The sequence below is a fragment of the Ascaphus truei genome, chromosome 7 (genome assembly GCF_040206685.1).
Source record: "Ascaphus truei isolate aAscTru1 chromosome 7, aAscTru1.hap1, whole genome shotgun sequence".
Lineage (NCBI taxonomy): Eukaryota > Metazoa > Chordata > Amphibia > Anura > Ascaphidae > Ascaphus > Ascaphus truei.
This window is the reverse complement of record NC_134489.1, coordinates 83140191-83249132: the sequence shown is the minus strand read 5'-3', so window position 1 is coordinate 83249132 and position 108942 is coordinate 83140191. Positions and strand designations below refer to the sequence as shown.

At 42.4% G+C, this 108942-nt stretch overlaps 2 protein-coding genes and 1 long non-coding RNA gene across 3 annotated transcripts; 2 read left to right on the top strand and 1 right to left on the bottom strand.

The window, feature by feature from the left end:
- Positions 1–4050: 4050 nt before the first annotated feature.
- Positions 4051–24230, bottom strand: LOC142499635 (uncharacterized). The gene is made up of 3 exons (XR_012802705.1): positions 24083–24230; positions 23536–23638; positions 4051–4974 (listed from the first exon to the last, which is right to left on the bottom strand). It is a non-coding gene; the product is annotated as an uncharacterized LOC142499635 (long non-coding RNA).
- Positions 24231–24246: 16 nt separating this feature from the next.
- PSMD14 (proteasome 26S subunit, non-ATPase 14) lies at positions 24247–76742 on the top strand. Its single transcript, XM_075609251.1, has 11 exons — positions 24247–24399; positions 33011–33062; positions 51333–51404; positions 52417–52536; positions 53627–53697; positions 55799–55949; positions 68871–68978; positions 73535–73609; positions 73840–73965; positions 74950–75012; positions 75946–76742. The coding sequence occupies exons 2-11, from the start codon at positions 33015–33017 to the stop codon at positions 76042–76044; spliced, it is 933 nt and encodes a 310-aa protein (XP_075465366.1). The 5' UTR covers positions 24247–24399; positions 33011–33014; the 3' UTR covers positions 76045–76742.
- A 6759-nt stretch (positions 76743–83501) lies between these two features.
- Positions 83502–91744, top strand: TBR1 (T-box brain transcription factor 1). Its single transcript, XM_075606790.1, has 6 exons — positions 83502–84305; positions 84802–84956; positions 85217–85338; positions 85768–85926; positions 86731–86792; positions 90012–91744. Exons 1-6 carry the CDS (start codon positions 83617–83619, stop codon positions 90856–90858), a joined length of 2034 nt encoding a protein of 677 aa, XP_075462905.1. The 5' UTR covers positions 83502–83616; the 3' UTR covers positions 90859–91744.
- Positions 91745–108942: the final 17198 nt, after the last annotated feature.

Genomic DNA, 108942 nt, shown 5'->3' with positions numbered 1-108942 from the left:
AGGCTTGGGCATGACCAATCATGAGCCAGACATGGTGCCCTCCCCCTGGCAGTACTTAAAGGCAGGACTGCCCTAAATGTAGTAGTGTCCTTCCCCCACTGAGGAAAGCAGGTCACACAACTGGGAGCCTGAGATTGGGGCCTTCCCTTGTGCTCTTCTCTTCGGGGGAGACTGAGTGTGGACCATACCTCAGCCTCTGCTAGGGAGGTGGGGAAGAGCTAGGACGGCTGCGGGTGCCCTTGGCCTGTAGTGACGGTCCAGGGACCATCCTTCAGTGAGAGCACTGCATCGGGAAGAAGCCTGCCATGCAACTGTGCTGTACAGAAGACAATAAACCGTTCCTGTTGTTATACCTCCTGCCTGGTGCGTGACCTTACAGGGGGGAGAGGTAATAGTTCTACTATGGGAGATCGCCTTCAGGTCCTGGAGCCGGTGGCAGATGGAGGCGCTGCACTGCTAACGAGATATGTGGGGTATGAACCCCAGAAGCCTGGTCCTGTGTCCCCACTACCATCGGCGTATGACTCAGCCCTCCTGTTGCCAGCAAGTATATGCACCATACACCGTAGTAATGGACAATCTCCCGGTGGGAGAAACACCGTTACAACTGTGACATCATCAAACTGGAATTGAAGCTTCATCTAATGCTATCTGCCATGTTAATCTATCGCAGACAGAAAAACATCACATTTAGAAAGGTCCAATGAAGGTTAGGATGGTACAGAAACGTGGAGACATGTTCTTTCCTGTGGTGAGGAAAGCACAAAATAAATAACTGAAGGAATTATATCTCTGCCAACTCTGGAAAAATATGACGTGGGTTATGTACAAAGCTCCACAAACAGACATGTTGGCATTAATGTATTAAAGTACTTGGCTCTGGCTTTGCACAGTCAACACTAATAAGTGATATGAGGAGTGGTTGTATGGAGCAGAAATTGAAGTTATGGAGACGAGTACGTCAGCAAAATCTATCAATATTTCCAGCTTTATTGGACTACAATGTATCCTACGCTTGTGTGGCTTACACAAACTATCCTAGAAAGATGTGAAGTGCGCGAATAATAAAGTGTGAATTGATAAAGGTGTATATACCTATAAGAAAAATGTGTGTGTATAAGGTATAAGTATTATAAGTTATTATTCACTATATGTGTGTTGCAACAACAATATACAACAAAGGTGTATGAGACTTGAGTAATTAGGTGCAATCATAATTGAACAAATGTGTTAGAGAAACATAATGCGTCTTCAACAATTAATAGTGTAACTAAATGGATAAGGGGTGAGAAAAAAAAAAGATTAGTACATGACACATGTGCCCCTTGGATTCATATGCTGCTTTTAGTAACAGACGAACTGGTCTGTGAAAAAGAACAAGGGAAAAAAACATAAAAGGTCATCCAGAAGCCTATATTCAAAATGCAAACAATTTAATGATGACAAATATTAAAATATGTATAAAAAAACACAATTAAAAAAATGTACAGAACAGTGAATCTGCCAATTGCTACAAACCTAAAGATTGATATATGAGGTAGAATTCAAATCATTTCAATAGAATCAAGGAACAAACGAGTGTTGCAATGCACTGTGTTTCTGATATTACCACTCAAATTGGTGGAATAGATGTTATAGGTCATGTATGCCTATTATCAGGATAAATGGAATGTATATAGTGTTGGTGATTTAACCACACAACCTGAATGGAGATCCAGCAGATCTATAGGCAAAAGATGATGGTCAATCTCCTTGTTAATCCTGTTAAAAAGCACTGGCGTAAAGTACCTGCAATATAATCTTGAAACATTTTTGTAATTTTATTGGCCTTAGCAACTATACATGTTTTGTTGCTATTTGTTTTATTTATATGTAACGGATTTTCTGGCCTGGCCTGACCCACCCAATCTCACATTGGCCCGTGGTCTAACCAGTCCCCATTACATGGTCGTGTCTGGTAGTGCAGCTGTAGGCAACAGGACTCCTGAGTCTCCCGCATGATGGTGTTGGGGAAATGCCAACCCAGACAGGCAGCTGAGTCCTACCTATATCCAGTGCAGCGCCTCCACCTCATCAGGGCCCCTGCGGATGCATGGGGATGGTTCTGTTGAGGAACTCCTCCGTGGTGCCTTCCTCTGCCGAGTAATTCCAGACTCACACATGAGGGTATCTTTTATCAAGGACATCTTTATTGGTCTTGGCATGGAGCAGCCGCCCCTCACAGTTAGCAGCTTAGCCGCACATCCTCTTTGCTGCTGTCCCTTTGAAAGGTACGTCCTCCCAATGGAGTGGGATCCCCTCTCCCTTCTGGGAGATCACCCCCTGTGCCAGGTCACTGGACCCAGTGTAGGCCTTGTCAGCCTTAAGGCTGCTTTGTGCTGTAACTGCAACTGGGCCACTAGTTGAGGCACTAGTGGACCCCTTGACCTTCAAGTCTGAACCTAGACTTGATCCTCTATGAACACACTAACTTTAGAAAGTGCTGTGCCTTATATACCTCAGGAACCTGGCACAGCTCTGATGTCACTAACAGTGGACTCAGAGCATGTTACCACTCCCCTTGGATACATATGACACCTCACCAACCCTGTAACTTACCAGGCTTACTGCCAGCATGAGAGAAAACTGTAGATCATTTTACAGCATGGCTACATATAGCTGCATTATTTAACCTGTTTTGATGCAACCGTTTGCAGTTTGGTACCAATTAGATCAATTATCTCAATTGGAGGGATCCTACAAATACTGCTCGACAGCCTCAGTGCAAGCCATCCTCTGACGAAGTGAACAAGCACTACAAAACGTGTTGTGTGGCTTGCACTTAGCTGTTTTGGATCCTCTGCACTGTGCCACAATATCAGCCAGGAGGCTGTGAGCAAGGAGCTCTATCTGCAAACTCTGTTCAGTTTAATCATGCTAATCTGTGGTATTTGTGTGTACTTTTGCCTCCAATCTCTCCCACAGCTTCCACACGTGACCGGCCTCGGTCTGAAATTTATGTAGGAACAGGAGTGATTGTCTCCCCTGGTGTGGCTCGGGCGCTGTGCTCTACCTTAATACTCCTAGCCGAGTTTGTCCGGCAACCAGTAAAGGAGAATGTGGCTAATGAGAGACAGGGTATATGCATCCTCTCTGTGGAGACCCGAATGATTACAGTCACTTCAAGATGATGCTTACTACGAGGGACTGCAAATCAAATAAACCAACTTTGAATTTGGCGCCAAACCACCATAGCTCCTGACATCTGTAGTTCTCTTCACTAGAGCAGCGGTGCGCAAACTGGGGGGCGTGCCCCCTTGGGAGGGCGCAAGATTATTTAGGTGGGGTGCAGGCTGCGTGCGGCTAAACCTGGGGGCGGGCAGAGCTGTGCACGGGCAGCCAGGAAGCAGCTCAAGCTCCGTGCTGCTGCTTTTCTGTGGCTTGCTGCGGGGTCGGGGCTTCTCCGTGCTGCTGCTTCAATGTGCTGTCTGCCTGCAGTGGGGACGGGCCTTCCCTGCACAGACAAGCTGTCTGTTACCTGCCCCAGTTTCCAGCAGCACACGGCTTAGTACTCCCTCACCCCCCCCCACCCCCCCAGGTGAAAGTGTGTGTTTTGTTTTGTGTCTGTGTTAGTTGTGATTGAGTGTGTCTTGTCTGTGATTATGTGTGTTGTGTCTGTGTTATGATTGTGTGTGTTGTGTTGGTTGTGATTGTGTGTGCTGTGTGTGGGTGTTGTGATTGAGTGTGTGTGTGTTTGTTGTCTGTTTTGATTGAGTATGTGTTGTGTGTTGTCTGTTAGTTGTGTCTGTGTGTGTTGTGATTGAGTGTGTGTTGTGTGTGTCTGTTGTGTTGGTTGTGATATGAGTGTGTTGTGATTGAGTATGTGTGCGGTGTGTGTTGTGTTGGTTGTGATTGAGTGTGTGTGGTGTCTGTGTTAGTTGTGCTGTAGGTGTTGTGATTGAGTGTGTGTGTTGTGTCTGTGTTGGTTGTGATTGAGTGTGTGTTGTGATTGAGTGTGTGTGTGTTGTGTTGGTTGTGATTGTGTGTGTGTTGTGTCTGTTGGTTGTCTATGTGTGTGTTGTGATTGAGTGTGTTATGATTGTGTGTGTGGGTGGGTGTTGTGATTGAATGCAGCGGTGCACAAACTAGGGGGCGCAAGATTATTTATGAGGGGCGCGTGCGGCAAAACCTGGGTGCGTGGCCGGCAGACCTGTGTGCGGGAGGGCAAAAAAGCAGTGCGCGGGCGGCCAAGAAGATGTGTGTGGGCGGGCAGCAAAGATGTGTGCGGGCGGCCAAACAGGATGATGCAGGTGGCGGCCACATGATGGTGTGTCCGTGCACGCGCGAGGGCTTCAGAGGTACGGGGGAGGAGCATGCCAGAGCGCTGTGATGTCAAACGCCTCTCCTTCTGGTGTCTGCCCTGCAATAGCTCTGTGTTCCTGGTTTCCTCCGCTGGCAAAATAATGAGAGAGGTTCGGGGCACGGAAAACTACGGATTTCAGGAAAATGTATTGATAAGCACAACGTTTCAACCAACAAGCGTGGTCTTTCTCAAGTGAAGATAGAAAATAAATCACATATTGTCCACTATTTATAGAACCCAACCCAGGTGAAATTACTTAAAATCTTCCGGTTTCTCCCACAGGCGTCTCTCATTCCATTGTGAATGCGCGCGCATATCCGGATCCTTGTCACTTCCGAGTGATGTCATCATTTGGTCCACCCTGCCTTCCGATTGGTCCTGTCATCCCTCTGTGTGTTGCTACAGTAGGAGATCTCGTTATCTCATCCAGGCACATGTGCAAGCGCACATCAGGGTCCCTCTTCCTTCATGGTGACGTCATCCCGTAATAGCGTGGTCTCCGATTGGCCCGTCTGTCCCACGATGTTCTATCATTAAATCTTCATGCCTGTTATCAAGGGGATCCATGTACCAAGTGTATCCATATACACAGTGTGCAATAGACTCCCAGTAAAGTCCTTCTTATAATTTATCTTTGAGGGTAGTGGGCAATGGAGATGTCGTGGTACATAAGGGAGGAGAGAAAGAACCAAAATGAGAGTTCGATATTAAAAAACACTAAGTGATACTAATACAATCCCCCAGTGTGGGGAAAGTGCAGGTGAGGGAGACAAAAAATAATTAATTTATTTGAGAGACATAAATGAGGAGAACGTCAGCAGCAACAGCAGAGTCGCAAAAACATAAATGGTAGGGAACACGAAACTTCTACACATCCTATACCTACTGTGATTAAATCAGAAATCTGCATACTGATCTCATCTGATATTAAGGAAGCTGTTTAGGGAGATATAGTCATTAAGACCCCTAGGATGTACAGTGTAAAGCGTAGAAGTCCAAAATGCTTCCCTTTGTAATAGGGCAGTACCTTTCTCTGAACCTGAGAAAGTCTTTTGCACCCGATCAATCCCCATCAGTTTCAGTGATGACACTGTATGGTGAAATTCTGTACAGTGTCTGATAAGAGCAGTCTCCTCTTTCTTGGCGTTAATTTTGCTACGGTGTTCGATAAAACGTGTTTTCAACATTCTATTAGTTTTACCAACGTATACCAGTCCACAGGGGCATTTGATGATGTAAATTACATTGGTAGTGGTACATGTGATTCTCTGGTTGATCTTATATTTTTGCCCACTTCTGGGGTGACGAAACTCATCCCCAGTGTTAAGACTATTGCATATTGTACACCCATGGCATTTATAACATCCTGGTTTTGACTGAAGAAAATGTGATGTCTGATAATATTTGTCATCATCAGAAGAGATTAGGATATCTTTGATATTACGACCCCTTTGGTACACAAACCTTGGTTTCTCTTTATACACTGTATGTAGTAATTCATCCTGTTGCAGCATCAATATTGTATTTACGATTCCTCCGGTGGCAACCAGCTTCGCTGCGATCCTCTGCAAGTGAAAGGGTAGGCTGCCACTATATCAATCATACTATGAACGTAAAGAAATAATAAAAAAAAGTGAAAACACTTCCCCGCTCATGCTTGCAAAATTATGCAGGACACCCTGTGCTCATGCTTGGAGTTGGTGATGGCACCGCTCTCAGAGGCAGCGTGGACGCAGCCTAATTTTGCAAGCGCGAGCTGTTGAAATATGTAAGTGTAGCCCCGGGCCCCTTTGTGCACCGTGACCCCCCTCGTTACCTCCGCTGCCGGGGGCAATGGCGAGTGGTGCCGGAGCCAAGCGGCGGAGCCGCCGGCGTTTCTGGAGGGTGGAGGACGAGCAGGGAGCGCTCCGGTGGCCCGACAGTACAGGGCGCCACCATGTTGTCCCTCGCGCATGCGCAGTGCAGGTTAGAGGTGCTGCGGCCATTAGGGTGATTGCGCATGCACAGTGACAGCGCGCGAAGCCCTAGCCAACCAGGGAAGGCTCTTGGAAGGGACTACATGTCCCATGAGCCTCAGGAGCGCTCCACATAATGCTAGGGAGCCAATAGGAGTGCAGGAATCTCGGCAGGCTGATATAGATACATTTCGCGTGCTGAGCCCACTCTAGCAGTCAGGACCAGGAAGAGCAAGGGGTAGGAGGTGACTGCAGTGGGTCACAGACCCCTGCACTAGGCTAGCAGGCCCCTAGGCCCCAGTTAAGTCCTGAGCCATAATACAGCTTGTTGTGCTTCAGGGACAGGCCCTAGGTTAGGGATCCTGCCCCTTAGTGATATGATATTTGTCAGTGAGGGACACAGCGGATGCTGCGCTTCCTGCGAAGAGGCTTGGGATCAGGCCTACTCTACAAAGTAGAAGTAGGACTATCTCCAGGGTGGGATCGCCCCTGACGGATCACCGTGCTGGTGAAACCAGGACGTCGCACCGGAGGTCGGCGGATACTTTCTGAAGATCTTTAAGGGCCCAGGTGTCGTCGCACTGGGCAGGTGTCGTATCTTACGTGCACCAACATACTGGTTTATCAGGCAGTGAAGTGATCACGCCTAATAAAGTGGGGGTTACACTTGAGACACTTAAGGGACAGAGTGGCCAAGGGACTCAGACATTACTGTGGACACGTTGTTGGGGTACACGGTGGTGGGGAAAGGATTATACTTTCTAAGAGAGAGAGTATTGTTTATGACCCTTATAGAGTGATAAGTAATATAGATGTGTATTGTGTTATGTTCTATTCTGCATATAGTAAACTGTTATACTTATACTCCTGTGTATGTGGTTACTATATGTGGGTCCTGTGTAGGGGACATGCTACACTCCTAGAATCCTACACAGGTGGAGGCGCTGTATGTAAGATCGTTCCAGAGGATTCACCCCAGGCTCTCACTGGCGGAGGCTCAGGCCTCCTGTGAGCCTAACAGGTAAAAGCACCACACACCAGGTAACATACACATAGGTTCCCCTCACATGCACCCTATCTGCGATTGGGGATTGAGGGAACATGTGTTACATAAGTATTTAGACATATTTGTATTTACATTGTATACCGTTTAATAAAAGGGTTTTTTCCCATGTGATGTTAATTACATCAGGCAAGGGGGGACCCGAGAAATTTCATGGATAAAAAGGGGGGCTCGGCATAAAAAGTTTGCTCACCACTGCACTAGAGGACAGTCCAGAGGCAGAGGTGAGAAGAGGCCCTGAAGCCACGTACAGTAATACACGTTACTGGTGCTATAACATGAAATAATATAGTATGTCTAAAGGAAGAAGAGCCGAAGTGATAGTGAAACACGTTTGTAAGCTCCTTTGGGGCAGGGCCCTCTGTACCTACACAACCAGTCAACATTAAAGTAGTAATTGTATTATAGATGTCTTCATACTCCATTGTTCTGCGATACAGAATATGGTGACGTGTTGTAAATAAATGTTAGTAATAATTATCATTAGCCGATTAAACACCCTGATCCCATTGTGTGATCTTGCAAACACACACATGCTAATTTTAAATGTATGCATCTATATATAGTTTTATTTTCCTTTTTCTATCATGCTTTTTTTAATGTAAGATGCACTCACTGTATTACATTTCCCTATAGTCTATTTTGTGACGTGCTTTTTTGTGGCGTATTTTGCAGGTGCAATATACATACTAATAATAAATATACATAGTTATAACTGTACTTACAGACACTTTGCAGAACTGATTTAAGAGGTCGGTGAATACAATGCAGGTATAAGGCTGCACATATACAAGTAAACAACAGGGGTAACAAATCTTTGCAGCCTTTATATATGCAAAAGGTCCGTTTTCCCCATTGAAGTATATCTGGATTTAATAATAACAATAATAATAACACACTATAATTAACCTTCCCAAAATACAATAAACCCAATACACTGTTCACACCCCAGTGAGATCCCCCAAAGTACTAAGGTGCCCTGGGCACCTAACCACCCGGTGTTCACGGAGCCAAACCCGTCCAAAGTGTGTGGAGTAGCGCTACCCACTGTGTGTGGCCATTGGTGCACTTGGGTACTGTAGACGGACATTCACAGAGGTACACAATTGGAGACTTTTATATGGTGAAATTATAATAAGGCTTTATTGTGCCTTTTCCTTTTCATCAGGAAAACATCCAAACAAGGGGGGGGAACAAAGCTTCTATTCACTTGGGAGTATTTCTAGTGAAACACTAAGCAAATAATTCACATCTCCCTTAGTCAAGCATTTCTCGCAGCCCCAAAACATATAGCATGAAATAAGCAGATATAAGCAGTCTCTTAAGAATGAAAGTCTTATCTGTCTCTTGGAGGGAAAATCTTCTCAGTTCCTGTTCAGCTCCCTTCCCTCAGGGTTTGTCAGCATTCAGGTTTAGAAGTTTTCCCTGTGTCTTGGAAGCAGCTCTGCTGTGTCTTCTGCCAGAGCTCAAGACATGGTCAGCTCCAGAGATCTGTGTTCTCTTGGTCAGTCTCTCCTGGGAGACTCAAGAACCCTGCTCTGTCTCCAAAGGTCAGCTCACAAGTGAGCTAAGGAGTCACTTCCTGTCTCAACAGACAGGTTTTTGTAAGCAATCTAAATCAGGCAGGTGGTTTTTATTAATTGACTACCAGCAGTTAACCACCACACTGCTAGATTAAAAGCACATTACTTGAACAGGGATTACTCCCCTGTTACATACCTCCCCTGTTTGTGGGAAGCTCGGGCTTGCCACGGCCAAAGCCCATCCTTCCACTCTCATTCTAGATATCTCTGTGACTTGAATGAGAGTGGATGGAGGAAGAGAACCCTCAGTCCTGCTGGGATTGGAGCCCTTTCTCCAGTTTATTCGTGTCTCTCCTGAAGATGCTTGAGATCAGCACCCCTCAGTCACTCGAGGAGGACTTTTTCCAAGTATAGTCTTTTTTCTACGTGCGCGGTCATGAGATTTCCCTCGTGTCGGGTGGTCGTCTTATTGTAGGCATACTGTATGGCCGCAGTTGCAGAGCGTTTAAAAATAGCCCTTTGAGTTTTCCGCTCTTGAAGCGTTCTCTCTGCCCTTTTCCCACTCAATGGGGTTGCTAGTTCAGCCCCTTTTAGATTAAGTTGCAATTCCACACCCACTTCCAGAGAATGTCCCATCTTTTCAGCTTCATCAGCTAAGGATTCTTCTGGTTTTAATTCAGCACGTGTACCTTCTTTTGTTGCCTGCTGGGTGGCTGAAGGTTTTGCTAGTGCTTGTTAAGGTGGTTCAAATTTTGCAACCTTGTCTTTCAGATGAGCGGTATTCCCAGCTCTCACTGTACCCTTGTCTTCATGGGTTTTTGTGGCCGTGGGATACTGACGCTTAGTCAGGGTCAATACTTGTCCTTGTAGGACTGTAATCTCATCCGCGAGAGATCCCTGTTTTTTGAGTGCGTCTTGCAAGTCTCTTCTCAGGGAATTTATCTGCATGCTTTGCTTTCTCTGAGCTTTTCTCTGAGCTTGCCTCCACATTTTTATTGCATTGTGAAGCACTATGAACTTCTTTGCTTGGGCCACAGTTACTTGTTTCAGTTTCTGGACCTTCTTGTGCTCCCTTTTGTGCCACGTCACCTGGGTTCTAAGCTTGGCTTTTAGTGATGCTTTGGTGATGCTCAGGGTAGCCTTCAGTTTCTCATGCTGCTTTGCGGGGACATACTGGGTCATCAGACGTTCCTGCAGCACTTGAATTTCTTTAACAGCCTGCAGATTGTCATCTTGCAGAGTTCGCTGCTTCTCCTCTGCCTTCTCGAGGTGCGTACGCAGACCTTGTAGTTGGTTCTGCAGTCGGTGCTCTGCTTCAAACTTTTCCTTGACTTCTTCTGTCAACTGAAATTTTTCTTCTTTCCGTTTTAAGTTTTCTCTTTTTAATCTTGAATTTTCTCCTTTTTCAGTCTCTGTATTCTTCAGGGCTCTTTGCAGTCCTCCTTCCATTTACGCACATCTGCTTTGAGAATGACACTCTCCTGGCGTGAGACTTCCTTCTCTAGGTTGAGGGTCTGAAGCTCCTTCTGAGAGACTTTGAGATCTGTATCAAGATTACCAATAGTTTCTTTAGCAATGTCCAGCTCCTCAGTGAGACTGTGTAGTTCCTTTCTGGAAACTTCCAGGTCTGTGCGGCAGCTGTTGGTCTCCTGATGTGAGGCATCCAGTGCTCTACGGAGTGTCTGAACCTCTTTCTGAGATACGTCCACCTCTATCCGGACACTGTTGACCTCCTGTTGTGAGGCATTCAGCTCTATGCGAAGAGTGTGAACCTCTTGCTGGAAGACTGTCATCTGCTTCAGTGCCTCCTCATACTTCCGCTTTAGCGTAGCCACCATTTTATCAGATTGGCTCTGCTTTTCATCCATGGTGAAAATAGTAGCCTTTGCAGTATCTAGCTCAGTCTTGAGATCGTCCAATTCTGTCGTGGCTAAAGAGTAAATTGTGAGCACATCTTTTTGTAGCCTCACGTTATTTTTCTGTAGCTCTGTGTAACCATCTTCCTTTTGTTTCAATTGTTCACGGAGCATATCACAGTCATGCCTGGCATTTTTCAGGGCATCTTCAGGGCTGGTCAAGGGATCGTCACTCACTGGTTCCGGCTCCGCTTCCCTGGGATGGTTGGTTGAGGGTTCCTCACTGTTGGCACCGGACAGACACTTCTTTGGGGTACACGACTTCTGCCTTGGGCCCTCTGGATATTCGGTTAACCGCGGGACGAATTTTTCATTTTCTCTAGGCTGCAGGGCAACTCGGTCCCCCATTTCCTCCACAGGATCTGCGGACGTGTCTGTTCCTTCCACGGTAAGTGAAGAACTGCTTTTCTTTTTCCGCTTTTTTGTTTTGGATGACTCCGTCCCATCCGGAATACTGGGGTCTCCTTCTTTATTTGATACTTTAGCAGCTTCATTATATACGCCAGGCTTTCGTGCAGTTGCTTTAGCTGACAGAAATATTGGGTGATCTGCTGCTCCCGCTCTGTCTCCTGCTGATCATATTCGTCATCAAAGGGAGCGGTCTTTTCTGTTTGTGCCGAGTTCAGGCACCCCCACCATTCTTGGGGTGTTTTGTGGGTGTGACTCGGTTCGGGTTCCCCGTAAGAGATGTCTTCCTCTTTATTGGACTGGAAGGGCCACTCTTCCGTGGGGTAGGGTTCATTACAGGAACACTGCATCTTGTCCTCCATTTTTAGGCTATCAGGTGTAATTTTCTTCCTGACCTCAGGAGGCGCTATTGCAGCTGTTGCCACTGTATTTGCTAGAACCCCCAATTGTGGTAGTCCTACAGGTGGGCATATTTTGCTTGTAGAGGTCGTAGCTCTCACAGGCATCTCTGTAGAATTTTTCTTTCTTGGATAAGTTTGACAATATCAGCAGTACTGTGCATGCATTTTCTCTCATCAGGTATACAAGATGTGCAGTTGCTAGGTAAAAAAAAGTATATTTGCTTTACACCATTTACTTGCTAGGTATAATCTCTCTGCTTCAGCAACAGAATTTGGTTTCTGCCTGAGTTCAGTAATTTTCAGTCTCATCTTTGGGTATTATGGCATTCACACTTCACACTTTGGGTGTCTGTTTTTGCTACCAAGATATATATAGGCAGACTTTTTTACTTGCAGAAAAAAAACATTCTTTGCAGTGGACTATTTATTTCATTCCCGGCAGGGTGACTCAACATTCAGCAATTGGCTTTGAAAAACCTTTTCCCCCTATAGGGCAATTTTACACTCAGCATTTGTTTGCTAAAAATTCCCCTGCTTCAGCACAGTCTTGTATCAATTTTCACACTTTTCTGCATGTACTCCATTCCCAGCTGGTAGCCCTATGCGGTGTGGCAACCTTTATTTGCAAAATCAGTACCACTCGTGGGTCACCATCTGTATTCACTGCTTCAGCGAAACTTTTGAAAACAACAAACACCTATCCCTTTTTAAGGGCTGACTCACTTCTTGAACCCTGACTATGGCTGGAAGGCAAAACCCCTATTTCAATGACCATATTACACTTTGTGATAGGCAAAATAAGGTTTAGCTACTTCAACAGTCTCTCTCCTCTTGGGATTGGGGCAAAGAGTCCATCTGTGGTTTTGCAAGTTTCAGTGGTGTATATCCCTTTAACTCTGATCTCTGCTTCATGAGGTTTTTTTTCTAAGTTGCTCAGACTGTTTGTAGGCAAAAAGCATAACAAAAAATTTCACATAAAAATCTCCGGTCCTTTTTAACCACAAAGACACCTCTCATCTCACTTCGGACACCATATGTAGACGGACGTTAACAGAGGTACACAATTGGAGACTTTTATAAGGTGAAATTATAATAAGGCTTTATTGTGCCTTTTCCTTTTCATCAGGAAAACATCCAAACAAGGGGGGGGGGGGGGGGGAACAAAGCTTCTATTCACTTGGGAGTATTTCTAGTGAAACACTATGCAATTAATTCACATCTCCCTTAGTCAAGCATTTCTCGCAGCCCCAAAACATATAGCATGAAATAAGCAGATATAAGCAGTCTCTTAAGAATGAAAGTCTTATCTGTCTCTTGGAGGGAAAATCTTCTCAGTTCCTGTTCAGCTCCCTTCCCTCAGGGTTTGTCAGCATTCAGGTTTAGAAGTTTTCCCTGTGTCTTGGAAGCAGCTCTGCTGTGTCTTCTGCCAGAGCTCAAGACATGGTCAGCTCCAGAGATCTGTGTTCTCTTGGTCAGTCTCTCCTGGGAGACTCAAGAACCCTGCTCTGTCTCCATAGGTCTGCTCACAAGTGAGCTAAGGAGTCACTTCCTGTCTCAACAGACAGGTTTTTGTAAGCAATCTAAATCAGGCAGGTGGTTTTTATTAATTGACTACCAGCAGTTAACCACCACACTGATAGATTAAAGGCACATTACTTGAACAGGGATTACTCCCCTGTTACAGGTACCTTCCTGGTCTCCATCCAGATCAGGTATATGGAAGATGATGGTTCCGCAGGATGCAACATGATCCCACGATGCGGTGTCCAGCTGATCCTCTTTCCCGAAGGTGAGGGAGCACCAGCTGGACGGTGTCCCTTAATATCTCTCAGGATATGCCTGTGGTCTGGTCCCAGACCGCAGGCTGTGCACACCACGTGGCATCCATCACTAGTGTACTAACACTCTATTACTAAAGTGCTAAGGGGAGCATCCCTATCTGGTGCCTTCCCTGTAACAACCACAATCTGGGCTGAGTCGGGGCCTAGCTGGGGCCTATGGGGTAATATGGCCTAGTTCAGGGGCTACGGGCACCCTGAACACATCCTCACCCCTTGCAGTCCCTGCTCTGAGTGGCACGCTGTCTGCATTCGCACCAAACCTAATTATGTCTGCAGCCCCTGAGGCTCATGGGACATGTTGTCTCTTGCGGAGCCTTTGACAAGATGACCGCTGCAGCTTTGGGACCACTGCGCATGCACAAGGATCGCATTGCACATGCGCAAGGATCGCACTGCGCATGCATGACTATCCAAGATGGCAGCCCCCGCTTGCCGGGTACGCCGCGGAGCTCCGGAACTCCAACTATCAGCCCGCAGCCTCCCACTCCTGTTACAGAGGTAAGAGGGGGAGCTCGGCTATATACCATATAAATAATCTCTAAATATTTTCATATTACCCAATAAATACTTTAACTTTAAAAGATCTTAGCATTCCCGCTTCTTTATTAAACGCTTATTTGAAGGGATTTCACTTTTTTTTAGGGCAGGGTGTGAAATAAGGACCTCAAAAGGTCCAGGTTCTGTCTACGTTTGTTTAATTCACTGGTCATTCCTAAAATCTAGTGTAGCACAAGCCCCCTTTTAGGAGAGGACAGGATACCATATCTCTGCAATGCACTGCTGGCTCCTATGGCAGCCAAGAGGTTAAATTAGAATATTGATATGATTTTAACATTATGATGTTAATAAACCTTCAATGCAGTGTAAGTCCCAGCCCCGACTGTAGCTTGCTTTAAATATTTTTGATGCACGGAATTTGCGCTAAGAAAAGAAATGGCAAAGACACAGACAGACAGCTGCAAAACTGGAAAAGAAATGGACACATAGCATGAGGACTAGTCATACTAACATAAGCAAACAAAAACAGATGGAGGCAGAAACATTTCAGCAAGAAAGAAGAACTGCACTGATATACCAGGGAGAACTCATTAGTCAGTCAAAGACGAGATAGGAGGATCCACATATTTCTCCATAAAAGAGCCTACCTTTTGAAACTACACAAAAGACTGCCTATGTATATTATTTTATATGATTCCTAAACCAGTAATGGGCAACTCCAGTCCTCAAGGGAATCCAACAGGTCAGGTTTTATGGATATCCCTCCTTCAGCACAGGGGGCTCAATCAGTCCCTGCTTCAGCACATGTGGCTCAATCAGTGGCTCCGTCAAAGACGGAGCCATTGATTGAGACACCTGTGATGAAGCAGAGATATCCTAAACCTGACTTGTTGGTGGCCCTTGAGGACTGGAGTTGGCCACCCCTGCCCTAAACCGTCTTCTCATTTACTGCTGCTCTAAAAATGATTCTAGAATTCTGCAGCATATAAGGACTCTGCCCTGAAGCAACTACAATCTCAATCTTCCCTTTTTGTAACTGTGAAGCGCTTTGAGTCCCATTGGGAGACCCATTGGGAGAAAAGCGCTATATAAATAAAGTTATTATTATTATTTATTATTATTATGGTGACACACGAATAGAGCCTCCAAGATCCCAATCAAAAATGTCCTATGGGGCAACTTCAATTACATGTGCTTATATTAGCCTTGTGTCTACTTGTTAAACCAGGCATTTATTTTTGGGTTCATGCTGATAAGATGATGATGTTATGTTTGTATAAAGATTACCTGCTACTTTAGGTCATGTTGAAGTCTGAGTTTTGCTTCTTTATTAATAGTCTAAAGCAGTGTTTTATTTTTAACCTTTTCTTGGTTAAGGAACCCTACAATTATACTGTGATATTCTGAGAAAACCCAACCCTCTCTAATAGTGCACCTGAGATCAGATACATTGTAAGTAACCCCAACCTTCCCTAATAGCGCGCCTGAGATCAGATGTATTGTAAGGATCCTAAACACTCTCTAATAGCGCGTCTGAGATCAGATGCATTGTTAGGAACCCCCAACCCTCTCTAATAGCTTGTCTGAGATCAGGTGCATTGTACGTAACCCCAACCCTCTCTAATAGTGCGTCTGAGATTAGATGCATTGTAAGGAACCCCCAACCCTCTCTAATAGCGCGTCTGAGATTAGATGTATTGTAAGGAACCCCAACCCTCTCTAATAGCGCGCCTGAGATCAGATGCATTGTAAATTCTTCTGTATTTAGTACCATTTTCAAATGACCTGAAAATTGCAGGGAACCCTTTAGGGATGACCGGGGAACATAAGACTTCCTAGGAACCCCTATTGAAAAACACTGGTATAAAGAAAGCAACCTGGGTTCCATAATAACGTGTTCTTTATTACTAGTTCCATGACTAATTCCACTAGATTACTGGTGATAAGGATATATGAGGTTGTTTTGCCAAACTGTTTTTTTGGCAACCTATGTGTGCCACTCAGATGGTAAATTCTATGGCAGGGGTACCCACCCCCGTTTTTACTTTCATGGTTTATACTTTTTTTTGTACCATTTACCTGCACTTCCGCACAAATTACACATTGATTTAGGGATCAACCTTATGTAATAAATTATACAGTGTGTGACAGTCACAGACTGTCAACATTAGAGAGAGCATGCTCTCCAGAATTGAGGAGAGGGAGAGAGACTGCTGTTGCTAGAGGGCTGGGCAACTGCCTCCATCCTGATTGGCTGCTGCTGGGTAATGCAGCCAATCAGGAGGAGGTGTCAGGAGCCTGAGGGTGGATTCAAGGAGAGGAGGAAACCACGTAGATAGGAGAGAGATGTGTGTTTGTGTGTGTCTCGAGCTTGTGAGTATCTCGAACACGTTGCACCTTTCACCATTGTGTCCTGTATTTTTGGAGAAGCCACCTGGCAGCCCTAAAAGTGACTGAGTTTTCACAAGCGTTACACATGTAATTGGTTCTGTGCAAATTGAAGTACATATGGAAACAAAAGAACTATAGACATAAATTGATACAATGAGAGGGGCTGACACATGGAAAGGAGAGAGATGGGCTGACTGTGAGGGGGGAAAGAGAGGGTGACATGTGGAGGGATATATGGATAGGGGGTTGTAACAAGGTCTTATCACTGCTTGTGAGAAACTGCCTCTAAATCCAGCAGTGTGCTGGTTAATTGCACACAGGCAATCAACCAGACTCACCTGGCTGATTAGGACTTTTAGAAAAGCCTGATGTGAGAAACAGGAGACCGATTCCTTAGCTCACATTTGGGCTGACGGAAGGAGAGCAGAGAAGCCTGCACACAGACACTGTCTTGAGCACAAAGGCTGTGCTGAGATCAAGACACCCTAAGACCTATATTTCTTGGACACAGAAGACCCAGGAACCTGTCAGGGACTGTCATGGGGGGCTACCTGCTTAATGTACTTCCTGAGACTTTGGGGTGATAGGCTGGTAATGGGAATATCCCTCCAGTCCTGCAGATAGGGTCTGGGGAAGTAAGTTATCCTTTACAAAGGGATAGGGGCTTGTTATTTTTGTATGTTTTGTCTGGATAAAGGAACAGGATCAATAAAGCCAAGATATAATTTCAACCTAAAACAGTCTCCATTTGCATACCTCTGCACACATCTCTTACAGGGGCGAAGAGGGTGTGATACATGATGTAGGAGGGAAGGGGGTGTTACACATTGGGAGAGGAAGGGCGGGATTGTAGCAGTTGGGGGTACAAGGGGGTGACAGGTAGGGTTGCTAGGTGGCTTGTCCACAAATACTGGACAAAATGGTGAAAGGTGCGAGACGCACGAGTATCGTTAGTGAGGAAGAATTTTATTTATAATGACCTGACTGTTACGTAATTTTTTTTCCAAATTTCACTCCAAGAATTCACCCATTTGCACCACTTTATATTCTGTTTCGTAACAAATCTGGGGAGGGGTCTTGGGAGGGAGTGCCCTTCGGAGGATTTATTTTAGGAAATAGAATATGAAAAAGTGCAAATTGATGCAAATTGGTGCATGCTTGGAGTGAAATTTAGAACAAATTACGTAATGGTCAGATCATTTATAAATAACTGACCTGCAGTCATACAGGCCCATGGCGAGCAATACTGCACCCCTCCTCGTCCTCTCTCTCCTTATCCTCACCCCCCTCATCCTCGCACCCCCTCTCCTCATCCTCTCATCCCCCCTCCCTTCATCCTCTCTTCTCCCCTCACCTTCATCCTCTCTTCTCCCATCACCTTCATCCTCTCAACCCCCTCCCTTCATCCTCTCATCCCCCCTCCCTTCATCCTCTCTCTTCTCCCCTCACCTTCATCCTCTCTCTTCTCCCATCACCTTCATCCTCTCTCAACCCCCTCCCTTCATCCTCTCTCATCTCCCCCTCCCTTCATCCTCTCACCCCCTTCCCTTCATCCTCCCTCATCCCCCCTCTCTTCAGCCTCTCATCCCCCCCTCCCTTCATCCACTCCCCGTCAGGAATCCACTCCTGGCTTTTCTCGTAGCCTTGCAGGGGGCTGTTGTTCTCACTAATTCCCTCTGCAATCAACAGCAGCTGTGCGGGCTCACTGCAACCTAGCCTTGTACTCAGTCATTGGAGCAGTGCTTTCACACCCTCCTCCTGGGATTGGCCCGCTATCCTTTATAAATAATGCATTCCCACAATCCCTCTCTGCCGAGCATAGTCCTTCTTGGATGTTTCTGTGTTTTGCCACAAGCCTCCAGGCTTGTTATCTCTCGTTACTAATCTCTGTTGATTATTGTTCCAGTTTGTTGTTCTCGTTCCTGTTTCCTCGTAGCCTGAAGCTACTTGCTGAGGCCTGTGTTCCTCGTTCCTGGAGGCCTGTCTGGACTTAGCAACCTGCTGCATACACCTCTTGCTGAGGTTGCTGTTTGGACCCTGTGGCCTGTTGCTCTTTCTCCCTTCGCAGAGGCCAGCTTGAACTCATGCGCTGAAGCCCTGGTTTACCGGTGCTGCCTGGCGGTGTGCCCACTCTGGCCTGTCCTCCCTTTCCTAGACCGGCGCCATGGGCCGTGGACGCCACTCGCGCAAACCCCGTTCCCGACCTGCAGCGATTACGCTGAAGCAGGGATGACCTGCTTGATTTCCTGTTGCCGACTCCCTGCTTGGACTACGACTACCCGGACATCTCCAATCCCGACTCTGGCTCTTCCAACGACTACACTGTTCTCTAAAGTCCTGAACCCGGCCTGTTTGACTATGAACTACGCACTCCGGACCAGTCTGTGCGGTCTAAGGACGGTGATTTCATAACCCAGTCTCAGCCAGTATGTATATATAGTTATTTCAAACTTTTTCTAACGCGCTATTCACCAAGAAAACTCAGCACTAGAGCACGTGTAGAAACTTGAAAAGGATACTGCCCCACACCTCTGGAATGCCCTTCCCCTCAATATCCGACTAGCACCCTCTCTATCCACCTTACAACACACTTGCTTAAGGAAGCATATGAGTAGCTCCATGGCAGATAATTTACACCTCATACATAAACCTAGGCCCCTTGCAGACGCACTTACCAGAACGCCCTCCTACTGTCTATTTACATCCTTCCTACTAATCAATTAGATTGTAAGCTCTTCGGAGCAGGGACTCCTTTTCCTAAATGTTACTTTTATGTCTGAAGCACTTCTTCCCTTTATGTGTTATTTGTATTATTTATTATATGATCGTCACGTGTATTACTGCTGTGAAGCGCTATGTGCATTAATGGTGCTATATAAAGACATACATACATCCCAGACAGTGGTGGAATTCTGTCAGTTCGCACCGGTTTGTGTGAACCTGTTACTAAAATTTCACAAGTATGCCGAACCGGTGCTTAATTTGCTTAATTCTCTTACCTTCATTCACCTGTCCGGGAGGCGGGCGGCGTCTGACAGCATCTCCCTGCATCTATTTCCCTGCAAATCCTCTCAATATGGCCGTGCAGTATCAAATGGTACCATGTTGCCATGCCAACGGGAACGCCACGTGACGTAACCACATCACGTCAGTTGCTGTGGCAACGTTAAGCTATGTGACGTCACGTGACATCGAGTGGCCATTTTGAGAAGGGAAATAGATGCCGGGAGATGCTGTTAGACCCCATCCAGGTAAGAACCGGTTGTTAATCGGTTAACCGGTTTTTGAATCCCACCACTGATCCCAGATCTAGAACAGTGATCTACTGAAAACATATAGGGGAACCATAAGGAAGACCAACAAACGACGGACAGCATGAACGGAAGCAGAGAAGCTGGCTGCCAGGGTATTAGGGTCTGTTTGCCATGCTTTGTTTAAAAAGGAAAGGTTTTAATTACTTTCTGAATGGAAGCAAAGCATCTGTATAGCTCTCCCACCGGCCTTAAACCGAAGCCCAATCAGTTGAGGGGCGATGGCAGGTCTAAGGGCCCGATTGGGAGTGTTACTGATCAGGCAGTTCTCAAGGCTAAGGTAAGGCGAGGGTGGGGCGAGACCATTAATATTTTAACCATTTGCTTCACCTGGAGCGAGTGAAGATCTTGTGATACTGGCGAGATGTGATCTTTCCTTGCTTGCTATATGACGGGCAGTGGCGTAGGTATTACACTAACTGCAAGGCTTTGATATTATATTATTGGAGACCTATCGGCAGAGAATTTGCAAATATATACAGTACCTATTATATATCTATTTGAAAAAAAAACAACAGTTTTCTTAACAGCTGCTCCCTGGACAGGACCAAAATGTTGACTAATCTTGTACTATATATTTCTGAAAGCGTCATATGTGTCCGTGTCTGTATGTGTCTCCCTGTGTCCCTCCCTGTGTCCCTAGCAGCAATCCCATTGGACCTTGGGCCAGGCCAATGAGATTGCTCCCTTGGCCCGCCCGCCCCCGCACACCTCTCATTGGCCTGAGGCGGAGTGACGGGCCAAAGGAGAGACGGAGACACACACACACACACACACCTCTTCCTCACCCCCGAGGCCAGCCCCCCCCTCACCCAAACCTCACCTCCCCCCCCCCTCCATCATCACCCCCCCTCACCCGCAACTCACCTCCCCTCGCGGCGCCCTGCTTGGCCGCGCGGGTGGGGGGTTTAGTGCCGCCGCCGCTCCCATCACCTCACAACCCTCAGGGGCGACGCAGCAGCCCTACCGCCTCCTTCCACCCTCCTCACAGCCTGCAAACCTGCTTGGCCGCGCACTGCGGGACCTGCCAGCGGGAGGAGCAGGGCAGTGGCGGCCGCGGCGGGGACACCTCACCACGTGACTCCCACCCACCTCCCCAAATATTCCACTACGGCCGCTGCGTGAGGTATGGGGGGTTGAGGGAATGGCGTGCCGCCCGCTATCTTAAAGCCGCCGCGTGAGGTATGGGGGGGGGGGGGGGGGGAGGGAATGGCGTGCCGCCCGCTATCTTCAAGCCGCCACGTGAGGTATGGGGGGGGAGGGAATGGCGTGCCGCCCGCTATCTTCAAGCTGCCACGTGAGGTATGGGGGGGGGGGGAGAGGGAATGGCGTGCCGCCCGCTATCTTAAAGCCGCCGCGTGAGGTATGGGGGGGGGGGGGAGGGAATGGCGTGCCGCCCGCTATCTTCAAGCCGCCACGTGAGGTATGGGGGGGGAGGGAATGGCGTGCCGCCCGCTATCTTCAAGCTGCCACGTGAGGTATGGGGGGGGGGGGGAGAGGGAATGGCGTGCCGCCCGCTATCAAGCCGCCACGTGAGGTATGGGGGGTGGGGGGGTGAGGGAATGGCGTGCCGCCCGCTATCAAGCCGCCACGTGAGGTATGGGGGGGGGGGGGGGGTTTGGAGGGAATGGCGTGCCGCCCGCTATCTTCAAGCCGCCACGTGAGGTATGGAGGGGGGGGGGGGTTGGAGGGAATGGCGTGCCGCTCGCTATCTTCATGCCGCCGCATGTGGGGGGGGGGGGGGGTGGGGGTGTGATGCCGGCCTGAAACTAGCTTCATGTCGCTGCGGGGGGGTAAGATGCAGGAGGGAAATGCAGGCCTGCCCGCCCGCTATCTTAAGGCCTCCGCCTTAGGTATGGGGGCTGCGGGGGGCGGGGATAGTGGGAGATGTCACTAAATAAAGGTCACTAAATAACCCACCCACCCAGTCACTAAGTAACCTACACACCCACCCAGTCACTAAATAACCAAAAGTCACTAAATAAACCCCAGTCACTAAATAACCCACCCACCCACTAAATAAAAGTCACTAAATAACCTACACACACACCCAGTCACTAAATAACCCACCCACCCAGTCACTAAATAACCCACTCACCCAGTCACTAAATAACCCACCCACCCAGTTACTAAATAACCCACCCTGTCACTAAATAACCCACCCACCCACTCACTCACTCACTAAATAACCCACCCACCCAGTCACTAAATAACCCACCCAGTCACTAAATAATACCCAGTCACTAAATAAACCATGCACCCACCCTGTCACTAAATAAAGTCACTCAATTACCCACTCACCCCCCTTGCCCTGCCTCCCCCCCCCTCCCTTGCCTTCCTCCCCCTTGCCCCTGCCTCCCGCCCTTGCCCCTGCCTTCCTCCCCCTTGCCCCTGCCTTCCTCCCCCCTTGCCCCTGCCTTCCTCCCCCCTCCTGCCCCTGCCTTCCTCCCCCCTCCTGCCCCTGCCTTCCTCCCCCCTCCTGCCCCTGCCTTCCTCCCCCCTCCTGCCCCTGCCTTCCTCCCCCCTCCTGCCCCTGCCTTCCTCCCCCTCCTGCCCCTGCCTTCCTCCCCCCTCCTGCCCCTGCCTTTCACCCCCCCGCCCCTGCCTTTCACCCACCACCTCACACCCCTTCCCACCGTAGTGGGACCGCCACACCGCACTCACCAGCCACTCGCCGACTCACAATAACTTTACAATAAACCATTTTTAAACAACATCGGATTACATTTTCTTCCATGTTTCTTTTCAACATTATTATACAACCTTTCCACCAAATACTCAACCTATTCTTACCCTATTTAGAAATACTACCTATTACGGATTTACATCCCGGGCAACGCCGGGTATATCAGCTAGTCTATATATATAAAATCGAATGGTTAGTGCTATCTGCGGTGAATCTGATTGGTCATCAGCCTCTGGCCAATCAGATTGGTGGGTCTGACGTCACCCAACTGCCACTCTCTTCCCCCTTGGCGCCACACACACACACAAACACACACCACCTCTCTCTCCGGCGCTCATCTCTCCCTCCCTCCGCTCACCTCTCCCTCCCGGCGCTCCGCTCACCTCCATCCCCGGCGGGGGAACAGGCAGTGGCAAGGCAGGCTGCCTCGCGGTGCCTCAGATGGCGGCGCCTGGAAGGACACCTTTCCTCCCTCGCGGCGCCTAAGATGGCGGCGCCCGGAAGGACCCCCTTCCTCCCTCGCGGCACCGAGTGAGAAGATGGCGGCGCCCGGAAGTAGAGGTAAGTGTCGCTCTAGGTGACGTGTGTGTGTGTGTGTGTGACACTGTGCGTGTGTGTCTCACTGTGTGTGTGTGTCGCCCCCCCTGCCTTTCACGCCCCCCCCTGCCTTTCACGCCCCCCCTGCCTTTCACGCCCCCCCCCTGCCTTTCACGCCCCCCCGCCTTTCACGCCCCCCCCGCCTTTCACGCCCCCCCCCCCGCCTTTCACGCCCCCCCCCGCCTTTCACGCCCCCCCTGCCTTTCACGCCCCCCCTGCCTTTCACGCCCCCCTCCCTGCCTTTCACGCCCCCCTCCCTGCCTTTCACGCCCCCGCCCCCCCCTCCCTGCCTTTCACGCCCCCGCCCCCCCTCCCTGCCTTTCACGCCCCCGCCCCCCCCTCCCTGCCTTTCACGCCGCCGCCCCCCCACCTTCCTTTCAAGCCCCCCCCTGCCTTTCACGCCCCCGCCCCCCTGCCTTTCACGCCCCCCTGCCTTTCACGCCCCCGCCCCCCCTGCCTTTCACGCCCCCGCCCCCCCTGCCTTTCACGCCCCCCCCCTCCCTGCCTCCAGGCAACGCCGGGTATATCAGCTAGTATAGAATAAATCACAAAAAAATGCTTCCCTTAAAGACCTGCGAGTGCCTGTGAATTCTTTATTAATACCTGTTGACCTCCACGTATGCAGCATGGCAACTTTATTTGATGTACTTGCCATAAGCTTGTGGGATGTCATCAGTGCCTGGAGACTTCCTCAGATAATTACTTCCTGGTAAAACATTTTTATAAATAAATAAAAAATAAAATAACCAACATTTTAGACACCCGTTTTGAGTGCAAGTTTGAACTATTTAATCTTTTTTGTAATTTGTCATTAAAAAAGCTGACATTTTCTTTGTGTGTTCTTTGTTCTATGCGCTTCTTTTTTGTTCTATATGGACTTTTAATTTGAGGTGAAACTAGGGTACCCTGCTACAAGAAGCAGCAACTACCCACCAGAAAGTGTTCAAATCCAAAGAAAATAAATATGTATTTCTAAGCTACAATAAACAATTCAGCTTTAAGTAAATAAATCTGATGGGATAAAAAACAACATGTATCTCCTCCCAATTTCCCAGCCCCATTTCTATTAATGCAAAAAAAAAAATCACTGTTTGAAGATTCTAGTAAAGTTGATCCCTAAAAAAAAGTGCCCCAACTCCCATAGGTTCACCTGTAAAAATGACCCAGGAGTTGGATTGCCGCTGTCCATGAGGCAGATGTTGGGTGTTGTGTATTGTATTTATGAATAATAATGATGATTATGTAGCTGCAGCTCAGGCTCCAGACTAGCAGAGCATGTTCACACACACACTCTCTCTCCCCCATCCCCATTGGCTGCCGGAGAACGGAAGCCGCGTGTGGTCATCCCTGAACCCGGAAGTGTTTCTCGCGAATCTTTTGAATGAAATCCGGCTGATTCACGGCGGCGCATCGCAGGGAAGGTCCGTGGGAAGTTACTTGTGTTTGGTAGAAACACCCCCGTGTCAGGTAAAACCGAGTGGCGGGGTAAGGGGGGAGCTTTCTCGCCGTTGCTGCTCGGTTCTCCCCGCGTACTTTGCTCAAGAAAGGCCGAGGACTGCCTAGGCCTCAGGCGTCTCCTGGACCTCCCGTGCACGTTCAGCCCGGACCCCCTGGTGTTTAGGTCGGTCTGAGCACTCTGGGGTCGGTCTGGGTATAATATCCCCAGCTCTTGGTGCTTCTCACGCTGTGTGAGGCCTGTACGTGCTGTGTACTTCATGTGCGTGAGAAGTGCAGACTCATGCACACTCGCAGCATCATACAATATCCCACAGGACCACATCTCCTCTTGGCTGACCACATATAGAAACGATTCCACATTCTCCCCGGTAACAATTCTCCCACACAGCTCGGTGTCAGATTAACCCTTTCACTGTCACGGGGTGCAAGCACCCCCAGCCGCGAACGTGTTAAGATAGCTGTTTCTTTATATTTGACCTTCTTTGTCACAAATCATGGGGGTGATGGCCTAACATTCCCAATGCAAGAAACGCCAGCTTTATCAAGGATAAATAATCCCATTAAAAGCACCAGTAGGTTCTCCTTTCATAAACACAAAGCTATTCTTTTGCACCGTTCAGCCCCCAGTTTTGCAGCCGGGAGACTAGTAAACATTCGGAGTGTGTGGGACCAAACGTTTTTATTGCATTGGTATGTGTGCTTTCACATCACGCACCGAGATAGGACTGGACGCAGTTGGGAGCAGAGAATGAATGTGTCGATGACATTGTGGCTCATGTCAATACTTTATTGAAAAAAATAAACTGTTTAAATCTTTGACATTGTAGCTATTCCTCATCCATGGGGGGGGGGGGGCGTTATTTTTGTATATATATATATATATATATATATATATATATATATATAGGTAGTCCTCGTTATCCAATGTTTCACTTTACAACGAATGGCATATTCAAAGCTTTACAATGCACCCCTGAGGGCTGTTTTTCGATGCCGGAATGCGTTATCCAACGCTCACCGCCACTGATTAACATGGGACTCACTTTACAACGGTTTCACTATCCAATGCTACTTCCAGAACAGATTCCGTTGGATAACCGGGGACTGTCTGTATAATTTCTTTTATTTTACCTGAGCTTCGAGGTTTCTCAATGCAAAATCACTGACTTTATATCAACCCTGATGCAGGAGGACTATAGACACTATTTCCCAGGGCTTTTCTTGGTGATGAGAAATCGGTGGTTCTGATTTAAGTTATGGGAATACAAATTCCAAGTAATACTTAGGAACAAATTAAAGTTATGTTAGTGATATATTTAATGTGTTGAGCCTTGGATTGATGCCAATTAAAGGTACATTGAAATCATTTAAAGTTGTCTTGAATATTTGTAAACAATATAAGTTTTTATTAATGTCAGTTTATCTTGATTTAATAACGTTTGTACTTATTTGATTTGTCTTTGCACCTAGAGTTAACCCAGTAAGCTTATTTAATTTTCCATTTATTTAAACTTTGGTTCTATGTAAAACCGCATCTTTTTAAATACATGGATTTGCATGCAACACAGATTTGAAAAGTGTAATCTAAAAATTGAAATTAACTAGAATCCAGGGGACAATCAAAATATTTAATAACCACAGAAAACCTCTGTTGCTGTAAAATTGATTGTGCAGTTTTCAATCTACAGTATTTCCTTGCTTTTCCTGTTCTGTAAGCAATTGGGGGCTGTAGTAGAGGACAGATCATTTTGGTTCAGTGGTGTGCGATGTATAATGGAGTTATTTAATGTTGTATTAGAAGAGGATACACACAGAAATTAACCCCAGACCATCCATACAGCAAATATTTGCAGCCCTCCCACCAAATTGTATTCACCCCATAGGGCTCACTGTTATCTTCTGAATTCAGTTCTATAACCCCTAAACTACTAAATGGGTTAATGAAAACAATAGGTCTAACCAGACAGGAAGACGTGGTTTTATACCTTAGAGTGGGGTCACTCACAACTTCTTCCAAAAAGTGTGTTTTTGTTTCTATCTGAACTGCTAGTATTTATTTGTAAATAATGTTTAGTGGGGTGATTTTTTACACTGATGCTGTAACTTTGATATAAGATTAAGGCTGCTGTTTTCCTGATACTTTAATGTTATCTACTTTTCAATAAAACATAATACTTGTGAAAATATGAAGTAGTTAAATACTGAACAACCGTTTCTAAGAGAAGATTTGCACGATCGATCGTTAAGAGTAAACGTATCTAACTCATTGCATGCAAATAGATAACTTATCAAATGGTACATAATACTAACATTCTAGCTGTGTAACTAGCAAAACATTTGTATTCAATGGAGGTGAGTGAGGGCTATAAAAGCAAGTTTTACAGCAGCTTCTAAACAATAGTCATTTGGTAATAAGTCTGCACTTTTTTTTTTCCTCACATCCCAGTGGAATAGACTTCTTATCACCAAAAACCCACTGCCAGTGGCACACTAATTTTCCAGCTTGAGAAAAGAGGCTGGGGATTTAATCATCATGGAAACCAACCCACACAGGGGGTATTTTTCAGTTTGATATCGCCATAGGTCACTGTGGGTCAGAGAATTTCTGCTGTCATTGCTCTGTGCTGACATGGGTGCATTTCTACTACAATCTAAGCAGGGGTTAAGTGTTTTTTAAAAGTGCTCTCATTTCTTTAATTTCTATTCCTTCATTATTGTTGTTTATTCATTATGTGCCAACATATTCAGGAGGGATGGGGTGTAAATTAATATATACATTTGTAATGTAGTGAATTCAGAGGAGGGGAAGGTAACCAGTGCTGTTTAATAAATTTACTAGTGACATTACAAGTAGTTGTGAAGGTAAAATATACATTTTTGCAGATGAGAGATGCAGCAGGGTTGACACTCAAGGAAGTTAACCATAATGTTTAAGGCTGAGGCCCCAGTACCTCCGCTGCACGCGAGACTGGCTGTGCGTGCAGCCGATTCCCCGGTCTGCAGTGAGCTGCAGGAAGATAGACCGGTGGGGGGGGAGGGAGGGGCGGCGGTGTGGCAATGACGTCACCCGGCAGGTTCGCCCTCATTGGCTGAACCTCTGGGGGGCGTGGCTTAGCGCTCCGTTGCGAGTCCTGCTCTCAATAGCAACTCTCGCCACAGAGCGGCCCGGCGCCATTGAGGGGAGGGCTCCCGTCCCTGCAGCGTCCGCCACAGCGGGCGCTGCAAAATCATGCACTTGGGCCACAAAAATCCAAAAGCAGAATACAGGATTAATGGCACAATGTCAGCTACTATAGAGGAAAGGACTTGGGAGTCATTATATGACTTTAAAGAAGATAAGCAATGTAAGAAAATCTTTGGGGAGATGGTGAATTGATGTCACTTTAGAGACCTTACCTACAGCACTGTTTAGAGTTCCGGAGATCATATCCCCAGAGGGATATAAATACATAATGATTTGTGCAAATAAGGGCTACAAAAATGGTGAATGGTCTACAGCAGGTGTGGCCAACTACAGTTCTCCAGCCCCCCCAAGAGTTCAGGATAGCCCTACTTCAGCACAGGTGGCTCAGTCAACAACTGAGCCACTGATTGAGCCACCTGTGCTGAAGCAAGGATAACCTTAAAATCTGACCTGTTGGCCACCCTTGGCCTAAAGCAGTGGTGGCCAACCTGATTGGGAAATGGAACAAAAATGTACCTGTCTCATTGTCAAGGGGCCACAATAATTCAAAGAAATAGCTGCATACACTGACACAGTGCATACATAAACTGTCAGTGTATAGTGCTGAGTATAACTTAATGGCACTATACACTAATAGAGTAGGTAGCCAGCGGCACTACACACTGACACAGGACATAACTGACGGCACTATACACTGCCATGGTGGCACAAGGGAAATATGGTGGCACACGGGGAGGGGGAGAAGAGGGATGACACATGGGGACGAAGAGATAGTGACACGTGGAAGAGGGCGTGACAGATGGGGTGGATGGGACAGTGGGATGATTAACCCTACCTTGCACTCCAGTCTCCACAGCCAGCACCACATGGAGTGCTGAGCAGACAGGGTGTATACTCGCTGTAACCTAAGCTGCTTAGGAGCTCACCAGTGCTGGTCCATAGGAGCTCAGGAGAGGAGCTGAATAGGGGGTGCTGGCTTTTCTTCCATGTCTCTCTGCACTCAGAGCCCCCAATTCTTTATTTTATTCCCTTCAGGGGTTGCACTAGAGGGCCACAGGTTGGCCCCCTGGCCTAGATCCACTGGAGTCCAGAGTGACTGCCTATTTCTTTTGGGTCAAATGACGTGTCTCCATTTCTCATTTTAATTGATTTAATATTGGAGGAAATTTGGATCTTTATCAGTTTCTGAGCTAATAGTCTGTCCGCTTTATTACCTTTTTGGTAGAACAATTGTTTGGTACATTTTAAAGCTTTTTTCTGCTTTGTCAATTGGCAAAATTCTAAGATCACCCCTTTATTTTAAGTAATTTTTGATAGTTTGCATCTGTGGGGTTCTTTTTATAGTTATCATCAGCCCTCTCTAAGTCTATTGAACATTTAGTCAGTTGATACTCCCTTCGCTGCTTCTTCAGAGAGGCAATGGCTATGAACTTTCCCCTCGTACATGCTTTTTGTACTTCCCAAATTGTTGAGCGCGCCATTCCCGGTGTATTGTTAATAGAAACAAAAAAATCTATTAAATGTGAGTTTATTTAGTTAATTACACCATCTCTCAGAAGGGAGTCGTTACGCTTCCACATATGTCTCATCCTAGTAGGATTGATATCTTTTAGCGTGCATGTTAAAAGTGCATGATCAGACCAGGTAATTGGATTGATCTTTGCCTCTGTCACAGCTGGAATTAGTGAGTGTTCTATAAAAAATAATTTATCCTTGAATACTAGATGGGGTGCCGAGTGAAATGTACAGTATAGTCTCTCTCTTTAGGGTGTTGAATCCTCCATATATCCCATAATGCTATATCTTGTATACATGTTGCTAAATCTGTATCTTTAGGATCTTGCACTTCCAGAGTCCTTCTGGGGGTGCTTGATTTATCTAGCTTTATAACGTAAACTGCCTTGAAATCTCCTGCAATAATTATTTTCCCTTCCGCAAACTTTGATAATCTAGGGAAGACTGTCTCATAGAAATCTACCTGTTTCTCATTGGGGGCGTAAATGTTAGCCAGTGTGACCATTGTGTTTCCCAATTTGCCCTTTAGGAGCAAAAACCGACCTTCTTTGTCGGAGTCACTTTCCTCAAGAGTAAATGGTACCGACCTTCTGACCAGTATAGCCACTCCTCTTTTCTTCACCTGCGCCGATGCGAAGAAACTCGAAGAGAAGACTCTGTCCAAAAATCTGGGTTGATCCTGTTTCCTGAAATGAGTTTCCTGTATAAAAACAACTTCTAACATTTGCTTATTAAAATCTTACAAAGCTAACTTCCTTTTTCTGGGATTGGATAAACCTTTAACATTTAGCGTACCTAGTTTTAACATATTGAAATGAAACCATATTTCCTAGCCATTTGTGTTATTTTGTATGTGCGCAGAGATTTTGATCTATTGTCTGAGTAGGATCTCTCTTGCCTCGGGTAGATGGGGGAGGGGTAAAAAAAAGAAAGTGGAAAAACACAAATATATATATTTATATATAAAACCACATTTACGTACATTTTCAAACTTACTTAAACTAAACTACCCCTGTGGGATTTCCTGAGAATAGAGGACAGTAATTTATCCCACAGAGACGTCCAAGGAGATAGGGGTCTGAATGAGGGCGGAGGGTTCCCTTTTTTTTCTCCATTCTCTAAAAAAGAAAGACACGGAGGAGGGGAGAGGGGGGTACAAATTGGGACCTGGACCAAAAAGTAAAAAAAAAAAAGAAAGGGGGAAAAAAATCAAACACTAACAGAAAGTAACTTTTAGGGAGCTTCCAGAGCTCCCGAGTCCTTTTCTTCTCCGGATCAGGGTATTGGATGAGTTGCAGCTGGCGACCGGCTCCGATGTCACTCCTCACGGAGGGCAGCCGGCAGTCGGTCATAATTCTACCTTTAGTATTAATCTTTGTTAGGAAGTCCCCAAATTGCGAGTGATGAATGAATTTTAAATGGATTCAGGGGCCCAGTTTTAGAAACCCTGCGATAGATTATTCAGAATATTTATTCTTCTTAACGTAAAATCTCGTGACTGTCTCTGGTACTAGAACCATTGCCCTTGAAATTAAAAAACAAAATGAAATGTTTAAATGTTTTTCTGGTGCAAAAAGCCTACTATTCTTTGTAAAACTTTCAAGGCTTAAACCAGAAAGTTTTTGTGCCCACCAGTAACATTTTCTTTTACTGGTTGTTTCTTGAAATGTGAAATATAAAATACTCCCCCGTCACTAGAGCAGGGATGGCCAACTCCAGTCCTCAAGGGCCACCAACAGGTCAGGTTTTCAGGATATCCCTGCTTCAGCACAAAGGGCTCAATCAGTGACCTTTGAGGACTGGAGCTGGCCACCCCTTCTGTAGAGCATTCTTTAGAGGTCTGGGTAAGTGATGATGGAGGCGGTGTAATATCAGGGAGGGCTCAAGTGACAAAATGTTTAAAAGTGTTTTCTAAAATACACTGCTTTGCCCACCGCTATCCAAGTGCCTTTTTACACTTTCTGTAACATCTCCTCGTATTAAGCCACAGACACCTGCAGGGTTTGACATCTTCACTTGCTACCAGTGTTTTCAGTAATGTTTAACCCTTAAAGCCTCTTGTGTTTTATGGTCCTGGAAGATAGGCGAAACGCAGGTGAACAACTCCTGTTGATCAACACCTTTTTCAGAGTGTAGTGTTGGTGTAGTAAATGTGGCTGGTTTGTTTAAGATGATATAATTGAATTAATTAATAAACAATTCAGGCTGTTATAAAATGCATTTTATTTGTGTAGTGAAACATTGGTATTCCATGTACTCAACTATTATGTTTGTGTAGACTTAAGACAGGTCGTGATTAGCAATATTTTCATCACTAGGTGCACATAGAATAATTTGAGGTACAGATTTGATGCTAATGGTGTCTGTTCACATTCTTTTTTGTATTGTCAGACTATGTTGCATTCTACCAGTGTAGTGGTAGACGGGGATATTGGAAGACTTCCATGCAAATACAAGTTTTTTTTTTCTCTCCTTTAATTCAGGAGCATATGTGAAATAAGCAGAATCACAAAACATATATTTGTGCCCACAGTTGTATCCCTGAGATACTAAGATTTTGTTTAATGCTTTTGTTGTGATTCAAGTGATTTTCATTCAGATTATTTCAAAAACGTAATTTTTTTCTTCCTCTATTGAAATCCAGTCATATCTAAAGTCTCAGTATTTTATTTTTGATCAGTGTTTGTACACGTATACATTAGATGGTATTCAATGTATAATGAATTTGTCCATAAGCCACGTACTATCACAATAATAAAGGTACCAAGGAAGGGGGGGGGTGCCACATACTGTATAAAGTTATATCTTGATGATATCCTTTAAATATTATACTGGGGGAAAGCAGAAGTACGTGTTTATTATATAAAAGTGATTACAAAAATACCGATCATTTTACATTTGAATTGTGCCACTATTTACTGGCAAAATTGGACAATTTTGCCAGGAATGTTCTGATTAACATTTCAATCACACTTTTTCAAAACGTTTGAAAACATTTGAAAAAAATTATATTAGCAAACTGAATTTGGGGAAGCTCGCTCATGTCTCAAAGATAATCGAACAAGTCTAATGATGTACTAATGAAATACCAGTGTTGGTACATACGTGTCTGAGCATATATATTTTTGTTACTTTCTAAATTTTGAATCTCAGAAATATGGTAATACCTCCAAGTTTTGAGACCCCCCAAAATAGGACCTTGTCAATCATTAAACTGTTTCTGATACTTTTGCCGTGGGTTTTAATCTACTCACTATACTAGGGCTGGAAAACGCCAGTCCTCAAAGGCCACCAACAGGTGAGGTTTTAAGGATATCCCTGCTTCAGCATAGGTGGCTCAGTCAAAGATTGAGCCTTCTATGCTGAAGCAAGGACTGAGTGAGCCACCTGTGCTGAAGCAGGGATATCCTTAAAATCTGACCCTCAAGGACTGGAGTTGCCCACCCCTGCACTATACCATTCACTTATCATTTTGATGAAATCTGACAAGCTGTAAGTTAATTAAGGGTAGGACATACTAATGAGGATTTTTCCTTGGAATTTAAAAGCAAAGGTTTGTATGTGTGCACTCTGGAAGAAAATCAGTTGTAGGTGCCCTAAACATTTTAGTCACTTATTTAGACTACTTATCAAGTTTTTTCCTGTTTTAGAACAAAAAAAAATAGAATGCAACTTTTACTTGAGGTATTGCATTAAAAAGAAGGAAAATTGCTCATCGGGGTAAACCAAACGTAACGAAGTAAAACAAGGTTGGTTAATTAGTGTACAAGACAGCTTCTTGAATTAATATGTGGCGTTAATTAACAGGAAGTCTGATGTTGTGTTGTAATTACCACCAATATTTTTGGCATACCGAGTGACTGAAGGTGAATATTATACACGGGGACTGGCTAATCAATTCCATTCTTTTCTCTTTCCTAGGAACATGGACAGACTTTTAAGGCTCGGAGGAGGTATGCCTGGACTCGGCCAGGTTAGTAGCATTGTGACCCAGCCCTACTCCTTTTCTATGCCATAGGGTTTAGGGCAATCAAAGCGTGATTTCAGCTCCAGGGACTCCCTGCTTCCAGAGATACTTGCCTCCTAAGCCAGTATCTCTCTGCGTTTTTAAAGCTCCATGTCATGTGGGCCAATAGGAAGCCGCACTGGAAGAGGTCATGGCTTCCTACTGGCCCCCAGGACGCGGGAGCTTTGAAGAGCGGCCATAATGTGAACCCTGGATGCCAGCCGAAGCGGCTACCGGCACCCACTAAGGAAGTAAGTATCTCCGGAAGGGGGTTATCGGAGCTGAAATTAATGGGGGTCAGCTCCCCTATGTACAAAAATAAAATGGAGAAAAAAAACGTGCTTGGATTGCCTCTTTAACAGAAAACCTCTCTAGAGTGTGTGCAGAAACAATTGGTTATCTGCAGTCAATCAGTAGTCTGAATACCAGCACGAGAAAATGCTTTTCAATGGCACGTTTCATATAGACCTACAGCACTGGCGTGCGGGTCTGTCAGGATGTTTGTAAAGATGCACCCTGTTGAGATCTGAAAATGTTCCTGTTCCTCGGTTGCTCCAGGCCTTACAGTAGCACTTTCTGGTTCCGGTGCCTTCGGATCCCATCTGCTACAATCGAAGGAGGAAGAACAGTCTGGCAGCAGATTGAAAAGGGTTGTTCTGCTAAATTGTCTTTGCAGTTTACCTCAAAATAAAAAAAAGGGGGGGCTTTGTTTTCACTCGGCCGTCCCCTCACTTCCCTGTCTGTCACTCTCTCTGCAGATGGGAGACGGTGGCACTGAAACATAGTTGTTTTTGCCACAGAGCCCTGAAAAGAGGGAAAATTGGAATGCCTACATCAGGAGTGGCCAACTCCAGTCCTCAAGAGCTACCAACATGTCAGGTTTTCAGGATATCCCTGCAACCTGTGCTGAAGCAGGGATATCCTGAAAACCTGACCTGTTGGTGTCCCTTGAGGACTAGAGTTGGTTACTCCTGGCCTACATGTTTTTGGACATGGGAAGGCAAGTGATCCTTCCACTTTTATTTCCAGTGCAGATTCAATACTTTTTGGTGCATCTGAATTCTGAATCAAGTCTGGTGTTTTCAGATGCTTGGGGGTCATTCCATGTAAGGTTATGATATATGTAAAAATGTCTTGCTGGTTTGTCACACTTTACATTCCACGTTGCATAATAACTAACCATTGTTAACATTATTCTTGACTCTTTAGTGGTTTAATAAGCCTCTCGGCACTGAAAAAGTCCAACAAACAGCAAGTGTTTGGGTTAGAATACACACACACGGTTTTCTGTGTAATTCTCCCGTTCTAATTACTCGTGTTTCTCTCCATGCTTTTGAAGAAGATACTCTTAATGCCGTTACCTAGGCAGAAAGTTGTCCATCGTTTGATGCTCTAAAAACACACATTTCTGTATTCTGATGTATGATTGACACTAGGCCCAAATGGTAAAGAAAGATGTTGGTGTGTGTGTATACACACACACACACACAACGTGCCCTGACAACAAATATTCACATGTGATGTAAGCACAACAGCTGGCTCTCTATATCTGGTGACTGAGTTTGTGCCTGCTATGAGTAGAATGTGCCTATCTGGGAGTTGAATTTTTAAGGGGGTTATTCAGAAAACTGTGATAGTTCCCAGAAAAGCGCTATCACCGTTTAATGAATAACCCCCTTAAAATTCATCTCCCACAGATGCACATTCTATTTTGCAGCAGCAGGAAGCTCTGGAAGGCTGTGAAATGTGTGGTCTCTTTTGGAAAATGAAAGGTAAGTGTAGAAAATCTGAGAGTTCACATGCATAAGACTTTAGGTTTACTGTAAATACCAACACACTGGTATAATAAGTTCCTGATTCACGTTTGTTCCACATGAGCTAGCTAGCATCTTCTTACCTTTATGTCCTGAAAGAGATGAGTTAACGGTTGCTCTGCTTTGAGGTATTCCATGGTCTGGTGGGGGAAAAAAGCAGATTCTTTAAACTGCAAAGTGATCAGCTGAAAACTCCTATTCAAGTCAATTTTCAGCCCCATGGTGTGACTATCAGAGGGTACCATTTTTTTTTTTTTAATCACTGTTTTTGGGATTCTTTTCACATTTGCCATTTGAGTCTCACAAAGACCGAACTAGTATAGTGTGGAGTGATGGTATTACCTTTTCACAAACCTCAAGTATCCAGCTGAAGGATCGAAAGCATGGCATTCAGAATGGTTAATGTAAAGGTAGGATGCAACCCCCATTCTACTTCTCATGGTATTCACATTTCTTTCATCATTATGTACAGTATGATGCAACATCAGGAAAGCACAGTAGCAGCACTGAAAAGGTGATTGGGCCGAAACATTGATCCTTTTGAATATATTTTGTATATTTTTATGCATACGACCATCGGAGTGCTGATGTTTGCACACTTTCCTGCCTGATGGACTTGATTCTGATGTGCACCCGTGGCAGTATATCAACAGGATCGGGAGTGCTCTTTTGTGGACATTGTTTTCACAAGTGAGCAGTAACAGGATAAAAAAAACTAAGAGCACAGCAAAAAAAAGTGTAAAACTGGAGGCCAGTGAAAAAATAACAAAAATTTGTTGAAACAACCTAATTAAAAAGAGAACCTCTTGACGCGTTTCTCGCCAGGGGCACTTTATCAAAGCTTTGGGTTAGTAGCGCCGAACACTGAGGTTCATTCCTCTACTTGCTACAAGTGAAAACGAAAGAAGTAGAGCACCATCAATGACTGGAGTCAGGAGGGGATCCAAATAACAAATTCTTTATTGGAGTAAAAGCACAGGGACACCTCCTACGCGTTTCGAACAAAGGTTCTTTATCAAGGAGTTCCCCTGTGCTTTTACTCCAATAAAGAATTTGTTATTTGGATCCCCTCCTGACTCCAGTCGTTGATGGTGCTCTACCTCTTTCGTTTTACCTTGGATCTATCAGCAGCAGCACATCACCCACTACAAGGAGGTGCCCGTTAGTAATCTTGGCTATTATGCCTTACTAGCCACCAATGAAATTGTTTGTGGTGAGTCTCTCATGCACTTTCAGTTTTCAGGGAACTATGGCTTTACCTTAATCATGGACTAACTCACTTTCATGGCATACACCTCCTGTGTCTTGGGATTGAATGATTATTTTGCAGCTGGGTATTTGAGCATTCTTACAAACCTTCTTGCTACAAGTGAGCAATAGGTAATGTGGCATTGGCCTTGTCATTCTAAAGCTGCTTCCATAGGACTGCAGCCGTGCAGAGGCGCACGGAGGCTGAGGGAAAGCGAGTGCTAAATCTAAAAATGTAATAAGACACGCTTCCGCACGCTTGCGGAAGCGTGTGCGAGCACCTGCTAAAGCCGCACTCATTGCGGCTGCAGGGGCTTACTGAGAAGCGTCAGCGCGCCTCAGCATGGGTCAGCACCTAAGCGCTGACCCTTGAGGCAGTCTAAGATGGGTTTGTTATATATTATGATATCTTTAATGGATTGAGGAAAAACAAGTCGGTCAAGTCATGGTACAGTCAATTTATTGACTAGGTAAAATATCAAAAAAGCATCCAACTTTTCATTGCATGAAAGCACCTTCTTTAGGCAAGGATGATGCATGAAAAGTGTGCTACCCTGCCCTATAATCTTTATAAAGAGCCAAACTTAAGCAATTAATACACAGAATTGGACATATGGTCTCGGCCATCTTGCCACAACCATGTTTGTGTTGGCGTTTGGCAGCCAAGGGACCCCTTGCTGCAGCCACCCTGCCGCTGGACGTTCATCCGCTGACCGGTTCATCAATAAGGTAGATTGATTTATAGGGGTTTTAGTGGTTTGGATGGGGGTATTAAGGATATGGGTTTTAGGGTAAGGGGTTGGGTTTCTAGGGGATTGGGATAAGTGGGTAAAGGGTTAAGATTTTTAGGGTAGCGGTAGTATTAGGGGTTTAGATTTTTTTTTTGTTTGTTTTTTTAAGGGTAATATTAGGGGGTTACCGTGGTGACGAAGCAGCCAGCGGAGAGATGTCCCGGTGGTGAGATGAGTGGCGGCAAAACGTCCGCGGTCAAATGTCCTAGACTAATTAATACTCTCCGTAAAGAGATGGTGGGGGAAAAAGCAGCTTTAAAAAACAAAAATAAACCCTGCAGTTCACTCCCCTGAATAAATCGTTGTTTTAGTTTGCATTTCGCAATAACTTATGGCATGGAACGATTGCACCGGAAACACAGGTTATATAACTTCAGACATGATGCTGATTACACATACAGTGATACAGTTGGATATACCGCTGCGCTCTGTCAGCTGTTTCCTGGGCATTCGTGTGATAAAGGCTTAAGACAAGTCAGATGGCTTTCTCACCTTGAATGTGAAATCTAACTTCCATTTGAGATTCTCAATGCGCATTTTAATGATGTCATAATTAAGTGTTTTTTTTAATATTTTTATTAATTCAGCTAAGTTCCTTAATTCCAGCTGCTGTCATCTGTCTTCTTGAAACGTGAGAAAATGTGTGTGAAAGGTCGACATATGTGCCTCATACAATTGATTCCCTTGCAAAAAAAAACCTAGCAAAATGGTAATTTTTGTACAAACGCTTTGCTACCGAATTTAGGGAAAATGTCACAAATCATAAATGTCTGATGTATGTAAAATTAACTATGTGGCTGTTACTTTTCTTAACTAATGATAGTGTTTTGTGCATTGCTGCCTAACATCTGGTAATTTGATGATTTACAGTCCAATAATAGTTTACAGCATAGTGACAAACTCCAGTCCTCGTGGGTCACAAACAGGTCAGGTTTTCAGGATCCAAAATTGGAGTTATTATCTAATTAGAATTGTCCTATTGGATGGAGTGTCACTCGGTGGAGCACCCTATTTGTTTTTCTCAGGTTTTCAGGATATCCCTGCTTGTAGTACATTACGTACAGTGTTAGGCCGAGTCCATGCTGCCTGCTGGCTCGCTGAGACGCAGGGAAAGCGGGTGCTTTCCCTGGCCTTGCGGTTGCTTACCGCACGCCGACAAGCGGGGGAATTTTAAATTCCCCTAAGACCTGCGCTTCCGCAAGCGCGCGGAAGCGCAGGTGAGCCCCTACTAAAGCCGCTGTAATTGCGGCTGTAGGGGCTCAGTGCTGAGCGGGAGCGCGCCTCAGCGCGCTTCCGCCAGCAAGCAGTTAACATGGCCGAGGCCTTAAGGTTCATGTCTATGTTGTAGGGTTTGAGTGCCAAATAGATCACATTAAAGATTGATTTGCACTTCTGTATAGTAATAATGGTCCAGTGGACATTACCCAAGCTTCATGTCAGTATTGCATGTGAGTTTGTGGTTGGACGTGTGGATTTGGAAGTCCTATGCAGCCAGAATCGGACATTTTTCCCCGGCCACACCAGTGTTTGGCTGCCGAGGGGCCCTTCAACGCAGCCACTCTGCCGTTGGACACTCGGCCACCGACTGTTTCGCCAAGAAAGTAAGTACATTAAAGGGTTTTAGCGGTTAGGGTAGAGGGTTACGGATAAGGGGCTTTAGGGTATCGGGTGACGATTACTGTTTTTTAGGGTAAAAGCCTACCTTGGTGATGAAACGACTGGCAGAGAGATGTCTCTGCAGTGAGGCGAGTGGCTGCTCAACGCCGGTAACGACTTGGTCCCGGCAAAACAGCCGTGACCCAATGTCCTAGATCACTATGCAGCACTGTCACAGCTCCACGCCAATGGCGCGTAACTTGCAGAGAGCTTTATGGGCGATATATTTAGAAATATACACAACACTGAAAATTTCCCATGATAACGTTTCGCCTGTAAATGGTGTGTATTTTGGGATTTTTGTGCTTATTTCTTTTGTTTTACTTGTGTTTTCCTTCTATTTTAAAAAAAAAATCTCTGTTTCTCAGTGTTAACAAAAAAAATCACAAATTCGAATGTGGTGTTTATCGTACACTTCTTTTCAGTTTTCACAGTACTCGTGTGTTGCCTGTGGCTGGGCTGCTAAAAGAAGGGGAACTCCTAGGAAGTTATGCTTAATCTTTGTTTTTAATCAGAAAGGCAAGATTATGACTTGGTGTCTTTCGGGTTAAAAGCAGAATCCCTACATATATTCTATGTAAATGCACAGACTGTTATTTGCACTGGGTGGTGCCATCTACAAAAACTGTTTGGGAACTTTTGGAATTAAATCTAGATTGCACATTGAGGATGTTGCACAAGGCATTCATTTTTGTTACACTATTATACTTTTCCACGTAAACACTACAGTGTGGGCATGAAATATATGCCATCTAAATGCTCTCCTTTTCTCTCCAGTGTGCTAGTCCACCTCAGGGCTTATCATGATATTCAAGTCTTTATCTAGATGCAGGTAATGCAGATGTTCCCCACTCCAGTCCTCAATCAAGACCCTTCCCCCACCCTCAAAGGTCCGTTTTTAAGGATATTCCAGCTTCAGATGGGTCAATCAGGGGATCAGTCGTTGGCTGAGACACCTGTGCTGAAGCAGGGATATCCTTAAAACCTGATCTGTTCTGGGGTCTTGGGGACTGGAGTTGAGAACCCCTGAGGTAATCTAATGAAGTGCAAATGTAGAGGGTCACATTTTACTTAATAACTATTACTTATATCACTCCCAAAAAAAAGTCTGATTATTTCTCAGCTATGAACATGTTACTTTTAAATCGCGCACATTACATATGGTGCCATGCATTGGCTCTTTTGAACATTTCTTCTATGGTTGTTTTAAAAAAGAATAGAATGTCGTGTGACCTGGTTTTCGTATTAATGGTTTCCACTTTGATTTTGAATAGTGGTAAACATGCATAGCAATAGCCATTGTATTTCAGTAATATACTTGCCAATTAGCCATCAAGTGCTCCCATCTGTGAATGTATTTTATCAGATGGGATATTTGGGATATTTCCAGATCAGGGCATCATGGATGGCACTCAAAATGTATTACTTGGATACTGAATTCCCAGGCATTTGACTGGTGTGTGTATGTGTATGTGTAGAGTGGCTCAGTGAGTAAAGACACGGACTGGCACTGAGTTTGAAGCAGGAACCTTGGCCACGTCACTTTATCTTCCTGTGCCTCGGGCACAAAAAACCTAGATTGTAAATTCTACGGGGCAGGGACTGTGTGTGCAAAATGTCAAGGTAAAGCGCTACGTAAAACTAGCAGCGCTATACAAGAACAAACTATTATTATTTTTTTAAATGCAAGCACCTACTCTCTGAGGCGGGATACTCATTTGATTGAGATTTCAAACCCCCCAGATACCAAAGGTAATTTAATCTTAATGCTCATCTCACCCTGCATGTGAATGTGGGTGCTGGCATTCATGATACTGTGAAGAAGGGGAGTGGGGGGGGGGGGTGGTGATAGATTAAAAAAAAATATATATATATATACTAGCTGAGAGACTCGGCGTTGCCCGGGAGTCACACTGTTGCCCCCCACACACACATTGTCCCCCCTCCCCCACACACACACTGTCCCCCCTCCCCCACACACACACTGTCCCCCCCCACACACACACACTGTCCCCCCCCACACACACACACTGTCCCCCCCCCCACACACACACACTGTCCCCCCCATCCCCCACACACACAGTCCCTCCCCCCCACACACACACACTGTCCCCCCCCCCCCCCCCCACACACACATGGTGTCCCACACACACTGTCCCGCCCTCTCCCCACGCAGACAAAAAGCCCCCTCACCTCTGCCAGGACTCACAGCACTGCTCCTCTCTCCCGCGCTCCTCTGATTGTCGCGCGCCTGGCCCTTCTCTGCTCTCCCTCCCGCCCGGGGAGCGCTGCGCACGCACCCCCTCTGTGCACCTGTGAGCGCGAGCTGCCGGGAAACGTGCAGCAGGGAAGGTGCAGGGCCTGTCCGTGTGACGGGGGAGAGTGACGGCCACCGGGAGGGGTGAAGGTGCGGGGCCTGTCCTGCTGATGGGGGAGAGTGACGGCCACCGGGAGGGGGGAAGGTGAGCTGCGGTCCGGCTGATGGGGGAGAGTGACGGCCACCGGGAGGGGGGAAGGTGAGCTGCGGTCCGGGTGACGGGGGAGAGTGACGGCCACCGGGAGGGGGGAAGGTGAGCTGCAAGGGGGCCTGAAGCAGTGGTGTGAGTGTGTGAGGCCAATGAGAGGTGTGCGGGGGCGGGCGGGCCAAGGGACCAATGAGATTGCCGCTAGGGACAGGAACACACCAGGGAAACATACATACATACATACAATGCTTTCAGAAATATATAGTAAGAAGATATTATATATATATATATATATATATATATATATATATATATATATATATATATATATATATATATATATAAAAAAAATTGTCACAGATTCTGCATTGTGAATCTGGCACTATAATGATTGCAAAGCAGACATGAATAAGTTGTGGTGGGTTGTTTTTGTCCCTTTTGTGTCCACTATAACCTAATGTATACTCAGTACAGGTATACCCCGGTTTAAGGACACTCACTTTAAGGACACTCGCGAGTAAGTACATATTGTCCAATAGGCAAACGGCAGCTCGCGCATGCGCCTGTCATCACGTCCTGAACAGCAATACCGGCTCCCTACCTGCACCGAAGTTGTGCGCAAGCGGGGAGACTATAGAGCCTGTTACACATGCGTTATTTACATCAGTTAAGCGCGTATATGACGATTGCCGTACAGTACATGCATCGATAAGTGGGGAAAAGGTAGTGCTTCACTTTAAGTACATTTTCGCTTTACATACATGCTCCGGTCCCATTGCGTATGTTAATGCGGGGTATGCCTGTATATATAAAAAAAAACAAGCATTCCAGTAATTAAGTAGACATACGACAAAATTAGAGTCATTGTTTCTTTTGTAAGCCGTTTCAATAGTTAAGATACAGTATATTTTTGCAACTGCATGCACATTCCACTGGCTTCACATTTCTTCTGTGACACACTTTTACACACCAGCTGTGCGTGTTCTCACCGTTTACACTTGCCTTTTTGTTTTGTACACCAATCGGGTATATATGGTTTTATGAGTTTGTGAGAGGAAGCAGGCTACGCCCCCTGTCTCTCCCCCCGGCTCTCACAGCCCCCCCCATCCCCCCACCTACCTTAATTCGCGACAGATGACGCTGCGGGGTCATGTCACGTGACCCGCGACGGCATTTTACGCGTGTGACGTCACTTCACATGGCGCCGCCGCAACACAGCCGGCTGAATCCCGATAAGTAAACAGTTGCAGGGGCCTCACGCGATCCCCCGTCATTTAATTTAAATGCCTGGGGGAAGAGTCCAGGGCAACTGCCCGCGCCCACCCAGCAAAATCTCCCGCCCCCCCTGCGGGTTGCACCCCCCACTTTGAGCACCGCTGCATTAGGCTGGTTCTATAGTGCGGGTGTGCACTGCGCCAGTTTTAGTTGGCTGAGGTGAGTCAGCCATTCTATAATGGTGCCACGCGTGCGCACGGCAGGGAGCTTGGAGCGGACCGACGAGGGAGAAGATGAAGAAATGAATGATTTCGTGGTGGTGGTGGTGGCGGCGGTGGTGGCGGGTGTAATTTAAATAAATAAAAAATATTTTTATTACATAATTCGCAATCTCTACACACATACACACATACACACATACACACATACACACATACACACATACACACATACACACATACACACATACACACATACACACATACACATACACACAGTACCTTCACTCACTTCATACACACGAAAAGCATTCGCACGGTATAGAACGGCCCTCATACAGTACTTTTTTTCACTAGTAGGGAGACTATTGGTTGATGTAAAACGTAACAAACCTTTAGTTTGAATGTAATAACTTCTTCAGGATGAATGTCTGCACTTATGGATGCTATTGGTGATTTCCAGCAGGGGTTCTCAAGCCTCCCAACAGGTAGTTTTCAGGATATCCATGCTTCAGCACAAATAGCTCAGTCTCTGAAGCTGGGATGTCATGAAAACCTGACCTGTTTGGGTGGGGGCCTTGAGGACTGGAGTTGAGCACCCCTGATCTACAGAACAGAAACCCTTGAGTCCTTTAACCTGTACGACACATGATGTGAAAGCTATAAGAAACAAATGAATTCCTAAAACACTGGGAGAAATCAAACAGAAATGCTCACACAGAGCTGGAATACGGGTTACGAAATAAGATGTTGTGATAAATAACTCATGTGAGGGAAATTGAAATAAAATAACGTGTGCAATACAAAAATGGAATGACAATGCTCCGTTGGTAGAAAAATGTCTGCCATAAAACTTTTTTACATGACCAAATTAGTTACATTCATTGTTTTCTATTACTAAGCAAATGTCATGAATGATTCTATCCAGTGAATATAATAGCGAGATCACCAAAGGTTTTGCTGGGCTCAAATTTCAATCCAATTTTTCCTCCCACAGGTTTAAACCTGTTGCTTGATCTTTCATCATAACTCTGATCTATCCACTTTCATCAACACTTCGATTGTGGAAATGTGAACATTTTCTTTGCAGAATGTATCAGACCATTTTTCACATAGTGTTCTGCTAAATAGAATTGACATGTGTAGTTTCTTCTAAAACATGAAAAAGTACATCCTTGAGATTGAAAGATGACAAAATAAATAGCACTTCTGTTCTGAGGACTTATTACTATGCACAGGCATAGGAAATAGAGTACATTTCTTCACTTCTGTAGCAGTGGAAAAATAAATATAAAGAATGACAGGAAATGCCCAGATTTTGATTACATGAGTAGATCAGAAACAATGTACAAATCCATCAATTGCAGTTAGTGCTGCAATTTGAACATGGAAAACTGTAGCAATGTCTGCTGTATGTTTGTCTGTTTTTGCAAAGGTAGTCAAAACTATTCTGTTTAGGTACATATATATATTTCTCCATTATGATATCTACTTCCCTGCAAACCATTAGCCTTATCAGAGCTGAGATCTGCTATGATCTGTGGCTTTTTCTCTCCTTTTTATTAGGCTGGAGGGGTTTCCTGGAACAGACGGATTTCTGTGTGTTTGTCAGACATCATATCCCATCCCAACCCATTATAACTCTGAATCATCATATGATAGGATTCCGTGGCAATGTTGGCTTAGTCTTATCACACAATATTACAACTTGGGCATGCTGAATTGCTTTTCAACTTTAAGAATGCACATCAGATCTTGAGTAACACTAAGGCAGATGCCAATTAATACTGCTGTTACCAGGAGAAAAGGTTGCAGCGATTCCTATGATATAGCAGTAGGAGCAGAGTTTTATAAAGCACTGTGCAAATACATACAGCATTTGTGAAAATACATATTTGTGAACATTGTTAAACAGCCAGACCAACATACTTTGGTGTTACTTGGCAAGAAGCGAAGAATTGCTGCTATTTTGTAGTGTTTATTTTAATAATTTAGGTTACTCTTTATAACTTTTCCAAAATAATCTGAAAAGCCACACTACAAACATCAATCACCAGTGGCACATCAGGGAATATGCAATGTACACTACACACTGATGTGGTGCGATGAGTATGAATTCCACAGAGGTTTAAAAAAAATAAATGGAACTTTCCTCATTGCAAAGGCACACACACGGTCACGTAGGTATATTTTTTTGATGATGTTTATACCCATAGTGATGAGCATTGGCCTATTGGAAGTTAGTGCATCTTACTAAGGGGCAGGATCACCAAGCTCTAATACAGGGTATTGCACCCTGATCCAGGATTTGACTTGAATGGAAATTAGCACTATTGGTTGCGATACCCTGCCTTGTATCTTGTACCCCGGTGTCTTCTCCAAAACTTAAGTAGTTACTCATACATGTTATATACAGTATTAATATACATGCGCATGCGTACACACACACTCACAATAACGCGTGTTCAATTCCAGTAGGTCGTCTGAACATGATCTGCTGCTTTTAAAAACGTGCTTTTTTTTATATATCAGAAAGAAAGGCAGAGAAACAATTAGAACTGATGACTACCTTTTAAATGAAAATACATTTCAGAGCTGAAAATAACCTCTTACCTCTTGGAATGTTAGTTTCATATTAAGGTTACATTAAGAGAGCCAGTAATTGGTGTTACAGTCATGCACAATCCTTCTGACTGGAAAATAAAACGGGATGTATTTGTCCTCGTTATCCCATGACCCGTGAAACTGCACTCACAGGAGAGCCACTTATGACATCATTAAGGTCATTAGATAGTTTTAAAAAAAATGTCACACCTCTTTCCTCCCGTGATTTGCTTTCTGTTTCTTTGGTAGTGAGTACAAAATATGCACCAAATTAAAATGATTATTATACATGTGTTTATAGCATGGAATATTTATTTGTTTGATTAAGTATTCCTTCCAGGGTACAGCTACTCGGTCTCAGTAGGGGTTAAACACAAATGCTGTGGTCAATTTGTTCACAAACCGGTTTAAATAGGGTGTTGATTGCTTTAAAGATGTGTTAGTGACTTGAGGCGGTTTTTCATTCCTGTACCAGGGTATAAGTAGTCTGTTAATGTGAAATTCTGTATTTCCATTGCCTGTCCACAAATCTCACATATATGTTCTAGAAGTGAAGATAGAAATAGTCAGTACTAAAAAATCACCTGAAGGTGCAAAATAAAGGTTTTTTTTTTTTAAATTCTATGTCTATTTGCTTTTCATTTTTTTCATTATGATTTCAGATTTAACGTAGAGCAAAATTCACTAAATTGTGGTATTGCACTTGTATAGCTACTGATGTTGTATGAATTAGGTACGTGTTGGTTAATATTCTTAAGCAAAATAATACTCATTAAAGAGGACTTCTGTTGGGAATGTTCAGATAATGTTGCTGCAATTCCTGCGTTAGTGGAATTGCTGGCTTAATCCTTAAGGCAGAGGTTCTCAACTGCAGTCCTCAAGCCCCCTCAACAGGTCAGCATGTGGCTCCCTGCTTCAGCACAGGTGACTCAATCAGTGGCTCAGTCAGACTGAGCCACTAATTGAGCCACCTGTGCTGAAGATGGGATATCCTGAAAACCTGACCAATTGGGGAGGCTTGAGGACTGCAGTTGAGAGCCTCTGCCTTAAGGTATATGTACATTTCAGGTGAAAGCATGCATGTAATGACTTATCTTGCAGATTCCTTAATATTTTCCAGGGTGAGTCAATGGCCTCAATGGTAATCGCTAGTAGCTCATCTTAAATGAAATGTTAATATGCTAAACAGACACACAAGCTCATATTTGGATGGATGTTTATTCTACAGTTTCCCTAAAATACATCTTGATTGGTTTCATTTATTTGTAAATATATTTGTATCTGTACCATCAAAAAGAATAATGTATCCACAAGCATAACTATCAAGTTTATGCTTTTCTCGTAGGATTGAGTGTACAGGAGTCAATCCACCAAAATAAATAAAAAGGACAACACGTTCTTTGTGCAAAATATGTATGGAAACTAAGACCTTTCACAATAGGACTAAAGTTATAGGCTTCATTTTTTGCCCGAAACATTGTCTCTAAGGCCGGGGTGTGCAACTCCAGTCCTCAAGAGCCACAAACAGGCCAGGTTTTAAGGATATCTCTGAGCACAGGTGGCTCAGTCTTTGATTGAGCCACCTATGGTGAAACGGTGCTGCTGAAAACCAGACCTGTTGGTGGCACTTGAGGCCTGGAGTTGCCCACCCCCTGAATGTTACATTTTCCTCTAGCTGATAGAGTTAAAAAAATAAATAAATAATAATTTTTATACGATTTGTATTCTCATAGTTGTTTTTATACTTGCCCCTTATGATCACTAATCTGTCTTTTGATTATGCTTGGGACTTGTTAGTCCTATTGTGAAAGACATTTGTTTCAATACATGTTTTAATACAATTTGTGCACAAACTGTTGTCCTTTATATTCATTTTGGTGCATTGACTTCTATATACTGAATTTCACTTTTTAGATAGTGACAAACTATATTTTGAGTCCTTTTCACCTTGTATACTGTACCTTTATTTTAAATTGTTTGCCTTTTTTACTCCAACTGGGACAGTTGTGAGGATTTTATTTTATCATCGGCATTGCAATATCAGTGTGGGACGTAGTCCATTGATATAATTTCCAAGATGAAAACTCAAATATTGTTGTATACGATTAATTTGGTTTTATTTATTTTATATACTGATCCACATTGGTCTTTGCGAAAATAATAATCTTTTTTTTTTTAATCTGAAGGTATCTATTGTTCTGTGGATCCGCCACTCAATTTAGTACAGTTTGTCTATTGAAACGATAAAAATGATGGTTAACAAAAGAAGTGCTAGCATTAACCGCAAGTTTTTTTTGTTTTTACATATACTTTGTTTTTACAAAAATCACGAATTTATTGACTTTCCCGACTAGCAGTTTTTAAACGTTTTTTTTTTTTTTTTTTCCTTTTGCTGGTATCATCAGTCCAGAATGATCTTGCATTTCATTACTCCATGTTGTGTATAGTTAAGTATCTGTGGGTAACAAACGTACATTCCGAATTTGGGCTACCAAGAAGATTCCACTCTTGACAGAACATCATAGTCTAATGAGGCTTTTCCTCAGTCATGATAACAAAAAATCCTTTTTAGGTAATGAATATGCACTAAATTAAATACTTAAAATCAAAAGCAATCCCTTTTAAATTATGGCATAAATTTGCCTCAGTTCAACTCTATCTTGCAATTGGTACATAATCCCAATTTATTGTAGTATTGGAGTTATTTTAAGGGTACACATGCTTCTAGACAAAATACTATATTGTTAAATAACTCTGTGCCAGCAGTACTTTTGTATTTCATATGTGTTAATACCAGAGTTTAGTTTTTGTTATAATTCGCTTTCAAAGTCCATTTTCACACCGTATCTCTCTCACACACACACACACTTTTTTTTATTTTTTTTAGGCTTGCCAGATGAAATTACATTCATCAAGGGTTAAGTCAGCAGGAAAGAATTCATTTCCACTTTAATGACCTAGCCTTGCTTGGCTTGGACGATGGGGAACATGCGTCTGACTTGTACGCCTATTGCCAATTAACACCTCCTATAACAGGTTGCCTCAGCTAGTCATTGAAGCAGACGCAGTAGCTATAGTTTACATGCAGCTTGTTTTTCACACTAGTTGTTTAATGCTCACAAAATTAAAGTATTAAAAGGTTGCTTCTCTTGCCGAATAAGAAATAAACAATCTTAGTAACTAGATGTATATACTGTAAGTTTCCGGTGATCCGCGTTTCCACCTTTTTCTATTTTGAAGGTTTTCAATAGCAAAAAACGGCAAATTATAATTGCATCAAATGTTGTAAGAATCAGATCTGGAAACACTGTGAAGTCGGCTTTCTTTTAAATCAACTTCACAGCTCATTATCTGTTTTATATATATATATATATATATATATATATATAAATCACATCTTTTTTCAAGACCGTCTGTTTTTCTGAGAAAATAATGTAATGTTAACGCCTAAACAAGAACATTTAAATACACATCATAAAAAGAACACTTGTATATAGCGCAATTGTGGCTGAAAACAAATGCACTCTGCTCTTCAAAACGTCTGTAATGAATATTTCTTTATTTGCTCTCTGAATTATTACTTTGTGGGCTTATTTACATCAAAACAGAGTTCGGTGTCAGATTGCAGCTTCTCATCAGTTGCTTGACTCCTTGTTTAATCAGCAGGTATTTAATAACATGTAATAAACCTGGCTAAATAAGTGATAGAAGTTCACACATCACAGAAAGGTGAAGTAAGATGGCGAATAGTGTTAACAAATTTGCTAAAAGGCCTGAGCAGATAACACATTACATTTGTGTTGTTATGATGGCAAATGCCTTTTGTAGCACTTTGTCAACAAGGACTGCCCATGTGAAAGGAAGAAGCCAAATACATTGTCTCAACAGCAACAAAACCAAGTAATAGATTATTAAAGCGGTTTTTATTTATATATATATATATATATATATATTGTATTTCCGACATCTGTTTGGCTTTCTGTATTCTTTAAAGTAACTGCGATTTTAATTAAAATGATCTATAATTCGTTATTTCGTTTCCTCTGCCTTTTTATTTACCTCTCTGCCTTTTTATTTACCTATCAATTTTTAAAAAAATGCAAAAATCAAGCACAGCAGCTCCAATATTTAAAATCCCTCTGTACCATTAGAAACCCATTCCAGGGTGGTCTCCCCTCTTGTGTTTGCATGATCATTTATTATTCATATTATTATACAGACAAATCGAGGTACGCTGGAAGAGGTCTTGGGCTTAGAAGAACAAGATGGACTTTGTGTTCTTCCAAATTACATTATCATGATATCATCATTATCCTGGGCTGTGAGTTAGTGGAAGACCAGGATAGACGCTGCAGGTTTCAGATTGTTTTTACGGCCTGACTGAAGGCTGTGATTATTGCCCTGCAGGCAGGTCAGTTCACTGGCTAACACTTTTAGACAGTTAAAGGCAGATTGTAGCAGCTATACTTTTTTTTTTTTTTTTTTTTTTTAAAGAGATAAATCAGTCAGATCGATCTTGCAACTGACCTCTATACTGAATGCTAAAGAATTTGTTGTCTTAGTTTTTCTAGTCTTCACCTTTATTATAATTGTAAGCCTTTTTTCATGTTAACTTTACATTTTATTTTCTGATGATAAAGGCTAAATGGGTATACAGATGCTGTGTGTGTGTGTGTGTATCTCTATCTCTATATCTCTATATACTGTAATATAACACACATACACACACACACACTACCCTGTACAAACACAAACCACTGCTTTAAAATCACTTTCTTGAGATATTGTTTTTTTTTGCTTTGGTGTGTTTTCTACAACAGGGGTGCTCAACTCCAGTCCTCAAGACTCACCCCCCTCCCCCCCTCCGGCCAGGTTTTAAGGATATCAAAACTTCAGCACAGGTGACAGTCGAAGATTGAGCCACCAATGCTGAAGCTGAGATATTCTTAAAATCTGACCTGGTGGGGGATGTTGAGGACTGGACTTGAGCACTCCTGCTCTACAACAGCGGTGCGCAAACTGAGGGGCGTGCCCCCCAGGGGAGGCGTGAGAATTTGAGGGGGGGTGGGCAGTTAGAGACCCTGTGCTCTTCCCCACGGCATTTAAATTAAATGCCAGGGGAGGCGTGAGGCCGCTGTAAGTCCCTTACCTGCTCTCTGCCGGGTCTTCGGCAACACGGGGTCATGTGACGGCACGTGTCACCATGGCAATGCGCGTCAAATGACGTGGCGGGGTGACGTGATGTCACATGACTCGCGACGTCCTTCGACACCGGGTCATTGCAGAGGGGGCGCGAACGCTGCGGCTCCCGGGCAGGGGGGGCGCAGCTCAAGAAGTTTGCGCACCCCTGCACTACAACACTTCTCATGCATTAATGGCAGATTTTTAACCCCCTAAATACTGGTAAGTCCAGCAACATCTTGCACGGGATATCCATTCCAGCAACTGGGGGAGGAGGCAGGTGTTTTTGTGCCTTTCTCTTTTAATAGAAAAAAAAATTAGGTATAAAAATAGATGGTGTGAAGACTTAACACAGATCGATAACCCTGGCTATCCTTTAAGAACTTTATATTTCAATAACAGTAGTTATTTTTATTATTATGTAAAAATACTTTATTATTGGGTTTGCATTAGATTGTGTTGCTGATTTGGACTGTAACTGAGCTAATGTTGCTGCAGTGCTTTTAGAAGTAGAAGCCAAGTATTTCTCACAGCTTTCCCCACCTAGGGACCCAGTGATCCATCTTCTCCCTGTGTTCTAAAGTGCCCCCACAGCACTTACCTGCGTGCAACCTCTAGCACCAATCAGCTGATGCAAACTTAAATTGTTTGTTTTGAAGCTAGTTAATCATGCTAGCCAACCGGACTTACATTCACGCCAGTGTGAGAGATAATTGGGAAATCAGAAATATTTTGCAGCTGAAGGAGCTTTAAAAAAAAAAGAAAGCTGTGTCCCTTTGACACTTAATTCTTCCCATAATGTTGCATCTTCTTCCACTAGAAACGGCAAACCATTAGCTTGATTCTTAATGTTTATATACTCTGTCGATTTTGTATGGTGTAGGTAAAAGTTGACCTGCTTTAAAGCAGGGGAGCGTGTCGGGGGACTCTAATGCTTTAGTATATTGTATTGAACAGCCGCACAATGGACACAAAATGAGACGTACCTGATAAAAATAAGTTTAGTGAAATAAAATTGATGGTTCTTATCAATCCTGTTTTTCAGGGGCCTCCCACAGATGCACCTGCAGTGGACACAGCAGAGCAGGTATACATTTCCTCTCTGGCTTTGCTTAAGGTAAGCAAGTAATTATTAACTCCTCTTAAAATCGGACGTGTCTGACTAGTAATACCTTGTTTACATCTGCTACTGTATTTGTTTATTAATAATGCTAAATGTCTGTTGTGGGGTTAACCTCACTAATAGATGTGGATTAGTCGCAGGGCCATGCAAAACACTGGGTTGGCAGCAGAAGGCATAATGCAAGCATGAAGATGTTATGAAGTAGCTGACACACACAAACAGGAATGTTGATAGTGGAATATGAGAGTTGATGCTTAGACCCCAACATTAAGGAGGAAAACCAAAGGTCATGTGATTGTCCATAGCTTATTATGTTTTATCTTGTATAGTCTCAAACAAAATTGGTAAGGTGTTTTGTGGCAGATTTTTGGTGCATCTCTACGCAGCTTGTAATTGCCCTTGCAGGGAGAAGCTTTAGTACAAGTAAGTATTCGTTCACTGTGAAGAGCAACCTATATAATGTGCAGAACATGCGTTTTTTTTATTAAAAGCACCTTATGACTTATAAAGTTGTGTATCCTTAAGGTACACTATAAAGCCAATTTCCTTTGGGGTGTTTTAGTTGCAGCGTAGCTACCGAAATAAACTTGCAACCAAAATAATATAGTTTTATGCTACCATTTTTGTGTGTAATTGTGCAATCCTGTGTTCCTCTGGTCCAGAATAACTTCTTTTGGACCAACTCCCAACTGGGGTAGGCAACTCCAGTCCTCAAGGGGCACCAACAGGTCAGGTTTTAAGGATATCCCTGCTTCAGCACAGGTGGCTCAATCAGTGTATGTATGTATGTCTTTATTTATATAGTGCCATTAGTGTACATAGCGCTTCACATTAGTAATCCGTGGCTCAGTCTTGGATTTAGCCACCTGAGCTAAAGAAAGTATATTCTGAAAACCTGACCCCTTGTTGGCTCTTGAGGACTGAAGTTACCCACCCCTGTTTTAGACAATGTGTGTAAGAGAAGGTTAAATGCTGTAAGATAACTGCTGTTCTGTTTAACTCGCAGATGTTGAAACATGGCCGGGCTGGTGTCCCTATGGAAGTTATGGGACTGATGTTGGGAGAATTTGTTGATGATTACACAGTCCGGGTGATTGATGTATTTGCTATGCCACAGTCTGGAACGGTGAGTCTCTTTACTGTTACACATGTATTTGTGGGTTTTTTTTTCATTCTTTTTGAACTGAATGTTTATATAGCACTTTACAATTTGCACATGACTATACGCTGTTGAAAAGTCGGGGCACACAGGTGAAAAGTGTTGTAAACAAATCACTGGTTCACAGAGCTTACGGTCTAACTAGATATGATATACATAAGACAGGGAATCATTGTGGGGGCATTTGGGGTAGAAGAGAGGGTGTTTGAATGTCTTTTGGGAAATTGCTGCTTGCAGTGATAGGACTTTAGTCAAAACTCCTGCATCAGATGCGACAAACTTTTTTGGTGTCTATTAAGTCTGTTTCTGGGGTAATCAATGGAACATTTTGTAGTTACGGGAGCCAAATGTAGATAATAGTTGCCATCTCTAGTAAATATAGGGCCATATTTACTAATTGGTGCTATTCAATGAGGCCTTCTGGCATCACTTAGTAAGTGTGGCCCATACGGCGCATTCACGTGATTGGGCTGGAAGGGGCCTTCGGCAATAGCATCGTTGAGTAAATATGGGCCAGTCTGCGCTAGTCTGTAGTCTACACCTGGAATTTTGTGGTCGTATCCTTGTTGCTGCATCACCTTGTTATAATGTATAGATGCTCCTGTCATTCTTAACATGAACACAGACATATACTGTATCTGGAATATATGATAAATGATATGCAGCCCTAGCCACATTTTCCATACTCCAATCACTGTTTGGATTGACCTTACTCTTAACTGTGTAGGCTTACTACAAAACTGTCATGTTTGTCACAGATTACTCCATTTGCTAATTAACTTGATTTTAGAAAATGAATCCTGCTTCTTTTAACAGTTTTGTGCCTTGTTTTGTAACAGGAATAACCCTTTACCAGTAGCTATTTGAACAGCTTGCTTTGCATCTATCATTCCATGCTGCAAATATTGAAGTACATTTTAAACCCTTTCATTTTCTGCACAGTGTGTTTGAGGAAATTGAGATTCACTTTTATAGTATTCTGCAAAGGGATGGAGATCTTGGACATTGCAGTACAAGCCTGATATAAATAATTGGCTATGTATTGTCTTTTAAATAGGGTGTTAGTGTGGAGGCTGTTGATCCAGTATTCCAAGCTAAAATGTTGGACATGTTGAAGCAAACTGGAAGGTAAGACATTGTCTTATTTACCTATTGTTATAGGCCATTGTGCGATGTTATGAGCAGCTGTGTGCACACTGACGTTTGTGATGCACTCATTCTGCAAACTGACCATCAAGCCAATTTCAGATATTGCAAGAAGCAAAACTGTCGTCAGTAGCTTGAAGCACCTTTTGGTACAAAAAAAAAACTAAACAATGTGTGTGTATATGTGTATATATCTATATCTATATCAATCACACTCACACCCCATCACCACCGCATGCACACACCCCATCACCACCGCATGCACACACCCCATCACCACCGTATGCACACACCCCATCACCACCGCATGCACACACACACACACACACCCCCCATCACCACCACCACACACACACACCCCCATCACCACCACCACCACACACACCCACCATCACCACCACCACACACACACACACACACCCCATCACCACCACCACACACACCCCCCATCACCACCACACACACACCCCCCATCACCACCACAAACACACCCCCCCCCATCACCACCACAAACACACACCCCCTATCACCACCACACACACACCCCCCATCAACACCACACACCCCCCATCACCACCACACACACAGACACCCCCCATCACCACCACACACACCCCCCATCACCACCACACACACACACACACACCATCACCACCACACACACCCCCCATCACCACCACACACCCCACCCCCCTCCCCACCACCAAACCATCACCACACACACACACACACCTGTCCACCATCACCACCACCACACACACCAGCCCACCATCACCACCACCACACACACCAGCCCACCATCACCACCACCACACACACCAGCCCACCATCACCACACACACACACACCAGCTCACCATCACCACACACACACACCAGCTCACCATGACCACACACACCAGCCCACCATCACCACACACACACACCAGCCCACCATCAGCACGCACACACACACACACTAGCCCACCATCACCATGCACGTGCTAACACACACCAGGCCACCATCACCACACACGTACACCACCACCGCCCCACACAACCCACCATAGACGCACAACCTACCATAAACCACCAGTATTTCAAAAGGTGCTTCTAGTTGGGCTTATACCTTACTAATGATTGGATAATTCTGCAGTGATTTCAAAGATCCAATGATTTATGCCAAGTTCAAAAGCAAATCACTAGAAAAAAAAGTTTGGATCACACTTTAAAAAAAAAAAAAAAAAATAGAAAGCTAAAGGATTTTCCAGTACAATTGATTGTGATTTTTTTTTTTTTTTTAACAAAGTTAGTAATTTATAAATAATAATAAATATTCACTGGTTGAAAGTATACAGAATTTAATGTTGCCCATAAAAAACAAAAAAAAAACAAATCAGCTCTGATCTTGCCCTTTACTAAGTTCCTTCCACAATCACTATATTCTTATATCTAGCAAGAGCCATTGCTACATTTATTAAAGCTGTGCCCTTTTTTTGTACTTATATAAGAGGCCTGCATGGCCTGATTGTAGATTACTCGTCACCGAAGGTCTTAATTGCATTATTTGTAAACAATTCCGGCTAACGCCACACATACTGTAATGTTCTACATAGTTTTTATTCAATTGTATGCGTTACCTCTCAACAGTTGTCATCTACAAGCTCATTCTTTTACTGTGAAAAAACTTCAAAATTAATGTTAGCGAAAGGCTCAGCAGCCGTGTGGAACAGTGCAAATTGGTTTTTGACTGAGTTCCTAGTTCTACTGCTGGTTTAATTGATATTTAAAGAGTAGATATTTACTCAAGTGCTGAAAGGGTAAAAACTGGCTCGGGGAAGGTGTGGTAACAGGGTGAAATACTGAAAGCATGATCTACCATTGCTAATGTGCATCTCTTAATGATAGCACTCCTTTGTCACACATATTCATTTTCATGCTTTCACAATGATAGTTTGGTGAATGTTCCTAATGGTGCCTTTTTCACACCCATGAGTTTCCCCTTCCTCGTCCTAATTTATACTCTGTTAGTTTAGTGCTTCTTTTCATATCTTACACTGTTATTGCTTGCACCGTTTGGAGTCTGAATGTCTTCCTTGTTTCAGGCCCGAGATGGTTGTTGGTTGGTATCACAGTCACCCTGGCTTTGGTTGCTGGCTTTCTGGCGTTGATATAAATACCCAGCAGAGCTTCGAAGCCCTCTCGGAAAGAGCCGTAGCGGTAGTAGTGGACCCTATTCAAAGCGTTAAGGGAAAGGTACGGTGAAAGCATTTTTGTCGCCCCCCCTGTTAAAAAACAGCAATGTTTTATCTAAAATAACGAAGTTCTCAGACTTAACAATCTCAGTATTGTGTGCAGACTCATTTTGAATGTACTATAGATATATCTCTTATGTTCTGTACTGATGTATTATAGTTATACCTCTTATGTTCTATACTGATCGGCAGCTGTATGTTTACATTTGCATTAGTTTAAAAAAAAACAACAACAAAAAGTGGTTTGTTCAAGCTTAGTTATACATATTGCAGAGCACAATATAAAGTGTGTGTTCGCTGCGATTTGCTTCATTCCCAAGAGGTTTCGAACGCCTTTGGATTAGAGACGGTTCTTGCAGCTCTACCAAGTGCTGCCTATATCAGGTTGTTCTCTTACCCTATGTTAGTTAATGGGTTTATCACATTGATCACATTTATCACATGAAAACAAGCTATCCATATCGTTCGAGAGATTCTTAGGATTAAAGAGCTAGATCACATCTGGCTGTTCTGCAGAACTTTCAGCTAACAGACTGTGGAGCGTTTTTTGATATGAATTCACTGTGTTGGACAATTCGAGCTTTTCTCTCAGCCATTCACGTTTTGTCATGAGGAAGCAGATGAATGACTAAATATGCCAAATGCATTTGAAAAGAGATTAACTTGCAAAGCATATTGGGCTGTAGTTGTCCTTTGTTTAAATCTCTTTTGTTCTTGTTTGTTTTTTGTTTTTTTTCCCCCCTTTCTTCTTTTTTTTTTTTTTTTTTTTCTCTTTCTTTCTTTCTAGCCCCATATGCCATTTTCCTATTTCCTGCCTCCTGACAGCAGGGTGTAGCTCTATTATCACCTTCACAGAGCTGTCTGCAAATGTGAGAGGCAATTCGATTTTGCTCTGCCACAGGGAGAGTGGATTAGAAAAACTTCAGAATATACAGAAATTGGCTTGAATGCTTTACTGCTTTAAAATACTGCTGAGGTGTCTTGTTGGAACATGTCACTTCTATTGTAATGTAAAATAATAGTTATAATAAAATTATCACAATGCATTATTATGAAAGCTCGCCTTTCCCTTAAAAATAATCTATCATTCTGTATTGCGCTAAAGATTGGGAACCAGTGCTGTCAGTTTTTCAGAAAACACGTGCTAATCAGCATTTAAATAAGATATTTGTCATGTTTCCGAATGATTCTCTGCAAAGAATTGTGCAGGAAATATTTCAAACGGGCTACATTTGTATTCTGATGTAAATATTGTCCCATTTGAACATTTCCTTTATAACTTCGTAATAATTTAAAGCAGTGTTGGTAAGAACACAAAAATGTAGGAGCACATATTGAATATACATTGAATGCTCTGGTAATTATTGAGCTAATTCAATCCATTCGATTACTGGATTTGTCTTTGAATAAAGTGATCCATGGTAGTTTTGTGATTATTTTGAATTTCAAGTACAAAATATAACACTAATCTCATTGAGATACAACACAGGAGTTATTAGTGAAATAAAGCAACAATAAGATATGGATAAGATAAATGTCTTTCGTGATTTGAGATATTTCAATCAACCCGTCTCTGCATTAATTTATTTTAAATCGCTAAAATGTTTTGCTGGTCAAAGTGGTTATCTAATATTCTATGGAGGAAATGTGAACATTTGAAAGTAATTATTTTATTGTAATATTTGGTTACTATTAACTGTTTGTAGGCAAGAGATACATTCCCCCAAAACGTTAGTACATAGCTTTGTGCAATCGATTATTCAGGGATTAGGTTGACAGACTTGTCTCTGATATACCGAGTTGTTTTACTGTGATCCTATTGACTAAATCGGTTGTTTCATGCTCTAAAAGCTCAGTATTCTGTTTTTTAAAGGGTGTGTATCCACAAAAGAAAACCCAAGTATGACCTTATGACCTAATTTTCTCTTAAATAGGGGGATTTGTAATTAAATATTCAGTGCATGCAAAAGCCCTGTCTAAACGGCCAATGCTGGTAATCTAAAGTAATTTCTTTCCTTTTCAGCACAGGCTGATAGTTTATCTGTAACACAGTGTTTTAAATCTTCACATACTCCTAAAATACTGATCACCTTAGTGAAAAGTCATTCAGTGGGATTTATCATACACTACAAACTAAACCTCAATTTTAAAAAAATGCTTCAAATGAGTCCCTGTGATATCACAACGGAGTCACCTTGCATTTAAATGAGCTTTCCTTTTTTACGGTCTTCAATTCATTTTTTAGGATGTTTTGTGAAATTAACAACATTTGTGACCTTCTTTAATTTGGTTAAATAGTAGCCTCATCTAAAATGCCTCATACCATAAAAATTACAAATGCAAAAAATTTATTTTAAGGCTTTCCTCCATTTCCGGGTTTTGTTGTTATATGTCCCCTAGTGTTGCTGTTTCACAGGAGGGAATTAATTGCTTGTCATTTGATTGGTTGAGAATAGAGTTGCTTCTGATGTTACTCCTCGATGGTTTTATGGATGCTCTCGTATTTTTATATTTGGAAACCTTGCTTGATAGTCTGTTAGAATTTAAAGACTAGGGACACAACTTTGAAATAATACCCTAAAACCAATAGAATGGGATAACATCACGGTCGTAAGTTCCTTGTCTGTAATAAAGATGATTTGCTTTTCATAAGCAAGAAAGTTAATGTACAGAGTACTTTGTCGGTCAGACTTAAATCATGAAACACAAAGGCTTATCATTTGATTATTAGGTGCCCAATCGTGCACATTCACAGGCCAAGCTAAAAATGGTTAACCTCGATTCCGACTTGGATGTATTTTTTTTTTCAAGTTGTTTAGTAAATAGAACCAGAGTGAGCAATCCTCAAAGGATACAGCGTGAAAATGCACATACTCCTAGGAATCGGTTTTCCAGAGCCAAAATTGACATTGTATAAATAATTTGAATGTGTCTAACTTCAAGTACACAATCACAGCAATTCAGTGATATTCATTTGGCGTGAGTCACTTTCAGGTCTTTGTGCTTTCCAGCGAAAATGGCATAAAAAGTCTGATTTCTCTGAATTTTTTATGCTGTGGGCTTACAGGAGATATAAGATGTTTTGCACTTGTGGGATGCCTGACAGTGCATGGCAGCATAAGTAACCAAATGATCATAAACCTCAGCTGCACTCACATGGTCACATGTCCATCTTAATATTTAAAGAATCTAGAAGCATAGTAAGCAGTTGATAACTGGTCAGTTGCAGGTGATAAAAGATGTTTAGATGGGACATTAGTCATTTTTCCACACCTGGCATATCAACAATACTTGTGTGGTCACAGAATACTTGAAAATAGCATGGTTGGCCTACAATATGAATCGTGTATAGAGACTGCTTAAAGTGCCAAGCCAAATCAAGCAATGGACCTGGATCCCAATGTAGCTATTGGTATGTAGTGGTACCATTGGATGCTTTATTGTACATAGTAGAATAATACAGGTAGGAAATCTGACTTGACTCAAGATCTCAAAGCAAGATCTCCAGCTATGGTCTACCGCATGTGAGGCAATTTCCTTAACAACAAGACTGCTCTTATGTTTTAGCGACATAACACCATCTGTAGTGTGATATCTGACCCAGCTAATGAAGTCTGAATTTGTGATAACTCTTTCTAAACTATAAGAATTTATGTGACCTATTCCAAGTTAGAGAAGGGACATGTGTAGTCCACAGTCCAGCTGTCCTACACAAATGTTGTTTGTTCTTAATCGGGTTAATTCAAAATCTCTTGAACATTTGTCCTATTTTGTGATATGTGGAAATTGCGATCCATTACATTCTCATGTAGGCATCACCATCCTGTAGAACTGGATCATGATTAATAGCTCGCCTCGCCAAAAAAGGTTAAGTACAGTATATAGGGGTTCAACACCACCCATTTGATGTAATACCAGGTTCTGTCATATGAAATGTGTGGCTTTAAAGACAAGATCCTAGTTAAATCAAGAATATGAACACAATCTCACAATGTGGTGAGTTCTAGCTTGGGTTTTTCTTTCTTGGTAACCCTTGCAAGTGGTACTGAATGTGTTAACCTGAGTAAGGACAACGGCAGAAAGTCGACTATTTCTGGGCTTGTTGGTTGTATACCAGCAGATTATGTTTAAAGTACTAACATTTGTATCTGAGTAATTTAGTCCTGGAGAAGGTAAGCAATACATTGACTGCCAATATATAGCTCTTTTATAGCCTTTTGACATCTTTATTAAGATGGTGTTGTTTTTCACAATGCTGCTGGAAGATGTAGCAGACAGGTAGGACTTTATTTGTAGATAGACCAGAATGTGGCATTTCTGACAGCTTGTTCTCTCCCCATTATCTTAAACCAGAACACATAGTTTTTTTTCTTTTCTAACTACAGTTCTAATCGCTCTGTCTTTTTATCCTAAGTATATATAAAGGGAAAGGGGAAAATTGTCCATGTACACTATCCTAAATATATCCAGAATTGGGAAAATCCCCAGCAGTTTTCATCTCATAGAAACATTTTTTTCGGGTACAAAATGGCAACCATTGTGGTTTTTCTAAAATCTGTTTCGTAATCCAGCAATTGTTTCTGCAGATTTAGGATTAGTCTACATTGTTATTGTATAGCTATGATTTCCTCCTTGGTTCTCAATGAAGAAAATCTGTATTGTATAATATGGAACAAATACTATATTTAGCAGCTTCCCTCTTTATACTAATAAATGACATATTTTAGAATTGAGAGTTTTTGCAAGATTAAATTAGAATGCACAGTTTAGCGGTTGTTTGATAAATATAGTTACATAGTAAAAGTGGCATAGCAAGGCATGCCGGGCCCCCGGAAAAATGTTCCCGATTGTTTGGCCGCGCATGCGTGACCGGCTCTTTCCTATTGCGCATGCGCGATCAGCATTTGTCTTTCGCACATGAACGATCGGTGGTTGCCGGCTGCTCATGCGCGATCGGCGGTTGCTGGCTGCTCATGCACGACCGGCAACCACCGATCGCACATGCGCGGTCGGCAAATGCTGATCGCGCATGCAAAGTAGCCAAGTGCCAGTCCTGCTGCAAAAATATGCCAGAGAGCGCGTCCCCGGGCTATAGCTATGCCCCTAATAGAAGATTAGGTTGATGTCTAGAAAGGTAAAAGTCTAGACTAGTAATCATTTTTCTTTGATCGGTTAAAAACCCCACTCCCACGTAGCTGAACTAAACGTTATAATGGTTTTCGTAATTTAGTTCTAAATCTCCTGTTTAAATTAAGCTTTATTGGAAAAACATAGTGGGCCCTATTTACTAAGTGCTGTTAAACCGCAAGGCACCATACAGCCTAATCATGTGAATGCATTGTAAGGCGCCTATGTGGTTTAGCATCGCTTAATAAATGATCCAATGTGCTTAAAAATGACTGACTTAAAATGAAGCAGATGACAAGAAACCAAACATTTTTTTTCTTTAAAAGAAGCCAAAATAGGAAGGTGTTTATTATTGTTTGAAAATAATCTGGCATTCATTTGTTTTCACTAAAATGATTGTAAATAACACAATCTATGGGTCAGTAATCTGACATCTTTGTATAGATTAAATATGGAATTCAGTCATTGTTTTTCAAACCATGATGATTCTTCAAACGAACACAGATGTACAAAAAAGATGCAGCTTCTATTTTCTATTGGCAGCTTCCAAATATTTAGTATCCATTTCCAAGAGTTGCAATTAGTAAAGCATCCATGGTACAAAAAAAAAAAACCTCACATCCCACAAGCTAATTATACTTGCAAGGTCAGAGAAAATACATATTTTCAGAAAAATAAAGAGCTGTATTAATGTGTGTCTTGTTCTTGGCTGTTATATCACAGTTTGTTGATCTGGAGTATGTGTACAATTCACAAATTTGTCTGATAACAGAAAATGGTGTGCGATTGTGTTTATTTTACTAACCAGTATATTCACAGCAATCACTTCCAAATATCTCTCCAGTAAAGATGTGTTAATTACAAAACAGACAAGGTCTTCTATTATATTAAAGCTACTAACAAGAAGACAGCAGGAATCACACATGTAAATAGCATCATCAGCCCCTATTTTGGTCCTCTGTTTTGATCTGTGAGTTGCGCGTAGACCAAAGGTGCTATTAAAGACTGAGGGTATGAAACAGGCAGCATTAGATGAACAAAATGTATTCAACAAGAAAACAGACCTTTAACATGAATTTAACAAGCCTACAAAATTATAAACCATCATCTGCTGCCGATTTCATGCAGTGATGACAAATAATAAAAAGCGGGTTCCCGAAGCTAGCCAAAGCGCAAATGGTTTCGTTGTAAATTACCTTTTGCAGCTTTGACCTCAAGTGTCAAGGCGCTTGAAAAAGTGAAACGATCGCAAATATTATTTGAGCGAGGATTGTATGGAAGGCTAGAATTTGGGAGATTACATGCTTTTCTCCAGAGCTCATTACCCCTTCCACCGCCAAGAAGACTGGCCTTCAGTGGAAGGTTTGCAAAGCATTCTGACAATGCTCTGCAGCAGGGGGTAGCCGACTCCAGTCCTCAAGGGCCAACAACAGGTCAGGTATTAGGAATAACCATGCTTCAGCATATTTGGCTCGACCATTGGCTCAGTCATTCTGATTGAGCCACCTGTGCTAAAGCAGGGATATCCTTAAAACCTGACCTGTTGGTGGCCATTGAGAACTGGAGTTGGCCACCCCTGCTCTGTAGTGTCCTATGACAATAAAGGGTTAATACAGATTTCCCCCTCATCTTGGCTTTTGCTTACTTAAGTGTGCTTGTTTTGTCTACTTGTAAAATACTAAAGTCCTGAAGCGTCCGTAATCTCCACGTGTTGCCTGTTTTGCAGAGTGCTAGTGTTCGATTTTATTAACCATGATTTGTCATTTTGTCTTGCATCCTCTTTGCTGTATGCAAAACAAGCATTTTCACCTCCACGTAAATTCCTCTTGAGCATCATGTAGTGTTTGCTGCCCACGTCCTTTGTATTTATGAGGACACCATAGGTAAGTCTTAAAGGAGAATAGCTGTAAATTTGTAAACAAGAAGTCCAGCTCCACAGTATTTTTACTCAAAAATAAATGTCACCCGTTGCGCAACTTTAGAAATATTTTTGGTGTGCGTGGCCTACTGCTTATGCTGCAATAACAGCCGTTCTAAAAAAATAAATAAAAATAAAAGCATCCATCATAATTGTCATTATTTTGTTTTTATTTATAATAGTACTGTAGTAGTAGTAATAATAATAATAATAATAGGGCAGTGCAAAGAAAAGCCTTCACCTTGAACACGTCTCTAAGTTCCCACTGGGGCATTTTCCTTGAATTTACTGCGGTATAATTAACACCTATTTCGCCCATAACTCATTAGAGTCCTGGGCATGAGTGAATCTATTTATTTTGATATAATGCACTAAAAGAGGACTTGATTTCTCACTGTGCAAAAAAGCAATTACTAGATTTTGCAGAAATGAGAATGTAGGATAAATGGCCGGGCTTATGTATATACACACATTTTTTTTTTTAAACTGCTTCTAATTTTAGACTCCAGGTTGTTGTGTATATACTAGTTTCCTTAAGGCAGTTGCTATAGTGATGGCAGTTAATTCCTATGTGCCTTTTTTTTCCTACATTAAATACCATTTTTATTTGAACTTCCAAGAAAAATACTATGGAGAGGCACGCACACACACGCATGTGTAGATATAGCAGACACCCCATACTTGCACGTGATGATTTGTCCCTCGACGTTTCGGCTATCCAGTGGGGGGGAGGGGGTGGTGTGTGTGTGTGTGTGTGTGTGTGTGTGTGTGTGTGTGTGTGTGTGTGTGTGTGTGTGTGTGTGTGTGTGTGTGTGTGTGTGTGTGTGTGTGTGTGTGTGTGTATACACACACATACACATACACATACACACATACACACATACACACATACACACATACACACATGCATATATACACACACACACACACACACACACACACACACACACACACACATACACACATACATACATACATACATACACATACACACATACACATGTATGTGTGTACATGTGCTCTTTGCAGAGTAATAATGAAACCTATAACTTTTTGTTTTTCCCCACACATAATTAGCTGGGTGTAATTTAAAATCAAATAAAGTCGGGTACAGAAAGGAAAAGGCGGTTAAGTACACGGATATTTATATGAAAATGGTACAAAAAGCAAGAAGTTTGACACAGATTTCAATCTTGTTTGACTAGCTTTGCGGGTAGTGCAGTTGGTAATATAATTGTGCAGTGATAAACAGTACGCACAAAAAATGGAATGCTTTTTCTCTGCTCTCCATTTTAACATTCTCTGATGTTTAGGTTGCAATTAGTGAGTATAAATGATCTTTCCAAATGTATTGCTTATTCAGTATCTGTAACCCAGAAAAATGATGGACTGCATACTCTGTTACTAATTGTTACTTCCTGATCACATTCTTAGTTGTGACACGGTTCTAAAGTTCTCTACCATGAGGAATAGGCTCAAATAGTTTCATTCTAGGCCACCTCTGGAACTTTGTAGAATCTGCAGCATAGCTCTGCCTTGGTCACTTCATAGAAGTATTGCTTCTTACTTTACCCACGTAGTTATTGTGACATACAGATGTAGCAAAGGTTATTGCTCCCGCTGATGCTTTCTGGTGGGATATTCTACATTATCACTGCTGTTGAGTCCTATAGAAACTGTGTGATCTGTATTATACAGCAATATGTTCTGTTACAAGGGGGAGCCTGTTGAGTCCTATAGAAACTGTGTGATCTGTATTATACAGCAATATGTTCTGTTACAAGGGGGAGCAATGAAGTCTGCTACATCTGTAGCTAGCCCGCAACAGAAACAGTAGATAATTGTGTTTTTTTGTTTTGTTTTTAAATTAGGCTTATAATGCCTTCATTTGGGAAGCTATTCATTACGAAGTGGTCCTGAAGGTGTTGCATGGCAGTGTGCTCACCGTAATGTAACTCGAGCCTATGTTGGTATGTTGAACTGCACCTTACCCGTTTGCTGCCAGGTCATTAAAGGTGCGCTGGCTCCTAAAACCAAAGTGACAGGTTTAGGAGGTTAACCCTTTCACCACTGCTACAGTTAAATCCGCGTACAATTCTGCCGTTGTTGAGTGTTCGGTTGTATGATAAACCTGTTCCTTTTTTCTTATTATTTTCTTTGTCACAGATTGTTTAGTTGGAGGTAGGCAATAAGTCGTTAACGGGATGCTTTTCCATGTGAGCACTCTGGACCCACCCTTTTTAAAGCTGCAGTTCAGTCTATTTTTTTTTTACTTCAATAGTTTCATGTGGGCAATCTCTAATTACCTAAAGTACTGCATAGCTGCCGGTCAATTCGTTCTCTGTCTATTGATCGGCAAAGTTTGGCGACATCTTTAAATATGGGGAATGTAAATCGTTGCTATAGGAACAAGCATGCTTGTTAAAATAGAATACAAGAAAATTGGTCTTTCAAAGTTGTTGTTTTTTTAAAACAGAAAATGCTAAAAGTATTTTTTCTTACTACAGAACTGATTTATTAAAAAAAACACACATGCAGGATATTGCCTGAACTGCAGCTTTAATATACTTCTCTACTTGCAGGTATTTTTCAGGACAGTTTTATCTCTTCTGTATACACCGCTCATCTCTTCTCTGATATTTTCTCATGGTCTTCCTGGGTGTACTAAAACCTGACAGTCCCACTCTCTATGCTAAAAGTAGTTTTTTCTTACTACAGAACTGATTTATTAAAAAAAAACACACATGCAGGATATTGCCTGAACTGCAGCTTTAATTTATGAAGACCAACCTTATACAATAAATGTGATCGTACCTGGGATGTGTTTCATATATTTTAGCCATGTTGCGGGAGACTCCAGGGAAGATAGTGTTGATGCATTGCTTCATTTTCTTCTTGCGTTTGTGTCAAATGTACACATTCCGATATTTGATGCAGTTTGTTAAAGTTTATGCCACATCGTACTTGGCTAATTTTTCACCATAAATAGGATTTAAAAAGTGAGGCATGAAGATGCACAACTGGATACATCTCATTCTAATCTGTGCCCCCATCTCCTTCCTGACTCCTTTTATTGACACTTTCTAAATCTCCTGCTGATACACAAGATGAAATATGTATTGATGTAAATGGCTGCATAGTAAGGAGTCGCTCTGTATGACCTGATGTCTGGAAACTGGATCAGAATCACATTGAACTGCTTAATAACAAGCATATAATTTTACTGAAAATAGAGGCAATAACCATTTATCCTAGATATCTGGAAACCTGTCAAAACAACATGGTGAACATTAAAAAATGATGTTGAATACCCTTTTCAGAACTGTAGCACTACTTACTTAGGTTTGGTAGTTTGTTTTCTATTGCTCGAGCCAGCAAGAATAATAACACAGCATATTAAAGGTAGCCAACCTAGAGAAATACATTGCATGCATTGTTAGGGGAAGATGTACTGGAATGAAAATGGTTGCTTATGAAAACATTGCTTCAGTAATCCTACAGCAGAATAAGATACAGAATGAAGTGCCCTAAACACAGTACTGTTTGACATTGTGTCTAGATATTTAGATGAAGAGGTTTTGTCTGTCTTTTTAGCACTAGTTTACAGCCATTAAATAAAGCTCTGTGTCAGAGATTGTGACATATGGGGATAATATGATAAGTACTGTCTAAATTTAAAATGTGCACTAAGCACTGATGTTGTGCAGTCTGTTAAGCTTTTCCATGTTTTGTAGCTGATATTCTTATCTTGCCGTGTTTTTAGCTTCATGGCTGCAAAATAATACATTGCACAGTAGCGTAGAATGTTGTTTTGTTCCCTGTTAAAGATTATCATGCTGTACTGTAAGTGATACCGCGTAAAACCATACGCTTCAATGGAAAGTATTTCCTGATGGTCATTCGACTGAGTAAGATGTTAGTGGGAATCAAATAATTGTTCATGCTAGGAATACGTCCTAGCTGTTTGTCACTAGTACTTTAAGGTGCAATGTGCGAATGTCGCAAATTTTCAGGAGCTTTTTTTTGTGTTAACATTTTCTCAGTCATATTGCTTGATTTATGAGCTAAATTTCCCCAATATTGCCATTTTCCCAGCAATTTCACCAGAATCTTGCAAATTTCAACAATTTTGTCAGAATTTCACGAAAATGGCAGTATAGGCGCATTGCCTTTTAATGCTTGCCGAATTGTGGTGAAGCTCCACAATTTTATGTAAACATTTTCACAAAAAAGGGTACGTTTTGCTTGGTTCGCGTACTTCCACGAAAAATGTGGCACGTCTCATACAATATTTTGGGGGTTGGGAGTCTACTGAGATGAGCTGTGTAATTACACTGTGCAGAACATTCATTTTTGTGGTGCCAAAATGTTTCCTCCAAATACAAAATATTGTTTTACCTGTAAATATCAGTTGACATTAGCATGAATCTCATATATATAATGAATTGTATTTGCATTTCAATATTATTAGAGAGCTGCTTGTACTGTACTAATCTATAGCATCCTTGTATGTTCTAACGATCAACAAAAATCAGTGGTATATCTTGTTCCATGGTTTATTGTCACTTGAGAAGTCGTTAAAAAAAAGGTGAACTGTTAGCCCTGCTAATAGGGTGTTTTTCCTAGCAAATAACAACAGGAACAAATCCAAAAGTTGTACATAAGGTTTTCAAATCTGTGGGAGACAAATAAAGCATACGAAGATGACAATAAATTGGAATGGAAAAGCTTATGAAGCACAGAATGCGTTTGGCAAGTGAGTTCTAGTTCGGAATCTTGCTAAGCTCTGTTGGTTTTAATGTAATATTCCTCTGATATTTGTCACCCCACTATGGAGCAAACAGAAGTATTTAGATGAAATCGTTAAATATACATGTGTATGCACCCAATACATGCATCTTAATAATACATTTACAGTAATACCATAACCAATTAAAAGTTGATAACAATAGTTTGTATGCATTCAAATGGGCCATGAAACAAAATATTTAATATTATCTTCTCTCTTACGCATATATTAGTTTTGCATGTGGGTAGCTTCATTCGAAAAAAAACAATGTTTCTTTAGAGTCCTATGTGATCTTCATAAGAACAGAATGAGACTGCACCTTATGGCTTGAAGCTGCTGTTTCCCCCATACTAGGCCACTTTTACACTTTTAGGTATGTGGCTAAGAAATTCTTTATAGGAGAGGAACCCGCTTTTGGGATAGCAACTTGCTGACCCTGATTATGCTGAAAGGTACAGTGAGATGCATGAGTTCTGCATCATTGCCAGCCATTTATAGGGCTACTGAAGTGGTTAGAAGATATATCTGTAATTAAGCAAAAATGCACAAAAACAGTTTGTCAGTTGTTAGGCATCAATGGTGAGATGAACAAAAGCCATCTGATTAGGAGGGAATGCAAGAGGAAAGTTCCTTGTGGACTGTAATTTTGTTGTCATTTCATGTATCTTAGTGGTGTAATTGATGTGACAAGACTGGGCCGTAAACACAGTCCCTTAGCTTGTGCTCACTTTCACATTTAGCCTCTTTCCGACATTGAAGATGATGAGATAGGACCTAGGTGTCAAACCTATGGAAGCCATTAAAGTTAATGCAGTAACCTGTTTAAAAATAACTATCCATAAATTGTTGCCCTATATATCAGAAAAAGCAATAATTGGTGTTGCTTTTCTTTGCAAGAAGATGGTGATGTCCTGATGGCTTCATCAGCAGGGGGTTCTTTTTTTATTAATATTATAATTAAATGAATGTTTGGCTAACAGCCAAGACAGATATGAGTCGATCAAGCCTTGTCCACTGTTGCTTGGCTCTTGCGTTCGTTCCTGTTCTACAAGGAATTGATGTGAGATTTTGATTATTTTTTTTTACAGGTCGTTATTGATGCCTTCCGATTGATCAATGCGAACATGATGGTTTTGGGACATGAACCCAGGCAAACAACTTCAAATCTTGGTCACTTAAACAAGCCATCCATACAGGTAAGTTCTGTCCTTTGGGAAAGGCAATGGATGAATGATGTTTTCCGATTACAATTTCTTCAGAAACAAGTCACTTTACATATATACACGATGTCTGATAAGGGGTCCCAAATACCTTTGTTGCATTAAAGTAAACTGCGAAAAAACAGTTCTTTTTTTTCTTCTTTTTTTTTTCTTCTCCCCCCTAGAAAAAAAGGTGAGGGAACTCTGATGTGAGGGGGGAATGGGAGTGTATTCTTGGACATTAGCAATTATATACATATGTATTGACATTTGAAAATAATTTAGAATCTTTTTATTTTAATAATCATTATTACATTATAATTGTTTTTCAAAACCTAGGAAAAAAATATATATATGTTTTTTTTTAGATTATCACAATAATGCTATAAAATTTACCACATGGTCTATGAAAAAAGCTACAGGAACTGGATTCCCCCTGGGAAAAAAAGCCCTGGCAATAGCTATAAGGTTTTTATAGCCTTGAATAAACATAGGTTATTTGTGTCCATAAAAAATAGCAGAACCTGAGATATAGGATATGAACATAAAAGCTGATAGATCTGAAATATTATTGCAATATCCTAGAGCTAACCTATATTGGAAGGATGTTGGATACTTTTCTGGGTATCCCTTATGATGAGGCTGCTCAGCAGTAACAATTCTTTTGGTGGATTGTTACATGTTTCACGTAAATGCACAAATATTTCCTCCAACTTTTTTTTTTTTTGCAGCCACAAAAATATCTGGAGCAACCTGATGGTATTTTTTTTGTAAAGTACCTTTAGTGTCCACCTATAATTTCTCTCAACTGGTCAATTGATGACAAAGGCATTAATATTGTGTGTTCCAGAGTAATACATTTTCTGTGTACAGAATTGGCTTCCTACACCGGTTTTGACATTATAGACTTGCCTTGTTTTACTGTGAGCCAATTGTCCTGGGATTTGTGGTTTTTAAAGTCTCACGTAAGGTCTGGCTTCCTGCCTACTGTATCTTAGTATTTTATTTTGTGTTTTTCCGTTCATTCTACCTACTTTTTCAGCAAAATGTTGGTGTTGCAAAATATTTCTATCATAAGACAGGTGAGATCAGAAATGATTAAATTGTGTATGCTAAGATTCCCCCGTCAAGGTCATTGAAAATCGTAATGTCTAATGAGTATAAAACAGACTTCCCTTATTTTTGATTGGGCTGGACAAGCCCATACTTGCAAGTTTCAAGAGAATATATTACTGGACCCTTTAGCCTTTATGTAATGACCTTCCTGGTAAACACTATAGCATCATACTCCTTCATTATTTTTTTTTTGAAAAAGGTTAAGTAGCTTGAACGACTGAAACCAGAATGATTACAGCCTATTCTATTTCCACCACAGGTTTTCACTAATTGTAGATCAACAACAATCTGCTTTTTGCCAAGCTAAAATCTTTAGCTATTTTTAGGATCTCTCAATTATTTCAACTTAAAATGCTGTCAATTTTGCCTATGGGTCTAATGCAAGAAACTGATCTATTTGGCTTGATACAAGTTTTTATCAGAACATTTTTCGTAAATTAACATGTTTTTAAGACTACATGTAAAGTTAGTGGTTTGCAAATTGTAAATACTGTACTGACATCAATTTTCGTTGTAGAATTGTAATGGTTTAATAACATCTTTTGGTATTTAAGGAGCTTTTGGGATATGCTTTGTTGAGGGTTTATCAAAATGTCTGGGTCCACAGGAGATTGTGGGGCAGATGTTTGTTACATGATGTAGGACACACCAACACCATGCATTCATGTGTAATTTACTGTGGAAAAGGTTCACATTGTGGCAATTGCAAGGACTGAAGTACCTGGGTTCTAGAAAATTATTCGCTTCCCAAAAACATCTAGCACAGTGTTTCTCAACCAGGGTTCCTAGGAACCCTTGGGTTCACGGGCATCCCTAAAAGGTTCCCTGCAATTTTCTGGTAATTTGAAAATTGTATCAAATACAGAATAATTTACAATGCATCTAAACACAGAGTTGCTATTAGAGATGGTTTTGGGTTCCTTAACCAAAAAAAGGTTGGAAACCACTGATCTAGCAACTGCTAATTGAATCTAGAACTGAATATCATACACAGTCTTAGCAAGTTCAAAACCCAAACCATATATATCTATATCTACATACACACACATACATATATACATATACACACATACTTATTTATTTTATTTATAAAATATTTTACCAGGAAGTAATACATTGAGAGTTACCTCTCGTTTTCAAGTATGTCCTGGGCACAGAGTTAAGACAAATAATACATGGTTACAAATACAGTTACATAAATGAGCAGGGTATACATTATATACAAGACATTGCATGCACAGTTAAAGATAATATATATTATGGGCGAATGAAACAGTTACAGACCAGATTAAAATGTGTGGCAGCCTTAGATTTGAAAGAACTTAAACTGGTGGTGGATGTAAGAGTCTCTGGTAGGTTGTTCCAGTTTTGGGGTGCACGGTAAGAGAAGGAGGAGCGGCCGGATACTTTGTTGAGCCTTGGGACCATGAACAATCTCTTGGAGTCTGATCTCAGGTGATAGGTGCTGCATGTGGTAGGGGTGAGGAGCTTGTTCAGGTAGCTGGGTAGCTTGCCCATAAAGAATTTGAAGGCAAGACAGGAAAGGTGAACTTTGCGCCTAGACTCGAGTGATGACCAATCTAGTTCTTTGAGCATTTCGCAGTGATGTGTGTTATAGTTGCATTGGAGAACAAAACGACAAATTGAATTGTAGAGGGTGTCAAGTTTGCTAAGGTGGGTTTGAGGTGCTGAGCCATATACTATGTCTCCATAGTCAATAATTGACATTAGCATCTGCTGTGCGATACGTTTTCTGACCAGGAGATTTAGGGAGGATTTGTTCCTGTAAAGTACCCCTAGTTTGGCATAGGTCTTGGTTGTCAGGGTATCAATGTGCATCCCGAATGTTAAGTGGGAGTAAAACCATATGCCCAGGTATTTAAAACTAGTAACAGGAGTTAGGGTGGTGTTAGGCTTATTTACTGAGCTCCAGATTAGAACCAACACTGTCACGGTAGCTAGTGATAGGTTATTATCTACACAAAATATCTGGGTTGAATGCCATTATATCATGACTTAGATATAATAAAGATAGTTTATTCCTTGGAAAGGTGAACACACAAGATGATTCAAATAACAGGCAAGATATAGCACTTACTTAGGGGTTGTCACGTACGACTCTCTGCTAGCACGCGACATGCATATGGGACAAGGGTTAATACCGACGCTCGCAAGTGCACCCACTCTTCACCTCCGCAAAGGTCCGTCAAATGGACAATATCCCCTCTTACAGGATCAAGGATCTATACACAGACGCAAGCTGCCCCACTCTTCACCCACTCAGAGGTCCCTCAAATGAGTTGTGTATCTCCTCAAGCCGTCACAATATACCACCGCCACGAACAGCACACAAGTGAGCACGTGACTTTAGATATGGAACCATGGTAGCTAGTGATAGGTTATAATATACACAAAATATCTGGGTTGAATTGAACACGACTTAGATATAATAAATATAGTTTATTCCTTAAAGAAGGAGAACACACAAGATGGCACAAATAACAGACAAAATATGGACACTTACTTGTTGGACAATGAAGCAATCGGGTACAGGATTGGCAATTCATTCAGCAATACAGGTTCAAATGAAAACATCACGAAAGACATACACATATACATACATACACATCTACATATATACACACACACACATACACTCCCAGTGCTTCTTCATTTTAGTCACTGCATACATGTCACGCATCCCATGCTGTTAGCTGTAGTGTTTTGTTTCCTCTTCTCTCTATGCAGTGGAAGAAATACAAAAGACCATATAAAATTGGTAGTGTAGGACTTGCTGAGAAGGGTCTACCGTGACGTGGTTGCAGACTTGAAATGTTTTGGCCAAAGGATTGAACTAAATTACCCATATTTATGAGAAGAACAGAAATTAAGTAGATAGTAATGAACTAAATAATGTTTCATATTGGGTGTAGCATAGGGGCCTCTTTGTCTATTGTTGTAGAGCTGAATGTCCCAATATCTCCAGTAGACACCAGTAAAATGTAGACTCCTGTTACATGAGAAAAGTATGCTCCTAGTCAAAAGAAAAAAAATATATATAGTGGGTTTTTTTTATGCTGAGCAACTATTTCACAGCTAACCATTATTGTCACAACACCTACTTCAGTAACTCAACAACCTGCCTTCTGCAGTGCACTCCAGGCTCCGCATTCTGAAGTGGCTAAAAAAAAGGGAAGAATATATATTTTCTTCCAGAACATGTATTGAAAAGTGAAATACAGAAACATGCAGTGCTCAAATGGCACACAGGCAGATAAATCTGAGCCAACCGGTTCCATACATGTCTCTTCATCCACCAAGAACAAAATCTAAACACTAAAAATTGTGAAATATGTTGAAATCAGGGTTTTCTGTATATTGGTTGAATTTATTTTGCTTGATAGCTCTCCCTTTACATTATTTTTTTTTTGTTTAAGGCTCTCATTCATGGTTTGAACCGACATTACTACTCCATTACCATCAACTACAGAAAAAATGAACTGGAACAAAAGGTAGGACATTCCTGCAGCTTGTCTATTATTTATAGATTTATAGTTATGTATGTGTAAATATGCATTTATTCATATTATGATTAATAAGCCTATAACTGTTTCCATATTGGTATTTGAACAAGCAATATTGCAACTAGATATTTACTTTTCTTAGAAAAAACGTTGGCATTGTAATGTGAAAATATAGTATTTGAGGGTTCTGAATAATTCACACTTGTTGTTTTTTGCAGATGTTGTTAAATTTGCATAAAAAGAGTTGGATGGAGGGGTTGACACTTCAAGACTACAGTGAACACTGTAAACTCAATGAAAACGTAGTGAAAGAGATGTTGGAGCTAGCAAAGAATTACAACAAGGTAAGGTGACGTGTTAATTCTGTCTTCATGGAACAAATATCATTGTAACTTGCAGCATCATGACATATACTTCTGCATACAGTAGTGAACGAGTAGCTCAGTGGTGATATCACTGCCTTTTGAAGCAGGTGACCCAGGTTTAAATCCCAGTGTCTGCTGTTCTTGTTACCTTGGAAAATTGTTTGACATCTCCTTTTCTTTTAAATTTTTTTTTTTTTTTAAATCTATATTCTTTCCTTTGCATCAATTTGGCTTGCGCCTGAAGAACATTCCCCTCCAATGCTAAAGGTGCCATTCTACATGTTGAGTTTTGTTACCCCGATCAACAGTGAAGTGGTTAAAGATACAATTATTTTTTTGTTAGATCATTACTGAATACCATTTACATATATCATTACAAGAAAATTCAACTTGCCATGCAGTGGGAACTGATTAGTAACTGAGCCTGTAGCTTGTGTTGTCATTTCAGGCTTTTTTCCCCCCAATGTGACTGCTGCCAGTGTGGCAGAGTGGGTGTTAGGCATGGCATTGAGAATGGATCTAGTTAGCTTTGAATTACTTGTGAGTGAAAACCCAGCAGTCGCTTCAATTGGGCATATATTAGTAATTGTTTGTCTTTAGCAGGAAGAACACATTCAGACTTCTTTAGCATTGTCAGACTTGATTAGAATATACTTCATTAATTGGAGTTGCACACAAATGTAAGAAAAGACAGCTGGGTACGTCTACAAGTTTATTGTTAATTCCCTATTCGAAGTCTTAAGTATCTGTAAAGGTTGTGACAAAGCCATGCAGCGCAGATTCAAAATGGTTTACGTTGTAAATAATGTTCCGATATTAAAACTATAATTAATGCATATTGTACCAAATGCATTTGCAATTGTGATATAAAATCTTTTCAACAATCTTTGGTGTGTTTGTTTTATTTTTTGTTTTTTTAAACCGATGGTCTTAAATATTTTAATGACCTGTTTTCTCCTCCAGGCTGTAGAAGAAGAAGATAAGATGACACCAGAGCAACTTGCTATCAAAAATGTTGGGAAGCAGGTAAGAAATTGTAAATAATTTTCTGTAAGACAATGAGACAGTTATCCAGCATGGTGTGGGACAGTACAATGTGGAGAATATATAAAGCACTGCTAGATAGTGATCCAATAAGGTTAGATGTTGATAGTGTCATAGGATTTAAGATTGGCATCCTAAAGCAGCAATCCAAGCTGACCGCTTTTATTTATTATTTTTATGACGCATTTAAGCAGGGGTCTCCGGTGCTTAACCCCATTCATTTCAGCTCCGAGGATCCCCTGCACCCCGAGATACTTAACTCTGTAAGGGGTGCCAGTAACTCAGCGCTGTTTAAAGGTCACGCGGGCCAATAGGAAGCCGCTCCTGTTGACGTCACGGCTTTCTATTGGCCCGAGGGACACGGGAGCTTTGAATGCTGCCATTACGAGAACCCCAGGAAGCTCAACCGGTGCGACCACCAGCACCAAATGCGGAGGTAAGTATCACGAGAAACGGGGTTCCTGGAGCTGAAATTAATTGGGTTCAGCTCCGGAAACCCCTTGCCTCCATGCTATGTTATAAAAACAATTCTAAATAAACAGGGCCACTAGGATTACTGCTTTTAAGCTTGAGAAGTCATTAGAGAAAATGCAATACCCAACTGAATCCTGGAGAGTGAGTAGAATGTAAGGATGGTCTGCTTAAAGAACTGCGGTTGTAGATGTGATTTGAGTTTGTTTGATTGATCTTCACTTATTACACAGAACATTCAGGTACTTTTCTTATACGGTCTAAACACAAACTTCCTACAAACAAAATAATCCTGCTTTTGTACGAAGACCAGCTAAAGTGCTGCATTGCAGTTACTTCTCATAAAAATGGTGATTTTCTGTACAATTTGAGCCTAACAATTGCAGAATAAAATGTCTTTTTTTTGGCTATCATTGTAAAACGTTTTTTTCGCCCCCTCTTTAGGATCCCAAACGTCATTTGGAGGAACATGTGGATGTTCTGATGACCTCCAATATTGTTCAGTGTTTAGCAGCTATGTTGGACACTGTTGTATTTAAATAATATATTGAAATGGTCTCTGTATGTCTATTGTTTGTAACATTCAGATCCAGAAAAGCCGCAGATTTGTGGGGGGGGAAAAGTCCATGTTACAGGTTGTCATATACCTGCATATATCTCTATATACAGCTGCATAAAGGAGATTCTCATTAGCTTGTTTTAAAACCTTTTTTTTTTTTTTTTTTTAAATCTCTGGCCATTTTGACACTAAGGTTGTGAAAAGAAATAGGCCTCAATCTGATCCAAGGAAGTATGGTGTAGCTATGGGGATATACCCAGTTGAACCAAGCTGTGATGCTGGAATAATAATCTATGCAGCCATGATCTTTATTTTAGCCTCATCTTTGTGTTAATATGGCTGATTTGAGACCTTTGCATTGCTTCAGTGACATCAGAGAATGCACATTCTGCAGCTGTACACTCAATTACAGGTGACTCAAAGACATCCAATAACGTGAACTGCTGCTTTAAATGGAGGACACCTGGCATAATTTGCAATCTGGGAGCAGCGCAGTAACACCTTTCAGTCTCTGTTGTGCAATTACTTCTGTTCCTATATGTCAGGGTCTTTACAGATTGCAAGTAGTAAAAGAATACATCAGGGCAAATTTTATTACGTTTTTCCATTTGATTATTTGAAATAAAAAAAATCAGTACCACAAATGTATTTTGTGTTGCATAATAAAATACATCTACACCTACGAGGTTTTCTGCTTTCTTTTGTGGAGTGGTTTTCATACAACTACAGTGAATGTACCATTTCTCAGCCCTACAAAGCATCACATATACAGTACTCCTTTGTTCTTGTGTAGTTTCACTTTTTCTACAACATGCTTACAAATCACACAGTTCACATGTTTTATTAAGTAATTACTATAAAGTTGTATTCACAGTACAAAATGTTAAATGTCAACTTTCAAGTTCCAATTATACAAGTTAAAGCTGCAGTCCAAGCAATCTTCTACTTAAAAAAAAAAAAAAAAAAAAAAAAAAAAATCAGTTCTGTACTAGGAGAAAATACTTGTAGCATTTTTTTTAAACTGACATTTTTTATGTATTATGTAACACGCATTTTTTGTTTCTATAGCAAACATTTACAAAGTCACATCCCCTTCCTCTTCTGAAACAGGCTCCTGCACACCCCTTTTTGAGCCCTGCCCCCTCTCTAGCAGTGCACCAATTGTATCTAGTGACTGCCTTGTCACATGATCTTCCCCACAGAACTTTGCATCTTTAGTCCACTTCTGCACCGACAGCCATTTAGTGAACCCCTGAGCCGAATCTTCGCCGATCGATCAGCAAGTTAGCTAATTACTTAACACTGTGTGGATTGTAATGATGCACATATTAAAGGGGAAAAAAAAAAAATGCCAGCGTGGACTGCTGCTTTAAAAAGTTATGCTTTATAAATAAGGTGATACAGTAATGTTGTTATTTGAAAAACGATGGACTTAGTCTGTATTCAATTTACATTCCTGTCATTTACCATTTTCTGCATGGTTGCATGTGTTTAGAAGATTTCCTGAAATAATGCTACTATAATTGGAACCCAACACACTTTTCCCATGAAAAACTGAATTAAAAAAATCTAAATGTTCATGCTGCTTTAAAAACTTATCTTGAATGTAAGTGTTCTATTTGTTGATGGAATGCTGTTAACGCCAGTTTTTAATAACACGATAGGATGATACTGATGCCGCCCCCCCCTCCCCCCTCCCCTTTTTTATATTTTTTATTTGTATATGTAAAGCATGTGACAAGGTATAATTCTACATTCTTACCTAAGCTGGCAATCATTTGGTGCTCCTGTTTATATGTAAAAATCCTGATGGCGTTACTAACAATGGCAGCTCCTCGTCAGTGTAACTCAGCAGCTACAATATATCCTTATATTACTAAGGTAACATTATCTATTGTTAGTTTGCAGCTCAAACGTCTGGGAATATTGTGAACAAATTATTACAAATTGAAAAGTATTGCAAAGATCTTGTACTGCTTGGGAGGTGGGATAAAGCCTGCTATAGAAATCAAAGGATGCTTTAAAACTCATTAAATTGCATTGAATAAAAAAAAAATTAAATGCAGTAAGTATCATCTACAGAACTGCTTTATTAAAAAACAAACAAGATTTCACATGTTTTGCTACTTTAAAATATGGTGCCTATTTCATTGCGTTTTGCATGTCATTGCCTCTGGGAAAAAAAAATCTAAGGGCATCTAAATGACCAAACTGGGGTAATGTTTGAGGCCCATTGCACACAGTATTTAAAACTGCAAATCACAACCGGAATGTGCCTATGGGAATTTAATGCATATAATTCTAGTATTTTGTCCCCCGAGCATGTCCTGCTTTTTGTTAAAAAAATACAAAATATTGTTTTCTTATCTAGAGTTTGAGGTTACCGAGAACCTCAGGCTGCTGTGGGGATGGCTCTGTTTTGACCTTCCAGGCACTTAAAGAAACATTTGATTTTTACAAATCCACTGAAGGGCAAGAGTATATCTTTTAAAGCAAGTATAAAAAAAAATGCAAACAAAAAGGTAATCTGTGCTGACTGCTGCTTCCAGGTGCCTTCATGTAAAATTAAGCCAACCTCATATGCTCCCAAATTCAGTTAATAAGCAAATACAAAAGTATGTGGCTACTAGCCCAGGCCCTCCTGTAGAAATTCTAGTGTCCTCATTCTTCACTAGCTGGAAACAGTCTGAATGATCCAAGAATGCCGGATAGTACCATAAATCATCAAGACTAAATGCATTCCTCAAGGAATAACATATCGCTCACTTTCATTTGTGGAAGATCTGAAATTGTGACCCAAGAGGCATTTTCAGGGCAATGTTGACCTGATGTGGGGAGGGAGGATCTTTCACAAAGTAAATGCATACTTGTTTCTTGAGGTGTGCCTGGAGTTTTGAGGGTCTCCATACAATGCTGAGTGAAATTTAGGGTAGGTGGCTATTGAATATAAATGGCCATTGGTGTAATTCAGCAAATTAAGTCTTGCCAAGCAAATGTCAGTTCAGTCCCATGTACTCCATCAATACATATTATATTAACTAGTAGGTTTGGTATTTGTGATATGTTACAATTCCATGGATAGGACCACACATTTAACATGGCAGAATCAGGAATTTGTTAAACATGGCACAAACAAAGCATGGATGAATCTCCGGGAAGCGCAGGGATATGTGAAAACAAAAATGTATATAGATAGTGCAATATTGCTGTGACAAATTAAATAAATTGGCTGATCTAATGCAGATGTACTCACAAGTGTGAGAAGGTTAAAGGCACGTAAAGGTATCTTTCCCAGAGTATGGATGTCACACTGTATTCAGGAAATCAATCTCAGCCCCATATAGAATCCAAGAGACCTTAGAAAAGAAGACTGGACATAGCGCAGACTGTATACCAAGAATTTATAAAAGGTAAGTGAAAGGTATTACACTCACATGATTTCAAAAGTTTAAAAGCATTTCGATCACACGCAGTGGATCTCAGCAGCCGGATAGATGGTGTATCTGGTTCCCCTCCTTCCGTGGCGTGCGTGTCACTGGTTTGCGTTCCAACTGCACAGGAAGTGATGTCATCGGCTTCTAGGGGTTCCGGCCAGTAGTACAGACGTCACTCTACGCGTTTCATCTCATCGATTTCATCAGGAGTCATACAAAGCATACATGGATGTGTCTGCAATAAGTTACAGTATATATTGACATTTGATGATGCTGCAATTTGTTGATGGATTAAAGCCATAGAAAACCTCCAGCAGATTAAATGTATACTATTGATTTCTTTATAAATACATAACTTGCTAAGAATAGGTGTAAAAAATATACTTACTACCTACCAATTACATGTTGCAACCATAGTTGGCCAGTCAGGTATTCTCCATTGCCAATTATTTGTTGATAAAGTCAGTTCTTCTAAACTGGAATGGAACTAAGCATCTTACATATCACCTTTTTTGTGGGCTTACTTTCATCCCTACCCATGTACAATGTAAAGGAATACCACACTACTATCATTGTCATGTCCACTGCCAACACCAAATTGATCAAGGTAACACCAAATTTCAGAAAGCCAAGTCACTCTAAAGGTACTATTTATCAGGAGAGAGAACCGAGCAATAGCAACAGGAAGAGGCGGATTTCCTGGCAACACTGCTTCTGGTTGTCTGCTGCCATTTACACTTTACATAATGTCTCACACTTGGGTGCTGTGCACCATGCACAAGTATTGTAAATGCTATGCAATAGACACAAACGTACATTTTTCAGGGCTCCTTGTGCAGCAAGTCATAGTCATGGCTAATGTCCCACACTCAGTCACTCCTACCACCCATTGTGACCAAGCACTGCCATCTACAGCACTTACTCCCTCACCTGCTGTCTCTGTAAGTTTCCCATTAAACCTCTTAGATTGTAAGTTCTTCGGGGCAGGGATTTCCTTTCTTGTCTGATTTTGCTGCACTTATTGTATAATTATAATTCCCTGTACTGTATTCTTTGTGAAGCGCTGAGTACACTTGGCGCTATATAAATAAAGACATACAATACAATGCCAATTAGCATACATTGTAAGTAATATTTAATTTCACTGATGGGCTGCTGATAAAAGCAAAGCAGTGTTTTAATCTTGCTACATTCATAATCAAGGTAATGATGTAACAGAACGTCCCTGATATAAAACAGGTGCACTATTCCTGCAATATGATATAGCGATGAAGAAACACATTGAAGTGTTAGGTTGCTTTTTTTTTTTTTCCTTTCGGAAATATTAAAATTATTGTTCCAGAAACAATAGCAAAGCGGCCTCCATGTTGTGGAACTAGTGCAGACTCGAATATACTAATTAATTGTACTCATAAGCTTTAACACTGAATGTTACAACAATAAAAACACAATGGGTGTTTCAAGCTACTATTATGTCTCACAGGGGGAACTGTTCTTTAAAACAAGTGTCCAAACAGGTACATATCTTATTACACACTGTGCATTGATGTCTATCGTTAGCATGTGGAATTGAATTATACATGGCTAAAGAAAACAACTCTACATATGATAGTATTGGGACAGTGGAAACTCATTTTCGGTGTTTACCAACATTTTCTGAGAAGTATTAAAGTGTCACATATGCACTGAAATAGCCGGAAGAAAAGTATTCAGTGACTAGTGGAAGGTGATGGAAATCCAGTTTAAGTCTGGTTTTTAAAATGCTATTGCTGAAATTCTTTGTTTTAACATCAGCTGCAAGCATTTTATTGTCACTTGTCAAAGCTCTTTCCGGAGGAAAAAAAAAATGTTAATTAGATTATACTTTATACAGTGTATTTTTACAAGAGTTCAAGTTACCACTATTATAATTTCAACAGATGTAGTTAAAAAGGTACACTGTGAAGAATGTACAGTTTCATTGGCATGATCTACATTTCCTCTCACCTCCCCAAGGCAAATATGTTTTCTACCTAATTTACACTTCATTAATTGAACTGACTCCTCCCCTTCAGGGTCCCCTCTGAATGATCAGAATTCTAATATCCATCAGTACAAATGTACTCAGAAGCTCCACTCAGCCATGCAATTTAATAGTGGACAAAATGATAATTAAGACTTGGGCACTACCAATTACTGTATGTGAGATTTAATGAAAAGGACACAAGCTGTATGTGTACATTGGATCAAGTAAAACATATTTTTGTGGATCACCTCCATTCATATAAAACTGACACATTATTAGTACACTACCACAATTCTGAGCAGATCATTCACTGTTGCCGTTACTGACGGTTGCAACCAGCTAACTTGTTTTCTGGTCAATTAAAACCCCAGCGTGGAATAGACAGTAGAAATCTTTTGTGTGGTTGTTTGAGAATGTAAATCTCCCGGCACCTGTTCATATCCATCTCTCCTCCAGAGAACCCCATGGAACAAGCACAGGGTTTCATACATAAGAATGTTGAAGATGTTCTAAATCAGCTTGTGATCTCAAAGCAAAGGTAAAGGAAGCAAACTCTCACCCAGCAGGAAAACTGGTTGTTATATGGTTCATGAACCTGGAATGTTGTTCTACGCATCATCAGAGTATGTATGTATATTAATATATATAAAGCTGAAAATAGCCGTGTTAGTCCACTTGCGATAGTGCAGAATAAATGAGTTCTTCAGTATTAGGTGATACCTTTTTTTATTGGACTAACAATTTATGTCATAGGACAAGCTTTCGAGAGTTCGCCTCTCTTCTTCAGGCCAAGCAATACTGATATACAAAGGATTCAATGGCTAATACAGTGTAGAGAGAGGAAAAGGTGTATACACACACAAATTATACAGTGTACATGTAATAGTATCTGATCAAATAGATCTGTCTCAAAACAGGAAAAAAAATTCTACTTTACATCCTGTACATTTTGGATTCAAATTGATATTCTTTAGATATAAATTAACATAGTTGGGTATTCGTGTATTACAAAGGGTTGGAAAGAAGTTATTATGTAAAACATCATGTGTGTATAAAATAGTTTTGCATGTTAATGGGATACACTGAGTGGTACTACAGTAAATTGATCTTCACTGAGGTTACATTAAAAAAAAAAAAGTATCTAGTCACTGGTGCATTATCTACTGTCATACAACTGCTAATGTTAAAAAAAAAAAAAAAAAAACTTTGCATACCAAGAAATCTCTATGCCAATTTAAAATGCAGGTTGGTAGTGTACAGGTCTGGTTTTTTTCTTTCTTCATAATCTTAATCATTAGGGATTCCGATTAAATATTTAGTTATCAAAGATGTCGTAAACATCACTACAAATGCATCAAGCCACTTCAAGTCAGCAGCTTATGATTATTTCAAATCCTATCCAAGGACTCAATGTTGTCCCTCTCGCCTGAGATCACACAGCCCAGCAGCTGCAACCTACTTCTTCAAGGTGATTTCGAATCAGTGCTTGCAGATAAGAGATGAAAGTATTGAGATTATTATCACACAAACATTATCACATTGACCAGTCTGTAATTGCAGTGGCTATGATGTAACAATTTGCACCTAACCAATTCAACCATAATATATTTCCCATATTAAAAAAAATAAGTAGATCTACAAAGTGTCACACTAAAGAGAGCCTAATTCTTAACACATCTTCTGATGCCTCTTTTAAAGCCGTGGCTAAAATGGTAAAGGTGAGATAAATGCCTACAATATACAGAAACACACACATACATTTTGTTATGTTGCTCACAATAAACTCTAGTTCAATTTGCCATCCCAGCGACCGGGAGCCAGGTGATTATCCTAATTAATGCCTATCTAATTAAATTACTGTCAGCAGTTAACCAATAGTAAGAATCGTCTCATAAGCTCTCTATGCAGCAAGATCAAAAGTGAGTGTTCTCTGATTGCTGCATAGTGTCAATTGGCCAATCTCTTCTCCCAAGAAAAAGTGATCAAACCTTTGTGAAGCAGAGCAACAAGAAGGGCTTCCTAGCTGCCCAGGGCATTAATGGTTATCCTGGATGTGTAGTTAATGTGTGTGATTTCCATTAAACAGGGGGCTGAGGGGTTAGTTTGGTGCTAGAGCTATGCAGCTGGAACATTGCCTTTCTCCTATCATGCTATCCAAGAAATTTCTCAACGTGAGCAGCAGTTACCCTCATTCAGGCGGATCTGAGCTTGCTTTGCATGATCATCCCATTATCTCCACTACTGACAACCTGGAGAGAAGTTCACCTTTGAAAAAAACTACCAGGGGGATGACGAATCCGTCAGATCAAGACAATTTTCCTGACTCCAAGGACCCACCAGGGGACGTCCAGAGAAGTAAACTGTCTCCTGTCTTAGACGGGGTCTCAGACATTCGTCACAATTTCGATGGACCTGCTGCAGATCGCTATCTCCTCCCTCAGTCCAGTCAGTCCCAGTCTGCTTCCTCGGCTCCCACTACTATGTTCCCTTATCCCAGCCAGCATGGACCTGCTCACCCGGCGTTTTCCATCGGAAGTCCCAGCCGGTACATGGCTCACCACCCAGTGATCACCAATGGAGCTTATAACAGCCTCCTGGGCAATTCTTCCCCGCAAGGATACCCAGGCACTGGATACCCATACGCCCAGCAGTACGGGCATTCCTACCAAGGGGCACCTTTCTACCAATTCTCTGCCACCCAGCCGGGTCTGGTCCCTGGCAAGGCTCAGGTCTACCTGTGTAACAGGCCACTTTGGCTTAAGTTTCACCGGCACCAGACTGAGATGATCATCACCAAGCAGGGCAGGTATGTACAGCACCAGCCGGCTCTGTGTAACCTGATTCTTCCCCAGGGTGGAAGGGAGATCAGTCAATGAGTAATGATAGATACAGACCGGACTTGAATTGATTTAATGACAATCTCGATTGCTTAAAACATGTGACTCCCTATTTGTTACTAGAAGTATATAATTTTTGTTTTGCATTTTCTATTAAATATTTTTATGTGGCATTTAATCTAATTTGTTTTAGTCTAGGATAAAACATGTTATATATATATAATATATATATATATATAAATAAATAAAATAAAAAAATAAATAGATGATACCGTTCTGTGGCTAACGAAATGCTTTTATGTGTGTGTATATATATAATATATATATATATCCCCTATAATAATATTACGCTGATAAAATCTATTGGTTGATATATATACACACATCACCCCAATGTATTTAATACTGTACTAAGAATTCATCCCTCACTCCTCCCTTAACATTTTTATGTTTTTCTTCCATCAGGCGTATGTTTCCTTTTTTGAGTTTTAATATCTCTGGGCTGGATCCCACGGCACATTATAATATTTTTGTGGATGTGATCCTGGCTGATCCTAATCACTGGAGATTTCAAGGGGGCAAATGGGTTCCTTGCGGCAAAGCGGACACCAATGTACAAGGCAAGTCCAATTAACACATTTCTCTTTATTCACTGACACGAGTTTTAGGTGAGAATGATTAATTAAAGCCTTTGTGAACTGACATGGGCGCATTTTCTTTTGCAAACTAGATTGAACAGATGATGGGGGTAACATAAAATAATATGCAAATGATCAAATTAGTCGCAAAGAAATGTATAAGAATAATGTTAACTCTGAGATTTGATGACCTTTGTGCAGGATCTATGGCATCTCACTTATGTAAATATCCCCTATAACAGGCAATAGGGTGTATATGCACCCCGATTCCCCAAATACAGGAGCCCACTGGATGCGCCAGGAAATATCCTTTGGAAAAATGAAACTGACCAATAACAAAGGAGCCTCAAATAATACCGGACAGGTCAGTGACATTGAGAAGGTTTTGATTGAGGTTTTAGGATTCTCAGTAACCACAGAAAAACACCCTGAGCCACTTGTATCTCACCAGCCTGCTCTCATTCAGCATGGGGAATATTTATAGCATGCGTGTTTTTTTCACTGTAAGCCATCTGCATGATGCATTTACAAGACTTGTAGATAGTGAAATGATATGTTGGAATAAATTACTGTGCATTAAAAAAATAAAACCATGCATTATTTACATATAGCACTTTGTTATAAAATTACGTTTTTTTTAATTTTATTTTTTTATGAAAGGTTAGAGGTACAGGTTGGATGTTTCTTGTCCCTTTAATCAGACCTTGCAACACCATGTATATTATTTCATTACAACCAGGCACATATTCTTGGTCACCTCCATTTTTTATTTTTTTTTGCTCTGTTTTGACAGATGGTTGTCTTACAATCTTTACACAAATACCAGCCGAGGCTGCATGTGGTTGAGGTAAATGAGGATGGCACAGAAGATACCAACCAGCCTGGCAGAGTGCAGACCTTCACATTCCCGGAGACCCAGTTCATTGCTGTTACTGCCTACCAGAACACCGATGTAAATATCTCATCCACCCCACAGACGCATCTCAGTGCCCAGGCACCTCCACTGTTAAACAGATTTTCAGATCTCTATCCATGTATTTCTTAATCACTCGGGAACTAGAGATGGATCTTTTATGTCCCCAAGATCACACGATAAGTACAGGGGAAAGTACTTTGCCCACTAATGAGAACACACACTGCATTGATATATACAGTAAATGTACTGGTAGAAGATTGAAGGTTGAGGTCATTTGGCTTTCATAAATTGTATGTGTATACAAACACACAAAATGATCTTGTATAGTAGAGCATATATTGTTATTGTTATAAATTCGTTTCTAAAAATGCTGAAGGTTCTGATGCAAGCCTGTCTAATGTAACTGGAATTAATACGTTTGCTAAAGGGGACACTTGATATATTGTTTTGTAGGATTGTTTTAAATGTCTTTGCTGCTAAGAGCAGTCAAAGGTTTGATATGTGATCTGGATTATGAAACATTGTCTTGTTTCTTATATACCAGGGAAAGCAATATGTGAACATGCCATTTGATTTAAGTATAGCAATTGGGCGTAATGTGATTAACACATGCTATAAATGTTAATTATCAATCCTAAATTAATTAAATAAAACATTTTTGGAGACTTCTAAGATACAAACCGAGACGCCAAATTCAGCATATTTTTGATATATTTCTAATACATAAATACATACTTTAGGACTACACAAATTCTAAATCACGGCTACCTGCATTAATTAGGACTTATTAGAAATATGTATGTGAAGTGCTCAAATTAAAACACTTGCTTTTTGTTTTAGATCACACAACTGAAAATTGATCACAACCCATTTGCCAAAGGATTTCGAGACAATTATGACACGTAAGTAAAGCAGAGATGTATATACACTTTACTTAAGTTTCTTAGAAGTGTGTGTGTGTTTAAAATTAAAAAATAAATACATTATATATATATATATATATATATATATATATATATATATATATATATATATACACACACACACACACACACACACACACACACACACACACACACACACACACACACACACACACACGCGCTATTTGGATAGTATATATCATACTAGTTGGAAGATATCTTCATGAGAGTGATAAAATATGGAATTTATTAGCGATCTTGTATGTAAAACTGTTATTTCTAGTTGCGTGTTTTTGTATGAGATTAGAAACATTTTATTTCCCCATTAAGTTGGGTGCTGAGAACTGGTTAGCTGAACTCGAATTCCAATTTTATAAATGTGAACCAACAATGAAAGATGTGATTGATTTAAATAGATGGACTATATTCTTATTTTAGGACTGGTGTTATCAGAGGTGTTTAAAATACCCGAGATTACACAGCCTTTTATGCATGTGTGGATCTGTATACAGTATTGGTAAAAGTAATCTTGATCTATGTGGTTTGTCAATGTAGGATAGCTGATCTCGGAGTGTTGAGGGTGAAGGATAATTCGGATTGGATGTGGTATGTGCTGGAAATATCTATTGAAGTTTCAGTATGAATAGTCTTTGGCGGTGTGCGCATGGGCGTTTTAACATTGAATAACTGTAAGCAGTATACTTTTTTTCAGTGCTGATAAAAATTACATTATTTTTTTAAATAATATTACTTGGTAAATATAAATTAATTAACATTAATACTTAAACATGCTGGTTGATATCGCTGAAAAAAATGTTTTTCTGTAAAAGGAAGACGCTTTGAATGATTCATTTCTTTATAATTAAATACCTCGTTAAATCTACTTTTACAACCCTTTTATGAGAGTTGTAGCAGGTGAATTTACCTACAGTGACACCTAACATGTAAATATCTAGTCCTGAATGGGCCATAAATTGTCTTAAAACTTCGCACCGTTTACTAAATGTGCCCTCTACATTGGGTTTATCAATCAAGTAGTAGTGTATTTTATGACTGACATCACATGTACTCTCAATCTTTTAAGTATACTAGATTATTAACCCCTTCACTGCTGGGGGGGGGGGGGGGGGTTTAAACGAAACAAAGTTTTAATACTGAACTACAAATTCCTTCTTTGGCTTTTCACTCTTCAAGGTGAGAACTGGGGGGGCCTTGATTTGAGTCTAGTCCAGGGGTAGCAAACTCCAGTCCTCAAGAGCTACCAACAGGTCAGGTTTTCAAGATATCCCTGATTCAGTACAAGTGGCTCAGTCCAAGATTGGGCCAGTGATTTGGCCACATGTGCTGAAGCAGGGATAGCCTGAAAACCTGACTGGTTGGTAGCTCTTGAGGACTGGAGTTGGATATCCCTTGTCTAGTAAGTGCTCTGCAAACATGCTTCCAGTTATATACCGTGACTGGGCATATAGTCATTTTGACATTATATTAATTACTTGTAGCAAGAATGTTTTCAGCAAACTTTTCAGTACTTGTATTTGTTAGCAGAAAGTAACATTAAAATTCAATATCATAAACCAATGTAGTTCGAATATCTTTAGTGCATGTATATTTTTGTTGGCATATTTCTATTTTTCTCCATGTCCAAATGTTGATGTTATTGATTCTCTACAATCATATAGACTGTACTGTTAATTTAAAATCCACATTTGCTCCATATCTATAGGTGGTGTGGATTGCTATTTCTGTTTTTAAAATTCCTTACTCTTTTTGCCTGGTTTCTGTGTAACAGAATAAAAAAGTCTTATACCTACCCAAACAATACAACTGGTTCTAACTGCACATGGGTGCACACAATGCTTCTGATAAACATACTTTTAGTGTCATAATCTCTAACAAAGGGAGACGAGCAGAAGTGTAGTTTTTCGAGGATGTTTCATGGTTCGTTTGTTTAACATAGACTTATTTTAAGATTGATACCCTATTATTTGACAAACGTGTAAAATTAAAATGACACTTGATATATCCTGGATTATATTACACAGATTAATGACAATTCTATTTTTATTAGTAATGCTCAATGTGCTTTTTCATTTATGTTTATAGACATTTAATACATGCGCACCCATATTTTGTATCATGAAAAATCAATTTAATTTATCATAGATTCCCAATCAATTATTTCTCTTTTTTTCTCACTGATTACAAACGATCTAGCAATTGCTCTTTGCTCACCAATTCCTGTAAAAAATAATAATACATCTTTAGTATTTTGTTTAACTCGCAGAAAACTAACAGTAATTCGCCTATTTTGCTATTGATGTCAACATTGAATGCATTGCAATATTGTAACGACTGTTATGTTAAGTTTGGTTTTAAATAGACTTTATCAATTGGTATATTTGCATATGTTTGGCACAACAATAATAATGCTCACTGTATAGGAAATATATAACTCGCTTTATATCAACATCACATAATTAAATGACTAGTATTTGTTTTATTTTTGAGTGAAATATATAATGCGGCACCTTTTTATTTTTATATTAACACCACCATCAACGGAGCACATGACCTATGCATATATGTTTCCCTAGTTGTAAAGGTCTGTGAAGTGGGACTGCCCAGCATTTGAAAGCGGTCATTGGAATATTGGCTTTTTGCACCTTGTGTCTCCACTAGTGACCAGGGGGAGGGGTTAGCCCCGTTTAGTAATTATGTCCCCAAATGGAAGATTCGGTCAGAAATATATAATGGTTGCTCTATATAACAAATATCCTTTATATCTTTAAGCTATTTAAAGCCCCATGATTAATGGCACTGGCAGCCTAGTCTTGTGCTGAAACACAAATGATGGTACAATGAAATCGTGTTTTGCTATTTTTACATTGACTTGCTACTACTGAAACATGTATGCATAGTCTCTCAAGGAATTAATACTGACTGCACTATTTAATTACTATATCTGGTTTTAAACACATTTTGTGGAGCACATTGGTTAATTAACCAATTTATTGTAGTGCATCAGATGCAGAAGAGAATCCTATAAAATGATACCTGGATATGAACCGACGTGTGTGTGTGTGTGTGTGTGTGTGTGTGTGTGTGTGTGTAATTTTTATTATTTTTTTACACATTGTAGTGGTCACTGGCACCCTGATGATAATAATACTTTTTTTTTTTTAATGTTTGGTCCGGCAGGATCTACACGGGCTGTGACCTGGACCGGCTCACCCCTTCCCCCAATGACTCCCCCCGGTCACAGATCGTCCCCGGCGCCCGCTACTCCATGGCCAGCTCCTTCCTGCAGGACCAATTCGTCAGTAATTACGCCAAATCCCGTTTCCACCACCCTGGGGCGGTCCCCGGACCCGGCACTGACCGCAGCGTCCCCCACACCAATGGGCTGCTCTCCCCTCAGCAGGGCGAAGATCCTGCCGCCCCCTCCCCGCAGCGCTGGTTTGTAACCCCAGCCAACAACCGCTTGGACTTCACCACCGCCTCCGCCTACGATACGGCCACGGACTTCGCCGGCAACGCGGCCACTCTGCTGTCCTACGCGGCCGCCGGGGTGAAGGCGCTGCCTTTGCCGGCTGCCGGCTGCGCAGCCCGCTCCTTGGGCTACTACAGCGACCCCTCGGGGTGGGGGGCGCGGAGCCCTCCGCAGTACTGCACCAAGTCCGGCTCCATGCTGTCCTGCTGGGCGCCGGGGGCAGCCGGCAGGGTTGGAGCGGTTAACCCTTACCTGGCCGGGGGGGAGGCGGAGGAGAGCCTAGCTGCAGCCGACAGGTCCCCGCTGCTGGGCGAGGACACCAAACCCAAGGACTTGTCCGACTCCAGCTGGATCGAAACACCGCCTTCCATCAAGTCCATGGACTCTTCAGACTCCGGGGTATACGAGCAGGCGAAGAGGAGGCGGCTGTCCCCCTCTGACCCGGCGGTCTCTGGGAGCCCCTCTCCGCTGAAGAGCGAAGGTTTGCCCCCCAGGGACTGCGAGAAGATCTGCGCCAAGGACATAGGCTATTATGGCTTTTATACCCACACCTAGATGGCCAGGGGCTCTCTATTCTCTATCAGCCAAGGTCAGCACCCTGGAGGACACCAACCAACCAACCTCTTTGCAGGATCTCTTTCACATTGGTACCCAGACCTGCACTGACCTCCTCCTATACTTCTTTTTTTATTATATCTCCTTTGCTGCCCATCCTCGTCCATTGAAGCACTAGGTGTTGCCACTGAATCAGCACCATGCTGTCCGTTGCATGTTTCTGAGGATGAGTTGGTACCATGGACAGCGCCTGCTGGTGCTCTCGGAGCAGCCGCCTCCTGAAATACTCACTGTAGCACAATCATGGCGGAGGTTGTTGACTGCTGAGAACTTGAATCCATACAGAGCTTCCTTCCATGGCCATTACATGATCTTCATGGTAGGGCTGTTAAAACAAGCTTGTAAAAAAGCCTGTGAAATGACACTACATTTTTGTTACCATTGTGAAGTCGCCAGCCTAGTTCACTGTTCTATTTTTTTTTAATTTATATTGACTTTTGTGTGTTTTTTTTAAATTTCTGACAAGACATTGAAACACTGAATAAAATAGGGTTTGCATCCCTTAGGAAACCTCCAAGTATTGTATGTCCACCGCTAACAGTTGGATGAGCACACTAATGCTTTCTTAAATATATATAATCTCTATCATAATTTCCTCACCAAGAGCAATGCATTAAACACAATTACATGCAGATTATTAATATTTTAAAGTTTTATTTATTGTGCCAAATTCGGGACAATGCGGGTGCCAAACACACAGCCCTAACATATTTATCCATATTTTCTTTTGCAGTTGTTTGGGGTTCGGATTATTTGTAAATCTATGTAAGAAACACCGCAAAACATTTCAATTCCCGAACTGTTGATGGCTTGTAGTATAGTCAAGTGAAAAATGAAATGTAAGTTGTATATTTAATGCATAATATGATTCTAGCTTTTTTTTTTTATATAGGGTACATGTCTGAAATATTACTGATTTTTAAAATGCATAGTATGTGATTTTTCTATTTATTTTCTCTTTTTTGTAAGTCTTGTTAAACATGGTAACAAGCATACACACCCATTATTCTATACTGTGTAGAATATTAAAGAGTTTTTTTTAAAAATCACCTAGTCCTATTAAATAATGCGATATATCCAAAATCTGTATACAGCTAGAGGGGGGAGAAAAATCTGAAATTCTGTGTACATTTTGGATTCTTCTGAAAATCTAATGTTGTAACTTTACTTTTTTTTTTTCCACATATGTAAATATTTGTTGTCTGTGAAATCAAAAAGTTAAAGAAGTATGTGCTCCTTTAGAGATGTTTTGCTTGTTTGTATCGTCCTGTATCACTAGTGAAATAAATCCAGTAAAACTTTAAATGTTTAATAAACTGGAGTTGTATGTTTATACATGCAGAGAGGCTTCTTCTTTTCATGTGGATTTAGGTTGCCTCAATATTGACTTCACTTATTGTAAAATCATATTGATTTGTATACTTCATTTAGAATTTCAATGAGATTAATATTTATCTTGGCATCACAAATGTGCGCTTTTTATTTTTTCTTCGTAGATTTGTGAAAGTTAGCAAACAATCTCTCACCATACTAAATTATAAATCCAGACCTGTTTACAGTGCTGTACTGGAGGTTGGTGCAGTAAAATCTACAGGCTGAAAGTACATTGGGATATTAGATGTGCTTAATTACCCAGTGGAGAACTCTTGTCGGGAATTAAGTAAATATCATCTGTCTGATTATTTTGTTCTTAAATGCCATGAGATCTAATCGTGTTAACTGGATGTGACTAGCATGTTGAGTAAAGTAATTGTTATACATTTTTTTTTAACGTATGTACTAAACACATATCCCAATTCAATTGACTAAATGTGAATAGCATACCAGAGGAAAATATTAATACCTCAGAAGATAATGGAATATATCTGTAGGTAAGAGGTGTATGGATGTCGATATGGTGTGAGATATCTACGTACTTTACGTAACACTTAAAACAAATATATATTCTCTCCTAAATGTGTGTGTATGTATATGTATATGTATATATGTATATAAAAAGAAAAAACAGGCGCACACCTAGTGCATTAACATAATAAAAATTGTATTTCAAGGAACATAAAATCTATCAAATGCCCACTCACAAAGGTAAAGCAATAAATAGCGTGTATGAGATTGGCTCTCGTGCCGTCAGCTAGCTCCTTAGCAGCTATATATATTTATATATATATATGTGTGTGTGTGTGTGTGTGTGTGTGTGTGTGTATATATATATATATATATGTGTGTGTGTGTGTGTATATATATATATATATGTGTGTGTATATATATATATATATATGTGTGTGTATATATATATATATATATATATATGTGTATATGTGTATATGTATATATATATATATATAATTCTCTAGCGAGATGTAATTTTGTAAATATAATTTCTGATTACAGGAGAGAATCCTTGGTACCAGACAGTATATTTAGCAAACGGATCAAATCCTAAATCTCCTCGTCACTATGGGTAGGGTGAGGACTAAAAACTCCGAGGTGTTGGTGAAAGGTGTTAGTGAAAGGTTCTGTGATGCATGTTGAGTCCAACATCTTTTTAAAACTCCTTAGACAATATGTTTTTTATCTTTTGAAACGGACAAATGATTCTGAGTGTATATTAACTAAGTTAAATTCTAAATATAAGTGCCACAAGGTACCATCAAATAAAGGCACATTTTATTTAGAAATCCTATATTAATACAGTCTATAAAAAAAGAAAAGTAATGAATGTCCCTTTTGATATGTGTGTGTGTGTGTGTGTGTGTGTGTGTGTGTGTGTGTGTGTGTGTGTGTGAGATATTATATATATCAATTAATTTATGAAGTTGTATGCTAGTAATTTTTTAGTTTTATCAATTTTTGCTTACTCCACAAATTAATTGAAGTTGACTGGTTAATATGTAAAATATACTTATAAGGGGCGGTCAATTCCCTATTTTATAAATAGGATGATGTCATACAAGGAATATAATTATTTCAGTTATTAATTTTTGTATCTCCCCCTCCACCCCCCGAAGAAATTTCAGCCGAATGTAAAAGAGCATAGTTTTTAAGTACACTATTTTAAGAATTCTTCAGTGGCATTAAAAAAAAAAAAACCACAAACTAGATGTGTGGACTGTATAGTATATCTTGAAAGATTATATCTAAATCTTACAGAACTCAATCCTACCAAGCGGCAGTTTAATGTTTCGGCATCACTGGGCAATTCTTTTACAGTAGTAACATTACATGTTACTGCAAAGTCAGGTGGTTTTTATTTTATATACACAATATATTATTATTTGTTTTTAACATTTAGCTAGAATCCATTTCCTTGTGAAGATATTGCTTTTCATTGTTGGGTGTCCTTTTATTTCTCGACAGAGGAAGCCAATTAAAAAAGCCTAGTTTTCTATTTGTTCGTGATCTATATCACATACAAATGTAAAATATATATTACGAACACATATTTATACACCCCACATCACCTGTTATGCTTCGTTTATTAGGGGTACAATCTTGTGTAAAAATAAAATAAAAACGTCAATACAAAAAAATACCCATATGGTAGTTTTTTTTTTTATGCGATTTTCAATAAATACAGAAAATACCTTGCCCTACAGCACTAACATGCGTACACTATGGCATTTTGGAGGAGAAAACTAGGTTGATGAACATGACAATCGTAATATGGTTCTGCCAATCAATTAAATAAAAGTTACGTTGATTTTGCTCACTATATTATTATTTTAATAATAGATTATATATTGTTTAATGCAACTTGTAGACTACTGTATGTTGCTAAATTGTAGTGAGATTCGTGGTTTCTTAAGTGGATCATTCTGGCTTTTTATTTTAATCATATATGGGATTAACAAATGTAGAGGTAATATTGTTTGAGAATCCAAGGATGACACTGGAAATTCGATGCATTGCTTATCTCTGAAACAGTGGTAATGATATGATTGTGAATTAAGGAATGCATTACACCAGGGGTAGCAACCTCCAGTCCTCAAGAGCTTCCAACAGGTCAGATTTTTAGGATATCCCTGCTTCAGCGCAGGGATGTCCTGAAACCTGACCTTTTTGGTAGCTCTTGAGGACTGGAGTTGGCTACCCCTGCACTACACAATATTCAGACATGGCAGGAGGTGGACAGAACTTGTAACCAGCCGAAACGTTGGTTATTTTGGCTGAATAAAGTCCTATCATAACAAGTGTTGTGCCCACTTCCATCCATATCTGTATGCAGCACCTCGTCAACACCAGTGATGGGGTATCCTGTGGGGGCCAAGCGAACCTGCACCAAAATCATTGTGCCACTTGACCAAGAAGATTTCTCACAGTACTCCATTTAATTACACAATATTATCAGCGCTCGTAGAATAATAGTGTGTTTGGTCATCTTCCCTTTGCAAATACATACTGTAGTTCTGTTTTCAGGTTTGGGATGGAGTCACACTTAGTAAACTTGACCCCCAATGTCTTGCGAGACCGTTTCTTTGCAGAGAAACGTTGCTGGATCCCCCCAAAATAGTTGGACCCTCTTGGATCTTGAAGGGAGATATTAGATGGGGAAACGGCAGCTTTGAGTCTTATTGTACCAAAATACCTTTATACTTCTATTAAAGTCTCCGGATATGTTTTGTTTTGCACTAGATTTGCCTCCATTTTAAAGATGGGAGTTTTTTTTTAAAGAAATAAAACTGTTGGTTGGGTTATGTCAACATTAAGTAATCTAATTTCTTAATCTACATGCAAAGTATAATACAGTTCTAAATGGGGTTGTTTGTTGGAATCCACTACAACTGTCTACAATAGACTTGTACTAAAAGCCAATTTAACATTTCTTTATGTTACTTGTAGATTCCCATGACAACATCAATGAAACCCAAGCTAATTTCTCATGGCACATATTTCTTAAAGGGTGGTTTATTTTTAAAATTTTTTTTTTTAAGAACACCTACAAAGAAGCACCAACAAATAAAACGGTTGTGTATGTTTTCACTTCTGTGAACGCTTTTTCATGATGTTGGGATCCTCCGTGTTTCTTTCTACACAAACATGGATGGATATTTAGAGATGTGTTACAATGAAACACAAGTGGGTTGTTTGTCTGATCTGTTTTAACAGCTATGCCACCTCTTCACTCCTATTTAAGTATCTGCCTTGGTTGGGTTTACTGGTTTAAAGAACAATTATACTTCTTTATGCTATAACACTAAACAATTACATTGCTTTCTTGATTACTCCCCCCCCACCCCCACACCTTGTCTAAGATGGTTAATAAACTAGAAAAACTTGTACTATAAGCAAATCTACATCATGTACACCTCCACACTAATTACCATCTGGTTTGACTAAGATGAGGAGGTTTGACAAGCAGGCTTAGCTAGCATTTGTGTCCCCCCCACCTTTGATTTCAATGTGTTTCATGTGGTCTGATCATCTTGGAAAGAAATCTAGTCGAGGCAGCAAAAACAAATACATTATTTTCAATTTGTTTACTTATTAAACTATTAATCTCAATATGTTAATATTTTTCTTGTAAACATGTGTTGCCTAAATATGGCGTGGTGGTTAGTTCATTGTTGTTGGATGAAGCAATAAGTGTATCCAGTCTGTTGCTTTAGAGTTGCTGTATTGTTTTCCAATACAAAATCATTATATCAGAGTTATTCATTAAACTGCAATAGTGCCAATTGGGGCAGTATAGCTCAGAATCTCTTATTGACTTCCATGAGAGTTTATGAGCAATAATGCCACAACCAAAACTATCCCAGTGTAATAAATAACACGCATAGAAGCTGCTTTAAAATTATTTTGTATTGGAACAATCAAGTGGACACATTGGACCAACCATATGTGCCCACATCACCCATCAGGTATTACATTATTTAAAGTGTTTATGTTTTTCTGTTCTGCATATTGTTTCTGTCCTAAGTAGGATAATCTATTCTGGTTTTCACATTTAAATAACTGTAACCAAAACAATGTATCTGTGTGCCAGTACAGCCATTAGTGTTTAATGATATAATTATTTAGCTTTCAAAACATTTCTTTTCATAATACATATATATATGATCCTAGAGATGGAGTATAGTCCTGTGTAAGGTAATGGTCTTTAGACTGGGGTGTCCATGCATGAGACCCAGTGTCAACTGCATGTGACCTTGACAATATCATTTATGTACTAATAATTTTATGCGATGATCAATATCTATCTATCCACACGTGTCATGTTCTAATTTTTGTTTTCCTTTGAAATCATTTGATCTCCCATGTCTGATCTGTAAATATTTCTGGTAAAGACATCCTAACTAACGTGGCCCATCATTTAGGATGATCCAAAATACAGCTAAGGAGCCACCCTAACAATTTGTTAATCTCTTGGCCTTGGTATTGTCACGCAGGCATTTAATTAAATGGATGATTGGCATTGACTATCAAACTTTAGTTAATGTTCTCTAAATACTTCTGAGTGAACACCCCCCATGGTAATTATAGGGCTTTTGCAGTTGCATCATATAAGATCAATACCTTAGGCCACGGCCAGGGTGTAAAGATGTGCGCTCAGCGCGTTTAAATACCTTGTTCCTGATGGACGCCTCCTATGTGCTGTTGCATGCACGCACACGCACATGTGTGCTTGGACCAGAGCTGTGCTTGGGGTACAATTTGTTTTTTCTGCGCGATGGAGCGTCACATGACCAGGTAAGAGCCAATGACAGAACAGCAGTCACAAACACCAATCAGATGGAGCTGAGGATGTGGCGTCACGCGGCACTCAGTCAGTGACACACCCCTCCCCCCGAGCACGCAGTGAGCAGGACACCCAATCACTCCTGCTCGAGCAGACCACGACATCACGCCTCATGAGCGTCAGCGCGCATCTCTTCATCCTGGCCGCAGCCTCATGTTGACTTTTCTGATTCTGAGGCTGCGGCCCCACTGGCGCAGACCGCGTTCATGCTTGAGAGTGGCGACGTCACCAGCTCACCAAGTATGAGTCCCGGGTGTCCAGGCTATTTTGCAACCTCGCGCTTGGGGGCTTGTTGAGTGCGCAGCAAACTCACTTTTTTTTGTCTCCCCAAGCGCGCGACAATTTCAATTGCACAAACTAAACTTGGCAAGCGCCGCGCACTCAGCACGCTCAGGGCTAGCGTGGCCGCAGCCTAACATGTTTTGGGTTTGAAGTGTTGTAATTAGAATTTACTTCCAGTGTGTCATTTACCGTAAATAGGGCAGAACGTGTGATGCTTCTACATAATATTTCTATACTATATATATATTTTGGGATAATTCTAGAAAATAGGCACTTTTACTCGTGTTCTGGATGCGGTTTTGGTTGTAAAGAATGTATTGTTCTGGTTTTGCCCAAACTCAATTTGTTGGTTTGTATTTTTTAGCAAGTTATGGAAAAATAACTCACACTGAGCAGCCAATGCTAAAATGAACAAATTTGTAGACAATCATAAAAACAATGCAGAAATTAAAATGATATAATTGATCAATTTAAAATAACTAAAAAACGATATTGGGTGAAACATGACAAGTTTTCAACTCCAGTGGTAACTCTAAAGTAGAGATGGGCACTTGGCTTGGTAATACAGTTGTGTTTTTTTAATCTAAAAAGTTTGTTCGTTTTGGAATGTAATATTCTGGTCGGTTCTGATACCCGCTCTCCCCATTTTGACCATCTATAACTCTAGACCGCACTAAATGCAGACACAAGTGTTCAATGGTTTCCATTTATTAAATTTTGGCAATCCTGATGAGCAAGTTAGCAGAAGTCAATTGAAATAATTTGGAAGTTCAAGGCCTTCGTGAATTTCTGAAAACATTATTAGCAATGATTGACACTTGTTTGTTTTTTGCCGCTTTTTATATTGAGTTTTTGGTTGAATATTCACAAGTAATGAAAGATTGCTAAAAATTCAGTTTTGTGTTTATTTATTTGGCAAAGTCAACCTAATTTTAATCAGTGTCTATATTATAACTTCAGTTAATATGAGCCTGTAATCATTGGATTGCTAATTTATTATGAATTGGTTGTGTACTGGGTTGGTCAGTTTAATGAGTGAGGGAGTTGGTATCTACCAAATGCTATTGTGTATTTGTGTAATCTAAGTAGCGAGAGGAAACAATTCTACAAAGCATAGAGAGTGGGACTGTCAGGTTTTAGTACACCCAGGAAGACCATGAGAAAATATCAAAGAAGAGATGAGCGGTGTATACAGAAGAGATAAAACTGTCCTGAAAAATACCTGCAAGTAGAGAAGTATATTAAAGCTGCAGTTCAGGCAATATCCTGCATGTGTTTTTTTTTTTAATAAATCAGTTCTGTAGTAAGAAAAAATACTTTTAGCATTTTCTGTTTTAAAAAAAACAACAACTTTGAAAGACCAATTTTCTTGTATTCTATTTTAACAAGCATGCTTGTTCCTATAGCAACGATTTACATTCCCCATATTTAAAGATGTCGCCAAACTTTGCTGATCAATAGACGGAGAACGAATTGACCGGCAGCTATGCAGTTCTTTAGGTAATTAGAGATTGCCCACATGAAACTATTGAAGTAAAAAAAAAAAAAAAAAAAAAAAAAAAAAGACTGAACTGCAACTTTAATCATACCCTGTGAAAACAGGCTGTTGCTATTGTAAAGTGCAACATTAGTGCTACATAAATGGTAAAGGCAAATAAAAAATACAGCATTGGTTAAACAGAGCTATTGAAAGTCAATCGAAGAGTAAGTGCTACAGACATAAATTGAAACATTTCATATTTAAAAGCAGTGACGTGGATATTCACTGAACATTACATACACATGGGATCATTTATTAATAAGAAAAAATGGGACATGGCACTCAACAATTTATTATAAAAACAATACGTAGAAACAAAAATAGAATATATATGAAAACAATATAAATCTAATGCGACAAATTAGTTCCCCAACGCTTGCTCTTGTAATAGGTAGACACTCCGCTGTATTTTCATCATAAGATATTGTTTTGCATTTATGCTTTTGTTTCTTAGATAACAATAAATAGTTGAGTGACAATTCCTATTTTTTCTTATAAATAGGTAGGTAATTGAGTGATACTTCCATTTTATCCCCTTAGATTTGCTTATATTTGGACTTTTTGGGAAGAATGGTCATGGGTTATTAGCAACTGCTTACATATTTGTGCACACTATTGCAGGAGTGGCCAACTCCAGTCCTCAAGAGCCACCAACAGGTCAGGTTTAAACAATATCCCTGCTTCAGTACAGGTGGCTCAATCAGTGGCTAAGTCATTAACTGAGCCACTGATTGAGCCACCTGTGCTGAAGCAGGGATGTCCTTAAAACTTGACCTATTGGTGGTCATTGAGGACTGGAGTTGGCCACTCCTGCTCTACTGTTTGCTATTTCAGCCATCCATAATCCATATATGAGGAAGAGTGCCAGAAGAGGACTTTGCTTGCGTATCATTCATTTATATAGCTATGTTTAATTATTTGAATCTGTTGATAAATATGGAGAGAGAGAGTCTATTTTAATTGGTTACTTTTGTTGCATTAAGTTGAATTCCCCTGACTTAGATGATACACTATAATGGCATCTGCAATGTATAGCTGGTTCTTTGTCATTTACAGGGTTAAAATGCATTGTTACTATTCTTGTTTTATTAATTGCATCTATGACTTTGGCTGATTTTATATCCTTTTTGTTCGTACATAATCAAAGAAGTGCCAGTAACACAGCCTTGTAAGATGAAGCTACATACAGTAAAGTACAGTATATCAAATCAACAGAACAAAGGCCAATGCATAAATATATCTAGGAATAAAATAAACGATTGAATGTCAGGATATATTTGACATCACTAAAGAAACACTCTTATTTGTAATGCCATAGACATCATATAAAAAATGTATCTATTTTCACACGCGTTTGACATACCCCCCCCCAACCCCACTCAAAATTCTTGTTAAATCAGCTAAACAAAGAATCAAGAGAAACCTTTGCATTTATGGCACTTAACACTAGGCCAACAGTAAATTTCTTGAAATAATGTTAACAGTTAATATTTGGAAACTCAGTTGCTGAATTTCCAAGCTGGAAATTGCCACAAAGAAGTCGATAATGTACATACCATGGACATTTTTTCCCCTTGTTCTCTCATTTTCCCTTTTATTGTGTCATTGTGCCTGCCCTATAATTAAAGATAAGTTCAAATTTGATGTAAACCTAGTTAACTACAAATCATTGGTATCCCTTTAGTATAACAGGGGCTAAAGCATCTCTCTGTAATGCATCGGGTGATCTTCCAACACTAACGGCGTTAAAAGTAGGTAGTAGGAAATTGTTAGGATAATAGCCAAGTCTTGATTTACTATCCTAAATGTTATTGAGCATAGCGAAGGAAGAGACAGATGCTATGTTGACCTCTTCTTGTTGGTATCTAGCAGCCAGCTAGCTTTTTGTTTCCAGTCCAAAAATATGTGAAATATATGCTGTTGTGTTTTCTGCCTAGAATAACTGCAAGTCTTTCTAAGCAGATTCTGAATAATAGATAATGCCAGTTTGAAATTTTCTTACAATGTTAGTAGGGCCGCTGAGCTAGGACATCTGTCCTATGCCCGGTGGGTGTGGGGGGGCCAGGTCGTCACTGGGAGTAGACAGGGAGTTGGCCCAAGTCAGAGGTCGGGTCTGGTTGCCAGGCCTCTATTGGCTGCCAGCACCCCAGTTCTTCCCCCCCAATTGCGGCCCGTCCTTCACTGCAAGCCCAACCTAGCAGGAAGTTGGGCCCGGTCTGGAAGGTGGCCGCAACTTGTTCATCTGCCTGCGGGATTGGGGTGGCACCAGAGGCCTCCCCCCAAGGTAACATTCGTGTGGGAATTGAGTGTGTGTATTGGAGGGAATTGAGTGTGTGTGAGGGGGTATTGAGTGTTTGGGTGTGGTGGTGGGGGGGAATTCAGTGTGTGCATGTAATTTGAGAGGGAAAGGGATTGAGTGAGGAGTGGGAGAGTGAATGAGCGAGATAGGGGGGTGTAAGGGGCAGACAGGGGGACTGTGAGTGAGCAAGAGAAGGAATAGAGGGAGTGTGAGTAACGGGATGAACGTGAGCAAGGGGGAGTAAGTGAGTGAGAGGGGGGAGTGAATGAGCAAGGCAAGGTGGGGGTTTAAGAGAGGGAGTGGGGATAGGTGGAGGTGTAAGAGACAGAGGGAGGTAGGAGAGGTGGGGGTGTAATTGATGGAGGGGGAGAGGTGGGAGTGTGTAACAGGGCAAACCTGTTAATAGCTGGAGCTATTGGATGTCAGCCAGGTAACAGTTAATCGCTGCCAGGAGGAAGGCAGGACTACTAACATCCCAGCGAGGTGCATCAAGAGTTTCAAAGGCAGGAAAGGGAAGTGTTTGTGTCTCTCCCTGGTCTGGTACAGACCACATGTGTGCCCGTGATACATGTTGCTATATAGATGTATATGGTCTTTCATACCCTGGGAAGCGGATCTTTGGCTAGGAAAAGCCTGTATTTTATGTTGGTGAAACTTCAGCTGAATAAAAGCCTACAATCTTTTCCCCCGGGCCTAAGGTGGTAACATTTTGGGGCAGCAAAAATGTCCAACCCTATATAATTTTGCCGCACTATCGGACCTAATGGGAAGGTACTTGCCTGTGTCGGACGCCTCTTTTCTGCCGCCCTCCTGCTCCTTTTGAATCCCAACATCAAATGACACTGCGGACGTCCCCAAAGTGACACCACACGGCATCTCGTTGCTATGGCAACGTGATGTCGCGACGTCAAATTACATCATGACATTGCATTTCCATGGCAATGCGCCGCTATGCAACATCATGTTGGTGACGTCCACAGCGTCATTTGGGGCTGGGATTCCAAAGGAGCAGGAGGGTGGCAGAAAGGAGGCAACCAACACAGGCAAGTGCCTAGGGGCGGCAAATTTTGAAATCCGCCACTGGTGGGGCTTTAAGAGAAGAAGGGAGGAGAGGTGGGTGTGTGTGTGAGGGAGGAGAGGTGGGAGTGTGAGGGAGGGAGGAGAAGTGGGAGAGTGAGGTAGGGATATGAGGGAGGATAGGTGAGACGTGAGGGAGGGAGGAGAGGTGGGAGTGTGAGGTAGGAATATGAGGGAGGGAGGATAGGTGGGATATGAGGGAGGAGGGAGGAGAGGTGGGGGTGTGAGGGAGGAGAGGAGGGGGTGTGAGGGAGGAGAGGTTGTGAGGGAGGAGAGGAGGGGGTGTGAGGGAGGAGAGGAGAGGTGGGGGTGTGAGGGAGGAGGGGAGAGGTGGGGGTGTGAGGGAGGACAGGTAGTGGTGTGAGGGAGGGGAGGAGACGTGGAGGTGTGAGGGAGGAGAGGTGGGGGTTTTAGGTAGGAGATGTGGGGGTGTGAGGGAGGGAGGAGAGGGGGCGGTGTGAGGGAGGAGTGGATAGGTGGGTGTGATGGAAGGAGGAGAGGTAGGGGTGTGAAGGAGGAGGGGAGAGGTGGGGGTGTGAGGGAGGACAGGTAGTGGTGTGAGGGAGGGGAGGAGAGGTGGGGGTGGGAGGGAGGAGAGGTGGGAGAGTGAGGTAGGGTTATGAGGGAGGGATGATAGATGGGAAATGAGGGAGGAGAGGTGAGAGTGTGAGGTAGGGATGAGGGAGGAGAGGTGGAAGTGTGAGGTAGGGATATGAGGGAGGGAGGATAGGTGGGGGTGTGAGGGAGGAGAGGTTGTGAGGGAGGAGAGGAGGGGGTGTGAGGGAAGTGAGGAGGGGATGTGATGGAGGAGAGGAGAGGTGGGGGTGTGAGGGAGGAGAGGAGAGGTGGTGGTGTGAGGGAGGAGGGGAGAGGTGGGGTGTGAGGGAGGAGAGGTGGGGTGTGAGGGAGGACAGGTAGTGGTGTGAGGGAGGGGAAGAGAGATTGGGGTGGGAGGGAGGAGAGGTGGGAGAGTGAGGTAGAGATATGAGGGAGGATAGGTGGGAAGTGAGGGAAGAGAGGTGAGAGTGTGAGGAAGGGATTTGAGGGAGGGAGGATAGGTGGGATATGAGGGAGGCGCAGTGTGAGGTAGGGGTTTGAGGGAGGGAGGAGAGGTGGGGTGTGCGGGAGGAGAGGTGGGGGTGTGAGGGAGGAGAGGTTGGGGTGTGAGGAAGGAGAGGTGGGGGTGTTACGGAGGAGAGGTAGGGGTGTGAGGGAGGAGGGGAGAGGTGGGGGTTTGAGGGAGGAGAGGAGAAAAGGGGGTGTGAGGGAGGAGAGGGTGTGAGGGAGGGGAGGAGAGGTGGGGGTTGAGTGGAGAGGTGGGGGTGTGAGGGAGGAGAGGAGATGTGGGGGTGTGAGGGATGAGGGGAGAGGTGGGGGTGTGAGGGAGAAGAGGAGAGGTTGGGGTGTGAGGGAGGACAGGTAGGGGTGTGAGGGAGGAGAGGTAGGGGTGTGAGGGAGGGAGGAGAGGTGGGGGTTTGAGGGAGGAGGGGAGAGGTGGGGGTGTGAGGGAGTAGGAGAGAGGTGGGGGTGTGAGGGAGGAGGGGAGAGGTGGGGGTGTGAGGGAGGAGAGGAGAGGTGGGGTTGTGAGGGAGAAGAGGATAGGTGGGGGTGTGAGGGAGGATAGGTAGGGGTGTGAGTGAGGGGAGGAGACGTGGAGGTGTGAGGGAGGAGAGGTGGGGGTGTGAGGGAGGAGAGGTGGGTGTGTGAGGGAGGGGAGGTGGGGGTTTGAGGGAGGAGATGTTGGGTTGTGATGGAGAGAAGAGAGGGGGTGGTGTGAGGGAGGAGTGGATAGGTGGGGTGTGAGGGAGGAGAGGTGGGGGTGTGAGGGGAAGAGTTGGGGGTGTGAGGGAGGAGAGGAGGGGTGGGGGTGTGAAGGAGGACAGGTAGGGGTGTGAGGGAGGGGAGGTGGGGGTGTGAGGGAGGAGAGGTGGGGGTGTGAGGGAGAAGGAGAGAGGTGGGGGTGTGAGTGAGAAGAGGATAGGTGGGGGTGTGAGGGAGGACAGGTAGGGGTGTGAGGGAGGGGGGAGAGGGGGCAGTGTGAGGGAGGAGTGGAGAGGTGGGGGTGTGAGGGAAGGAGGAGAGAGGTGGGGGTGTGAGGGAGGAGAGGAGAAGTGGGGGTGTGAGGGAGGAGAGGAGAGATGGGGTATGAGGGAGGAGAGGAGGGGTGGGGGTGTGAAGGAGGACAGGTAGGGGTGTGAGGGAGGGGAGGTGGGGGTGTGAGGGAGGAGAGGTGGGGGTGTGAGGGAGAAGGAGAGAGGTGGGGGTGTGAATGAGAAGAGGATAGGTGGGGGTGTGAGGGAGGACAGGTAGGGGTGTGTGGGAGGGGGGAGAGGGGGCGGTGTGAGGGAGGAGTGGAGAGGTGGGGGTGTGAGGGAGAAGAGGATAGGTGGGGGTGTGAGGGAGGACAGGTAGGGGTGTGAGGGAGGGGGGAGAGGGGGTGGTGTGAGGGAGGAGTGGAGAGTTGGGGGTGTGAGGGAGGAGAGGAGAGGTGGGGTGTGAGGGAGGAGATGAGAGGTGGGGGTGGGAGGGAGGAGAGGAGAGGTGGGGTGTGAGGGAGGAGAAGAGATGGGGTGGTGTGAGGGAGGAGTGGAGAGGGGGCAGTGTGAGGGAGGAGTGGAGAGGTGGGGGTGTGAGGGAGGAGAGGTGGCGGTGTGAGGGAGGAGGGGCAAGTGGGGGTGTGAGGGAGGAGGAGAGGTGGGGGTGTGAGGGAGGACAGGTAGGGGTGTGAGGGAGGAGAGGTGGGTGTGTGAGGGAGGGGAGGTGGGGGTTTGAGGGAGGAGATGTTGGGTTGTGATGGAGAGAAGAGAGGGGGTGGTGTGAGGGAGGAGTGGATAGGTGGGAGTGTGAGGGAGGACAGGTAGGGATGTGAGGGAGGGGAGGAGAGGTGGAAGTGTGACGGAGGAGAGGTGTGGGTGTGAGGGAGGAGAGGGGAGGTGGGGGTGTGAGGGAAGAGAGGGGTGTGATGGAGGGAAGAGAGGTGGTGTGAGGGAGGAGAGGAGAGGTTGTGGTGTGAGGGAGGACAGGTAGGGGTGTGAGGGAGGAGAGGTAGGGGTGTGAGGGAGGGAGGAGAGGTGGTGATTTGTGGGAGGAGGGGAGAGGTGGGGGTGTGAGGGAGTAGGGGAGAGGTGGGGGTGTGAGGGAGGAGGGGAGAGGTGGGGGTGTGAGGGATGATGGGAGAGGTGGGGGTGTGAGGGAGAAGAGGAGAGGTTGGGGTGTGAGGAGGGAGTTAGGGGTGTGAGGGAGGAGAGGAGGGGTGGGGTGTGAAGGAGGACAGATAGGGGTGTGAGGGAGGGGAGGTGGGGGTGTGAGGGAGGAGAGGTGGGGGTGTGAGGGAGAAGGAGAGAGGTGGGGGTGTGAGTGAGAAGAGGATAGGAAGGGGTGTGAGGGAGGACAGGTAGGGGTGTGAGGGAGGGGGGAGAGGGGGCGGTGTGAGGGAGGAGTGGAGAGGTGGGGGTGTGAGGGAGGAGAGGAGAGGTGGGGTGTGAGGGAGGAGAGGAGAGGTGGGAGTGTGAGGGAGGAGAGGAGAGGTGGGGGTGTGAGGGAGGAGAGGAGACGGGGTGGTGTGAGGGAGGAGTGGAGAGGGGGCGGTGTGAGGGAGGAGTGGAGAGGTGGGGGTGTGAGGGAGGAGAGGTGGCGGTGTGAGGGAGGAGGGGAAAGGTGGGGGTGTGAGGGAGGAGGAGAGGTGGGGGTGTGAGGGAGGACAGGTAGGGATGTGAGGGAGGGGAGGAGAGGTGGAGGTGTGATGGAGGAGAGGTGGGTGTGTGAGGGAGGAGAGGGGAGGTGGGGGTGTGAGGGAAGAGAGGGGGTGTGAGGGAGGAGAGGCGGTGTGAGGGAGGAGAGGTTGGGGTGTGAGGGAGGACAGGTAGGGGTGTGAGGGAGGAGAGGTAGGGGTGTGAGGGAAGGAGGAGAGGTGGGGGTTTGAGGGAGGAGGGGAGAGGTGGGGGTGTGAGGGCATAGGGGAGAGGTGGGGGTGTGAGGGAGGAGGGGAGAGGTGGGGGTGTGAGGGATGAGGGAATAGGTGGGGGTGTGAGGGAGAAGAGGAGAGGTTGGGGTATGAGGGAGGACAGGTAGGGGTGTGAGGGAGGAGAGGTAGGGGTGTGAGGGAGGAGAGGAGAGGTGGGGGTGGGAGGGAGGAGAGGAGAGGTGGGGGTGTGAGGGAGGAGGGGAGAGGTGGGGGTGTGAGGGAGGAGAGGTTGGGTGTGAGGGAGGAGAGGTGGGGGTGTGAGGGAGGAGAGGAGAGGTGGGGGTGTGAGGGAGGAGAGGAGAGGTGGGGGTGTGAGGGAGGAGAGGAGACGGGGTGGTGTGAGGGAGGAGTGGAGAGGGGGCGGTGTGAGGGAGGAGTGGAGAGGTGGGGGTGTGAGGGAGGAGAGGTGGCGGTGTGAGGGAGGAGGGGATAGGTGGGGGTGTGAGGGAGGAGTAGAGGTGGGGGTGTGAGGGAGGACAGGTAGGGATGTGAGGGAGGGGAGGAGAGGGGGTTTACGAGTGGGAGGGAGGAGGTTGGGGGTTTATGAAGGTTAGGGGACAGAGGTGGGCGGTTTAGGAGGGGAGGGGAGAGAGGTGGGGGGTTTATGAAGGTGAGGGGGCAGTGGTGGGGGGGTTTTGAGGAGGAGGGGGGAGAGTTGGGGGGAGTGGTGGGGGTTTTCAAGGGGGAGGGGGGAGAAGTGGGTGGTTTACGAGGAGGAGGGGAGGGGTGGGGGATTTACGAGGGTAATGGGGAGGGGTGAGCTTTACGAGGGGAAGAGGGAAAGATGTGGGGGAGAGAGTTGAGGAAAAAAGTGAGGAGTAGGAGGTTGGGAGAGAGGAAGAGAGGTTGGGGATAGAGATGAGGGGGAGAGAGGTGGGAGAGGAGGAGAGGAGGAGAGAGGTGCTGGGTAGGGGGACAGAGGTGGGAATTAGGGGGGAGAGAAGTGGGGCCTAGCGGGAGAGAGGTTAGGGGGAGAGAGGTGGGGTTGAGGGGAGATAGGTGAGGGGGAGAGGTGGAGATGTGGGAGTGGGGAGATATAGGGGGTTTATGAGGGGAAGGGGGAGATGGAAGAGTTGGGGGGTTTACTAAGGGGAGTGGGAGAGGTGGGGGTTTTATGAGGGGAAGGGGGAGAGGTGGGGACTGGGGGAGGGAGATGGGGGTGAAGGGGAGAGAGGTGGGGAGAGAGGTGGAGTTGAAGGGGAAAGAGGTGGGGGAGAGAGGTGTGGTGAGGGGGTGAGAGGTGGGAGGGGAGGAGAGAGTTGGGGGAGAGAGGTGGGAGGGAGTGGGAATGAGAGGTGGGGGAGAGAGAGTTAGGGGAGGGGCTGAGAGGTGGGGGGAGAGAGGCGAGAGATGGAGGGGCAGAGAAGTTGGGGGGCATGGGGCGGCAAGAGTTGGGGGAGGCGGAGAGAGGTGGGGGGAGAGAGGTGGGGGAAGGGGGAAAGAGGTGTGGGGGAGGGGGAGAGAGTTGGATGAGAGGGATGGGGGGTGGGGTGAGAGGCGGGGTAGGTGGGAGAGAATTGGGGGAGAGAGGTGGTGAGAGGGGGAGAGAGGTGGGGGAGAGAGGTGGAGGTGAGGGAGAAAGGGGGGAGAGAGGTAGAGGTGGGGGAGAAAGGGTTGAGAAAGGTAGGGGAGAAAGGGGTGAGAGGTTGGGGAGAGGTAGGGTGGAGTGAGGTTGGGGGGGAGGTAGGAGCGGTAGAGTTGTGAGGAGGGGGGGAGAGGTGGAAGGGAGGTGGGGGTAGGGAAGAGTGAGGAGTGAGGTGGGGGGGGGGGGTGAAGAGGGGGGAGAAGTGAGAGCTAGGGGATGAGAGGTTGGAGTGATAGGGGGAGAGAGATGGGGGTGAGGGGGAGAGAGATGGAGGAGAGAGGTGGGGGGAGTAAATGGTTGGAGGGACAGGGGATAGAATTTGGGGAACTGAGAGGTTGGGGAGGGGGAGAGAAGTGGTGTGGAGGGAGAGAGGTGGTGGGGAGGGAGAGGTGAAGGAGAGAGATGGGGGGCAAGGAGAGGTGGGGAGACATAGGGGGAGTGAGGTTGGGGAGAGAAGTGGGGGAGAGGTAGGGGAGTGAGGTTGGGGGAGAAGTAGGGGGGTTAGGAGGGGGGAAGAGGTGGAAAGGAGGCGGTGGCAGTG

Excerpts from the sequence above, each read along its gene's own strand:
- PSMD14 (XM_075609251.1), top strand. The coding sequence starts at position 33,015 with ATGGACAGACTTTTAAGGCTCGGAGGAGGTATGCCTGGACTCGGCCAG. Across the intron at positions 33,063-51,332 it reads GTATGCCTGGACTCGGCCAG|GGGCCTCCCACAGATGCACC; the intron begins GTTAGTAGCATT and ends CCTGTTTTTCAG. Across the intron at positions 75,013-75,945 it reads TCAAAAATGTTGGGAAGCAG|GATCCCAAACGTCATTTGGA; the intron begins GTAAGAAATTGT and ends CCCCCTCTTTAG.
- TBR1 (XM_075606790.1), top strand. The coding sequence starts at position 83,617 with ATGCAGCTGGAACATTGCCTTTCTCCTATCATGCTATCCAAGAAATTT. Across the intron at positions 84,306-84,801 it reads ATCATCACCAAGCAGGGCAG|GCGTATGTTTCCTTTTTTGA; the intron begins GTATGTACAGCA and ends TTCTTCCATCAG. Across the intron at positions 85,339-85,767 it reads CCTCAAATAATACCGGACAG|ATGGTTGTCTTACAATCTTT; the intron begins GTCAGTGACATT and ends CTGTTTTGACAG.